The sequence below is a fragment of the Chiloscyllium punctatum genome, chromosome 23 (genome assembly GCF_047496795.1).
Source record: "Chiloscyllium punctatum isolate Juve2018m chromosome 23, sChiPun1.3, whole genome shotgun sequence".
NCBI lineage: Eukaryota > Metazoa > Chordata > Chondrichthyes > Orectolobiformes > Hemiscylliidae > Chiloscyllium > Chiloscyllium punctatum.
This window is the reverse complement of record NC_092761.1, coordinates 92,338,720-92,476,851: the sequence shown is the minus strand read 5'-3', so window position 1 is coordinate 92,476,851 and position 138,132 is coordinate 92,338,720. Positions and strand designations below refer to the sequence as shown.

The following is a 138,132-nucleotide window of genomic DNA, read 5'->3' as shown; positions in this document are numbered from 1 at the left end:
TATCCAACTCCTCTCCCACCCCAAACCCATCCAACCCCGCCCACGCCCCCAAACCCATCCAACCCTGCCCCCGCCCTAACCATATCCAATCACGTTCCCGTCCCAAACCCATCCAACCACGCCCCCTCCCCAACCATATTCATCCCTGCCCCGCCCCAAAACCCATCCAACCCCGCTCCCGCCCTGCCCAACCATATCCAACTCCACCTCCGCCCCAAACCTATCCAACCCCGCCCCCGCCCCCGCAACAAACACATCCAACCCCGCCCCCGCCCCTGCCACAACCCATCCAATCCCGCCCCCATCCCAACCCATCCAACCCCACCCCCGCCCACAACCTATCCAACACCGCACCCCCAAACCATACAACCCTGCCCCCGCCCCAACCATATCAAACCCTGCCCCTGCCCCAATCCATCCAACCCTGTCCCCGCCCCCAAATCATCCAACCCTGCCCCCACGCCCCAAACCCATCCAACCCCGCCCCGCCCCGCCCCCCAAATCCATCCAACCCTGCCCTCGTCCCAACCATATCCAACCCGCCCCTGCCCCCCAAACCCATCCAACCTTGCCCCCGTCCCAACCATATCCAACCCCGCCCCCAAATCCATCCAACCTCTGCCCCGCCCCAGGCTCAACCATATCCAACTCTGTCTCTGCCCCAACCCATCCAACCCCGTCCCCACCCCAAACCCTTCCAACCAAACCCCCACCCCAACGATATCCAACTCTGCCTCCGCCCCAAACCCATCCAACTCTGCTCCCCGCCTCCACCCCAACCATATCTATACCCACCCACGTTTCAAACCCATCCAACCGTGCCCCTGCCCCCAACCAGATACTGCCCCCGCCCCACCCCAAACCCATCCAACCCCGCCCCCACCCCAAACCCATTCAATTCCACCCCTGCCCCGACCCCCAAACCCATCCATGCCACCCCCACCCCAAACCCATCTAACCCCGCACCTACCCCAACCCATCCAACCCCACCCCCACCCCAACCATATCCAACCCCGGCCCCAACCCCGGCCCCAACCCCACCCCCTCCTCAACCATCCCCGCCCCCACCCCAACCCATCCAACCCTGTCCCCGCCCCAAACCCATCCAACCTGACCCCACCCCCACAACCCATCCAACCGCGCCCCCGCCCCCAATCCATCCAACCCCGCCCCCACCCCCCAACACATCCAATCCCACCCCCGCCCCCAAACCCATCCAACCTCGCCCCCGCCCCAGGCTCAACCATATCCAACTCTGCCTCTGCCTCCAACCCCGCCCCCACCCCAAACCCTTCCAACCCCGCCCCCGCCCCAACCATATCCAACTCCGCCTCCACCCCAACCCATCCAACCCACCTCCGCTCCAACCATATCCAACCCCGCCCCTGCCCCAAAAGCATCCAACCCCGCCCCACCCCAAACACATCCAACCCCGCCCCCACCCCAACCATATCCAATCATGCCCCCACCCCAAACCCCTCCAACCACGCCCCGCCCCAACCACATCCAACCCCGCCACCGCCCCCAAACCCATCCAACCCCGCCCCTGCCTCAACCATATCCAATGCGCCTCCGCCCCATCTCATCCAACCCAGCCCCGCCCCCAACCCAACCATATCCAACCCCGCCCCCACCCCCAAACCCATCCAACCCTGCCACCGCCCCAACCATATCCAACTCCGCGTCCTCCCCAAACCCATCCAACTGTGACCCCACCCCCGAACCCATCCAACCCCGTCCCGACCCCGAAACCCATCCAACCCTGCCCCTGCCCCAACCCATCTAACCCCACACCCACCCCAACCCATCCAACCCTGCCCGCGCCCCCAAACCCATCCAACCCCGCCCTGCCCCCAACCCATCTAACCCCGCCCCCACTCCAACCATATCCAACCCCGCCCACATCTCCCCAAACCCATTCAGTCCCGCCCCCACCTGAACCATATCTAACCATGTCCTCGCCCCCCCAACCCATCCAACCCCACCCACAACCCCAACCATTCCAACACCACACCTGCCCCCAACCCATCCAACCCCGCCCTCACCCCCAAACCCATCCAACCCTGCCCCCACTCCCCAATCCCATCCAACCCCGCCCCAACCCATCCAACCCTGCCCCCACTCCCCAATCCCATCCAACCCCGCCTCCGCCCACCAACCCATCCAACCCTGCCCCAACCCCCAAACCCATCCAACCCCGCTCACACCCCCCAACCCATCCAACCCTGCCCCCACTCCCCAATTCTATCCAACCCTGCCCTAACCCATCCAACCCTGCCTCTGCCCACCAACCCATCGAACCCCGCCCACACCCCAACATATCCAACCCCGCCCCCACCCACCAACCCATCTAAAGCCATCCAAACCGCAACCCATCCAACCCCGCCCTCGCCCCCCCAACCCATCCAACCCCACCGCCGCCCCAAACCATCCGACCCCGACCCCGCCCACACCCCAACCCATCCGACCCTGCCCTCGACCCCCAAACCCATCCAACCCTGCCCCACTCCAACCCATCCAACCCCGCCCCCGCCCCGGCCCCCAACCATATCCAACCCCGCTGCCACCCCAACCATATCCAACCACACCCCACCCGCAACCCATCCAACCCCATCCAAGCCCCAACCATATCCAACCCCGCCCCCAATCCATCCAACCCCGCCCTGACCCCAAACATTTCCAACCCCGCCCTGCCCCAACCCATCCAACCATGCCCCCGCCCCAACACACATCTAACCCTGCCCCCATCCCAACCCATCAATCCCGCCCCTAACCTTCCAACCCTACCTGTGCCCCCAACCACATCCAACCGCGCCCCCCACCCCATCCCATCCAACCCCGCCCCAACCCCCCAAACCCATACAACCCCACCCCCGCCTCAACCCATACAACCCCGCCCCTGCTCACCAACCCATCCAACCCCGCCTCCACCCCAGCCCATCCAACCTCGTCCCCCCAACCCATCGAACCCCGCCCCACCCCAACCCATCCAAACCCGCTCCTGCCCCAACCATATCCAACCCCACCCCCACCCCAACCCATCCAACCCAACCCCCACCCCCCAACCATATCCAACCCCGCCCCTGCCCCAAACCCATCCAACCCCGCCTCCACCCCAGCCCATCCAACCTCGTCGCCCCAACCCATCCAATCCTGCCCCACCCCAACCCATCCAAACCCGCCCCTGCCTCAACTATATCCAACCCCACCCCCACCCCAACCCATCCAACCCCACCCCCACCCCAACCCATCCAACCCCACCCCCACCCCCCAACCATATCCAACCCCGCCCACATCCCCCCAAACCCATTCAACCCCGCCCCCACCTGAACCATATCCAACAATGTTCCCGCCCCCCAACCCATCCAACCCCGCCCACCCCCAACCATTCCAACACTACACCTGCCCCCAACCCATCCAACCCCACCCCCACACCCAAACATATCCAACCCCACCCCCGCCCCAATCCATCCAACCCCACACCCACCCCAACCCATCCAATCCCGCCCCTGCCCCAAACCCATCCAACCCCGCCTCCGCCCCAACTGTATCCAATCCCGTCCCTGCTCCCCCAACCCCGTCCAATACCGCCCCCTCTCCAGGGCAGCTGGACTGCATACCAACAACAAGACTGATGCTGCTGTTGCCTTTGTTTCCAAATAGCACAAACACACACACAGCCGCACACATTTTACAAAAACCTTTTGACAGGTTCCACCTTTGCTCTTTACAGGACAATGTTGGAGAGATTATCTGAGGGAGGGGATGTTAGAGTCCACCCCTCTGTATAACTTCAGGGAAAGTGTAGGGAGAGAGAGAGGGCGGGAGGTCAGTCGTTTGAAGACAGTGCCTGTTTAATCACTGTAAACAAAAGGCGCGATCAGTGTTAGAACCATGTCTTTGATGTAATGTTTCTATCAAGACCTCGAGATCTCCTTCGGATAATGCGATTTTTGGATAATTGGTATGCGGATAATTGAGGTTCCTCTGTACACCACATCTACCACTTTACTTTCATCCACCTGTTTTGTCACCTTCTCAAAGAAAACAATAAGGTTTGTGAGGCACGACCTACTCTTCACAAAACCGTGCTGACTATCCCTAATCAAATTATTCCTTTCTAGATGATTATAAAGGGAATTATAACCTTTTCCAACACTTTTCCCACAACCAAAGTAAGGCTCACTGGTCTATAATTCCCAGGGTTGTCTCTATGCCCCTTCTTGAACAAGGGAACAACATTTGCTATCCTCCAGTCTTCTGGCACTATTCCTGTAAACAATGACAATGTAAAGATCAAAGCCAAAGGCTCTGCAATCTCCTCCCTGGCTTCCCAGAGAATCCGAGGATAAATCCCATCCAGCCCAGGGGACATATCTATTTTCACACTTTCCAGAATTGTTGACACCTCCTCCTTGTGAACCTCAATCCTGTCTAATGTAACAGTCTGTTCTCAGTATTCTTCTTGATAGCATTGTCATTTTGCTGTGTGAATACTGATGAAAAATATTCATTTAGTGCCTCTCATATCTTTTCAGACTCCACGCAGAACTCCCCACTACTGCCCTTGACAGGCCCTAATCTTACTCCTCCCTCACCTCTATCCAAGGCCCTAAAGGAGCCTTCCACATCCATCAAAGTTTCACCTGCACATCCACTAATATCATTTATTGTATCCGTTGCTCCCGATGCGGTCCCCTCTACATTGGGGAGACTGGGCGCCTCCAAGCAGAGCGCTTTAGGGAACATCTCCGAGACACCCGCACCAATCAACCAAACCGCCCCGTGGCCTAACATTTCAACTCCCCCTCCCACTCTGCCGAGGACATGGAGGTCCTGGGCCTCCTTCACCGCGTCTCCCTCACCACCAGACGCCTGGAGGAAGAACGCCTCATCTTCCAACTCGGAACACTTCAACCCCAGGGCATCAATGTGGACTTCAACAGCTTCCTCATTTCCCCTTCCCCCACCTCACCCTAGTTCCAAACTTCCAGCTCAGCACTGTCCCCATGACTTGTCCGGGCTTGTCCGACCTGCCTAGCTCCTTTTCCACCTATCCACTCCACCCTCTCCTCCCTGACCTATCACCTTCATCTCCTCCCCCACTCACCCATTGTACACTATGCTACTCTCTCCCCACCCCCACCCTCCTCTAGTTTATCTCTCCACGCTTCAGGCTCACTGCCTTTATTCCTGATGAAGGGCTCTTGCCCGAAACGTCGATTTCGCTGCTCGTTGGATGCTGCCTGAACTGCTGTGCTCTTCCAGCACCACTAATCCAGAATCTGGTTTCCAGCATCTGCAGTTATTGTTTTTACCTAACCTTACTCCAGTCAATCTTTTAATCCTGATATACCTACAGAAAGCTTTAGGGTTTTCCTTGATCCTATCCGCCAACAACTTCTTATGTCCCCTCCTGGCTTTTCTTAGCTCTCTCTTTAGGTCTTTCCTGGCTGACCTGTAACTCACAAGCGCCCTAACTAAGACTTCACATATTATCCTAACATAAGCCGCCTTCTTCCTCTTGACAAGAGATTCAATTTCTTTAGTAAACTCAACCACTTCCTCCCTGCCTGACTGGTGCATACTTATCAAGTACACACAGTAGCTGTTCCTTGAACAAGCTCCACATTTCAATTGTGCCCACCCCCTGCAGTTTCCTTCCCCATCCTATGCATCCTAAATCTTGCCTAATCGCATCGTAATTGCCTTTCCCTCAGCTATAACTCTTGGCCTGCAGTATATACCTATCCCTTTTCATCACTGGTGGTCACTATCACCAAAGTGCTCACCTCCCTCCAATCTAACACCTGGCCGGGTTCATTACCCAGCACCAAATCCAATATGGCCTTACCCCTTGTTGGCCTGTCTACATACTGTGTCAGGAAACCCTCCTGCAGACATTGGACAAAAACTGACCCATCTAAAGTACTCAAACTATAGTATTCCCAGTCAATATTTGGAAAGTTAAAGCCCCACAACAACTACCCTGTCACTCTCGCTCCTATTGAGAATCATCTTTGTAATCCTTTCCTCTACATCTCTGGAACTACTCAGAGGCCTATAGAAAACTCCCAACAGGATGACCTCTCTGTTCCTGTTTCTAACCTCAGCCTATACTATGTCAATAGACGAGTCCTCAAACGTCCTTTCTGCCACCGTAATACTGTCCTTGACTAACAATGCCACACATCTTTTACCATCTTCTCTGTTCTTACTGAAACATCTAAATCCCAGAACCTGCAACAACCATTCCTGTCCCTGCTCCGTCCATGTCTCTGAAATGGCCACAGGTACCAAAGTCCCAGGTACCAACCCATGAAGAAAGCTCACCCATCTTATTCCGGATGAAGTAGACACATTTCAAACCAACTTTCTGCTTGCTGGTACACTCTTCCGACCTAGAAACTTTATTTCTGACCTCACTACCGTCAACCTCCTCTACAATTCAGGTTCCCATCCCCCTCCGAATGAGGTTCAATCCTCCTGAAAGGCATTCGCAAATTTACCCCCCAGGATATTGGTTCCCCTCTGGTTCAGTTGTAGACCATCCTGTTTGTAGAGGTCCCACCTTCCCCAGAATGAGCCCCAATTATCCAGGAATCCAAAACCCTTCCTCTTGCACCATCCCTGTAGCCACATGTTCAACTCCTCTGTCTCCCTGTTCCTCACCTCGCTTCACATGGCACGGGCAACAAACCAGAGATAACAACTCTGTTCGTCCTAGCTCTAAGCTTCCATCCTAGCTACCTGAATTTCTGCCTTAAATCCCCATCTCTCTTCCTACCTATGTCGTTGGTGCCTATGTGGACCATGACTTGGGGCTGGTCCCCCTCCCCCTTAAGGATCCCAAAAACATGATCGGTGACATCAAAAACCCTGGCTACTGGGAGGCAACACACCAACCGGGAGTCTCTCGCATTCCCACAGAATCTCCTATCTGTCCCCCTAACTATGGAGTCCCCAATGACTAATGTTCTGCTCCTCTTCCCCTTTCCTTCTGAGCAGCAGGGACAGACTCTGTACAAGAAACCTGTATCACATGGCTCACCCCTGGTAAGTCATCCCCCCAACCGTATCCAAAATGATATACTTGCTGTTGAGGGGAACAGCCACAGGGGATCCCTACACTGCCTGCTGGTTCCCTTTCCATCCCCTGATGGTAACCCATCTACCATTGTTTTGTACCTAAGGAGTGACTACCTCCATGTAACTCCTCTCAATAACCCCCTCCACATCCCGAATGATCCCAAGTTCATTCAGTTCCAGCTCCATTTCCCTAATGTGGTTTTCAAGGAGCTGGAGTTGGATGCACATCCCGCAGACATTCTGCCGGGGAACATTCAACTGCCTGAACCTCCAGTCCCAATATTCTGAATTATCAAAGAGCCTAATGAAAAAAAAACAAGTTCCCTTACCAATCCGGGCCATAGAACTTTCTTTTTTGGTTAGAGGAGGAGGATGGGTGGGAGACACTACCTGAGTAGTGTTTCAGGTAAAGCACCATCCAAATATAAAGCCTCACTTACCTAGCAGTCCCATGTCCGCCCCTGCTCAGGATGTGCTCCGCCTATTCACGAGATAAGCTTTATATGAATAAGTTACCTTCTCGACAGCCCCCGCTCCTCGCTCCCTCTGCACCTGCTGCAAAAATGGAGGCTGCTGACTCAGGAGGCAAGCTCTACCTAAGAAAGGAAAAATTTACCACAGAGACAGTGGAACAGAGGCTCACTGGACTAATACCGGGAATAGCAGGATGTCCAATGAACAAACAAAAATCAATACAGCACAGGAACTGGCCCTTCGGCCCTCCAAGCCTGTCCTGACACATTTTGCCCTTCCATACTAAAACTGTCTTCATTTACATGTGGTCGGTGAGTCAGTACTGAGGGAGTGCCACACTGTCAGAGGGTCAGTGCTGAGGGAGTGTCGCACAGTTGGAGGGTCAGTGCTGAGGGAGTGCCGCACTGTCGGAGGGTCAGTGCTGAGGGAGTGCCGCACAGTTGGAGGGTCAGTGCTGAGGGAGTGCCGCACAGTTGGAGGGTCAGTGCTGAGGGAGTGCTGCACTGTCGAAGGGTCAGTGCCGAGGGAGTGCCGCACTGTCGGAGGGTCAGTGCCGAGGGAGTGCCGCACTGTCGGAGGGTCAGTGCTGAGGGAGTGCCGCACTGTCGGAGGGTCAGTGCTGAGGGAGTGCTGCACTGTCGAAGGGTCAGTGCCGAGGGAGTGCCGCACTGTCGGAGGGTCAGTGCCGAGGGAGTGCCGCACTGTCGGAGGGTCAGTGCTGAGGGCATGTTGAACCTGTGCTATGTTTTGTCTGAAGGATATGAACATTTGAATGATTTTATTGAGATGTATATTTTACCGTGAGAAAAACATTAAAATACAGTGAAAAGCTTTTCCACTATCATCATGATCTGGCCCCATTTTGAATAGTTTAAGAATAAGAAAAAAAACGGAAAGATGAAGCTTAAGTAGAGTTATCAGTCCTGAGTTAGCTCATCGTCAATGCTGCCTGCACCCCTATCCCTGCTCCACCCCTTTCCCACCGTCTACACCAGACCCAAATAATGTTGAAGTTGTCACTCTTCAGGCACCAGCTTTCGCCTCTGGGCTGATTCTCATCCATCACTGCCTCACTGCCAGGGCCCCCAACATCAGAGACATATCCCTCATCTCTGGGTCCGCCTCCTCAATGCCATTGTGATGCTCTTCCATCAGCTGCCTGCACCAGGCACAACCAATGATAAAGTTGCCCATCTTCAGGCGCCATCTTTCACTGGGTTCCTCTCTGTTCTAATTCCTCGTTTCTTCACCTGATTTCTAAAAACTGTTTCGTTTCATTTTCCTTTTCATTTATTTTCATTCCCTGGGTGTAGTGTTCTATGTTTTCGCTTCATTTGAATTTTTTTCATCGAATCTTACTTTCTTATTCTGACCTTTTTCATTTGTTGATTTCCCCTCCTCCCTTGCTGGCAGGTGGGACTAGATTGGGTTGGAATATCTGGTCAGCATGGACGGGTTAGACCGAAGGGTCTGGTTCCCTGCTGTACATCTCTATGACTCTATGACCTCCTGATTGGCCCAGTTATTCATTAACTCATGTGGGTTACAGACTGGATATCTGACCAGGGGTGCTGTTTCAGAATGAGACATGTCGGCTGGGATTGTGGAGTCACAGCCCATTGAGTCTCCAGCTAACTGTTCCAGTCCTATTTCCCAGCACTTGGACCATACCCCTGACATTGCAAGGTTCACATCTCCTTCTGAACTGTGGTGTAGTCAACCTGGGTCTGATAGTTTATCCACCTTCAGACCTTTCAGCTTCCCCAGCACCTTCTCCTGAGTGATGGCCACTACCCTCACCTCTGTCCCCAACTGTCTCAGAAATTCTTCTTCACTGTTCTCAGGGTTTCTGTCTCTCCCATACTCACAGGCAGTGAGTTCCAGATTCCTATCACTGTCAAAACCCCTTGCCCCTTTACCTTAAATCCATGCTCCTTGGTCATTGATCCTTCCACCAAAGGAGCAGGGAGATTTCTTCCCATCTATCCACAGGGTCTATGTGTTCACAATCTTATCCATCTCAGTTAAGGTAAAAACAATGACTGCAGATGCTGAAAACCAAATACTGGATTAGTGGTGCTGGAAGAGCACAGCAGTTCAGGCAGCATCCAACGAGCAGCGAAATCCTCTAGCTTATCTCTCCACGCTTCAGGCTCACTGCCTTTATTCCTGATGAAGGGCTTTTGCCCGAAACGTTGATTTCGCTGCTCGTTGGATCCTGCCTGAACTGCTGTGCTCTTCCAGCACCACTAATCCATCTCAGTCAAGTCCCCTCTCAGATTCTCCTGCTCCAATGAAAACAGGCCTAGTCGAGCCAATCTCTCTCTATAACTGAATCACTCCAGGCCAGGCAACATCCTTGTAAATCTCCTCTGTACCCTCTCCAGTGCAATCACATCCTTCCTATAATGTGAATTTCAGAACTACACACAATCCTCTAGCTATAGTCTAACCAGCATTTTATACAGTTCCAGCATCACCTCCCTGCTCTTAAAGTACATGTCTCAGGTAATAAAGGCAAGTATCCCATCTGACTTCTTAACCAGATTTTGTTTCTACCCGTCCCACTGCCTTAAGGGACCAATAGACCTGCACACCAAAGTCCTTTTAATCCTCAGTGCTTCCCAGGGTTCTAACTGTTCATCGTTTATTCATTTACTTTGTTTGTTGCCCTGCCCTTGAACATCACCTCACACATACCAGAGTGAGTCCCATTTGTTACTGAGCAGCCCACCTATATTCTCCTGCAATCTCGGGCTAACCTCCTCACTATTTTCCACTCCACCAGTTTTCATATTATCCACAAACTTATCAATTGAACATCTTCTGGCCTTCAAATCTAAATCACTTATATATGCCACAGACAGCAAGGGTCCAACACTGATCCCCACAGAATCCCACTGGATACATGCTTCCAGTCACAAAAACATCCTTCATCCATCACCCTCTGCTTCCTGTCACTCAGCTAATTCTGCATCCAACTAGCTAAACTTCCTTCAATCCTATGGGCTCCCACCTTCACTATCAGTCTCCCATGTGGGACCTTACCAAAGGCCTTGCTGAAGACCAGGTGGACCACATCAAATGGATTGTCCTCATCATCTGGGATCATGTTTTAATCGAGGGTTGTGTTGCAATCTGGGGTCATATTGTGATCTGGAATTATGGTGTGATCTAGGATTGTGATGTGGAATATGATGTGATCTGGGATGAGCAATTGAAGGAGCTGGGAGTTGCTGGACTTTCCTCAGGTGATGGCACTGATGCCTACTGTTTGTGAACAAGGACAGAGCTGGCCACTGACTGGGTTAGATGCCAGAACCAGATCTCCAGGAGCAAAGAGGGTTTGGGTGAGGTGTGTTTGTGTGTGTGAGAGATTGTGTGTGTGTGCAACAAGGAGACATGGAAATCAGAAACAGCTAAATAAGGAAGGGAGACAGGAGTATGTACTTAGTAAAACAGGCTTCCAAAGGAACTGCCATCATCACAATTGAAGAGTTGGATACTATGAGGAGCAATAAAGAAGCTTGATATTTAATGAAGATTATTTCTAAGGAGTGAAAACACAATGAAACATTATAAATTCTAAAGTTCTTTAAAAAGCCCATGAGTAAACAACAGTGCACTCTAAAATCTTTATCAAATGATGTTGACAGTTATTCCTGTCACAATTCAATGTGTTGACAATCATTACAATCAATGACATAGTTCTTCATATTTCAAAACTCCCCACTCCCAAAATTCAGTTTGACTGAACAACCTTCTCTTTCTCAAAAGTTATTCACTTCATCGCGGATATATTCGGACATATTTGAAAGCTGGTTTTGAAGAGCTTGCTTTAAGCTGTCAGCATATGGACTGAGTCTGTCTTTCATATTCTTCAGTTTGACTGTGAGCTTTTTATTAACTGTGAAGGAGTTTGTGTTCTGCAGGAAAATCTCGGCTACTTGGTCGAGGTTTCTGCTGAGATCTTTCATCTGCCAAGTCAGATTTGCATCATTCATGTTGCCAGTCAGAATCCCTGTTTTGTTTGAAGCATAAGGGGCCAGTTTTACCACATTGCTATTAATCTTTGACTCAAGGATACTGATGTTCTCCGTGTGCTGGGGAACAGTGCCAACCTGATGGAGTACACTTGCAAATCCTTTGTCAACGTCAGGAAGGAGCTTACGCAGAATTTTCTGGATTCCTTTATCGAGCTGGAGCAGGGATGTACTGGGTGGGAGGCCCTGGTTTACTTTGGCAATGTTGTCCTCGATCTGACTCTGCACTGCTTCAGTCAGTGAGACCATGATTTGCCTTTGAGTTTTTGTATCAGCTCTCACTTTGCGTAAAAGTGTTCTCCTGTTGTGAATTACCGGGTCAATGAGGAGTTGCTCAGTGAAAGGAGTCAGCATCTGATGCAATTCTGGGAGGCTTCTACTGCGCCTCTGGTGGACTTCATCAGCAAGAGGATCAATTTTCCTGCTCAGTTCCTGCATCTCATGCCTGATCAACTGCCGCAGCTTCTCTGTGTCAAGTGTCATCTTCAGACGAAGCTCCTCTGTGATGGGAACAAGTTTCTGATGGAGACTGTCAGTGAGCTTGTGGACATGCGTGGCATCATCCTTCAGAAGATAACTGGATGTGTAAACAGAGAAAAGGTGACTGCCTCACCTGGACAGAATAGAAAGATCATCTAACAGGGAACTGTAAACACACTGTTTATGAAGTATGGCTAAGAAGCTGAGCTCAGTGGATCAACAATTCCACAGGCAAAATGATTTGGAGATGCTGGTGTTGGACTGGGGTGGACAAAGTTAAAAATCACACAACACCAGGTTATAGTCCAACAGGTTTAATTGGAAGCACTAGCTTTTGGAGCACTGCTCCTTCATCAGGTGTTGGACTATAACCTGGTGTTGTGTGATTTTTAACTTTGTACAGGCAAAATGGATCAATAATCCCACAGGCAAAATGGATCAATAATCCCACAGGCAAAATGGATCAACACTTACACAGGCAAAATGCCGACTTGATCTTACAAAGCCTGAGGGATGCTAAAAAAGACTCATTTTGTGGAAGGTTTCATCTTGCCCTCATTACAGCAATTAGCAAGAAATAACATTTCTACTTTATGAAAGGCGTGTGTTTATTGGTTGGCCAGTGGATTCCCATTGCTATGGAGAACATACCAATTAATGATAACTGACAATTAACTGCCACATCTTGGTTAAATTTTAATCTAGATAAGTCAACTCTGATTGGGCAGGGCTTTGCCCTGTGAAATGAACCAGTGAATGGCTGTCATCTATTTTGTTGAATGAGCATATGATCAGTGAATGTATGTGTTCTTTCTATTTGCAAAGAACAGGGCACACATGTTCACCACAATGTGAGCCTGATTGAAGATACTAAACTACTTGACAGTGTAATTCTTCTCACACTCAGGAGTATCTGGCAAATGTTGTCCAATTGCAGAATCACATGTAAAGTTCAACAATTTCTTTTGAATGTTGTAATCAGAATCTGGTTGGGTACAGTCAGTACCTTGTTTGTTGTGAACACAGAAACATTCAGTAAAGAGGCCCTTCAAGCCATTAAGTCTGTAGCACCAAAAATACACTAAATCTACTCGAGGCCTCCTCTGCAGCACTTGGCTTTATTGCCTCGAATGTTACAGGCAGTTGAAATGCTGTTGGTCATGTCTTTTCCTCAGTAAAGCTCAAATTCCAGAATTAGTTGGTGCAATTTCTTGAGATTTTGCTATAAACAAAAAAATTATTTAAAAATAATGTACAAAATCCTAAATAGTACCTTAGCTAACTATGCGTGCCTGACACCAAGAATCAACATAAATTAAATGTGAACTCACAGGCATATTGTGGTTGATTACAAACTTCACGTCACATATTAAATATCAGATCAAATGAATTGGCTCAGCCACCCACACAGCAAACAGTTCATAACATTCAGTTACAAAGCCTTTCAAACTCATGCCTTCCCCAATTTCTAGGGATAGTCTGATCCTGAGTAGACAGGAACTCATGACCAAGCGTCTGCAGAACCAGATCAACTCAGTCTGCACAGTGTAAACCTACCAAGAGTTTTGCTCCCTCAGGGTACGGGGCAGGTGGGCCAGCCCAGCCTTTGTCAGCTGCCCTCACACACTCTCTCAGCCATTTCTGAGTGCAGTTGGGCCATCCCCATTGCAGGAGTCACATGTAGGACAGACCAGGTAAGGAGAGCGGAGTTCCTTCCCCAGATGATTGCTTCACTGTCACTATCACTGAGATGAGGTTCCAATTCCAGATTTTATTCATTGGATTTAAATTCCCCCAGCTGCCAGGTGGAATTTGAACAGAGAACATAGAACAGTACAGCACAGGAAAAGGCCCTTTGACCAACTGTGTTGTGGCAAAATGATGCCAAATTAAACTAATCCCTTTTGCTTGCCCTGAGTCAAAAGTACAGCAGTTTTAAAAGGGAGAAGAACAGACAAAGGAAGCACATGGGGAGGTCAGTGCAGGAGAGAGAGAGAGAGAGAGAGAGGGAGAGAGAGAGAGAGAGAGAGAGAGAGAGAAACTGATACTGCCTTTGCTGTTTGAATTCGTGTATCGCTGGACATCGGAGTGCATCTGGGAAAATTAACAAACAGTGAAATTCACAACTAATCTTGGAGGAACTGTTGGGTGAAGTTCACAACACAGAATCAGATAAGTGTATTGTTGGTTTAAGTGTGACCTACAGAAAGGCAGCAATAGTGAGTAGAATGGGTTCTTTCTTGATTATATGTTTTTGGAGATATATCCCTTGATTAAACTTAAAATATATGCCATAACTGGGGCAGTGTTTGTAGAGGAATAAGACGGTGTTATTTTCCGGGTCTTTAAATTGTGAAGAAGCAAAAATGACCTTTAGTAGAGTGAATTGTGCATCTTGTCAGATGTGGGAGTTTAAAGAGAGTTTAAGGGTTACTCGGGATTATATCTGCCATAAATCTCTGAAAGTTGCCACCCAGGTAAATAGTGCAGTGAAGAAGGCATATGGCGTACTGGCTTTTATTGGTAGAGGAATTGAGTTCCGGAGTCCTGAGGTCATGCTGCAGTTGTATAAGACTCTGGTGCGGCCGCTTCTGGAATATTGTGTGCAGTTTTGGTCGCCATACTATAGGAAGGATGTGGAGGCACTGGAACGGGTGCAGAGGAGGTTTACCAGGATGTTGCCTGGTATGGTAGGAAGATCCTATGAGGAAAGGCTGAGGCACTTGGGGTTGTTTTCTTTGGAGAAAAGAAGGTTTAGGGGTGATTTGATAGAGGTGTACAAGATGATTAGGGGGTTAGATAGGGTTGACAGTGAGAACCTTTTTCCGCGTATGGAGTCAGCTATTACAAGGGGGCATAGCTTTAAATTAAGGGGGGGTAGATATAGGACTGATGTTAGGGGTAGGTTCTTCACTCAGCGAGTCGTAAGATCATGGAATGCCCTGCCAGTAGCAGTAGTGGACTCTCCCTCTTTATGGGTATTTAAGCGGGCATTGGATAGGTATATGGAGGATAGTGGGTTAGTGTAGGTTAGGTGGGCTTTGATCGGCGCAACATCGAGGGCCGAAGGGCCTGCACTGCGCTGTATTGTTCTATGTTCTATGTTCTAAATGCTGCTGGTTGCGAATCTTATCAGATCGAGTGGATTGGTTGGAGAGTCAGTTAGAAGCGATGAGGAATTTGCAACAGCAACTGTATGTGATGGATGGCAGTTATAGGAAGGGGGGAAAGTCTCAGATACAGTCACATAGATGGGTTCACTCCAGGAAGGGTAAGAGAGGTCGGCACCTAGGACAGGAGTCTTTTGTGGATATAGCCATTTCAAACAGGTATGCAGTTTTGGAAAATGTAGAGGGTGATGGATTCTCAGGGGAATGTAGCACAAACAGCCAAGTTTCTGGTATTGAGACTGGCTCTAATGCTACAAGGGGTACGTCGGGTTTCAAGAGATCAATTGTGTCAGTGGATTCTCCAGTCTGAGGTACAGACAGACGTTTCTGTGGCCAGCAGCGAAAAAGCAGAATGGTGTGTTGCTTCCCTGGTGCCAGGATCAAGGATGTCTCAGAGAGGGTGCAGAATGTTCTCACGGGGAAGATGGGCCAGCAGGAGGTCATTGTCCACATTGGAACCAATGACACAGGAAGGGAAAAGGTTGAGATTCTGAAGGGAGATTACAGAGAGTTAGGCAGAAATTTTAAAATGAGGTCCTCGAGAGTAGTAATATCTGGATTACTCCCGGTGCTACGAGCTAGTGAGGGCAGGAATACGAGCAGATGAATGCATGGCTGAGGAGCTGGTGTATGGGAGAAGGATTCACATTTTTGGATCATTGGAATCTCTTTTGGGGTAGAAGTGACCTGTACAATAATGATGGATTGCACCTAAATTGGAAGGGGACGAATATACTGGCAGGGAAATTTGCTGGAGCTGCTTGGGAGGATTTAAACTAGTAAGGTGGGGGGGAGGGGGGTGGGACCCAGGGAGATAGTGAGGAAAGAGATCGATCTGAGACGGGTACAGTTGAGAACAGAAGTGAGTCAAACAGTCAGGGCAGGCAGGGTCAAGGTAGGACTAATAAATTAAACTGCATTTATTTCAATGCAAGGGGCCTAACAGGGAAGGCAGATGAACTCAGGGCATGGTTAGGAACATGGGACTGGGATATCATAGCAATTACAGAAACATGGCTCAGGGACAGGCAGGACTGGCAGCTTAATGTTCCAGGATACAAATGCTACAGGAAGGATAGAAAGGGAGGCAAAAGAGGAGAGGGAGCGGCATTTTTGATAAGGGATAGCATTACAGCTGTGCTAAGGGAAGATATTCCTGGAAATACATCCAGGGAAGTTATTTGGATGGAACTGAGAAATAAGAAAGGGATGATAACCTTATTGGGATTGTATTATAGACCCCCCAATAGTCAGAGGGAAATTGAGAACAAACTTGTAATGAGATCTCAGCTATCTGTAAGAATAATAGGGTGGTTATGGTAGGGGATTTTAACTTTCCAAACATCAACTGGGACTACCATAGTTTTAAGGGTTTAGATGGAGAGGAATTTGTTAAGTATGTACAAGACAATTTTCTGATTCAGTATGTGGATGTACCTACTAGAGAAGGTGCAAAACTTGACCTACTCTTGGGAAATAAGGCAGGGCAGGTGACTGAGGTGTCAGTGGGGGAGCACCTTGGGGCCAGTGACCATAATTCTATTCATTTTAAAATAGTGATGGAAAAGAGTAGACCAGATCTAAAAGTTGAAGTTCTAAATTGGAGAAAGGCCAATTTTCACGGTATTAGGCAAGAACTTTCAAAAACTGATTGGGGGCAGATGTTCGCAGGTAAAGGGACGGCTGGAAAATGGGAAGCCTTCAGAAATGAGATAACAAGAATTCAAAGAAAGTATATTCCTGTCAGGGTGAAAGGAAAGGCTGGTAGGTATAGGGAATGCTGGATGACTAAAGAAATTGAGGGTTTGGTTCAGAAAAAGAAGGAAGCATATGTCAGGTATAGATAGGATAGATCGAGTGAATCCTTAGAGTATAAAGACAGTAGGAGTATGCTTAAGAGGGAAATCAGGAGGGTAAAACGGGGACATGAGATAGCTTTGGCAAATAGAATTAAGGAGAATCCACAGAGTTTTACAAATATATTAAGGCCAAAAGGGTAACTAGGGAGAGAATAGGACCCCTCAAAGATCAGCAAGGTGGCCTTTGTGTGGAGTCGCAGAAAAGGGGGGAGATACTAAGTGAGTATTTTGCATCAGTATTTACTGCAGAAAAGGATATGGAAGATATAGACTGTAGGGAAATAGATGGTGACATCTTATAAAATGTCCATATTACAGAGGAGGAAGTGCTGGATGTCTTGAAACGCATAAAGGTGGATAAATCCCCAGGACCTAATCAGGTGTACTCTAGAACTCTGTGGGAAGCTAGAAAAGTGATTGCTGGGCCTCTTGCTGAAATATTTGTATCATCGATAGTCACAGGTGAGGTGCTGGAAGACTGGAGGTTAGCTAGCGTGGTGCCACTGTTTAAGAAGGGCAGTAAAGACAAGCCAAGGAACTATAGACCAGTGAGCCTGACCTCAGTGGTGGGCAAGTTGTTGGAGGGAATCCTGTTGGGAAGGCAAGGACAGATTCTGGATAGTCAACATGGCTTTGTGCGTGGGAAATCATGTCTCACAAACTTGATTGAGTTTTTTTGAGAAAGTAACAAAAGAGGATTGATGAGGGCAGAGCAGTAGATGTGATCTATATGGATTTCAGTAAGGCATTTGACAAGGTTCCCCATGAGAGACTGATTAGCAAGGTTAGATCTCACGGAATACAAGGAGAACTAGCCATTTGGATATAGAACTGGCTCAAAGGTAGAAGACAGAGGGTGGTGGTAGAGGGTTGTTTTTCAGACTGGAGGCCTGTGACCAGTGGAGTGCCACAAGGATCGGTGCTGGATTCTCTACTTTTTGTCTTTTACATAAATGATTTAGGAGCGAGCATAAGAGGTACAGTTGGTAAGTTTGCAGAAGACACCAAAATTGGAGGTGTAGTGGACAGCAAAGAGAGTTACCTCAGATTACAACAGGATCTTGACCAGATGGGCCAATGGGCTGAGAGGTGGCAAATGGAGTTTAATTCAGATAAATGCGAGGTGCTGTATTTTGGGAAAGAAATTTTGGCAGGACTTATACACTTAATGGTAAGGTCCTAGGGAGTGTTGCTGAACAAAGAGACCTTGGAGTGCAGGTTCATAGCTCCTTGAAAGTAGAGTCACAGTTAGATAGGATAGTGAAGAAGGCGTTTGGTATGATTTCCTTTATTGGTCAGAATATTGAGTACAGGAGTTGGGAGGTCATGTTGTGGCTGTACAGGACATTGGTTAGGCCACTGTTGGAATATTGCGTGCAATTCTGGTCTCCTTCTTATCGGAAAGGTGTTGTGAACTTGAAAGGGTTCAGAAAAGCTTTACAAGGATGTTGCCAGGGTTGGAGGATTTGAGCTATAGGGAGAGGCTGAACAGGCTGGGGTTGTTTTCCCTGGAGCGTCGGAGGCTGAGGGGTGTCCTTATCGAGGTTTACAAAATTATGAGGGGCATGGATAGGGTAAATAGACAAAGTCTTTTCCCTGGGATTGGGGAGTCCAGAACTAGAGGGCATAGGTTTAGGGTGAGAGGGGAAAGATATAAAAGAGACCTAAGGGGCAACGTTTTCACACAGAGGGTGGTACGTGTATGGAATGAGCTGCCAGAGGAAGTGGTGAAGGCTGGTACAATTGCAACATTTAAGAGGCATTTGGATGGGTATATGAATAGGAAGGATTTGGAGGGATATGGGCCGGGTGCTGGCAGGTTGGTCTAGATTGGGTTGGGATATCTGGTTGGCATGGATGAGTTGGACCGAAGGGTCTGTTTCCATGTTGTACATCTCTCTGGGTCTGTGAGTCTATAGTTCATATATCCCTCCATTCCTGACATATTCATGTGCTTATTTAAAAGCCCCCTAAATACCCCTGTTGTATCTGCCTCCACTATCATCCCTGGATGTGTACACCAGACTCCTACCACTCTCTGTGTAAAGATTTGCCCCCACATCTCCTTTGAACTTTCACCTCTCACTTCGAACACATGCGCCCTAATATTAGACACTTCAACCTGCGCCCCCACTGCATTACACTGGGCCTTGGGATTACCACCACATCACTGTCTCCCAGTAATGAGACTCATCAACTGCACTAACAACATCCAATGGCTCTCTCTGTCTCTGTTTCAGCCTGTCCCATCATTCAATTTCAAAATCTCAGTTTCTGTATTCTTAGAAACAGGAAGAACCTGTTTCCTTTCTTGATTTCCTTTGTCAGTTTCTGTTTTCTGTTAGGGTCCATCTCAAACAGAACCACAAACTCTGAAAGTGCAGATTCCATTGATAGCGTTAATCCAACATGACTGGAGGGATTGATTTCACATGAAGCTCCCTGAAGATTCTGCTTCAGTCGGCTCCTGTTTTGCTGTAATTCTTTAGTCCTCTTGACTCAGAATCAACAGATCATCCACCGACTGTCCACTTTCCGTTCACTGCCCTCAGACAGTAAGCCTGACCTTGGTCAATGGTAAGATTTTGGAGTCCAGAATTAAAGATGGGTTTACAGAGCACTTGGAAGTGCACGGTAAAACAGGACTGAGTCAGCACAGCCTCATCAAGGGGAGGTTGTGCCTGACAAATCTGTTCAAATTCTTTGAGGAGATAATGAACAAGTTACACAAAGGCGAGCCAGTGATTTATTTGGATTTCCAGATGGACTTTGGTAAGGTGTCACAGAGGAGGCTGCTAAATAAGATAGGAGTCTGTGGTGTTAGGTCAAGGTACTGGTGTGGATAGAGGAGTGGTTTCTGGTAGATGGCAGAGAGTAGGGATATAGGGGTCTTTTTCAGGATGGCAGCCAGAGACTAGTGGAGTTCCACAGGGGTCACAACTCTCACATTACACAATGAAGGAACTGAGGACATTGTTACTAAGTTTGCAGATGACACAAGGTAAGTAAGGGACAGGTAGCATTGAGGAGGCGGGGAGGCGGGGAGGTTTGGACAGGTTAGGAGAGTGGGCAAAGAAGTGGCAGATGGAGTATAACATGAGAAAGTGTGAGATCATGTACTTTGGTGAGGAGAACTGAGGCATGGACTATATTCTACATGGGGAAAGGTTTCAAAATCTGAAGCACAAAGGGACTTGGGAGTCTTAGTTCAGGATTCCATTAAGGTTAACATGCAGGTTCACTTGGCAGTTAGAAAGGCAAATACAACATTGGCATTCATTTGAAAATGGGGGGAAAGTGAGGACTGCAGATGCTGGAGATCAGAGCTGAAAATGTGTTGCTGGAAAAGCGCAGCAGGTCAGGCAGCATCCAAGGAGCAGGAGAATCAACGTTTCGGGCATGAGCCCTTCTTCAGGAATCCTGCTCGATTCTCCTGCTCCTTGGATGCTGCCTGACCTGCTGCGCTTTTCCAGCAACACATTTTCAGCATTCATTTGAAAATGGCTAGAATACAAGAGCAGGGATTTACTGCTGAGGCTGTGTAAGGCTCTGGGCAGACTGCATTTGGAATCTCGTGAGCAGTTTTGGGCCCCATATCGAAGGAATGATGTGCTGGTGTTGGAGACGGTCCAGAGGAGATTTATAAGAATGATCCCAGGAATTAATTGCTTGCCATATGAGGAAAGGTTGAAGACTCTGGGCCTGTACTTGATGGGGTTTAGAAGGATGGGGTGGGATCTGATCAAAACTTACAGAATACTGGGAGGCCTGGATACAAGGTGGAGAGACTAGGACCCAAGGGCACAGCCTCAGAATGAAGGGATGACCTTTAGAATTGAGATAAGGAGGAATCTGGTCAGCCAGAGGGTGGAGAAGCTGTGGACCTTATTACCACAGAGGGCTGTGGATGCCAAGTCATTGAGTGTATTTAAGACAGAGACAGATAGGTTCCTGATTAGTGGGGGATCAAAGGCTATAAGGAGAATGGGGTTGAGAAATGTATCAGCCGTTATCAAATGTTGGAACAGACTCAATGGGCTGAGTGGCCTAATTCTGCTCCTATAACTATGGTCTTATAACTGACTTGCCACAAATAACATTAAAGACCAAAACAGAAATTGCTGATCAGTGATTGACCACTGACTATGTGGTCACCTCATCACCGTTGTTGTTGTAGAATAAAGAGGGAAGTGTTTCAGTCACCTTTGTTCATTGTGGGTTCAGCCATTCCTGTCCTGGCCCTGAACCCTGCAGATGTGCACTGGTACCCAATACTCACCTGAAAGGCTCCTTGGTTTTCAGATGTTGGGATTCGCTGGCTTTTCTGAAGACGTGATTGTGAGAGTCATCTTGCAGCTCTCCCACACCCAGCCTTGTTCGGGAATCTGTAGGAAACAAGGGGATGAGGATGGGAATACCAAAGAGCACTCAATTATCTGTTGCTCAATTCTTCAACAAACAGCTTGTCATTGTGAGGTTGTCATTTGAATCTGCTCCTGAAGATATCACGGAGCTGGGAGCTTTGTGGTGTGTTTTTGTTGGAAAATTTCTGAAAGTTCTGAGCTCAGGAAAACCACTTCATGTCAGTTTCTTCCCATCGCCGCCCACCTATTAGATAAGAAACAGCTCCCCACCACATTCAGCAGAATCAACTGACAGACTCAGCTCACAGTGACCCATTACATACCCCCATTTACACACTCAGCCTTTACACACTTGCTATGCCTTTAGTTAGGAAAGACTGTAAGGAGAAGCCTGGGAATAATAGGCCTGTGGGTCTGACATCAGAGGTGGGTAATTTGTTGGAGGGGATTCTGAGAGATAGGATTTACATGGAGAGACAAGGACTGATTAGGGACAGTTAACATAACTGTGTACTAAGCATCTCTCTCAAACTTGACTTGAGTTTTTTGAGCACGTAACCAAAAGGATTGATGAGGGCAGAGCAGTAGACATTGATTTTAAAAAAGCCTTTGATGAGGTTCTGCATAGTAGACTAATTAGTGAAGTTAGATCACATGAGATTCAGGAAGAGCTTGCAAATTGGATACAAAATTGACTCGACACTTAGGAGACAGAGGGTGGTGGAGAGTTGTTTTTCAGACTGGAGGCCTGTGACCAGTGCTGTTTCACAGAGATCGGTGTTGGGTCCACTTTTGTTTGTCATTTATATAAATGATTTGGATGAGAATTTAGGAGACATAGTAAGTTTGGAGATGATACTGATATAGTTGATGATAAAATTGCTGATATAGTTGACAGTGAAGGAGGTTATCTAAGATTACAAAGAGAACTTGATCAATTGGGCCAATATAGGTGAGGATTGGCAAAAAGAATTTAATTTGGATAAATGCAAGGTGTTGCATTCTGGCAAAACCAACAAGGGCAGGACATACCTGGAGAGTGTTGTAGAATAGAGAGACCTAAGAGTTCAGGTACATAGTCTTTTTCGTCAGTATTCATACTGGAAAAAGACAATGTTATCGAGGAGAATACCGAGATACAAGCTACTAGACTAGATGGGATTGAGGTTCACAAGGAGGAGGTATCAGAAATTCTGGAAAGTGTGAAAATAGATAAATCCCCTCAGCTGGATGGGATTTATCCCAGGATTCTCTGGGAAGCCAGGGAGGAGATTGCAGAGCCTTTGGCTTTGATCTTTATAGAACAAAGAATAAAGAAAAGTTATAGCCGAGGATAGGCCCTTCAGCCCTCTAAGCCTGAACCGATCCAAATGCACTGTCTAAACCTGCCGGTCAATTCCTAAGCATCTTTATCCCTCGCTTCTCCACTTACCTGTGCATCTGTCCAGATGCATCTTAAATGAATCTACTGTGCCTGCCTCTACCACCTCTGCTGGCAACGCATTCCAAACGCCCACCACCCTCTGTGTGAAGTACTTGTCATGTGTATCCCCCTTAAACTTTCTACCTCTCACCTTGAAAGCGTGACCTCTCGTTATTGAATCCTTCACCCGGGGGATAGCTTGTCTCTATCCCCCTTGTCTACACCCTTCATGATTTTGTAAACCTCAATCAGGTCCCTCCTCAATCTCCTTTTTTCTAATGAAAACAATCCTAACCTACTCAACCTCTCTTCATAGCTAGCACCTTCCATACCAGGCAACATCCTCGTAAACCTTCTCTGCACCCTCTCCAAAGCGTCCACATCCTTTTGGTAATGTGGCGACCAGAACTGTACCCAGTATTCTAAATGCAGCCGAACCAATGTCTTGTACAATTTTAACATGACCTGCCAGCTGTTATACTCAATACCCCGTCCAATGAAGGCAAGCGTACTATATGCCTTCTTGACCACTTTATCCACCTGAGCAGCAACCTTCAGGGTACAATGGACCTGTACTCCCAGATCTCTCTGCCCATCAACTTTTCCCAAGGCTCTTCCGTTCATTGTATCATTCACTCGAGAATTAGTCTTGCCTAAATGAATCACCTCACATTTGTCTGGATTGAAATCCATCTGTCACTTTTCAACCCAACTCTCCAGTCTATCTATATCCTCCTGTATTCTTTGATAGTCCCTTATGCTTTCTGCTAGTCCACCAATCTTCATGTCATCTGCAAACTTACTGATCAGACCAACAGTGCCCTCTTCCAGATCATTTATGTATATTACAAACAACAGTGGCCCAAGCACTGATCCCTGTGGAACACCACTGGTCACCTTTCTCCATTGTGAGAAACTCCCTTTAACTACTACTCTCTGTCTCCTGTTGCTCAACCAGTTCTTTATTCACCTAGCTAGAACACCCTGCACACCATGTGACTTCACTTTCTCCATTAATCTACCATGGGGAACCTTATCAAACACCTTACTAAAGGCCATGTATATGACATCAACAGCCCTTCCTTCATCTATCAACTTGGTCACTTTCCCGAAGAACTCTATTAAGTTGGTAAGGCACGATCTCCCCTGCACAAAACCATGTTGCCTATCACTGATAAGTCCATTCTTTTCTAAATATAAATGGATCCTAACCCTCAGTACCCTCTCCAGCAACTCTCCCACCACCGACATCAGGCTCACTGGTCTGTAGTTACCCACAATATGCCTACTACCCTTCTTGTACAGGGGAACAACATGTGTCATCACTGTTGACAGGAATAGTGCCAGAAGACTGGAGGATAGCAAATGTTGTTCCCTTGTTCAAGAAGGGGAGTAGAGACAACCCTTTAATGAGAGACCAGGGAATCTTACTTCAGTTGTGGGTAAAGAGTTGGAAAAAGGTATAAGAGATAAGATTTATAATCATCTAGAAAGGAACACATTGATTAGGGATAGTCAACATAGTTTTGTGAAGGGTCGGTTGTGCCTCACAAACCTGATTGAGTTCTTTGAGACGGTGACCAAATAGGTGGATGAGGGTAAAGCAGTTGATGTGTTGTATATGGATTTCAGTGAGGGGTTTGATAAGGTTCCCCATGGTCGACACAAAATATGGAGGCATGGGATTGAGGATGATTTAGTGGTTTGAATCAGAAATTGGCGAGCGGAAAGAAGACAAAGGGTGGTGGTTGATGGGAAATGTTCATCCTGGAGTTACTAGCGGTGTACTGCAAGGATCTGTTTTGGGTCCACTGCTGTTTGTCATTTTTATAAATGACCTGAATGAGGGCGTAGAAGGATGGGTTAGTAAATTTGCAGATGGCACTAAGGTTGGTGGAGTTGTGGGTAGTGCTGAAGGATATTGCAGGTTACAGAGGAACATAGCTAAGCTGCTGAGCTGGGCTGAGAGGTGACAAATGGAGTTTAATGTGGAAAGTGTGAGGTGATTCACTTTGGAAGGAGCAACAGGAATGCAGAGTACTGGGCTAATGGTGAGATTCTTGGTAATGTAGATGTGCAGAGAGATCTCTGTGTCCATGTACATAGATCCCTGAAAGTTGCCACCCAGGTTGACAGGGTTGTTAAGAAGGCATATGGTGTGTTAGCTTTTATTGGTAGAGGGATTGAGTTTTGGAGCGATGAGGTCATGCTGCAGCTGTACAAAACTCTGGTGTGGTCACACTTGAAGTATTGTGTACAGTTCTGGTCACTGCATTATAGGAAGGATGTGGAAGTTTTGGAAAGGGTTCAAAGGAGATTTACGAGGATGTTGCCTGGTCTGGAGGGAAGGTCTTACAAGGAAAGGCTGAGGGACTTGAGGCTGTTTTCATGAGCAAGAAGGTTGAAAAGTGACTTAATTGAGACACATAGGATAATCAGAGAATTAGAGAGAGTGGACAGTGAGAGCCTTTTTCTTCAGATGGTGATGGCTAGCATGAGGGGACATAGCTTTAAATTGAGGGGTGATAGATACAGTACAGACGTCAGAGATGGTTTCTTTACTCAAAGAGTAGTAGGGGCATGGAATGACCTGCCTGTAACAGTTGTAGACTCGCCAAGTTTAAGAACATTTTAGCCGTCATTGGATAAACATGGAATAGTGCAGGTTAGATGGACTTCAGAGGGGCTGAGGTGGTGCAACATCAAGGACTGAAGGGGCTGTTCTGCGCTGCAATGTCTTTGTTCCACATAAAGTTCCACCACAGGTAGACAGGATGGTTAAGAAAGCATTTAGCATATTTGCCATCATTACTCAGACCATTGAGTATAGGAGTTGAGACGTTATGTTGAGATTATTACAGGACATTGATGAGCACACTTTTGGAGTACTGTGGGCAGTTCTAGTCATACTGCTATAGGAAGGATATTATTAAATTGGAGAGAGTCAGAAAAGATTGACCAGGATGTTGCTGGGAATGAGAGTTTGAGCTATAAGGAGAGGCTGGATCGCTGGGACTTTTTTCACTGGAGAGTAGGAGGTTGAAGGGTGACCTTATAGAGGTTTATAAAATCATAAGGGACACATTAAGGTGAATAGCAAAGGTCTTTTCCTGAAGGCAGGTGAGTTCAACATGAGAGGACATATTTTTGAGATGAGAACAGAAGATTTAAAAGGAATCTGAGGGGTCATTCGTAAGTGGAATGAACACAGAACATAGAGTATAGAATATAGAACATAGAACAGTACAGCACGGCCAGGCCCTTCGGCCCACGATGTTGTGCAGTGCATTTATCTTAATCAAAGATCTAACCTACACACCCCTCAGTTTACTGCTGTCCATGTGCTTGTCCAGCCATTGCTTTAATGTCCCTAATGTCTCTGACTCTACTCCCACCGCTGGCAGTGCATTCCACACACCCACTACTCTCTGTGTAAAGAACCTACCCCTGACTTCTCACCTAAACCTTCCTCCAATGACCTTAAAATTATGACCCCACATGACAGCCATTTCTGCCCTGGGGAAAAGTCTCTGGATATCCTCCCATTACCTCGTACACCTCTATCAAGTCACCTCTCTTCCTTCTTCTCTCCAGTGTGAAAAGCCCGTGCTCACTCAACCTCTCTCCATAAGACAATGGTCATGATTCGGAGATGCCGGTGTTGGACTGGGGTGTCCGAAGTTAAAAATCACACAACACCAGGTTATAGTCCAACATGTTTAATTGGAAGCACTAGTTTCCAATTAAACCTGTTTGACGATAATCTGGTGTTGTGTGATTTTTAACTTCATATTATCAAGCCCTCCAATCCAGGTAGCATCCGAGTAAATCTTCTCTGTAATCTCTCTAAAGCATCTACATCGTCCCTATAATGAGGCCACCAGAACGGGACACAATATTCTAAGTGTGATGTAACCAGGGTTTTATAGAGCTGCAGCATAACCTTGTGGATCTTCAACCCAATCCCCCTGCTAATGAAAGCCAATACACCATATGCCTTCTTAACAACCCTGTCAACTTGGGTGGCAATTTTGAGGGATCTATGGACATGGACCCTAAGATCCCTCTGTTCCTCCAAGAATCCTGCGTTTAACCCTGTATTCAGCATTCAAATTCGACCTTCCAAAATGAATCACTTCACATTTACCCAGGTTGAACTCCGTCTGCCACTTCTCAGCTCAGCTCTTCATCCTGTCAATGTCTTGTTGTAGTCGAGTGTGTTGCTAGAAAAGCCCAGCAGGTCAGGCAGCAGCCAAGGAGCTGGAGAATCAATGTTTCAACATCAGGAAAGGCTTATGCTCAAGACGTCGATTCTCCTGCTCCTGGGATGCTGCCTGACCAGCTGGGCTTTTCCATCACCACACGCTCCACTCTGATCCCCAGCATCTGCACTCCTCACATTCTATTACATAATGTCTGTTGTAGCCTGCAATAGACCTTGACACTATCTACAACACCACCAACCTTTGCGTCATCAGCAAACTTACTGTTCCACTCTTCCACCTCCTCAACCAAGTCATTATTAAAAACTACAAACCGCAGAGATCCAAGAACAGATACCTGTGGGACATCACTGGTCACTAACCTCCAGGCGGAATACTTTCCATCCACCACCACTCATTGTCTTCTTTTGGCCAGACAATTCTGTATCCAGACAGCCAGATTTCCCCGTATCCCACACCTCCTAAATGAGCCTACTCTGGGGAATCTTATCAAATGCCTTACTGAAATCCACATAAACCACATCCACTGCTCGACCTCCGTCAACTTGTCTTGTCACACCCTCAAAGAACTCAATAAGACATGTGAGGCATGACCTGCCCCTCATAAAGCCATGCTGACTATCTTTAATCAAACTATGTTTTTCCAAAGGGTCATAAATCCTACCTCTCAGAATCTTTTCCAGTACCTTGCTTACCACAGACATAAGACTGACTGGTCTGTAATTCCCAGGGATTTCCCTATTTCCTTTCTTGAACAGAGGAACAACATTCGCCGCTCTCCAATTATCCAATACTACTCCCATGGAGAGTGAGGAAGCAAAGATCATTGCCAAAGGTGCAGCAATTTCATTCCTCACTTCGCGCAGTAACCTTGGATATTTCTGGTCCAGCTCTGGGCATTTATCTATCTTGATGCTGCCCAGAATTTCCAGCACATCCACTTCCTTAATATCCATCTGTTCAAGCCTATTAACCTGGTCCATCATGTTCTCACGATCAACAAGGTCCCTCTCTCTAGTGAATACTAAAGCAAAAATCTCATTTAGGTCCTCCCCTACCTCTTCAGACTACAGACACAAATTCCCTCCATGATCTCTGATCAGCCCGACCCTCTCTCTGATTATTCTCTTATTCCTCATGTAAGTGCAGAATACCTTTGAGTTTTCCCTAATCCTTCCTTCCATGGCTTTCTCCTGCCCCCTCTAAGCTCTCCTCAGTCCAGTTTTGAGTTCTTTCCTGGCAACCCTGTGACCCTCTAAAGCTGTACCAGATACTTTCTTTCTCAACCTTAAGTAAGCTTCCTTCTTCCTCTTAATGAGAAGCTCCTCTTCTTTTATCATCCAAGGCTCCTTCACCTTCCCAATCCTTGCCTGGGACAACGTTATCCAACACTTGCAACAAATGCTCCTTAAACAGCCTCCATATTTCTGTTGTGCATTTCCGGTAGAACAATTGTTCCCAACTTATGCTCCACAGCTTCTGTCTAATAACAATATAATTTCCCCTCCCCCAATTAAATACCTTCCCATACTGTCTGCTCCTATCCCTCTCCATGGTTATGGTAAAGGTGAGGCAGTTGTGGTCACTGTCACTGAAATGCTCTCCCACCGAAAGATCTGACACCTGGCATGGTTCATTGCTTAGCCCCAAATCCAATTTGGCGTCTCCCTAGTTGGCCTATCTGCATATTGAGTCCAGGAATCCTTCGTGGAAACATGTGACAAAATCAGCTCCATCCAGACATCTGCACTAAGGTGGTTCCAATCAATATTGGGAAAGTTGAAGTCACCCATAACACCAACTCTGTTACACCTGCACCTTTCCAAGATCTGCTATCCAATATGTTCTTCCATCTCTCTGCTGCTATAAGAGGTGGGGGGGGTGGGGGTGGGGGGGGTGGGGGGGGTGGGTGGGGGAGGGTGTATAGAAAACACCCAATAAAGTGACTGCTCCTTTCCTGTTACTGACTCCCACCCATACTGACTCAGTAAACAAACCCTCCTCAGCAACCTCCTTTTCTGCAGCTATGATGCACTCTGTAATTAACAAAGCTATTCCCCCTCCTCTTTTATGCGCCCCCCCTTCTTTTTACAAGATCTAGACCCTGGAACATCCAGCAACCACTCCTGCCCCTGTGAAATCCATGTCTCCACTGTGTCCATAACTTCGTACTGATTTATGCTTGGAGTTCATCACTCTTACTCCTGACACTCCTACCAGGGGAAGTGGTAGATGCAGGTACAGTTACAACATTGAAAAGATATTTGGGCAGGTACATGATTAGGAAAGGTTTAGGGGGATATGGGCCAAACCCAGGCAAGTGGAATTAATGTAGCTTGGGAAACTTGGTTGACGTGGTCGATTTGGACTGAAGAGTCAGTTTCTGTCTTGTATGTCTCTATGTCCATTACACTCCATTCTGTTACTCACCCGCACATTACAGACTATCCTGTTCTACAATTGCCAATTACCCACCATCCCTTAACAGACAGTCACCTGTTACACAGAAACTGTCACAAAACTACTGTTAATCATCCACCCCTTACAGCTCTTACATCATCCCTTTACACATCTCTCATTTCAAACATAATCTGACCCAGAAGCCTGTCAACCACCTCCCATTACACATCAGCTCATTATGCACCTGCTATTACACCCTCAGTTGTTACATACCACCTGTTAAAAACCTCACTGTTATACCCCACTGTTACACACTCTCCTGGTTATATATTCACACATTCATACCCTGCTCCAATTACACACAGTCTGTTATACACCTGTACATTGCACACTCACTTCCTCCTTACACACCCACATATTACACACATGCTGTTATACACCAGCCCTTTTTACACTCAGCATTGCACACCCATTTTCTTACCCAGCAGATAATGCAGAATGGGCAATGGGAACAGGGTGGAGTCAGGTTAATTAATAACAATTAATCAATCATAATTCTCAGTAAGGAACAAAAGTGACCCCCAAAACAGGCATCTCATCAATGATCACAGTTTGATAAATCACAAACCTGATACTGCAAGGATGATTAAAATTGAAGCTGTTGTCTTAAGAAACATGGTTGATCCTAGCATCTTCGATTCATCTCAGAAAACAACATGACCTGACTCATATTTAACTCCCAAAGTCAGCACTCTGTTTGGAGGAAAGTTATTCATTCACAGCTTTATGTTTTTGGCTTTGTTAGTGAGAATATTGTGTACTTTCTAAGTTGTTTAATTATCATTCAAAGCAAACTATCAGTCATCAAATCACTGGAGAGAAATATTCCTGTGAATGTTGAAGTGTTGAAATCCAGGAGGAGATTCTCAAACGCTGATGTCCATACAATTGTAGCCAAGAGAGACAGCTAACCCCTTCACTTTACTGGCAATAGTTTCGCATTTACATAGAATTAATTAATTGTTCATTGTGCATGTAAAGTAGTAAACTTCAGGGTGGTTCCTGGTGAATGTTTGTTCTCCAGGTTAACATTTTTCAAACAGACAGACAAGAGAGAGCTGCAGAGTGGGAAGACCTGCTGGGCCATGTTAGGGAACATCTCTCTCTGTCATTATGGCCACCAGTCACACTTCCTGGAGAACAGACCATCCACCCCACCGGTCTGAATTGTTAACCAGCCACTCGCTCAAATAAAGGCAGAATACCGTGGATGCTGGAAATCAGAAATAGAAACAGAAATGGCAGCATTTGTGAAGACAGAGAGAAACAGAGCTAATGTTTCAAGATTGGTGTGACTCTCTGAAGAGCACATTGTGTTTTTATTTTATTCTAACTACTCACAGCAAGCACTCAGGCTCGAGATCAACTTGAGAAGGTGGAGGATGAATTTATATAGCACCCAGTGATGGTGAGTCCCAGGCGAGTCCCAAGTCTGTGTTAGCACAAAAGAAAAATCGATCCTTCCCGCACTCCCTCCCTCCCAGCACCAACAGGAAGGAGCCTAAATCCTGCAGCATCTGATGTTCGATCAGTGTGATGAAGCAATGAAGGCAAAGACACTGCTCCCTGTCACTGACTCTGTTGGAAACATTATGCACGCAGTAAGAAATTCACAGATTTTATACTTGAGGGGAAAAAAAACTAAGCAATCTCAGAATCGGAAAATCTGCAGATAATTTCACAAACATCTCACAGAAAATGTTATATAAATGTAGGCACAATCAGGTCAACATTTAAAAAGATCTTGCTTGATGGGGAGAAATAAGCTTCAATTGATTGGTGTACAACACACCAACTTCAGTAACAAATTTAAACACAAACCTCCACCTCAAACTGCCCTCAAAGTTCAGGCAAACATCCTAAAGATTTCACAGCTGGCAGCAGCAGGAAAGCTTTTTTAATACATTCATGAAACACGTCTAGACCAGCATTTATTGCCCATCTCTGATGAGTCTACCATGTTGTGATGGGTCTGGAGTCACATGTAGGCCAGACCAGGGAAGGATGGCAGTTTCCTTCCAACAATTGATGAATGATCATTAAGACTGTTAATTCCAGATTGTTATTGAATTCAAGTTCCATGTAGTCTGACAGGTTTCGAACACATGTCCCCAGGACATTACCTGAGTCCCTGAATTAACAGCACAGCAATAATATCACTAGGCTATTGTCTCCCCATAAGTAAATGATAGACATTACTAGTGGATGACCAAAGCCTGGAGGAGAACAATGCAGATTTCTGAAAGAACAACCCACAGGTCAAGCCCATTCAGGACAGAGTAGAGCCAAGGAAGTGACAAATAACTCAAACTCTCAGGGATTAGGGTGGCATGGTGGCTCAGAGGTTAGCACTGCTGCCTCACAGCACCAGATACCCAGGTTTGATTCCAGTCTTGGGTGACTGTCTGTGTGAAGTTTGCACATTCTCCCCGTGTCTGCGTGGGTTTCCTCCGGGTGCTCCAGTTTCCTCCCACAGTCCAAAAATGTGCAGGTTAGGTGAATTGACCATGCTAAATTGTCCCAGAGTGTTAAGGGATGTGTAGGTTGAGGTGCATTAGTCAGGGTAAATGTAGAGTAACAGGGTAGGGGAATGGGTCTGGGTGGGTTACTCTTTGGAGAGTCAATGTGGGCTTGTTGGGCTGAATGGCCTGTTTCTACCCTGTCAGGATGAGGTTGAGCCCTTCAACCTCACTAGGGTGAGGTGGGGGAAGGGGAAATGAGGAAACTGTTGAAGTGCACATTGATGCCCTGGGGTTGAAGTGTTCCGAGGCGGAAGATAAGACATTCTTCCTCCAGGCGTCTGGTGGTGAGGGAGCGGCGGTGAAGGAGGCCCAGGACCTCCATGTCCTCGGCAGAGTGGGAGGGGGAGTTGAAATGTTGGGCCACGGGGCGGTTTGGTTGATTGGTGCGGGTGTCTCGGAGATGTTCCCTTAAGCGCTCCGCTAGGAGGCGCCCAGTCTCCCCAATGTAGAGGAGACCACATCGGGAGCAACGGATACAATAAATGATATTAGTGGATGTGCAGGTAAAACTTTGATGGATGTGGAAGGCTCCTTTAGGGCCTTGGATAAAGCTGAGGGAGGAGGTGTGGGTGCAGGTTTTACAGTTCCTGCGGTGGCAGGGGAAAGTGCCGGGATTGGAGGGTGGGTCATAGGGGGGTGTGGACCTGACCAGGTAGTCACAGAGGGAACGGTCTTTGTGGAAGGCAGAAAGGGGTGGGGAGGGAAATATATCCCTGGTGGTGGGGTCTGTTTGGAGGTGGCGGAAATGTCGGCGGATGATTTGGTTTATGCGAAGGTTGGTAGGGTGGAAGGTGAGCACCAGGGACATTCTGTCCTTGTTAAGGTTGGAGGGGTGGGGTCTGAGGGCGGAGGTGTGGGATGTGGACGAGATGCATTGGAGGGCACCTTTAACCACGTGGGAAGGGAATTGCGGTCTCTAAAGAAGGAGGCCATCTGGTGTGTTCTGTGGTGGAACTGGTCCTTCTGGGAGCAGATCCGGTGGAGGCGGAGGAATTGGGAATACGGGATGGCATTTTTGCAAGAGGTAGGGTGGGAAGAGGTGTAATCCAGGTAGCTGTGGGAGTCGGTGGGTTTGTAAAAAATGTCAGTGTCAAGTCGGTCGTCACTAATGGAGATGGAGAGGTCCAGGAAGGGGAGCGAGGTGTCAGAGATGGTCCAGGTAAATTTAAGGTCAGGGTGGAATGTGTTGGTGAAGTTGATGAATTGCTCAACCTCCTCCCAGGAGCACAAGGTGGCGCCAATGCAGTCATCAATGTCGCGGAGGAAGAGATGGGGAGTGGTGCCGGTGTAATTACGGAAGATCAACTGCTCTACATAGCCAACAAAAAGACAGGCATAGCTGGGGCCCATATGTGTGCCCATGGCTACCCCTTTGGTCTGGAGGAAGTGGGAGGATTCAAAGGAGAAATTGTTAAGGGTGAGGACCAGTTCGGCCAAACGAATGAGAGTGTCGGTGGAAGGGTACTGTTGGGGACGTCGGGAGAGGAAAAAACGGAGGGCTTCGAGGCCCTGGTCATGGCGGATGGAGGTGTAGAGGGATTGGATATCCATGGTGAAGATGAGGTGTTGGGGGCCGGGGAAACGGAAGTCTTGGAGGAGGTGGAGGGCGTGGGTGGTTTCTCGAACGTATGTGGGGAGTTCTTGGACTAGGGGGGATAAGACAGTGTTGAGGTAGGTAGAGATGAGTTCAGTGGGGCAGGAGCATGCTGAGACAATGGGTCGGCCCGGGTGGTCAGGCTTGTGGATCTTGGGAAGGAGGTAGAACCGGGCAGTGCGGGGTTCCCGGACTATGAGGTTGGAAGCTGTGGGTGGGAGATCTCCTGAGGTGATGAGGTTCTGTATGGTCTGGGAGATGATGGTTTGGTGATGGGGGGTGGGGTCATGGTCGAGGGGGCAGTAGGAAGAGGTGTCCTCGAGTTGATGTTTGGCTTCAGTGGTGTAGAGGTCAGTGCGCCAGACTACCACTGCGCCCCCTTTATCCGCTGGCTTGATGGTGAAGTTGGGATTGGAGCAGAGGGATTGGAGGGCTGCGCGTTGTGAGGGTGAGAGGTTGGAGTGGGGGAGGGAGGTAGACAGGTTGAGGCGGTTAATGTCCCTGCGGCAGTTGGAAATGAAGAGGTCGAGGGCAGGTAATAGGCCAGCGCGGGGTGTCCAGGTGGATGCAGTGTGTTGGAGGTGGGCGAAGGGGTCCTCGGAAGGTGGGCGGGAGTCCTGATTGTGAAAGTAAGCTCGGAGGCGGAGGCGACGGAAGAATTGTTCGACATCACGGCGTGTATTAAATTCATTGATGCGTGGACGGAGGGGGATGAAGGTGAGTCCTTTGCTGAGGACTGATCGTTCATCCTCAGTGAGGGGGAGGTCTGGGGGGATGGTGAAAACTCGGCAGGGCCGGGAGCTGGGATCTGGTGTGGGTGTAGAGCTGGGAGTGGGGGCGGAACCTGTAACTGGAGTGGGTGTGATGGTGGGGGAATGGGGGTGGAGTCATGAGCAGGGGTAGTGTTCCCTCGGGGTTCTGGGGGGTGGGGATAGTGACAGTGGGGTCTGTGGGGGGCGTGTCAGCAGAATGCAGGTGAGTGGCGCTGGTGGGGGCGGAAGTGGTGGTGACCATGGCAGTAGGGGTGGCGGGAGTCACTGAGCATGTGGCATCAGCGATGATGTGAGGGGCGGAAGTGATGTCACGTGTGATGCATGAGGAATTGTGAGGGGTGGAAGTGGTGTAAATTATATCTCACTACTGTATTCGACCTCACTCATCACCCCTCCACTGAGGCTCCCATCCCTGGGAATACCATCTACAGTCCCCAGATTCTTTATCCCCTAGTCTCCTCCTCCTGGGGCCCCACAGGCACCCAGGAATTCTGTTTAATCATACATTAACATAATCGTCTTCAAATGGAATTATTACAGTATCCCAACCTGTTAAAAATATTCACTGTAAGTATCTCTACTTAACCCCTGGATCATCATTCACTGCCGACTTCTCAAGGGGAATTAGGAATGGTCAGAAAATGCAAATGGAGCCAGTTACACTGTCACCCACAATGGCAGAATAAAGGTAAGGTGTGAACCTTGCTTAAACCCCAGGCTGCAGTTGAGCCAGTGTTTCTCTCACCTGTTTCCGTGTCCCAGCCTCACTGGCTCTTGCTTTACAAAAGCCGAATCTTATCAGCCGTTGATAAGGAGTTGGTCTGTTTGTGCAGGTTCTCCACTGATCCCAAGAAAACGTGGAACTTCCAACATCTCTGTCACTGTGAACTGTGGTACATTTGCTCAAATGTGGTCCCAACTCTAATGAGCGGCCAAATTCCAATTAGAACAGGTCACTGTCCCCCCAAACCTCTGCCTCACATTCCTCACATTCAGCAACGTCCTGACTTCATCTGAAAGCAATAACTTTATAATGTTTATTCATTCATTGAGTGTGGGTGTCATTGGCTGGACTCAACATTTATTGCCTATCCCTAGTTGCCCCTCTTGAGAAGGTGGGGTGAACTGCCTTCTTGAACTGCTGTAGCCCTTAGGGAGGGAGTTCCAGGACTTTGACCCAGTGACAGTGAGGGGACATCTTTCCAAGTCAGGATGAGATCAGGTATAATATACAATGTGCACAAATAGAGAAATGTTTAGCAGTCAGGAAACAAATGGGTCTTTTTCCAAGTGGCAGCCAGTGGATACCACAAGGATCAGTGCTCAAACCCCAGCTATTCACAATATATATTAATGATTTAGATAAAGGAAATAATTGTAATATCTCCAAGTATGTAGACCAAGTCAATACTGGGTGGAATAGTGAACTGTGTAGGAATTGCAGAGATGCTGATGTGACCATCATTGTGAGTGAGCAAAAGCATGGCATGTGAAATATAATGGGGATAAATGTGAGATTATCCACTTTGGCAGCTTATTATCTGAATGGTGTTAGATTAGGAAACCTGAGTGTCCTTGTAAGCGTGCAGGGGGCGGTGAAGGAGGGAATTGGCATCTCAGTCTCCACACTGAGTGGTTCGAGTACAGGAGCAGCGATGCCATGCTGTCATGGTACAGGGTCTTGGAGTATTCTGTGCAGTTTTGGTTTCTTTAACTCACAAAGTATGTTCTTGTGAGGCAACAATGAATGTTTCCAAGGCTGGTTCCTTGGATGGCAGGACTGATGTATGAAGAGACATTGGAACATTTAGGATCATATTCACTGGAGTTTAGAAGAATGAGGAGGAATCTCATAAAAATTTATACAATTCTAACAGGACGAGACAAAGAAAATGCAGGAGGTTCATGACGACCAGTGAGTCCAGAACTGGGGTCATAACCATTGAGGACTGAAATTAGTTTAATTTTTTCACCCAGAGAGTGGGAAGCTTTTGGAATTCTTTGCTACAGATAGCAGCTGAGGCCAAAACACTGAATGTTTTGACGAAGAAGTTAGATATAGTTCTTCGGGCTAAAGGCACCGAAAGGTATGGGGGAGAAGTGGGAACAAGAGACTGAGTTGGATGATCAGCCACAACTATATTGAATGGTGGAACAGGCTCGAAGGGCCAAATGGACTACTCCTGCTCCCATTTTCAATGTGACTGGCTCAGACAGACTTGTACGTGGTAGTGTTCCTACATATCTGCTGCTTTGAAGATGGCTGGGCCTAGGACTGTACCCTGAGGAACTCCTGCAGAAATGTCCTGGAGCTGAGATGACTGACCTCCAACAACTATCTTCCTTTGTGCCAGGTGTGACTCCAACCAGCAGAGAGTTTGCCCCCTGATACTCATTGATCCCAGTTTGTTGAATGTAGCCTTGATGTAAAGGGTTGTCCCTCCCCCATCCCTTTTGGAATTCAGCTCTTTTGTCCATGTTTGAAGCAAGGTTGTAATGAGGACAGGAGCAGAGTGGCCCCAGGGAACCCAAACTGGGCGTCACTGAGCAGGTGTAGCACGGTGGCTCAGTGGTTAGCTCTGTAGCCTCACAGCGCCAGGGACACGGCTTCAAGTCCAGCCTTGGGCGACTGTCTGTGTGGATTTTGCACATTCTCCCTGTGTCTGTGTGGGTTTGCTCTGGCTTCCTCCCACAATCCAAAGATGTGCAGGTCAGGCGAATTGGCCAAGTTAAATTGCCCATAGTGTTAGGTGCATTAGTCAGAGGGAAATGGGACTGGGTGGGTTACTCTTTGGAGGGTTGGTATGGACTGATTAGGCTGAAGGGCCTGTCTACACACTGTAGGGAATCTAATCTTGATAGCACTGTTGATGACACCTTCCATCACTTTACTGATGATCGAGGGTAGACGGATGGGGCAGTAACTGTCTGGGTTGGATATGTTTTTGCATTTTATTTATAGGACATACCTGGGCAATGTTCCACATTATCAAGTAGATGTCAGTGTTGTAACTGCACTGAACAGCTTGGCGAGGGGCGCAGCAGGTTCGGGAGTACAGGTCTTCAGTATTATTGCCAGAATGTTGTCAGGGCCCATAGCATTAGCAGTATCCAGTGTCTTCAACTGTTTTTTGATATCACGTGGAGTGAATTAAGTTGGCTAAAGACCGGTATCTGGCTGAGATGGATCATCCTCTTGGCCCTCCTGGGTGAAGATTGCTGCGAAGGCTTCAGCCTGGCCTTTTGCCCTGATGTGCTGGGCTCTTCCATCATTGAGGATGGGGATAGTTATGGAGACATCTCCTCCAGTGAGTTGGTTAATGGTCCACCACCATTCACTGAGCTCTGTCTATCACTTGCTGCTTTTGCAGTTGCCAGGCAAATAGTCATGCTTGGTAGCTTCACCAACTTAATACCTTATTATTAATGACATTAATTGAGGTATGAATATTTGTCAGGGCAGTGCTCCCTCAGCACTGATCCTTGACCCTCCAACAATGCGGCACTCCCTCAGCACTGATCCTTGACCCTCTAACAATGTGGCACTCCCACAGCACAGACCCTCCTACAGTGCGGCACTCCCTCAGCACTGACACTCCGACAGTGCGGCACTCCCTCAGCACTGATCCTTGACCCTCCAACAATGTGGCACTCCCACAGCACAGACCCTCCTACAGTGCGGCACTCCCTCAGCACTGACACTCCGACAGTGCGACACTCCCTCAGCACTGACACTCCGACAGTGCGACACTCCCTCAGCACTGACCCTCCAACAGTGCGACACTCCCTCAGCACTGACCCTCCGACAGTGCAGCACTCCCTCAGCACTGACCCTCCGACAGTGCGGCACTCCCTCAGCACTGACCCTCCAACAGTGCGGCACTCCCTCCCTACTGACCTTCTGACAGTGCGGCACTCCCTCAGCACTGACCCTCGACAGTGCGGCACTCCCTCCCTACTGACCGTCCGACAGTGCGACACTCTCTCAGCACTGACCCTCCGACAATGCCGTGCTCCCTCAGCACTGACCCTCCGACAGTGCGGCACTCCCTCAGCACTGACCCTCTGACAGTGTGGCACTCCCTCAGCACTGACCCTCCGACAGTGCAGCACTCCCTCAGCACTGACCCTCTGACAGTGCGGCGCTCCCTCAGCACTGATCCTTGACCTGTCGGCACTCCCCCACAAGCCCCAGACACCTCCTACAGTGCGGCCACTCCCACAGCACAGGACCCTCCGACAGTGCGGCACTCCCTCAGCACTGACACTCCGACAGTGCGACACTCCCTCAGCACTGACCCTCCAACAGTGCGACACTCCCTCAGCACTGACCCTCTGACAGTGCGGCACTCCCTCAGCACTGATCCTTGACCCTCCAACAATTGGGCACTCCCCACAGCACAGACCCTCCTACAGTGCGGGCACTCCCTCAGCACTGACACTCCGACAGTGCGACACTCCCTCAGCACTGACACTCCGACAGTGCGACACTCCCTCAGCACTGACCCTCCAACAGTGCGACACTCCCTCAGCACTGACCCTCCGACAGTGCAGCACTCCCTCAGCACTGACCCTCCGACAGTGCGGCACTCCCTCAGCACTGACCCTCCAACAGTGCGGCACTCCCTCCCTACTGACCTTCTGACAGTGCGGGCACTCCCTCAGCACTGACCCTCGACAGTGCGGCACTCCCCTCCCTACTGACCGTCCGACAGTGCGACACTCTCTCAGCACTGACCCTCCGACAATGCCGTGCTCCCTCAGCACTGACCCTCCGACAGTGCGGCACTCCCTCAGCACTGACCCTCTGACAGTGTGGCACTCCCTCAGCACTGACCCTCCGACAGTGCAGCACTCCCTCAGCACTGACCCTCTGACAGTGCGGCGCTCCCTCAGCACTGACCCTCTGACAGTGCGGCGCTCCCTCAGCACTGACCCTCTGACAGTGCGGCACTCTCCCCTCAGCCACTGACCCTCCGACAGTGCGGCACTCCCCTCAGCACTGACCCTCCGACAGTATGGCACTCCCTCAGCACTGCACTGGGTGTTAAATGTTGGGCTTTCCTGTTGGAGGAGCTGATCCCATGGCCTTTTGACCGAAGGTGAGGTCTGGAGCTGAGTTCCAGTCGGTTTGAATGGTTGGCCGCGAGTGTGTGAGGCTCACTGCCTGAGCAGAGCTTGTCCATAGCGAGGAATGGTCAGGGACTGAGTTTATTCTCAGGGCTGTGTCCAGCATCTGCTGGAGGCCTGCAGTGACAATGATGACGGTTTCGGGGGAGCGCTACCTTGGGAAGGTGGTGGTTATTGTTCCCTTATGATCTGTTATCAGGATTCTCTCTCGTTAAAGGAATCTCTGGATTTCAGGTTTCTCTCAATTACAAAACTTCCTCACAAACTTGCAGGATGACAGTTCCCTGTGGTTTGTATCAGGAGAGTTGATGGTCTGATTGTCATTAGATCATTAATCGAGGCAGCTGGTAGATTCTGGGTAAAAGCAAATTATTGCGGATGCTGGAATCTGAAACTAAAAGAGAAAATGCTGGAAATCTCAGCAGGTCTGGCAGCATCTGTAAGGAGAGAAAGGAGCTGACTATTCGAGTCTAACTGACCCTTTGTCAAAGCTTCGACAAAGGGTCAGTTAGACTCAAAACGTCAGCTCTTTTCTCTCTTACAGATGCTGCCAGACCTGCTGAGATTTTCCAGCATTTTCTCTTTTGGTAAATTCTGGGACCTGGGTTCAAATCCCACCATGGTAGATGGTAGAATTTGAATTTATAAAATCTGGAATTAAGAGGTCATAGAGTCATACAGCACAGAAACAGACCCTTCGATCCAACTCGTTCATGTCAGATATCCCAAACTGATCGCATCCCATTTCCCAATATTTGACCATTCCTATTTATATACCCATCCAGATGCCTTTTACATGTTGCGATTGTACCAGCCTCCACCACTTCCTTTGGCAGTTCATTCCATACCCGTACCACCCTCTGTGTGAAAATGTTGTCCCTTGGGTCCCTGTTATATCTTTCCCCTCTCACCTTAAATCTACGCCCTCTAGTTCTGGACTCCCTGACCCCAGGGAAAAGACTATTTATCCTATCCATGCCCCTCATGATTTTATAAACCGCTATAAGGTCACCCCTCAGCCTCTGACACTCCAGGGAAAACAGCCCCAGTCTATTTAGCCTCTCCCTATAGCTCAAATCTTACAACCCTGGCAACATCCTTGTAAGTCTTTTCTGAACCCTTTCAAGTTTCACAACACTCTCCCTATCTCAGGGAGACCAGAACTGCACGCAATATTTTCAAAAGGTGGCTGAACCAATGTTATGTTACAACATGATCTCCCAATTCCTGTACTCAATACTCTGGACCAATAAAAACAAACACACCAACCACCTGATGAAGGAGCAGTGCTCCGAAAGCTAGTGCTTCCAATTAAACCTAGTTGGACTATAACCTGGTGTTTTATGATTTGTAACTTTGTACCAACTACTTTCATCACTATCCTATCTACCTATGAATCCATTTTCAAGGAGCTATGAACCTGCACCCCAAGGTCTCTTTGTTCAGCAACACTCCCTTACCATTTAGTGTATAAGTCTTGCCCTGATTTTGCCTTTCCAAAATGCAGCACTTACATTTAATCGAAATTAACTCCACCTGCCACTCCTCAGCCCCATCGGCCCATCTGATCAAGTCGTGTTGTACTCTGTGATAACCTTCTTCATTGTCCATTCAGCTCCAATTTTTGGAATCATCTGCAAATACACTAACCGTGATTGCAAGAGTGGGGGTTGTGCACACTGATAGGGTGGTGCCAGAGAGGCGAGTGTAGAGGCACATTGACATCACTGACCTGTCTTGAGAAAGTGAGAAGCTATCTGCAGTGCAGACCCAAAACTGGGAGAGTGAATCACAGCAACAGTCTGGTCTGAAGCAGCTGACAGATGGTGGAGACCAGGCTCAGCCTGCCATTGAGAACAAGGCCAGTGAGGGTGAGACCATGCAGTCGATTGGGTCAAAAGAGCAGCCAATTCAAAGCAGTCAGAGTCAGGAGAAGTTCTTCAGAACTGAGGAAGAGTCACACTGGACCAGAAACATTCCACTCGGTTTCTCTCTCCACAGAAGCTGCCCGACCTGCTGGGATTCTCTGTCATTACTACTGGAAATGGGTTGTCTCCCAGACTGGAGTGAAGCAGAAAGTGACTTTTGGAATGATCAGTGCTCGGAGACCTGTTAATCAGACAGCCAGATCGATTTACAGGAAATAAAAAATATTTCATGTACCAAATGTCTGCGTGGGTTTCCTCTGGGTGCTCCGGTTTCCTCCCACAGAGAAAAAATGTGCAGGTGAGGTGAATTGGCCATGCTAAATTGTCCATAGTGTTAGGTGAAGGGATAAATGTAGGGGAATGAGTTTGGGTGGGTTGTGCTTCGGCGGGTCGGTGTGGACTTGTTGGGCCGAAGGGCTGTAAGTAATCTAATCTAATAAGTGGAAAATTGACGTGGTCAGAGTGAAGGCAGCTGAGGTCTGCAGGGTGGAGCCAGGGGTCAGTTCTCGACTGAGTGCTCCTTGTCTTTTTACAATGTTTGTCGGTTGCATTTCTGAGCTGAAGGTGATTGGCTGCTGAAAGGGTACATCATCATGAAAGGAAAATTTGGCAAAACATTTTACTGTGTTTCCAGACTAAGGCCGTGCAGCAAACAGGAAATATCACTGTATGACATACGCACCCTAACAATCACCTGATGAAGGAGCGATGCTCCGAAAGCTAGTGCCTTCCAATTAAACCTGTTGGACTATAACCCGGTGTTGTGTGATTTTTAAACTGTGTGACATAGTGTACCCTCACATAACAGGAAATATCACTGTGTGACAAATGGCACCCTGAAATAACAGGAAACATCACTGTGTGACACAGTGTACCCTCACATAACAGGAAGTATCACTGTGTGACATAGCGTACCCTCACACAACAGGAAATATCACTGTATGACATAGCGCACCCTCACATAACAGGAAATATCACTGTGTGACATGGCGTAATCGCACATAACAGGAAATATCACTGTGTAACATAGCAATGCCCCACATAACAGTAAATATCACTGTGTGGCACAGTGCACACTCACATAATTGGAAATATCACTGTGTGACAGTGTACACTCACATAACAGGAAATATCACTGTGTGACATAGCGATCCCCCACATAACAGGAATTATCACCTTGTGACAAAGCGTACCCTCAAATAACAGAAAATATCACTGTGTGACATAGTGTACCCTCATATAACAGCAAATATCAATGTGTGATGTAATGTACATTCACATAACAGGAAATATCACTGTGTGACATAGCGTACCCTCACATAACAGGAAACATCACTGTGTGACATAGCGCACCCTCACATAACAGGAAATATCACTGTGTGACATAGCGCACCCTCACATAACAGGAAATATCACTGTGTGACATAGCGCACCCTCACATAACAGGAAATATCACTGTGTGACATAGCGCACCCGCACATAAACAGGAAATATCACTGTGTGACATACAGCACCATGACATAACAGGAAATATCACTGTGTGACATAGCGCACCCTAACATAACAGGAAATATCACTGTATGACATACAGCACCCTGACATAACAGGAAACATCACTGTGTGAAACAGTGTACCCTCACATAACAGGAAGTATCACTGTGTGACATAGCGTACCCTCACACAACAGGAAATATCACTGTATGACATAGCGTACCCTCACATAACAGGAAATATCACTGTGTGACATACAGCACCCTTAAATAACAGGAAACATCACTGTGTGATATATTGTACCCACACATAACAGGAAATATCACTGTGTGACACAGTGTACCCTCACATAACAGGAAGTATCACTGTGTGACATAGCACACCCTAAGATAACAGGAAATATCACTGTGTGACATAGCGTACCCTCACATAACAGGAAATATCACTGTATGACATAGCGTACCCTCACATAACAGGAAAACATCACTGTGTGACATACAGCACCCTGAAATAACAGGAAACATCACTGTGTGATATATTGTACCCACACATAACAGGAAATATCACTGTGTGACATAGCGTACCCTCACATCACATGAAATATCACTGTGCGACATATCGTACTCTCACATAACAGGAAATATCACTGTGTGACATAGCGTACTCTCACATAACAAGAAATATCACTGTGTGACATATCGTAATCTCACATAACAGGAAAAATCACTGTGTGACATAGCGTACACTCACAAAACAGGAAATATCACTGTGTGACATCGCGTACCCTCACATAACAGGAAATATCACCGTGTGACATAGCGTACCCTTACATAACAGGAAGTATCAATGTGTGACATACCATACCCTCACATAACATTTAATATCACTGTCCGACATAGCGAACCCTCAAATAACAGGAAATATCACTGTGTGACATAGCAATCCCCCACATAACAGGAAATATCCCTGTGTGACACAGCGTACACTCACATAACAGGAAATATCACTGTGTGACATAGCGTACCCTCATATAACAGGAAATGTCACTGTGTGACACACTGTACCCTCACATAACAGGAAATATCACTGTGTGACATCGCGTACCCTCACACAACAGGAAATATCACTGTGTGACATAGCCCTCTCTTCTGTAACAGCAGAACAAGGAATAGACACATCTTGACACACAGAGCGACACATGTGCACGCTAATACAGACGCACACACAAGAAGGAATAACAATATGGACACACTCACCGAAACACACACATGTGCCATCGCATGGAGACAGTCATGATTGACCTCTTCTCCATACAAAGTGTGTGCACTTTCTCACAGACAGTCCCTGGATAAACATACATCAGCAGACACTAAGTATACTTGGGACATCAATATTTTATTCCCCTGTAAATGTATTCTAGACTGAATAACACTCACATAAGATCTCCTACACAATATCTGATATTGTTTAAAGCCTCATGTTGAGCTCTGACACAAGTGTGATTGCTAATTAATAAAATACAAAGTGCACTCTTTCTGTCCACTGAGATGGAAAAGCAGAGGCAAAATCAAAGTGCACATCCTGGAACAGAGTGATTCAACTGAGCAGTTATAAACGACAGAGAGAGAGAGAAAACAAAGGACAGAGATTAATGAATTACCAGAAAACACATATGTACAGAAAGGTTATACCCTTTCATCCAAACGACTTCAATCAGAAAGAATCTCAGTTGATTTTAATGAAGTTTACAGATTGAGCTAACAGCAAGAAAGCATAAAGCAAAGCCACCCTGACTTCACTTCCTGAATTATAATGGGGACCAGCATTCTCTCTTATTCTCCACAACAGGGGCTGCATGGTGGCTCAACCGTTAGCACTGCTGCCTCACAGTGCCAGGGACCTGGGTTCAATTCCAGCCTCAGGCAACTCCCTGTGTACAGTTTGCACATTCTCCCTGTGTCTGTGTGCTCTGGTTTCCTCCCACAGGCCAGGTAAATTGGCCATGCCAAATTGCCCATAGTGTTAGGTGCATTAGTCAGGGTGGGTTGCTCTTCGGAGGGTCGGTGTGGACTTGTTGGGCCGAAGGGCCTGTTTCCACACTGGAGGGAATCTAATCTAATGTAAAACAGGGACCTGATTAATTGTGGAAAGCTCACAAAGGAATCAGACACAAGAGCCTGTCCCCACCCTGGCAACTGCGGATCCCACATGCTCTAATTTCCATATTGCTGACTCTGACTGGAAGAAAATGGATGTAACGCCATTGGGCTGGAAGCAGCGGCCAATCAGGCACTGCCAGGATCCACTTACGGGGTTTGGGCAAACATTTTAGTGTCCCAGATGGAATAACAGGGGGTGGGGGTGGATATACGTGTGGGGGAGTGTGTTTGTGTGTGTGTGTGTGAGAGAGAGAGTGAGTGTGCATTTGTGGGGTGGGTATGTATGTGGGAGGGTGTGTGTGTGTTTGTATTGAGGGGCGTTGTGTGTGGTGGGGATGTGTGGTGTGTGGCAGGGTGTGTGTTTGTAGAGGGTTGTGTGTCTGGGTGAGTGGGAGAGGAGAGTGTGTGTGGAGGGGTTGTGCGTGTGGGTGTATGTGGGTGTGTGTGTGTGGGCGCGATGTATGGAGGGGTGTGTGTGGGGGTGTGTGGTGTATGTGGGGGTGAGTATGTGGAGGTGCTGTGTGTGCGGTCTTGTGTATGGGGTTGTGTTTGTGGAGTGTGTGTGGGTGTGTGTGTGTGTAGGGAGGTGTGGTGTGTCGGGGAGTATGTGGGGGGTATGTTGTGTGGGGGTGGGTGTGTGGGGGTATGTCTCTGGGGGGTGTTGTGGGGGGTGGGTGTGTGGGGGTATGTATGTGGAGGTGTGGTGTGTGGGGGTATGTATGTGGGGGTGTGTTGTGTGGATGTGTGTGGGGGTGTGTGTGTGAGTGGGTGTATATGTGTGTATGTGAGTGGGGGGTATATGTGTGTGTGTGTGAGTGGGGGGTATATATATGTGTGTGTGTGAGAGTGGGGGGTATATATATGTGTGTGTGTGAGTGAGTGGGGGGTATATATATGTGTGCATGTGTGTGTGTGTGAGTGGGGGATATATATATGTGTGTGTGTGTGAGAGAGTGGGGGCTATATATATGTGCGTGTGTGTGAGTGGGGGGTATATATATATATGTGTGCGTGTGAGTGGGGATATATATATGTGCGCGCGTGTGTGTGTGAGTGGGGGGTATATATATGTGTGCGTGTGAGTGGGGGGTATATATATGTGTGTGCGTGTGAGTGGGGGGTATATATATATATATGTGTGTGCGTGTGCGTGTGCGTGTGTGTGTGAGAGAGTGGGGGTATATATATGTGTGAGTGTGTGTGTGTGTGTGAGAGTGGGGGTGTATATGTGTGTGTGTGTGAGTGGAGGTATATATATGTGTGAGTGTGTGTGTGTGAGAGTGGGGGTGTATATGTGTGTGTGTGTGAGTGGGGGTATATATATGTGTGAGTGTGTGTGTGTGAGAGAGTGGGGGTGTATATGTGTGTGTGTGTGTGTGTGTGTGAGTGGAGGTATATATATGTGTGTGCGTGTGTGTGGGATGTGTGTTGGATCCCAGTGTGATTGTCTGAGTGAGCAGGGTGTGTGGATGAAGATTTATTTCCCCTTTTTTTTCAGCCAATTACACAGTGACATTCGGAGGCTTCTGTGATCGTGGGCTGAGGCAACTGGTAACAGTGAGGATTCCATCTAATCAGAATACAGGCTCAAAAGCCAGCTTTGCTGGGATCTTACTCAGACACTGCAGTATGCCCCATAGAGGGTCAATCGACACCAACCCACTGCGCTTCCTTGTTCTGATAGGCTGCTGAAAATGGAAGGTCCACTTTGACCTCTGCGCTCTTCTGGGGCCATGTGATATGGAGACAGATCCAATTTTAAAAAAGCAAACTGATCTGTCCCTGAACTCCCAGTTTATCTCAAGATTCTGTAAAAATATAACAGAGAGTAAATACTGAGTCTAACACAAACACAAATCTCTGTGAACCCTGCAGCAACTTGTCCTCAAACTGATAATGCTGATGTCAGTTTATCATCAGTTTAACGTCCAAGGATACACTCAACTGATTGAGTGATTCATTTAAAGGTAAAACACATCAAGTATCTAGTACCAATCACCAATGCATCATTGATGTCCCAATCTCCACAATCATAGAGATGTACAGCATGGAAATCGATCCTTTGGTCCAACCCATCCATGCCGACCAGATATCCCAAGCCAATCTAGTCCCACCTGCCAGCACCCGGCCTATATCCCTCCAAATCCTTCCTATTCATATACCCATCCAAATGCCTCTTAAATGTTGCAATTGTACCAGCCTCCACCACTTCCTCTGGCAGCTCATTCCATACACGTACCACCCTTTGCATGAAAAAGCTGCCCCTTAGGTCTCTTTTATATCTTTCCCCTCTCACCCTAAACCTATGCCCTCTAGTTCTGGACTCCCCGACCCCAGGGAAAAGGCTTTGCCTATTTACCCTATCCATGCCCCGCATAATTTTGTAAACCTCTATATAAGGTCATCCCTCAGCCTCTGACGCTCCTGGGAAAACAGCCCAGCTTATTCAACCTCTCCCTATAGCTCAAATCCTCCAACTTTGGCACCATCCTTGTAAATCTTTTCTGAACCCTTTCAAGTTTCACAACATCTTTCTGATTGGAAGGAGACCAGAATTGCACGCAATATTCCAATGCTTTCTGAAATCCCCTGACCTTCTAAAGGAGTTAACTGCTTCTTCCTGCAGCTCCCTCACATGAGACAGTCTCACAATAAACCCTGACCCATTCACCCAGAATCATTTTCCTCTCAGGAGAGCCATGATGTGGAGGTATACAAAGTTAAAAATCACACAACACCAAGTTATAGTTCAACAGGTTTATTTGGAAACACTAGCTTTTGGAGCGCTGCTTTTGGAGCACCATCAGGTGGTTGTGAATAAGGATCATAAGACATAGAATTTATAGCAAAACATTCTAGAGTCATACAACTGTGGTGATATACTGTCATAGAGATGTACTGCATGGAAACACTCCATTCGGTCCAAATCATCCATGCTACCAGATAACCTAAGCTATCCCTCTATGGGTGGCACGGTGGCTCAGTGGTTAGCACTGCAGCCTCACAGGACCAGAATCCCAGGTTCGATTCCAGCCTTGGGTGACTGTCTGCGTGGACTTTGCACATTCTCTGTGTGGGTTTCCTCCCACAGGCCAGGTGAATTGGCCATGCTAAATTGCCCATAGTGTTAGGTGCATAAGTCAGAGGGAAATGGGTGTGGGTGAGTTACTCTTCAGAGGAATAGTGTGGGCTAGTTGGGCCTAAGGGCCTGTTTCCACACTGTAGGGAATCTAATCAAACCCATCCAAATGCCTTTTAAATTGTACCAGCCTCCACCACTTCCTCTGGCAGCTCATTCCATCCATGCACCACCCTCTGCGTGAAAAAGTTGCCCCTTAGACCCCTTTAAAATCTTTCCCCTCTCACCCTAAACCTATGCCCTGTAGTTCTGGACTCCTCCACCCCAGGGAAAAGATCTTGTCTATTCACCCAATCCAAATGCCTCATGATTTTATAAACCTCTTTAAAGTCACCCCTCACCCTCTGACACTCCAGGCAAAACAGTCCCAGCCTATTCAGCCTCTCCCTATTGCTCAAACCCTCCAACCTTGGCAACATCCTTGTAAATCTTTTCTGAACCCTTTCAAGTTTTACAACATCCTTCTGATAGGAGGGAGACCAGAATTGCATGCAATATTCCAAAAGTGGTCCAATCAATGTCTTGTAGAGCCGCAACATGACCTCTCAACTCCTATACTTAATGTTCTGACCAATAAAAGAAAGCATACCAAACACCTTCACTATCATATCTACCTGCAACTCCACTTTCAAGGAGCTATGAACATGCACTCCAAGATCTCTTTGTTCATCAACACTCCCTAAGAAGGCGTTTGGCAAGGTTTCTCATGGGAGACTGGTTAGCAAGGTTAGATCTCACGGAATACAAGGAGAACTAGCCATTTGGATACAGAACTGGCTCAAAGGTAGAAGACAGAGGGTGGTGGTGAAGGGTTGCTTTTCAGACTGGAGACTGTGACCAGTGGAGTGCCACAAGGATCGGTGCTGGGACCACTGCTTTTTGTCATTTATATAAATGATTTGGATGCGAGCATAAGAGGTACAGTTAGTAAGTTTGCAGATGACACTAAAATTGGAGGTGTAGTGGACAGCGAAGAGGGTTACCTCAGATTACAACAAGATCTTGACCAGATGGGCTGAGAAGTGGCAGATGGAGCTTAATTCAGATAAGTGCAAGGTGCTGCATTTTGGGAAAGCAAATCTGAGCAGGACTTATACACTTAATGGTAAGGTCCTAGGGAGTGTTGCTGAACAAAGAGACCTTGGAGTGCAAGTTCATAGCTCCTTGAAAGTGGAGTCACAGGTAGATAGGATAGTGAAGAAGGCATTTAGTATGCTTTCTTTTATTGGTCAGAGTATTGAGTACAGGAGTTGGGAGGTCATGTTATGGCTGTACAGGACATCGGTTAGGCCACTGTTGGAATAAAGTGTGCAATTCTGGTCTCCTTCCTATCGGAAAGATGTTGTGAAATGTGAAACGGTTCAGAAAAGATTTACAAGGATGGTGCCAGGGTTGGAGGATTTGAGCTATAGGGAGAGGCTGAACAGGCTGGGGCTGTTTTCCCTGGAGCGTCGGAGGATGAGGGGTGACCTTATAGAGGTTTATAAAATCATGAGGGGCATGGATAGGATAAATAGGCAAAGTCTTTTCCCTGGGGTCAGGGAGTCCAGATCTAGAGGGCATAGGTTTAGGGTGAGAGGGGAAAGATATAAAAGAGACCTAAGGGGCAACTTTTTCACACAGAGGGTGGTACGTGTATGGAATGAGCTGCCAGAGGAAGTGGTGGAGGCTGGTACAATTGCAACATTTGGATGGGTATATGAATAGGAAGGATTTGGAGGGATATGGGCCGGGTGCTGGCAGGTGGGACTAGATTGGGTTGGGATATCTGGTCGGCATGGACAGGTTGGACCAAAGAATCTGTTTCCATGCTGTACATCTCTTTGACTGCATACCTTTACCATTAGTATACAAATCCTGCTCTGAGTTGCCTTTCCAAAATGCATCCATACAAACATCATTTCCTTGTACCAAGCTCCTGCATTTACACATTCCTTTGCGCACCATTCCCATCCAAATAACCAACCAGTTTCCTCCTGAATGTCTCAGTGGAACCTGCCTCCCCCATATTTCCAGGCAGTGCATTCCAGACCCTAATTACTCGCTGGGTGAAAAGGCAAGCTTTCCCTCACTTCATCTTTGCTTCTTTTGCAAATGCCTTTAAATCTATGCCCCTCTTGTTCTCGATCCTTTAATGAGCAAGAACAGCTTCTCTCTATCTACCCTGCCCAACCCCCTTGTCATTTTAGGTAAAGACAATGACTGCAGATGCTGAAAATCAAATACTGGATTAGTGTTGCTGGAAGAGCACAGCAGTTCAGGCAGCATCCAACGAGCAGCGAAATCAATGTTTCGGGCAAAAGCCCTTCATCAGGAATAAAGGCAGTGAGCCTGAAGCGTGGAGAGATAAGCTAGAGGAGGGTGGGGGTGGGGAGAGAGTAGCATAGAGTACAATGGGTGAGTGGGGGAGGAGATGAAGGTGATAGGTCAAGGAGGAGAGGGTGGAGCGGATAGGTGGAAAAGAAGATAGGCAGGTCGGACAAGTCAAGGAGGCAGTAACTGAGCTGGAAGTTTGAAACTAGGATGAGGTGGGGGAAAGGGAAATTGATGCCCTGGGGTTGAAGTGTTCCGAGGCGGAAGATGAGGCGTTCTTCCTCCAGGCGTCTGGTGGTGAGGGAGCGGCGGTGAAGGAGGCCCAGGACCTCCATGTCCTCGGCAGAGTGGGAGGGGGAGTTGAAATGTTGGGCCACGGGGCGGTTTGGTTGATTGGTACGGGTGTCTCGGAGATGTTCCCTAAAGCCCTCTGCTAGGAGGCGCCCAGTCTCCCCAATGTAGAGGAGACCGCATCGGGAGCAACGGATACAATAAATGATATTGGTGGATGTGCAGGTGAAACTTTGATGGATGTGGAAGGCTCCTTTAGGGCCTTGGATGGAGTTGAGGGAGGAGGTGTGGGCGCAGGTTTTACAGTTCCTGCGGTGGCAGGGGAAAGTGCCAGAATGGGAGGGTGGGTCGTAGGGGGGTGTGGACCTGACCAGGTAGTCACGGAGGGAACGGTCTTTGCGGAAGGCGGAAAGGGGTGGGGAGGGAAATATATCCCTGGTGGTGGGGTCTTTTTGGAGGTGGCGGAAATGTCGGTGGATGATATGGTTGATGCGAAGGTTTGTAGGGTGGAAGGTGAGCACCAGGGGCGTTCTGTCCCTGTTACGGTTGGAGGGGTGGGGTCTGAGGGCGGAGGTGCGGGATGTGGACGAGATGCATTGGAGGGCATCTTTAACCACGTGGGAAGGGAAATTGCGGTCTCTAAAGAAGGAGGCCATCTGGTGTGTCCTATGGTGGAACTGGTCCTCCTGGGAGCAGATACGGCGGAGGCGGAGAAATTGGAAATACGGGATGGCATTTTTGCAAGAGATAGGGTGGGAAGAGGTGTAATCCAGGTAGCTATGGGAGTCAGTGGGTTTGTAAAAAATGTCAGTGTCAAGTCGGTCATCACTAATGGAGATGGAGAGGTCCAGGAAGGGGAGCGAGGTGTCAGAGATAGTCCAGGTAAATTTAAGGTCAGGGTGGAATGTGTTGGTGAAGTTGATGAATTGCTCAACCTCCTCGCGGGAGCACGAGGTGGCGCCAATGCAGACATCAATGTAGCGGAGGAAGAGGTGGGGAGTGGTGCCGGTGTAATTACGGATGATCGATGGTTCTACGTAGCCAACAAAGAGACAGGCATAGCTGGGGCCCATACGTGTGCCCATGGCTACGCCTTTGGTCTGGAGGAAGTGGGAGGATTCAAAGGAGAAATTGTTAAGGGTGAGGACCAGTTCGGCCAAACGAATGAGTGTGTCAGTGGAAGGGTACTGTTGGGGACGTCTGGAGAGGAAAAAACGGAGGGCTTGGAGGCCCTGGTCATGGCAAATGAAGGTGTAGAGGGATTGGATATCCATGGTGAAGATAAGGCGTTGGGGGCCAGGGAAACGGAAGTCTTGGAGGAGGTGGAGGGCGTGGGTGGTGTCTCGAACGTATGTGGGGAGTTCCTGGACGAGGGGGGATAGGACAGTGTCAAGGTAGGTAGAGATGAGTTCAGTGGGGCAGGAGCATGCTGAGACAATGGGTCGGCCAGGCTTGTGGATCTTGGGAAGGAGGTAGAACCGGGCAGTGCGGGGTTCCCAGACTATGAGGTTGGAAGCTGTGGGTGGGAGATCTCCTGAGGTGATGAGGTTCTGTATGGTCTGGGAGATGATGGTTTGGTGATGGGGGGTGGGGTCATGGTCGAGGGAGCAGTAGGAAGAGGTGTCCTCGAGTTGGCATTTGGCTTCAGTGGTGTAGAGGTCAGTGCGCCAGACTACCACTGCGCCCCCTTTATCCGCTGGCTTGATGGTGAGGTTGGGATTGGAGCAGAGGGATTGGAGGGCTGCGTGTTGTGAGGGTGAGAGGTTGGAGTGGGGGAGGGGGGACGACAGGTTGAGGAGGTTAATGTCTCGGCGGCAGTTGGAAATGAAGAGATTGAGGGCGGGTAATAGGCCAGCGCGGGGTGTCCAGGTGGATGCAGTGTGTTGGAGGTGGGCGAAGGGGTCCTCGGAAGGTGGGCGGGAGTCCTGATTGTGAAAGTAAGCTCGGAGGCGGAGGCGACGGAAGAATTGTTCGATGTTACGTCGTGTATTAAATTCACTGATGCGTGGACGGAGGGGGATGAAGGTGAGTCCTTTGCTGAGGACTGATCGTTCGTCCTCAGTGAGTGGGAGGTCTGGGTGGATGGTGAAAAATGTTCTAATATTCAAAGAGCAAACCTATCTGTTGATAAACCTGGTGTAATCCTTGACCCTGTCACCAGTTTCTGACTGCAGATCCTCTCGATCACTAAGGAGCTTATTTTCCCCCCCTGTAACATCACAACATCTGCCCCATCCCAGATGATCAATCGTTGGGGCACTCACCTATGTCACTGTTAGTCCCAGGCTTGACTGTTCTCACTCTGTTCCTGTACCTCCCTCAAATAATGTGAGTTCCATCCAAACCTCTCTGACACCTCCCTACTCGCACAAAGTCTTGTTCACCTATCGGATCGGCACTCCCTCACTGACACCCAAACCCAGCAACATTTAGAATTTAAAATTTCAAATCCTCGTGTTTAAATCCCTCCCTGGCCTCACCCCTCGCTGTCGCTATAATCTTGGTTAGCTTCACACCCCCTCACGATCTCTGTATGCTTTATTTCTAACTTCTCGGGCAAGCCCAGTTTTAATTGCTCTGCCATTAGTGGCCACGTCTTTAATTGTCCAGCTGTCTGGAATTTCCTTTCTAAGCCTCTGTGCCTCATGAGCTCAGTATTCCATTTAAAACAATCTTGAAACTCTCCTCTTTGCTTGAGCTGCTGGATATCCTGATGTCATTCTTATCAGTAAGTCAGTGTTGTCTGAGAGTGCCCCTGTGCAGACCCTTCGTTGGGATAACTGTGTTAATCTGGTGAAGCCACCAGACAAACTGTATAAGCAGCAAGTGATATACAGAGCTCAGCAATCCCAAAACCAAAACATCAGATCTAAGCTCTGCAGTCCAGCCACATCCAGTCGTGAATGGTGGTGGATAATTAAACAACTCACTGGAGGAGGAGGCTCCACAAATATCCCCATCCTCAATGATGGAGGAGCCCAGCACATCAGAGCAAAAGATAAGGTTGAAACTTTTGCAGCAATCTTCAGCCAGAAGTGCCGAGTGGATGATCCATCTCAGCCTCCTCCCGTGGCCCCCAGCATCACAGATACCTCAGCCAGTTTGATTCACACCATGTGACATTAAGAACCAGCTGGAGACACTGAATACTGCAAAGGCTATGGGCCTTGACAACATTCTGGCAATTGTACTGAAGGCTTATGCTCTAGAACCTGTTGCACCCCTAGCCAAACTGTTCCAGTACAGTTACAACACTGATACCTACCCGACAATGTGGAATATTACCCAGGTATGTCCTGGACATAAAAAGCAGGACAAATCCAAATGAGCCAATTACCGCCCCATCAGTCTACTCTCGATCGTCAGTAAAGTGATGGAAGGTGTCAAAAACAGTGCTATCAAGCAGCACCTGCTCAGTAATAATCTGCTCAGTGACGCCCAGTTTGGGTTCTGCCAGGGCCACTCAGCTCCTGACCTCATTACAGTCTTGGTTCAAACATGGATAAAAGAGCTGGATTCCAGAGGGGAGGGAGAGTGACAGCCCTTAACATCAAGGCTGCATTTGAAACAACGTGGCACCTTTTAAATAAGTGATCTCTACCACCTGAGGCTCAAAGGCAGCAGATATATGGGAACAGCACCTCCTGCAAGTTTCCCACCAAGCCACTCACCATCCTAACTGGGAAATCTATCGCCGTTCCTTCCGTGTCACTGGGTCACAAGCCTGGAACGCCCTCCGTAACTGCACTGGGAGTGTCTCTGCACCACATGGACTACAGTGATTAAAGAAGCAAGTTCACCAGCTCCCCTTCTCAGGAGTGAACAGTAAATGCTGGCCCAGCCAGATGTATTTGTGTGCACGAAAGAATCATAAAATTATCTTCTCTGTTCTAAAGAGTCTTTCTGCAGTTTCTCCACATTGACTGAAGTTTCTCATCCCTGGTCCTATTCTGAGGAATCTCTCTTCATCCTATGAAGAGCCTTCCAATGCTGAAACATAAAGGTAAGCCCTGACCTGAAATCAGAGGCAAAGCTCAAGGTGACGCTCCCTGCTTATCCATTTGGTCTCCACAATCAAGGATCCCGTATTCTCCTCTGGAAATGCCCTCAGCACCAACTCAAGATTAGACCAAGCTATTTTAGTAACAAGGTTAAATACAGACAACACACTGTGAGCCAGAAAGCAACTCAGGAAATTGGGAATTTGGCAATGGGTCTGTTGGTTTAAACACAAGATTGTAAATAATTCATTGATGTTTACACTTTGTGTACTGTTGTCTGCCCTCGATTCAGAAGGTGATTGTAGGTTTATTAGAAGACCAGTCTCAAATGATGGAAGCATGAAGAGCTCCAATTAGTCCAGGGTCTTAGAGCACGGTTTTGGAGGAATCAGTCAAGGGACCCTTCAAAAAGATGTTCAATCAACGCCCTGTCTACTGTCTCACATCAAAGTAAACCATCCCATGGCTAACATTTTGAACCAGGCCAGCGTAGCTCTCCCCAGTGTCCTGCTCAATACTTATGTCTCACAAACTAGACAGCTGGTTGATTGCCACAAGATTGTTAATGGGAGATTTGGAGGGCGCACACTGGCTGTTGGCTCTCCCAGCGAGTATCACAGTGTGTACATTCACTACCTGGAGAGGGCTGCCTGCTGGGAAAGGAGCTGGAGGAAGACTTGCTTCAGTTTTCCAGATTCTTGGTTCCGATCAGCTGGGAAGTGGCTTTTTCAGAGGGCTGGGTTTGAGATCAGGGATGGGTGAAGGTATTTGGGGATTGGCTCTGAGCTGTCCCACAGCTCGATCCTCCAGATACAAGATTCTGGAGAAAGGCAGCTGTCTATCAGCTTCTGGTGCTATACAGAGGTGAAATCTCTTAACATCCTGGACCATTTCCACGGTTAATTAAGGTGCTCAGGACTTGGTTTGAGGCAGACCCTCACACACATTAACCTTACTTCAACCAGGGCTTTAGAAACAGCACTTTTTCTCTCCGTGTCTGTCCCTCCCTCTCTCACTGTCCATCTCTGTCTCTCTTCCTCTGTGTCTCTTTCCCTCTGTCTCTGTCCCTTCCCCCTAGCAAACACCACCACTCTCCTTGGAGACACTCTGAACTTCCCTCCCTCACTTTCATTGTTTCCCAATAAAAAGGAGAAATAATGTGACATTTCTCTATCCCCTATCCCATCCACTCCACGATTGAAGAATGCAGAGACATGGCTGAGAGTTTTGCGAGCGAGCAGCAAGGAGGGGTCAAGGATTTGATCATCTGGGGAGTTAGTCTCCAGCAGGGGGCAGGAGACACTTAGCCCTCAGGCCTCACCCCTATCTCTCCTGGTCACCCCTAACTGACTGACTTCATCTTGATGATAGGGTCATGTGATTCACAAGGTTCTCTGGTGACAAGTGTTCAATGTGTTAGATCGGAAAGTGTCCGAAGGACCAACCCATCACAAACACCCCCTCCCTGCCGTAACCAGTCCATCACTGCATTGCATCCCTCTCCCCAGGCTGACAGCTAACCTGTATGGTACACACTCCCACTGGGAAGCTGCTCAACAGACCTGCAAAATGACAATACCTGGACCACAAGAACAGACCTATAACACAATTTTGTGAATCTCTAAACTTTTATTTCTAATTTCTCCATCAACAAAGCCAATCTGAGCTGAGGTTGTCGCCTCAATCCACACACAGTTATTACGTTGATATAGCACCTGAATCTGTCTTCATTAACAGGTGAGCTCCTTAGGCCTTTCTGCTAATCCTGCCTTTGCTCCATAGCCCTCGAAACCTGACCCAACAAAATCATATCTGAGTTTTTAAAATTCCAATGGAAACATCAGCATTCACAGCTTTTCCACGGGAGGTCTATGTACAAGAAGGAGTGATATCAGGGATTCCTGATATCACTCCTTTGCTCTCATTTTAATCTTGGACTCCTCATCCGAGGAAATAGGCTCCCAATCTTGAGTTTACTTGTTTCAAAACAGAAATTAGTTCATGGAGGTTACACTAAACTCAGTGTCAGGTGCCCAAACATAGCATGAAATATTGACTATAATGTGTGATCTATCACCTGGAAAACTGGGCCACGTATTCACCTGGAGTCAAGGCACTGCAACTTGTGCACGTCAGCAGAAAAGACAGCAAGCTTTCAAAATCCTTGGCCATCAGTTTCTGCTGTTGACAACCTTTGACACAACAAACTCCCTAACTATTAGTCAACAGAAATTGATTATCTTAACCTGAATGGTCTTATCAGGTACTATATAAGATCAATTCACTTCACAACACATCAGAGACATTCACACATTTCCAGGTAAGAGCTCAGTGTTACAACAACCATTGTGCTTGAAGAGCTAATGGAGAATGAGTCTGTTTATTCTCGAGAGGAAAGAGGTGAGGCTGTGCCTGTGCAATTCCTCAAAGATTTTAATTAACAACAAAGGATAGAAGCACCAAGATTGTTCAGGATGGTCTTTACGAACTGGGGACTCAAATACACTTGGAAATTCCGAAGAAGGAATGGTGTAAGAGAGGAGAGAAAATAGAAAAAAATCCAAGTGATTTACTGATTCTGTTCAGGAGCAGCTTTTAAAACAAATGAAAAAGCGACAGGATCAAGGCAGACACAGAATCAAGGCAGATACACAACTGAAGCTTTGAAACTGTGTTCTGGGTTGGGTTTTGGAGTCCAACTCCAGAGACTAATTACAGTAATTATACAGGAAGGGTGTGTAGGGGGGAGGGAGGGGGACGGGGGCAGTAATTATAAAGGAAGGGTGTGTGGGGGGGGGGTGAGGTGGACAGGGGGCAGTAATTATAAAGGAAGGATGTGTAGGAGGGAGTGAGGGGGACAAGGTGCAGTAATGATAAAGGAAGGGTGTGTAGGAGGGAGTGGGGTGGACAGGGGGCAGTAATTATACAGGAAAGGTGTGTAGGATGGAGTGGGGGGGACAGGGGGCAGTAATTATAAAGGAAGGATGTGTAAGAGGGAGTGGGGAGACAGGGGACATGGGGGAGTAATTATGAAGGAAGGGTGTGAAGGAGGGAGTGTGGGGGACAGGGGGCAGTAATTATACAGGAAGGATGTGAAGGAGGGAGTGAGGGGGACAAGGGGCAGTAATGATAAAGGAAGGGTGTGTAGGAGGGAGTGGGGTGGACGGAGGGCAGTAATGATAAAGGAAGGGTGCGTAGGAAGGAGTGGGGTGGACAGGGGGCAGTAATTATACAGGAGTGGGGGGGACAGGGGGCAGTAATTATAAAGGAAGGGTGTGTAGGAGGGACTCAGGGGGACAGGGGGCAGTAATTATACAGGAAGTGTGCGCAGGAGGGAGTGTGGGGGACAGGAGGCAGTAATTATAAAGGAGTGGGGGGGACAGGGGGCAGTAATTATAAAGGAAGGGTCTGTAGGAGGGAGTGGGGGGGACAGGAGGCAGTAATTATAAAGGAAGGGTGTGTAGGAGGGAGTGGGGTGGACATGGGGCAGTAATTATAAAGGAAGGGTCTGTAGGAGGGAGTGGGGTGGACATGGGGCAGTAATTATAAAGGAAGGGTGTGTAGGAGGGAGTGAGGGGGACAGGAGGCAGTAATTATAAAGGAAGGGTGTGTAGGTGGGAGTGGGGGGGACAGGGGGCAGTAATTATAAAGGAAGGGTGTGTAGGTGGGAGTGAGGGGGACAAGGGGCAGTAATTATAAAGGAAGGGTGTGTAGGAAGGAGTGGGGTAGACAGGGGGCAGTAATTATACAGGAGTGGGGGGGACAGGGGGCAGTAATTATACAGGAGTGGGGGGGACAGGGGGCAGTAATTATACAGGAGTGGGGGGGACAGGGGGCAGTAATTATACAGGAGTGGGGGGGACAGGGGGCAGTAATTATACAGGAGTGGGGGGGACAGGGGGCAGTAATTATAAAGGAAGGGTGTGTAGGAGTGAGGGGTACAGGGGGCAGTAATTATAAAGGAAGGGTGTGTAGGAAGGAGTGGGGTAGACAGGGGGCAGTAATTATACAGGAGTGGGGGGGACAGGGGGCAGTAATTATACAGGAGTGGGGGGGACAGGGGGCAGTAATTATACAGGAGTGGGGGGGACAGGGGGCAGTAATTATACAGGAGTGGGGGGGACAGGGGGCAGTAATTATAAAGGAAGGGTGTGTAGGTGGGAGTTGGGGGGACAGGGGGCAGTAATTATACAGGAAGGGTGTGTAGGAAGGAGTGGGGTAGACAGGGGGCAGTAATTATAAAGGAAGGGTGTGTAGGAGGGAGTGAGGGGACAAGGGGCAGTAATTATAAAGGAAGGGTGTGAAGGAGTGAGTGAGGGGGACAGGGGGCAGTAATTATAAAGGAAGGGAGTGAGGGGACAAGGGGCAGTAATTATAAAGGAAGGGTGTGAAGGAGGAGTGGGGTAGACAGGGGGCAGTAATTATAAAGGAGTGAGGGGGACAGGGGGCAGTAATTATAAAGGAAGGGTGTGTAGGAGGAGTGGGGTAGACAGGGGGCAGTAATTATAAAGGAGTGAGGGGGACAGGGGGCAGTAATTATAAAGGAAGGGTGTGTAGGAGGAGTGGGGTGGACAGGGGGCAGTAATTATAAAGGAGTGGGGGGGACAGGGGGCAGTAATTATAAAGGAAGGGAGTGAGGGGACAAGGGGCAGTAATTATAAAGGAAGGGTGTGAAGGAGGAGTGGGGTAGACAGGGGGCAGTAATTATAAAGGAGTGGGGGGGACAGGGGGCAGTAATTATAAAGGAAGGGTCTGTAGGAGGGAGTGGGGGGGACAGGGGGCAGTAATTATAAAGGAAGGGTGTGTAGGAGTGAGTGAGGGGGACAGGGGGCAGTAATTATAAAGGAAGGGTGTGTAGGAGGGAGTGAGAGGGGACAAGGGGCAGTAATTATAAAGGAAGGGTGTGTAGGAGTGAGTGAGGGGGACAGGGGGCAGTAATTATACAGGAAGGGTGTGAAGGAGGGAGTGGGGGGGACAGGGGGCAGTAATTATACAGGAAGGGTGTGAAGGAGTGAGTGAGGGGGACAGGGGGCAGTAATTATAAAGGAAGGGTGTGTAGGAGGAGTGGGGTAGACAGGGGGCAGTAATTATACAGGAAGGGTGTGTAGGAGGGAGTGAGGGGGACAGGGGGCAGTAATTATACAGGAAGGGTGTGTAGGAGGGAGTGAGGGGGACAGGGGGCAGTAATTATACAGGAAGGGTGTGTAGGAGGGAGTGGGGGGGACAGGGGGCAGTAATTATAAAGGAAGGGTGTGTAGGAGTGAGGGGGACAGGGGGCAGTAATTATAAAGGAAGGGTGTGTAGGAGGAGTGGGGTAGACAGGGGGCAGTAATTATACAGGAAGGGTGTGTAGGAGGGAGTGGGGGGGACAGGGGGCAGTAATTATAAAGGAAGGGTGTGTAGGAGGGAATGGGGTGGGACAGGGGGCAGTAATTATAAAGGAAGGGTGTGTAGGAGGAGTGGGGTAGACAGGGGGCAGTAATTATACAGGAAGGGTGTGTAGGAGGGAGTGGGGGGTACAGGGGGCAGTAATTATAAAGGAAGGGTGTGTAGGAGGGAGTGGGGTGGACATGGGGCAGTAATTATAAAGGAAGGGTGTGTAGGAGGGAGTGGGGTGGACATGGGGCAGTAATTATAAAGGAAGGGTGTGTAGGAGGGAGTGGGGGGTACAGGGGGCAGTAATTATAATGGAAGGGTGTGTAGGAGGGAGTGAGGAGCGGGAGGGACAGGAGATGTAGACAGATTGAGAAGGGGTAGCTGGATGGGTGGGAAATGTTGAGATGAAGCAAACCGAGAAGCGGAAAGGGACAGCGTTATAGTTACAGAGGCTGACTGTACATGCCATGTCCCAACCTTCCACAGGAGAGTACTGTCTCTCTCAATTTACTTATTCCTGTGTGTTTAATTTACTTTCCTCAAGCACCATTGTCTCTGCCTCTACCAACCTCCCTGAAAATGAAGTAAATTCTGGATTACTGCCACTCACCGTGCAAAAATATTCATCCTCACAGCCCTCCTGCCTCCCTAATCTCCACAACTCTTTCCCAAGCTTTTAATCTGTGCCCTCTACCCTGGTACCATGTGCCAATAAAGCACAGCTTTGTTCTGGCTATTTTATCTAAACCTGTCATAACCTTATCCTTGTTCACCAAATCTCCCTCCAGCTCCACTGTTCCAGAGACTACAACCCCAGCTTCTCCAATTGAACCTTGTTGCTAAAAGATGTAAATCTGATCAAAAAAGGCAACAGACCACCTGACACTAGCTCTGGCCAAAGTGGACAGATCATTCTTGATCTGTTCCAATTGGGTCATGTGTGATCTGTCCCAGTGCAGGGTGTGGTTTGACCCTCATGATTGAGGTGTATATCTAGACCAATGAACATGGAGAGCCCTGCCACCAACACAATTAATATTTCTGAAAATCAACAGGAGCTTGGGTATTGTCACTGCTGTGTGATTCGGTAAATACTGTGACACAACTTCTCTTGGCCTGTGCTTTTTGAGCACCACTTGCTGAGGTGCTCGTTTTGCAGGACATGTATGGTAGTGAAATGCTGGCACTACCACCTGACTCAGTTTGAACTTTCAGCATGTGTTTTCCTGCCTTTTTGGATTTCATGATATTATTAGCTGTAAAGGCTTTGGTTCATATTATAATGGTGGCTAACTCAATCAGTCTGTCTGAGACTTCCTCACCGGGAAAACCACAGTCACATCCTTCCCTTGTGGCGACTTCTAACAAAGTTGTCAATTGCCTCTTCCCCATATGTAACGAGTTGGAGCTTGTTCATTCTTACCTTCAGCTAGTCTCGGCTCAGGCTTGGAGGGCCGAAGGGCCTGTTCCTGGGCTGTAAATTCTCTCTGTCTCTGTCTGTCCTGTTAATTTTCTCTCAGCTGTTTCTTTACTTGCCTTGGCCCCTTTCAAGATGCTTGCTTTGTGAATGACATCCTGGAAGTTTAAAATTTACAGGCTTCAACCTTTTTGTGAAGTCAGTGTCAAAAGAGGAGTAATGATGTCCCATTGACGGTTGTTTGTTTATTTTGGCAATGATAGAAAAATAGGAAGGGAGTCTGGAGAGAGGAAAGCCTTCTTCGTTTATAAAATGGCCTTCTGAGGGGGTTGGTTTTGCTGTAGTTCTGCAACAGATTTTTCTAACTGTGCTTCTAGAACCATTCAGATGCCTATTTTTAAAAGAAGCAGGATGTTTTTAAAGAGAGACAGGAAGGGAGACAGTATTCACCATCTCGGTGACTGACCATAACCCTCAGATATGCTGGCATTTACAACTTACTTTGGAAGTAAGGCACTGTTATATATTTCTTGTAACGTGAAAGAACTTACATTTTAAACCAGAAAGAACTCAGCACACTGATCCTGCAAAGAGGATCCCACCCCATCCCTTCAGTTCCATGGCCAATCCACCCTGACCTGCACATCTTTGGATTGTGGGAGGAAACCGGAGCACCCGGCAGAAACCCACACAGTCATGGGGAGAATGTGCAAACTCCACACAGTCAGCTGAGGCTGGAATTGAACCCGGGTCCCTACTGCTATGAGGCAATGGTGCTAACCACTGAGCCACCGTGCCACCCCAAAGAAAATCTCCCTGTCTTCTGACAGGTCCTGTCTACAGATCTGTATGAGTAAATATACTCTCAGAAGCTGATGATGTTAATTGTCTGAATTCTTTATTGTGCAGAGCTGTTGTTTAATTCATCTTCAATTACTTTGACAAATATCTGTTATTGAGATGTTGGAATTGTTTCTTTCCAGATGGCCACCTCCTATAACCATGATATCCAACAGGATATCTTTGCCTGTCATGGCAAAGTTTTTGTTATCCCTCATAACATAAACTAGGCAAGGATAATGTGGTATAATTGCAGCTGTCTATAATAAAGAACAATTACATTTATAGACACAAGTGGCTGGGCTGGTTTAGGCTGTTCAGTTAATGCTTCTAGTCACAGAGTCATTGAGTCATAGAACTGTACAGCACAGAAACAGACCCTTCGGTCTAGCCCGTCCATACGAATCAGATATCCCAACCCAATCTAGTGCCACCTGCCAGCACCTGGCCCATATCCCTCCAAACCCTTCCTATTCATATACCCATCCAGATGCCTTTTAAATGTTGCAATTGTACCAGCCTCCACCACTTCCTCTGGCAGCTCATTCTATACACATACCACCTTCTGCATGAAAGAATTGCCCCTTAGATCCCTTTTATATCTTTCCCCTCTCACCCTAAACCCATGCCCTCTAGTTCTGGACTCCCCAACCCCAGGGAAAAGACCTTTGTCTATTTATCCTATCCATGCCCCTCATGATTTTATAAACCTCTATAAGGTCACCCCTCAGCCTCCAACGCTCCAGGGAAAACAGCCCCAGCCTGTTCAGACTTTCCCTGTAGCTCAGATCCTCCAACCCTGGCAACATCCTTGTAAATCTTTTCTGAACCCTTTCAAGTTTCACAACATCTTTCCGATAGGAAGGAGACCAGAATTGCACACAATATTCCAACAGTGGCCTAACCAATGTCCTGTACAGCCGCAACATGACCTCCCAACTCCTGTACTCAATACTCTGACCAATAAAGGACATGTCATGTTTCGAGTGATCTCAGTCTGAAATTGTTATATCATTGAGTCCCATGCTGCTTTCATGTCACTAAAAAGAACATTGACTGGAAGACATAACATTATACTGTGTCAAACAGTTTAATTCACTTACAACTGAGGTTGGCCCAACTGAATGTTTTACCTTTTGGCTCCACGCTTGATTAATAGGCCTATTTTAGGAAACACAAGAGAAATATTCCTTAACCAATCAATTTCCCCTTCATTACAAACATTACACTGCTTTCTTCTGGAATGTGTTCAATCCCACTCAACTCATACTGGCTTCACCCTCAGTGTCACTATGGGGAGTCATCTCCCTGCTGCCACTTTTTATGCTTCTCACCAGTGCCAGCAAGTGCTTGGTATGAGGAGGAGACAGAGAGGGGAGAGAGTGAAGGGGAGGGGGGGGGAAGAGAGTGAAGGGGAGGGGGGGGGAAGAGAGTGAAGGGGGTGAGGATGAGAGATGGGATAAAGAGACAGGTGAGACAAAGTGGTGAAGGAAGAGAATTAAGAGGAGAGACAGATCATGTTGTGGTAGAGTGTGTTGGGATTAGAAGCAACATAATGAGCTACCCATTTCAGAGATAGCTGCATTCATGAGTGAGAGGCACAATAGGAGGGAAAGCTGCTTTGTGCTGGTGATTAGGAGAAAACAGGAGATAATCTTTGACATGTTTCAGATGTTCTGAGCACTGCACAGTAACTTAATGCCATTCCTCTTTATCAATCATCAATCCTCTCACTTAAGACAGCAAAGACAGAAAAGACAAGCCAAAATGAAGATTCAAATGGTCGTGTTGTCTGTTGTAGTCATCTTCAGTGCAATCCTAATTGGTAAGTGAGCAACACTTTGATATTTACATTGAAATGCAATCTGTTTCTTTTCCTGGGGAGATTGTTCTATTCCAAGCAATAGTGGGGACAGCACTGGGTTAGATACAGTGTAAAGGTCTACTGTTTTAAAATGAAAGATCCCTCAACACTGACCCCATCAAACAGCCCCTGGACAGGGATAGCATGCGATTAGATACTGAGTAAAGCTCTCTCTATACTGTCCGGATCAAACACTCCCACACAAGGGACATTTAATGTTATACAGACCTTCTTTTGAACTTTCCTGGGTTCTTATAAACCCTGGTGGTCAATCCAATAGATTGAGGGTCTCGCAGAAATTAGTTCCCCAAAAAACCATCAAAGGAGAAAGCTACACATGACCCCGGACTGACATTTTCAATGATTAATAATTGAATGAGGTTCCTGACTTAGGTTAAAGTTGAGTCACTTTTGAAAAACAGCACATTTTGTCAAACCTTGTACTCAGGACAAATCACAAGAAATACCAAAGTAAAGGGAAAACAACATGTTCCCAATCAGGGTACTAGTCATACTCAGCCAGCCTGCGCCTGCAAAACCCACAACAGTATCCAATCTGAGTTGCGATTCTGTAATTGGTCAACATTTGCTGGATAATCCTGAATGGGTGAAGAATTACACTGACAACCAAGTTAATATCTTCAGTCAGGCTCACAATGTGGTGTACAGGAAGTGACATCAGTTAGGATAGATGCCCCTGTTTTTTGCAGAAAAAAGGGGACAATCACAGCATCCATTTCAAACCAATGAAGGTGACAACCATTTCTCAGGGCTGTGTCTTGACCAATCAGAATCAACCTCCCCAGTTTAAAATTTAACCAAAACTTGACAGTTATCTATCGGTCATAAATAACTGGTGCATATGCCATAGCAATACCTCTACCAGTGTCCACTAGCCAACAAACCAGTACTCTCCTCTCTCAGTGTAAATGTTGTTTTCCTTCGGGTTCTGTATAAATAATTAGTTCAGACAAATTATCCAGTACATTAGAACCAGATTCTTGTGTTTTTTAATTCTTCTATTTGTTGTGAAGTCCTTTGCCAAATATTTTGTCCCAAACCTTTGTCGAACAATCTGTTCCAATCTTTTTCTCTCTTCTTTATTTTCCAGCCTGTGATGCTCTTCCATTGGAACAAGCCAGTCCTACAGATCAGTCTGTCAGAAATCTACAAGATCATCTAATAGGAATGAAAGATCGCGCAAGTGAATTGCTCAGCAGCATCAGAGAGTCTACTATGGTTCAACAAAGCCAGTGAGCAGCCACAACATTGACTTCACTCAGCTCAGTTTACTTTTCGTAATTATTGGGTGAAAATAGCTTACAGAGGCAGTTGGGAATGGAAAGCTTAAATTCTACACTCATACATTTTTCTCAATTCATGCTGACCCAGTAATCAGTGAGGCAGGTGAGGAGACCCAAATGGCAGAGAGTGCAGGAGCCTCATCTTTGCAACTCCCCAGAGGTTTGAGATCCTTTCAGCTTGTCAGGATGACAGTTATGAACACAGGGCTAGTTGACCATTGCAAGTGATAAATGTAGCTACTGAAGTGGGCAGAGCAAAGAGGACAACAGTGGTTATAGGGAACAATATATTGAGGGAGATTGACATTGTTTTCTGTAGCAAAGAGGGAAATCCAGAAAAATATGTTTCTTGTCTGGTGCAAGGGATTATGACATCTGCTCAGTGCATGACAAAACCTGTAGTCAAGGGGAGTAAAGCAAAGTTCTCTCTAAGCTGCACGACCACAGAGCTGCTCTGAGGCTCCTTTGAGATCCCATATTAATGCATTGACTTCTGGTACTGGATGTTGATGCTGCGTGTGGACCTCAAGGGTCCAGTGAGTATTAGAGCAGCAAAGATTCAGTCGTTGTGATCCATGAAGCTATCAGTGCCATAGATACAAGGAAAGAGGTGCTTCAAAGTCAGTAAGAGAAAGTAGGCACCAAATTAGGAAGCAGAAGCCTGCTCACAGGCAGTTATTTCTGGATCATTACCTGAGCCACGTGCAAATAGGTACAGGAGAAATAAGATTAAAGAAATGAATGTGCAGCTCAAGATTGTTGTGGTAGAAATGGTTTCCAGTTCATGGGAACTGGCATCACTCCCGGGGAAAGTGAGAGCTGCACCATTAGTTGGGTCTATATCTGAAATGTGTTTGGGCCAGCGTTCTAGTAAAACATGTAAATAAGCAAGTTGAGAAAGTCGTAAATTAAATACTAAATTAAAGAATCAAATTTAGAAAGATGTGGTAAATCAAATAGAGGTGAGGAAAGACAACAAAGTATTAATATGGGAAATCATATATATACGGTGACAGGCAGAGATAACAAGAGATAATCTGAGAATGATTCAATAGGTAAAGCTAAAGACTACAAAAATAATAAAAAGACAGAACTGAAGGATTTGTATCTGAATGCACTTAGCATTAAAAAACAGAGAGTGCTAACAGAAATAACCATGACCTGACAGTGAAGTCAGAGAGGTGGCTGCAGATTTAAAGAAATTATGAAATTGTCCATTTTGGAAGGAAAAATAAAAAAAAAGCCAATTATTTAAATGCTGAGAGATTGCCGAGCTGAGATGAAGCACTCTCGCATGAATTGCAAGCGGAAAGCAAATTGAATGTTATGTTTTACTGAGTGAAATTGGATACACAAGTTGGGAGGCACTGCTTCAGTTATACAGGACACTGGTGAGACCACATTTATAATAATGTCTACAGCACTGCTCATCTTATCTAATTTAAAATATACGTGGATTGGAGGCAGCTCAAGGAAGGTTTATGAGATTATTTCCTGGAATGGGGTCGGGGGGTGGGAAGGGGATGGGTTGGGAGTGGGGAGCAGAAGGGGGGGGGGAATGGGTTGGGAGTGGGGAGCAGGTGGGGGAAATGGGTTGGGAGTGGGGAGCAGGTGGGCATTATTATCTAATGATAACAAGGACCAATGGGCAGGCTGCATTGGACACACTAGAATTTAGAAGAGTAATAGGCAACTTGATTCAAACCTGTACAATGCTGAGGGGTCACATGAGATCGCACGTGAAGAGAATGTTTCATCTTTTGGGAGAGTAAAGAATTTGAGTCAGTTTAAAAATAAACAGTCACCCTTTTAAGAGAAGGATCAGGAAAATTGTTTTCTCACCAGAGGGTTGTCTTTGTTTGGAGCTCCCTTTTTCAAAGCGCAGTGGAAACATTGAAGTTTTAACTTATTTCAGGGTCGAGGTGGTTAAATTCCTGATATGTAAAGAGTGAAAGGTTATTGGGCAGTGGATAGAATGTGAACTGATCTGATCAGTTTAATCTTCTTGAATGGTGGAGCAGGACTGAGGGGCTGAATGGCCTCATCCATAGTTTAGTTCGCATGCACATATGATTTTTAAAAATTAATTCTTGGGATCTGGGCATGGCTGGCCAACCAGCATTTATTATCCCTCACTAGATGCCAGTTTAGAAAGTGGGGGTGAGGTTGCCTTCTTGAATTGCTACAGTCCATGTGCTGTAGGTTGATCCACAATGCACTTAGGGAGGGAATTCCTGGATTCTGACCCAGTGACACTGAATGAACGGGCAATATATTTCCAAATCAGGATGATGCCTTGGAGGAGAACTTGCAGGTGGTGGTATTCCATGTACCTGCTGTCCTTGTTCTTCTCCTTCCCAATGGAAATGGTCACGAGTTTGGAAGGTGCTGTATGAGGATCTTTAGTGAATTCCTGCAGAGCATCTTGAAGATCATACACACTGCTGCTATTGAGCATCGGTGGTAGAGGAAGTGGATGCTAGTGGGTGAGGTGCCAATCAAACAGCTGCTTTGTCCCAGATGTGTCAAGCTTCAGGTGTGTTGTTGGAGCTGCACCCATCCAGGCAAGTGGATCAGAAATTGGATAGCGGGTGGTGGTTGATGGGACATGTTCATCCTGGAGTTCAGTTACTAATGGTGTACCCCAAGGATCCGTTTTGGGGCCACTGCTGTTTGTCATTTTTTATAATGGCCTGAATGAGGACATAGAAGAATGAGTTAGTAAATTTGTGGACGACGTGAAGGTTGGTGGATATGCCGAAGGATGTTGTAGGTTACAGAGGGATGTAGATAAGCTGCAGAGCTGGGCTGAGGTGACAAATAGAGAAAAGTATGAGGTGATTCACTTTGGAAGGAGTAACAGGAATGCAGAGTACTGCACAACTGGTAAGATTCTTGGCAGTGTAGATGAGCAGAGAGATCTCTGTGTTCATGTACATAGATCCATGAAAGTTGCCACCCAGGTTGACAGGGTTGTTATGAAGCATACAGTGTGTTAGCTTTTACTGGGAGAGGGATTGAGTTTTGGAGTCAGGAGGTTATGCTGCAGCTGTACAAAACTCTGGTGCAGCCGCACTTGGAGTATTGCGTGCAGTTCTGCTCACTGCATTATAAGGAGGGTGTGGAAGCTTTGGAAAGGGTTCAGAGATTTACTAGGTTGTTGCCTGGTATGGAGGGAAGGTCTTACGAGGAAAGGTTAAGGGATTTGAGGCTGTTTTTCTTAGAGGAGGTTGAGAGGTGACTTCAGTGAGACATAGAAGATAATCAGAGGATTAGATAGGGTGGACAGTGACAGCCTTTTTCCACAGATGGTAATGGCTAGCAAGAGAGGACATAGCTTTAAATTGAGGGGTGAAAGATATAGCACAGTTGTCAGTAGTTTCTCTACTCAGAGTAGTAGGGCCATGGCACTGCTTGCAACAGGAGTAGCCTCGCCAACTTTAAGGGCATTTAAATGGTCATTGGATAGACACATGAACAAGAATGGAATAGTGTAGGTTAGATGGGCTTCAGATTTGTGCAACATCAAGGGCCAAAGAGCATGTGCTGCACTGTAATGTTCTATGTTCTATTCCATCAGACTCCTGACTTGTGCCTTGTAGACGATGGGCAGGCTTTGGGGATATGGAGTAAAGCACCCTCTGTACTTTGTCACTGATGTTGCAGTAATTATTCTCTGTGTTTTTTAGGGACTTTATTTCCAGTGCCATTCAAAGGGTGCCCGAGATCTTAAGGAACATTGGCCAACAAATCTCTGATGCCCTTCAAGGTGAACAATAAAAAACTGGATTTCATAACTTATATTCTTTGTGGTAATTGTATGATACCAAAGAAAACAAAATTCTGACATTTCCCTTGAATTGTGGGGGTCCAAGTGAGCTGCCATTTCATTGAAGTTGGAGATCAGCCATTTCAGGAAGAGTTGTGCCTACTTCTCTTCTGGGGGTATCAATTCTCTTTGTAAAGATTAGCTATGATATCAAAGGGCTGGACGTACCAGTGATAACTGTGTGCTACCTTCATTGTAGATGTGACTGATAACGGGTAAACTAGTAAATGCAGTTTAAAATCTGAATGGTCAAGTGGGCTCTTATCATTTCCAAACCTTTCTCAATTTTGTGCACCAAACACCAAAAGTGAAGGTGCTTAATTCAAAGTTCAAGTAGATTTGAACAGTTTTTTCACTGGAGGCAACATTATTAATTCTTTTGACCAATATCCACAGGACAGATGTAAGAAAGTGATCCAAACTGGTTGTGTCAGCCCAATATTCCACCTCCAGCCGGGAGGACAGATTCCTTGCAGATTCTCCCTCAGATTAAGAACATTATTCAGGATGTCACAGGAATGAGTGACAATTCCCTGGAACATGTTAGTACAACCATTTTATTGGATATGATGTTACAACAAGAGTGAAATGTTAAACGCTAAATTATTACAAAAGGAAGAAGGGAAGATAATTTAAAGGAAACAGAAGACCTTGTATAAAGTAAGAAATGCAACTTCGCCATAACACAAACATCACATCTCAATATAGGAAGGCTAGCACTGGAGGGGACGTACAGGAGGTTCACCAGGACGTTGCCAGGGATGGAGAAACTGAGACTACAAAGGGTTGGTTTGTTTTCTCTAGAGCAGAGAAGACTGAGGGGGTCATGATTCAAATAACGTTATGAGGGGTATGGACAGACTGAAGAGACATCAGCTGTTCCCCTGGGTTGAGGCATCAAGATGAAAGGGCATAGTTTTAGGGTAACGTGTAACACCTAGAGAGAGGATTTGAGAAGAAAACATTTTCACTCAGTAGATAGTGGGAATCTGGAATGCACTGCCTGGGAAGGGGGTGGAGGCTGGAAATCTTACAACCTTTTAAAAAAAAATTGGATGAGTACTTCAAGTATCATCACATTCAAAGATAAGGGACACATGCAGGAAATAGGGATTAGCGTACTTTTTGTGGTCATTATGTTGGTGCAGACTTAACGGGTTGAAGGGCGCTGTAGGAATCTGTGAACCCCAAACCAGTCTAACCATGATCCAAAATGGTAAAGATCCCTAAATTAGTCTGTCCAAGTCAAGTGTCTAAAATACCAGAACAACTTTTGGCAAAGATTAGACCAAGTCCCCACAGAACGGTTCTTGGGGCTGGATACTCTGGGCAGACACTTCCCTCCTCCAATCCGGCTACGGCAGTGAATTCAGGAAGTTGTTTGCCAAATTTCTGGCTTCGCCCAAGTTCAAGACTTCCGTAAGAGTTTCTCGAAACAGAAGGTCTGATCAAAGCAGGAGTATTATCTCTTTCAGACTTACCAAAACTTGTATCAGTTTGTTGACCAATCCATGATAATGTCTCCCACCTGTACCCTGCTTATCAAGTAAAACTCTAGTTCACTGGCCACACCATGGAAGGCTAGTTATTCTCCAGCATGAAGGACAAGGGTGATCAGGATCAATAGAGTTAGGTCAACTCCTCTTTTTAAACAATGCCAAAAGAATTCTGATGTAAACATCGGGGCAGAGGGGAAACTACCAAGTTAAAATATCAGCTATGTTTGAAATAATTAGAAACAAGCTAAAAGAAATTCATAGTTATAAAATACATCTACATAATTAACTAGTTTGACATCAAATCACAACCACTTTTGGGTTAAGTCAATGTTTACAAAGTGAGAATTCTTGTTTACATAAAGTTCAAAAGATAAATTGCAAAAATATAATGATTTAAAACTGTAGACCCACACACTACTACCCCTGTCTCAGACATCCCAATAACACCACCACCCAATCTCGGACACCCCTCCACCTTAGACCCCCTGATAACCACTGTCTGCAATTAAGTTTCTCTCCTCCATTTGCTGTTCATACTGGAAGAGATCGGCCAGGTCTTCATCCATGTGTTCACTCAGCTCTGACAAGATCACATCCAGCACCTGCACAAGACAGAGAGCCATTACTGATGTGTCAACGCCTGACAGTCACCATATAGGTGAACACTTGCCTTTTACGCTGTATCTCTCTTTGTTCCTACCCCTGGGAATTCTGAATAATTCCTTTAATTAGAGAAAATAAAATCGAAGAATCACATAGAAGGGGACTATAAGTGGTTGCCATCCCCATCCTATGACCGAGAAACTAAGCGCTACCACCAAGCAATGCCTCAATACAATAAAGGTTCTTGTCTGCAGGTTTTAAGAAGCCTATGGAAAGTGTTCATGTCAATTAACACTGCACTACATTGGATGTGAAATACAGAACCTTCCGATATGGCTGCTTCTCCCAATGTACAGGGCAAGTGTATTGGAACAGAGGTGTATGTTCTTCTGAGGATGGTGATGAACCAGATTAAATTGAACAACAGTGTAGAGGCAGCTTTGCTCTGCATCAAACCCTGTCACAGGAGTGCTAGATGGAGATAGCCTAGAGGAAATTCTCTGTTGGTTGTCGTTGATGGTGGCTTGTGAAATGGAAGTCCTTCATTCCTAAATCCTTAAAAGCCCTTACCCACAAGTTGCAGCTGTAAAGAAAACTCCTGAGAGAAAAAAAAATCAGTAGCTTTTAAGGAGGGAAATATTCAGAATAAAGTGGAAGGCATGTGCACTTACCACGTCAGTGAAAGCCTTTCTGTGGTAATCCTTCAGTGCCACATTCTCAGTAATTAAACAACAGTGTTGGGTAATGTTCAGATATTGCCCGATAAGGACATTGAGCATCCAGCCTGCAAAAGGGAGGGCAGAGTATATTCCAAGTTACAGACCTGCAAACCGATGATGAAATTAACACAACATTCAGAGTGAAGTTTCTCGAGAGTTGTGCTAAAGCTAGTTGTGTCCCAGTGAGCTGCTCTCCATTTCAGTCAATGCTGTATGATACTGTACTCAATAAGGGCAGGCTGGAATGTGGGAGTTAACATCACAGACTGATCTTTGTGATCAGGCTGAACAGCTGAGCATGACTGACTGACTAAACAGCCTGTTCTTGCTGCCGTTTCTTGCAGAGGCCTGAGCACACGAGAAAGTGTGGTCATTAGGTACAGTGATATCAGACTCTCAGACATTTTTTGGGTAACAATCTATGTAAGGATTGTGGAAATGTCTGAAATCTCCAAATGTAGTTCAAATGCAGATACATTCACAGGGGGTCCTAGGGATTAGGGGAACTGCCCAGTGAAGTTGAAGTATTTCAGATATTCCGGATGCAAGTCAGGGCTTCCCAGTCCTAAAGTTCATCTTCAAGAATGTGACCAGTCTCCAACCATCAAGAGGCTGGAACATTTGGCCTAATGTTGGCTTGTGCTCTTTCTATTTCCTTTAGAAATTCCTAGGTCTACATCTATAATGGGAACATGCTGTTACTGTATTGAGATTGTCCCAGTGCAGACTCAGTCTAATAGCGTGAGCAGCCTGGCCTCATGTGTTATATCTTCACTTTTCGATGGGACTGTGGCTGACAAGGCCAGCATTTCATTCCCATGCCTAAACCGCCTTGAGAAAATGGAGGTGAACTCCCTTCTTCAATACACCCAGTAGCTTGTTAGGCCATTTTATAGGCAGTTAAACATCAACTAATTGCTTGTAGGTTTGGAGTCACACATCATCATACCAGGTAATAACTTCTTAAAATAATGTTAAGGTAAGATTTCCTTCCCTAAAAAAATAGATTAGGCTTTATCACAATTTGACAGTTACTAATCCTAAAATATATGCCAAATTTATTAAGGATACAAACTCACATTATTAAAAATGAAGCACAGTTCCTTGGTTTAAATAAAAATCTCCCCGTTTCATTTAGATTCTCTCTTCTTTTTCACACAACAGAGAGGTTTGAGTTCCACAATTCATTCTGATATTTTGCAATAATCCTTCAAATGTTTGCTACTAAAGAGAATGCTGTCAGTGGTTCCTTAAACCCTTGGATTTTCCTTTTATTTTCTTGGGAAACCTTTGACCTCTGCAGATGCTTTCACTAAGGTGTAGACGGATTTGAGTGTGTGTGTTGGATTAGGACGCTCAGACATTTCTCCATACCCTGCCACCCTGTGCTCAGTGCATTGCTCAGTTACCTGCAGAGTAATAATGCATGGATATGTGGAGAGTAGAACAACTCACCGTCTAATAGCCTGTCCAGCTCAATCATTTCAGACAATTCTCTCCCCTGGTTCCTGAGAATCTTCAACAGACCCTCCAAGAGGAACATATCAAGGAGTCTCTGGTCAGCATTTGTGCTCACCTGCAGGAAAATGAGTGTTAATTACCAGACTATGGAAGTGCTTGCTGTTACATTACTGAAAAGTGATGTACCTTGATCTCACTGCCACACTTCTTTCACAATTGTATGCATCTTTTTCCATTCAGAGGTAATCCTAACCCAGCCAAGGCCAATTCCAACTCAACACTTTTAGGTGTCTTCAGACTGTAACCGTCACGTCACCCGAAACTGCCAAAGACAGTGAGGCCCAAATGGATCTTTCCATCTAAAGCTCTTTCCATCCCCTTCCAACAGGGCAACAGTTCGTAGTTAGTGGAGGTGAAAATAGGAACAGGAGGTAGTCATCAAGTCTATTGAGCCTGTTTGCATATCGATTTTAAGAAGATGTTAATGCTTTCAACAGGCTGCAGAAGAGGTTCTCTAGATTATTCCCTAAATGAGCAATTCCAGTAATGGGGAAGGGTGGCAGAAACCAGGCTTGCTCTCCTGAAGACAGACAAGGCTAAGAGGAGGTTTGATAAAAGCATTCAAATGGTGAAAAGTTTTGATCGAGTAAATAGGAAAAAAACTTTGAGGGATGAAAAAGTCAGTAATGAGAGGAGACATGGTTGGAAAGAGAGCCAGAGGCAACAAAGGGGAATATTTTAATTTACACAGAGTTGTTATAATTTGCAACAGTTGCCTGGAATGGTAATATGAGGCGATTCAATACTAACTTTCAAAAGACAATTTAATAAATAATGGAGAGAAAAAGATGACAGGAGTACAGGAAAGTAACACTGCAGTGATAGGAATTGGGTAGTCTCATAATCAGACAGTGTGGACATCATGGCCTGGATAGCTCCAGCAGACTGTCTGAGTCCAATTCGGTGACGGTGGGTCTGTGCCTCAACCCCATTTCTAGTAAGGTTTTGTGAAAAAAGAGCAAAACATTTTGTAAGACCTCGCTCCCTAATCTTTTCAGTGACCCAGCAGACAACACTGACTGTAGCACATGACAAAGACCCCTTTGTGTCAAACTCTTAATTTATTTCAAATCAGCTTCCCTGATTCCACATACACTGCTGAATCAAAACTTGAGTGCATCATGGCATTGCACTGCATTAAAAACCTGGAGACCTTTGGATCCAGTTCATCTCGAACTCTCCATTGTTCCTCTGATTTCTTGCAGTCTATAACGCTTTCTGTGCTATTGCTCTTGTTCTGTTCCCCACCGATTAATTAATTATTGATCCATCCATTTAAATCATAATCCCTCAACTCATTTTATCCTCCCAATTTGCCCAGCTATCTTCTAAAGCCACAGACTCTGTTGATGTTCTGACCACAAAGCTCACCAGGAACATGAGGAACAGCACCTCATTGTTCAGTTAGGAAGTTCACAGCCTTATGGACTCAACACAAAGTTCAGCAAATTCCAGGTCGTAAGCACATTGCACTTATCCAGAGAAGATCATTTACATCCCACCTTCATACATCTTTCTTTACTTCTCCCATTTCCTGAGTAATTTAATCTCTCTTGCTCTCCATTTTATCACAGACCTTCTGTTTCATTCCTTTTTCCACTGCCTCTGGAATTCCTTAAAACTGTTTAAAGCTTTTTCCAGTTCAGCCCAAAAAGTTGCAAACCTGAGCCGTTAATCTTTTCCCCGATCCTGGCAGACATGCACTATATCTTGCTCAAGTGCTACTTTGCACAGACAAGCCTTTGAAAATCAATTATCCGACAACAGTATGATCCAAATTTGCTCTGCTGACCAGATAGGTGTAACTTCGCCATAGGGATCGATGGATACTACCATGAAAGCAAACTGTACAATACAAACTGGACTGCTCACTATAGCTGGTTTAATAATGCTAAACCAAGTTGACCTCTTATCCAGATGGCAAGCACTAGTATATTAGATAACTTCTTTTAAAAATAAATACCTTGATGGTCATCATTTAAGTATGACATGAAAGAAGATAACCAAGGTGATCAAACAGACAACATCCTGCTCTTTCACTTACAGCCTGCTGCTGCTCTTCATGTGTTTCAGTGTCATATTCACTCAGCAGTAACACTGCAACATTCCTCATTTCCTCATCCAGTACCTCCGGCAGGATGTCCTCCTGCAGGATTCCCTCCAGCAATGTTTCATTTACAGTCTCTTTCACCTGTAGTATTCAAAACACAAGTTACTACTCATTCTTGGGAGTTCCTCAAAATAGCATTAGTGTACATGGCAATGCAAGGAAGCAGGGTAAAGAAAGTTCTCTATTTACCATGTTACACAGAAACATCTCAAACAAACGTTAAATGCAATGATATACTGTGAATGCATTGACTGAGGCTCAGAAAATCCAGCAAATACTGTGCAACAGTGACACCCACAGGTTGTGATTAAACTAATGGCCAATTAGACTGTTTCTGATAGAGGAGGAAGTGAGGAGTGCAGATGCTGGAGATCAGAGTCGAGAGTGTGGTGCTGGAAAAGCACAGCAGGTCAGGCAGCATCCGAGGAGCAGGACAATTGACGTTTCAGGCATGATGAAGGGCTTATGCCCGGAATGTTGATTCTCCTGCTCCTCGGATGCTGCCTGACCTGATGTGCTTTTCCAGCATCACACTCTCAACTCTGTTTCTGATAGAGTTGGTGAAAGGAAGAATAACAGACCAAGAAGAATGTCTCTACAAACAGTGTTGATAAAACTAAGTGTCAACCTGGGTTTCACTGAATCAGAGGTTAAAAAAAGAACTGCTGATACTGGATATCAAACGCAAGAACAGAAATCGCTGGGAAAACCTCAGCATGTCTGGCAGCATTGTGAAGAGAAAATAGTGTTACTGTTTTGGATCGAGTTCTGAAGAAGGGTCACTTGACCCAAACATTAAGTCGGCGTGAATCAGAGATTAACTACCTTGAGTTCCAGTTTGGAGACATGAGCAGGTCAGGTAACTTGATGGAATGCTGCACTGTCACTGACACAGTCTTTTAGATAAGATAGCAAATAGAAATACTCCCATCACAATATTCGAAAAGCAACAGGAATGTGTCTAATATTTCTCTTTCAACCAGTAATACCATCTCATTGTGTGAAAATTGACTGTTGCACTTCCCCATGTTGGAACAGAGACTAATTCAAAATATATTTCATTGGCTGTAAAGTACTTTAGGAGATCCAATTACACAGCTCTATAAATGAAAGCTCCTTCTGTCAACAGGATCATGAACCATGGATTGATATCTCAATACAGCTGATTGTGGAATAATGCTCACTGCTACACTGACTGCATCTTCATATTCACATTGAATGCAAGTGTCAAAGAAAAACATTTTATTATGCTGGTATTGTACAAGTGTAGGGGTATAGGAATAGAAGGCAGACTGTGGTAGAGTGGGCATGTGACTGGATTAGTAATCCAGAGTCAAGATGAGAGTGGTGCTGCAAAAGCACCACTCATTCCTGATGAAGGGCTCCTGCCTGAAACACACGATTTTCCTGCTCCTTGGATGCTGCCTGATCTGCTTTTCCAGCACCACTCTAATCTTGACTCTGATCTCCAGCATCTGCAGTCCTCACTGTCACCCCTTCGTAATCCAGAGGCCTAAATTAATCCTTTTTGGGAATGAGAGTTCAATTCTCATCACAGCAGCTAGTGGAATTTGAATTCAATTAATAATCTGGAATTGAATTTATTCAATAACAATGACCATTGATTGTATTAAAGCCCACTAGGGATCACTAATATCCTTCAGGGAAGGAAATCAAACACCCTTCATTGGTCTGCCTGTGACTCCAGACCCAAAGTAAAGTGGTTGACTTTCAACTGCCTCAGATAAAAGGCAAATAGGGACAGACAACAAATGTGGATGTCGCCAGTGACACCCACATTCCATGAAACAATAAAAACAAGGACAATTCAACAAATCACTGTTTCACTATGAGACAAACAATTTTAAAAATAAAACAAAACTCTCTGAAAAGATTATTTAGTGATACCCACAAGCTGTAGCACCATTGGCTCAACCGTCTCCACTATGAGCTCTGTCAGAGAATCATTGATAGCTGTGTTGGTCAGGTGATTCTCAACAAGTTCCTCAACAACTTTTCGGATCAATCCCACAGTCACCTCACTGACAGCTTCCTCCAGGAGTGTGTCTAATATTGTCACAGCTGGCAACTGCTTCAATGCATCCAGTTTCACTGTCTCCCTGAAAAATACAAATAGCAGCTAGTGATTGATATCAGAACAGCATTAATACTACAAAGATATTGAGGGCTGAATGGTCAAGTGAGGATTTCATCGATCTAGAGATCTCAAGGCCTCTCAGTGCAGCGTCTTAAGTGTTTTGGAAATCATTCTGTTATAATATTTGGCTGCCTACTGCACGGGTGTCCCATCGTTGACGAACCATTTTACCTCACTCCTGTGCAGTGGAATCAGAAGAGATGTCTGGACTTGAAGGAGAGAAAATCAAAACTAATCTGCAAAAGTATTATTTTAGAGATAGTGTGGTTAATCGGTTGACCTAGACTCCCCGGGCAATGATGGTTGCAGTTTATAAATAAACATTGTCAGACTGAGTATGCAGTAATTTGAGACATAGTATGAGGTGAATGAAATGTGCTTGGAATCTAAATAACTTTAGGGCTACATTACAAAAGCAAAATATTAAGAATTCTGGAAGTCTGAATTAAAAACAAGTGCTGGAAAAACTCAGCAGGTCTGCCAGCATTACATGCAGAGAGAGAAACAGAGTTAATGCTTGGAGTCCAATAACCCTGCTTCAGAAACATAGGCCCATTATTCCCCAACGTTCTCTACCAAGGAGTTTCACATCTGCAACTCTTGTAGACTAATCAAAAGACTCATCAAAAGATTAATTTGCACTGCATCCTGCAATCCTGAGATATTGAAGGTGAACAGTATGAACCTTAGATGTTTACATTCAATAATTACCATCTTTCTGTGACGATGTTTGCTATGTCAGGCCAAAGGTGTTCTACCAACTGTTGTACCTGTGCTGTATTATCTATCCTATTTCTGCAATTTAACTGCCCCATTTCTCTCAGAATCACCAGGCAAACTGCTGCTCATCAAAGCGACTAACGATCACGGATGTTTATTTATCGATGTCTGCTGCCATGTCATTTCAGATGCTTCTCTGCTAAAGAACCCTACAGTGTCTAACCTAGTCCTACACTTACATTCTACATGTATGCCATTCCTTGCTACTCTTTCTGTTCACTGCCTTCCATTTGGACTAATGTTTTCCATATTTAAAAATGTTACATCAAATTCATGCAACGTCCATGCTTTACTCAGATAAAAGCAGATTTCAGTAAGTGGAAAGCTCTTAAACTAAAGATCAATCCAATCTGCTCTGAAAAACTGTATCAGACCTGAAAGGGTCACTCTCTCTATAGTGCTGTCAAACCCTGCTGAGTTTGTCCAGCACCTTTTGGCTTTATTTTTTTCCCAGTAGCTTTCCTGTAGAGATTTTACAATACTCTACATCAGCTATAATGTGAGAATAATCAGAGGTATCAATTATAAACAGCTGTGTCAGTATTGGGCACACCCTGAAAATAAAATTTAGTGTGAATGGAGTAAGACATTATTGAACTAACACTGCATTTACAACACAGTACATACATTTAAATAGCACCTGTACTACAACACAATGTACCAAGGTACTCCACAGGAATGTAACCAAATAAAAACACAATATTGCCTCAGACAGGTGATAAAAGTTTGGTTAAAGAAGTAAACTTTATGAATCACTTTAAAGAAGAAATCTAAGGTAGAGTGAGGTTTCGGGGTGAGAATCCAGGCATTAGAGACTTGTAACTGAAGCCACTGGTTGAACAATTTGCAGAGTAGCATTGCTAGGTCGTGTATTGTCAGAGGTACCAAATAACAAAACCACAAACTCAAGAGTATCTCAGGTGGTGATAAACGGTCCATGGTGTCCTCATCAATTTTTAACAATCAATCAACAATACCAAAACAAGAGAGTTAGTTATTAATCTCATTGTTCATATATTTGTGGTAACTTCCTCTGTTCAAATTGTCTGTTGTGTTTTTTTTTAATTGAAACAAAATCATTTCATTGACTCTCGGTTCATTGTAACATCCTGAAGTCATGAATTGCAGAGTATTTGTGAAAGCCTTGCTATCTTTCATTATACTTACAGTAGCTTCCCCTTGATATCGAAATTCTTCCCAGTTGGTGAGAATGCAGGAGCACACTGAAAAAAAAAATTCTTTATAAACACCAGCTTTTAAACCTTTACAGTACTTACATTCCACGAGAAACCATGGCGCATGGTGGGGTTTGGGGGCTGTGAAAGCTGAGGGTTAGTATTGCTGAGCTATTAATCCAGAGACCCAGGTAATGGTCTGGGGACTCGGGTTCAAATCCCACCAGGACAGATTGTGGAATTTGAATTCAATAAAAATCTGGAATTAAGAGATTAATAATGAGCGTTAAACCACTGATGATTGTCAGAAAAACCCATCAGGTTTACTAAAACTCCTCAGGGGAAGAAATCTGTCATCCCCACTGGTCTGGCCTACACTTGACTCCAGACCCACAGCAATGGAGTTACTCTCAGTTACCCTCTGAAACGACCTACCAAGCCATTCAAAGTCTCAAGGAACTGAAATCGGAGAGATCACCTGGCATCTGCCTAGGCACTGGAAAAGACAATGACAGAAACAGCCCTGTTGACCCGCACAGTCCTCCTCACTACATTGGGGGGCTAGTGCTGTCCCACAAACTAGTCAAGCAACAACCTGACTTTGTCTGTCTGTAAGGTATGATTCAGAGAATATGACTATGTCCCAGACACCACCATCCCTGGATGTGTCCTGTCTTATTGGCAGAAGAGACCTAGCAGAGGTGGAGGCACAGTGGTACAGTTATGCGATGGTTGTGCTCTTTTGCAACCCTGTGTTATAGAAAAACCGAGCTTTAGAAACAGCGCTTAAAATGTTGTCGATGTAATCGCGTTACAGCCAACACATGATTTAAAGGTTCCCGCTTTAGAAACAGTGTCCCCAATCTTTTAATTGCGTTACAGTGAATTTGTGTTAACGAAATATGCATTATAGCAGAATGCCCTGTATACAGTTGCTGGGGTGGGGGCTCTGGGATCCTCAACTCCAGATTCTATGAAATTACATGGCTTCAGATCAAACACCGGCAAGGAAATCTCCTGCTGATTACCACACACTGTCCTCACTCGGCTGATAGAACATAGAACAATACAGCACAGAACAGGCCCTTCGGCCCATGATGTTGTGCCGAACATTTGTCCTAGCTTAAGCACCCATCCATGTACCTATCCAATTGCCGCTTAAAGGTCACCAATGATTCTGACTCTGCCACTCCCACAGGCAGCACATTCCATGCCCCCACCACTCTCTGGGTAAAGAACCTACCCCTGACATCCCCCTATACCTTCTACCCTTCACCTTAAATTTATGTCCCCTTGTAACACTCTGTTGTACCCGGGGAAAAAGTTTCTGACTGTCTACTCTATCTAATACCCTGATCATCTTATAAACCTCTAACAAGTCACCCCTCATCCTTCGCCGTTCCAATGAGAAAAGGCCTAGCACTCTCAACCTATCCTCGTACGACCTACTCTCCATTCCAGGCAACATCCTGGTAAATCTCCTCTGCACCCTCTCCAAAGCTTCCTCATCTTTCCTAAAGTGAGGCGACCAGAACTGCACACAGTACTCCAAATGTGGCCTTACCAAGGTCCTGTACAGCTGCAACATCACCTCACGACTCTTGAATTCAATCCCTCTGCTAATGAACACTAATACACCATAGGCCTTCTTACAAGCTCTATCCACCTGAGTGGCAACTTTCAAAGATCTATGAACATAGACCACAAGATCCCTCTGCTCCTCCACCTTACTAAGAACCCTACCGTTAACCCTGTATTCCTCATTCTTATTTGTCCTTCCAAAATGGACAACCTCACACTTGGCAGGGTTGAACTCCATCTGCCACTCCTCAGCCCAGCTCTGCATCATATCTAAGTCCCTTTGCAGCCAACAACAGCCCTCCTCACTATCCACAACTCCACCAATCTTCGTATCATCTGCAAATTTACTGACCCACCCTTTGACTCCCTCTTCCAAGTCATTAATAAAAATTACAAACAGCAGAGGACACAGAACTGATCCCTGCGGAACTCCATTTGTAACTGGGCTCCAGGCTGAATATTTACCGTCTACCACCATTCTCTATCCAACTGGTCAAATTTCCCACTATCCCATGCCTCCTGACTTTCCGCATAAGCCTACCATGGGAACCTTATCAAATGCCTTACTAAAATCCATGTACACTACATCCACTGCTCTACCCTCATCCACATGCTTGGTCACCTCCTCAAAGAATTCAATAAGACTTGTAAGGCAAGACCTACCCCTCACAAATCTGTGTTGGCTGTCCCTAATCAAGCAGTGTCTTTCCAGATACTCATAAATCCTTTCCCTCAGTACCCTTTCCATTACTTTGCCTACCACCGAAGAAAGACTAACTGGTCTGTAATTCCTGGGGTTATCTCTATTCCCTTTTTTGAACAGGGGCACAATATTCGCCACTCTCCAGTCCCCTGGCACCACCCCCGTTGACAGTGAAGAGGAAAAGATCATTGCCAACGGCTCTGCAATTTCCTCTCTTGCTTCCCACATAATCCTAGGATATATTCCGTCAGGTCCGGGGGACTTGTCTATCCTCAAGATTTTCAAAATGCCCAACACATCTTCCTTCCTAAAAAAGTATTTCCTCTAGCTTACCAGTCCGTTTCATACTCTCCTCTTCAACAATACGGTCTCTCCACGGTCCAACAATACGGTCCCTCCATGAATCGGTACCCCTCCACATTGAACAACACTTAGAGGAACACTGAGGGTGGTAAGGGTACAAAATAGTGGGGAATCTTAATGTCCATCACTGAGAGTGGCTTGGTAGCAGTACTACTGTTCAAGCTGGTCGGGTCCTAAAGGACATAACTGCTAGACTGGGTCTGCGGCAGGTGGTGAGGGAAACAACAAGAGGGAAAAAAACATACCTGTCCCCACCCTTACTAAGCTGCCAATTGCAGGTGTATCTGTCCATGACAGTATCGGTAAGAGTGACCACTGTACAGTCCTTGTGGAGACAAAGTCCCACCTTCACATTGAGAATATCCTCCATCGTGTTGTGTGGCACTATCACCATGCTAAATGGGACAAGACTTCAAACAGATCTAGTAGCTCAAGACTAGGCATCCATGAGGCGCTGTGGGCCATCAACAGCAGAACTCTACTCCAGCACAATCTGTAACCTCATGGCCCGGCATATCCCCCACTCAACCATTACCATCAAGCCAGGGGATCAACCCGGGTTCAATGGAGAGTGTAGGAGGGCATACCAGAGGCAGCACCAGGCAAACCTGAAGATGAGATGTCAACCTGGTGAGGCTACCAAACAGGACAACTTGCCAAACAGTATAAGCAGCAAGTGATAGACAGAGCTAAGCGATCCCACAACCAACAGATCAGATCTAAGCTCCACAGTCCTGCCACATCCAGTCGTGAATGGTGATGGATGATTAAAGAACTTGTTGGAGGAGGAGGCTCCACAAATATCCCCATTCTCAATGATGGAGGAGCCCAGCACATCAGGGCAAAAGATAAGGCTGAAGCTGTCGCAGCATTTTCAGCCAGAAGTGGCGAGTGGATGATCCATCTCAGCCTCCTCCAGCAATCCTCAGCGTGACAGATGCCAGTCTTCAGCCAGTTTGATTCATTCTGTGTGACATTAAGAAACAGCTGAAGACACTGGATACTGCAAAGGCTACGGGCCCTGACAATATTCTGGCAAAAGTACTGAAGACTTGTGCTCCACAACGTGCCACTCCCTTAGCCAAGCTATTCCAGTACAGCTTCAATACTGGCATCTACCTGATAACGTGGAAAATTGCCCAGCGATGCCCTGTACATAAAAAGCAGGACAAATCCAACTGAGCCAATTACTACCCCATCAGTCTACTCTCGATCATCAGTAAAGTGATGGAAGGGGTCATCAACAGGGCTATCAACCAGCACCTGCTCAGTGACACCCAGTTTGGGTTCCCCCAGGGTCACTCAGCTCCTGACATCATCACAGCCTTGGTTCAAACATGGACAAAAGAGCTGGATTCCAGAGGAGAGGGGAGACTGACAGCCGTTGATGTCAAGGCTGTATTCGACCGAGTGCAGTATCAGGGAGCCCTGGCAAAACTGGAGTTAATGGGTATCGGGGGCAAACTCTCCGGTAGTTGGAGTCATACCTGACACATAGGAAGATAGTTGTGGTTGTTGGAGATCAGTTGTCTCAGCTCCAGGGCATCTCTGCAGGCTTTCCTCAGGGTAGTGTCCAACCATCTTCAGCTACTTCAACAAATGACCTTCCTTCCATCATAAGGCCAGAAGTGGGGGTGTTTGTCAATGATTGCACAATGTTCAGCACCATTCGCAACTCCTCAGATACTGAAGCAGTCTGTGTTCAAATGCAACAAGATCTGGATAATCTCCAGGCTTGGGCTGACAACTAGCAAGTAACCTTCACACCACACAAATGCCAGGCTGTGACTATCACCAACAAGAGACAGTCTAACCACCGCCCTTTGACATTCAATGGTGTTATCATTACAGAATCCCCCACTATCGACATCCTGGGAGTTATCAGTGATCAGAAACTCAACTGGATTCACCACATAAACGCAGTGGCTACAAGAGCAGGTCAGAGGCTAGGAATACTGCAACGAGTACCTCACTTCCTGACTCCTGTAAGCCTGTCCAACATCTACAAGGCAAAAGTCAGGACTGTGATGGACAACACTCAAGAAGCTTGACCATCCAGGACAAAGCAGCCGCTTGATTGGCACCACATTCACAAACATCCACTCCCTCCACCACTGACACTCAGTAGCAGCAGTGTGCACCATCTACAAGATGCATGACAGAAATTCACCAAAGATCCTCACACAGCACCTTCCAAACCCACAACCACTTCCATCTAAAAGGACAAGGGCAGTAGATACATGGGAACACCACTCCCTTCAAGTTCCCCTCCAAGCAACTCAACATCCTGACTTGGAAATATATTGCCGTTCTTTCACTGTCACTGGGTCAAAATCCTGGAATTCCCTCCCTAATGGCACTGTGGATCAACCCACAGCAGGTGGACTGCAGTGGTTCAAGAAGGCAGCTCAGCCACACCTTCTCAAGGGCAACTAGGGATGGGCAATAAATGCTGGCCAGCCAGCAATGCACACATCCCACAAAATGAATAAATGCTTCTCTTTTAAAAATCCTTACCTCATTCAGCCTACATGTAACTACAGGCCCACAGCAATGTGGTTGATTACAAAATGACTTCTGGGCATTTAGGGATAAGGAACAAATGCTGGCCTAGATAGCAATATCCCACCTTGTGACCTCTGTTCAAGATACTAATGGTATTTGGTGAGATAGAGAGACAGTACACACCCTAATAGATTGGCTTCACTTTGTGGTTAAGTAATCTTGGTCAAGAAAGTTGGTATAAGATGGCTCCATTTGTTACACAATAATTAAATCGCAATGCCCTCCAAACAGTACTGATTCTTTCTGGCTTCTGTGCCTTACCCCAATGGTCACTCTTCACCCTATCTGCTCTTGAGGCCACAGGATTTATGGGGCTAATTCAGTTCCGTTTCTGGTCAATGATAACAGCCAGGATGTTGAAACTGGGGGATTCAATAACAGTAACGCCACTGAATGTCAAGTGGCAATTTTTAGATTCTTTTTTGTTGGAGGTGGTCACTGCCTACCACGTGTTACTTACCAGTTGCTAAGCCTGGATGTTTTCCTGATCTTCCTGCATGGAACACTTCAGTATCTGAATTGCTGCAAATGTTTTAGTGTAAGCTGCTACTCTCTTCCCACCCCTCTTTCCTTTTTGTTTCTATTTTCCCGTTGAACTTTCTATAGTTAGCTTGATTCTACTCATATTATTAACCTGAGCCATCCCCTTTATCTGCTTAAGCTTTCTTGCTGTCTCGGTCTCATATCCAGGGAGATCTAGATCTCTGTCTGATCTCTCCTGTTTGGAAATGGACCTTGTCTGTACTCAAACCACCTCTTCTTTAAAGGCAGTACATTCTTCCAATTGCTGATTCCAATTTATCTGGTTATACCCTTATAAAAATCAACCCTTCCTTGTCCTTTTCAATATCTAACCTAAACCGTACTGTTCCCTAACTATTCACGACATGTTCACCTCGAGATCCAACCCACCTTATTCCCCAAAAACATCGAAAAATACCTCCAGGCTTCTTGGGCCAGAAACACACTTGGGAATTTCCTCCCTTTGTCTGCCCTTTACACAGCTACTCTCAAGTCCATATTGAAAGCAGTGAAATTGTCTATAGTTTTTACACCTTTCTAATTTCCTTGAACTTCATTCACGTTTTTTCCCAGTAGGTGAAGGCCAATGAATACATCCAAGAGTCTAACATTTCGACCTTACTGTACACAGTTGTTCTCCATATAGCTTCATTAATCTTCACTTGAATTACAGCACGTGAATACAGAGGCATCAGGTAAAGTGAGAAAGAGGTTCATTGAAAGATATCGTCTGAAAGGTTACAACAATCCGAAAATTCTAAATAGGCAAGAATGTTTCCTCCAAAAAAGTAAAGACTGTAGGATGACCAATTGGGGTCTTTACGAGGGGCATTACAGAGTAGACATAAAGACATTTCCACTTGTAGGGAGACCATAAACACCAGAAAGTCACTAATAAATCCAACTGGGAATTCAGAAAAAACTGTTTTATCTAGCGTGGTGAGACTGGAATTATTACCAGAGGGAATTGTTGAGGGGACTAGCACAAAGGAAGCTAACACAATAGAGAATGGAAAAGGATAGAATTGACAGTACAGTGGGAGAAAGCTCATGTGGAGCAGACCACCAGCACGGAGCAGTAAGGCTGGTTTCTGCACTGCTAAACTCCATGAATATTATTCATATTACAAGGCATCATTGTTTTACCACTTCTGAACAGGAGTTATACTGGATTCAAAACATGAACTGTGTTTCTCACTCTGCAGATGCTACCAGACCTCAGAATCATAGAATCCCTACAGTGTGGATGCAGGCCATTTGGCCCATTGAGTCCATACTGGCCCTCTGAAGAGCTTCCCATCCATACATACTCCCATACTGTATCCCTGTAACCCTGCATTTCCCATAGCTAATTCATCTAGCCTGCACATTCCTGCACACTGTGAGCAATTTAGCATGGCCAATCCACCTAACCTGCACATCTTTGGACAGTGGGAGGAAACTGGAGCACCCGGCAGTAACACATTCAGACATTGGGAGAATGTGCAAACTCCACCAGTCACCCGAGATTGGAATCAAATCCTGGCATTATAAGGCAGCAGTGCTAACCACTAAGCTACTGTGGTGCTGCAATGAATTCCTGCAACATTCTCTGTGTTTGTACCCTTGGACCTGGATTGTGCAGCATTTGAAACAGTGGAGTTGCATGCAGTACCTTAGTAACATCATGGGACAGCACTTCCATCAAGGTATCAGGCACCAACTCATCTTCAAGCATCTCCAAAATGAACCAATCAACAAAGTTCCAGGCAAACGACTGGTTTTCCTTGAAGAAGCTAAATGCTGCATGTTCCTACAAGACGATCAGATGGGATAAAGTCACACAGCTAAAAAGACACATCAGTGCTGTGTGAGGATCATACGTAGAGACAGCTCTCCCTGCCCTCCCACCACTAGTCCTGCTCCCCACAAATCTTGCTACTGCCTGACTGCATTGTGGCAGGGAAACTCCACCCCTCCTCCCCAAATCAATGCCAGAGTGAGGAAGGACTCCTTCCCCTGGGTACCCTACCTCAGCAAATGGATCAGCAGAGAAAATTGGAGCAAGCCTGGCACAGAATGCCTCTCTGCTGGTCAAGCAAATGTCGCAAAGCATTAAAGAGGAATAAAATACATGTTCCTGAGTTGTACTTTGTACATCCATAAGAGTAGTGTACCTATCCATTTGGGGCTCCGTCTGTGTGTGTGTTTGTGTGCATTGGACTGCATCTGTTTCTTTATCACTCCAGCTGTCTCCTGGGGCATAATGTAAGAGTTAGGACCCACTCCGCTGAAGATAAGCAAATTCAGTAATGACCAGGAAGGGAAATCCTTTCTCTCTTACCCGCTGAAGTCCTGAGCTGTGGCCCCCAGTTCCTGGTGACCCCTTCTTGCTGCTTTCATGTGCTTGTTGCCTCATTGAGCAGTGGTTCTGAAAATAAATGCAGAAAATTTCAAATAGTCTTGCTTCCTCTCTCAGGACTTTCAGGTTTAGACAATTAAGCACTGTATGATCCCAAGGGCAACAAGTGAATCTATTTTTGGTCTTGCTTATTGAGAGAGAGCAATGTTGGCTGGGACAGTAGGACTTTCATAATCGTCTTCAGGCAATGCCATGTGATCTTTTACATCCTAGTCCTTCAATATTTCATTGGAATTTGAATTCACAAACTGATCGCGAGAAATTGTGGTGTAGTAGTAATGTTAATAGACTAATAATCCCAGAGAACTATTCCAGGAACAAGAGACCTGGTTCAAATCCTGCCATAGCAACTGATGAAATTTAAATCCAACTTAAGAACAACCTACAGGAAACCACAGGCCAGTAAACTTAACATTTGTTATAGACTGAGTGAATGGTACTAAATTTGCTGGCAACACAAAGGTAAGTAGGAAAATAGATTATAAATACCCTGGAAAAGGAATTTAATTGAGTGGGCAAAAATGCGTTCGATGGAAGATAATTGGGAAAGCTGTGAACTTGTCCACTTTGGCAGAAAGGACAGCAAAGACATGGGGATAGATGAGGAGAGATTTCTTCACAGAATGTGGTGAACCTGCAGAACTCTGTGCTACAGAAGGCTGTGGAGACCTAGTCCCTGGTCGTATTTAAGAAAGAAATAGATAAGACTTCTCAATGCAAAAGACTTCAAGGGGTATAGGAAGAGAGCAGGTGTATGCTGTTAAGGTAGAGGAACAGTCATGATCAGGGTGAATGGTGGAGCTGGGTTGGTTGGCTGAAAGGTTTACTCTTGCTCTTATTGTTAATGTTTCTAAAAGCCAAATGTTAATTAAATGTCAGAGATTATAGAACTCAGGGGCACAGAGCGATCTGGCGTCTTGGCTAATTCATCACAAAATCATGTATAGTGGGTGAGGAGGAAAGCATTCATTTGTCATTTGACAATGTTTGTATTTAGATAAAGGGAATCTTGTCTAAAAGTTGGCACATGTTGCCATAGCTATACAGACCCTTAGTGAGATCTCGTCTGAATACAGTGTACAATTTTGGCCTCCTAGCTTGAGGCAGTCCAGAGAAGTGATGGAATCTCAGATGCAGAGGTTAAATAGCAAGGAAAGGTTGAACAAGGTGGACCTCTACCCACTGGAGTTCCAAAGAATGAGGAATGATCAAATTGAAACATAAAAGACCAAGACACTAGACAGGAAGATGATAAGAAGGTGTTTCCACTTGGGGACATGGAGAGTCTCGAATTTGAGGACAGAGTTTAAAAATTAGGAGTCCCTATTTAATACCAAGGTGAGGATTCTCTCTTTTTTCAGAGGGCCATTATCGTGTGAAATTCTCCCCAAAGAACATTAAATACACTCAAGGCAGAGTTGGATCGATTCTTGACTGATAAGGGAGTCTGGGTTGATGGGGACAGGGGGTAAAATGGATATGAGGCCACAATTAGAGCAGCCTTGGCAGACTCAAGGGGCCAAATGTTTTTCACTTGCTCCTAATGTCCTGGCGTGATCCTGAACAGGCCAAATAAAGCCAAGCTACTTTAGAATTTAGTTATATATGACATCTTCACCAATTCTGCACACAGAATTAGCATTACAATCTGTACTCTGCATGGCCTCCACTGAAGCACAGATCGTGCGTTCACTGAATCTGGCTGAAGTAGTGAACCTAGTATAATTTCTGGCCACCTTTCACATTTTGTGCACAACTCCAAAGATTAGTTTTATTTTCATAAACTTCATGGGCGGCAAATTACAGTCAGGGCTGCTCTTGCACAAATACTTAATGAATCTTTGCTAAATTTCTCTGTGCACTATTTTAATGCAGGTGTTAACCTTTGTGGTAAATAACTGGCACTGAACAGAGTAAACATAAGAACCAGATGTCAGCTGTGGCTCAGTAGCAGCATTCTCACCACTCAGAGGTTTCTGGGTCAAGTCTCACTCAACAACTGCACTATCAGATGTGATGTTAAACTGAGGCCTTGTCAGCAGGATATAAAAAATTGCAATATCGGAAGATGATCTGGAAGTTCTCTCTGCTAAGCTAGGAAAGTATATCCTTTCAACAACCTCAATAAAGCAGAATATTGTTAGCAGGTAATCTGTGGTGTTTCCTACATCACAAAAGTGATTATAATTTCAAGACTGAGAGTCAGAGTTAAAGACGCATACAGAACTTTGGTCCAACTCGTTCATGCTGACCAGATATCTTGAATTAATTTAGTTCTATTTGCCAACGTTTGGCCCATATCCCTCTAAATACTTCATATTCACATACCCATACAGATGCCTTTTAAATGTTGTAATTGTACCATCCCCCACCACTTCCTCTGGCAGCTCATTCCAAACATGCACCATCCTCTGCATGAAAACATTGCCCCTCAGGTCCCTGTTAAATCTTTCCCCTCTTACCTGAAACCTATGCCCACTGGTTTTGGGCTCCCCTACCCTGGGGAGAAGACTTTGAGTATTGACTGTATGCATGTCCCTCATGATTTTATAAACCTCTATAAGGTCACCCTTCAGCCTCCAACGCTCCAGGGAAAATAGTCCCAGCCTATTCAGCCGCTTCCTATATCCCAAACATCTTGAACATACTAACTTCAGGAAGATCAACTTAGAAATACTTCTAAATATTTTTGCTGGAATCTGAAGTCAGACTGACTTGAAATCTCTTCTGTATTTGGATCTGCATTAACTCAAATACTATCAGTCACAATGCCACAAGGATCGGTGCTGGGCCCTCTACTTTTTGTCATTTGTCATGATTTGGATGCGAGCATAAGAGGTACAGTGAGTAAGTTTGCAGATGACACCAAAATTGGAGGTGTAGTGGACAGCGAAGAGGGTTACCTCAGATTACAACAGGATCTGGACCAGATGGGCCAATGGGCTGAGAAGTGGCAGATGGAGTTTAATTCAGATAAATGCAAGGTGCTACATTTGGGGAAAGCAAATCTTAGCAGGACTTATACACTTAATGGTAAGGTCCTAGGGAGTGTTGCTGAACAAAGAGACTTTGGAGTGCAGGTTCATAGTTCCTTGAAAGTGGAGTCACAGGTAGATAGGATAGTGAAGAAGGTGTTTGGTATGCTTTCCTTTTTTGGTCAGAGTATTGAGTACAGGAGTTGGGAGGTCATGTTGCGGCTGTACAGGACATTGGTTAGGCCACTGTTGGAATATTGTGTGCAATTCTGGTCTCCTTCCTATTGGAAAGATGTAGTGAAACTTGAAAGGGTTCAGAAAAGATTTACAAGGATGTTGCCAGGGTTGGAGGATCTGAGCTATAGGGAGAGGCCGAACAGGCTGGGGCTGTTTTCCCTGGAGCGTCGGAGGATGAGGGGCGACCTTATAGAGATTTACAAAATTATGAGGGGCATGGATAGGATAAATAGGCAAAGTCTTTTCCCTGGGGTTGGGGAGTCCAGAACTAGAGGGCATAGGTTTAGGGTGAGAGGGGAAAGATATAAAAGAGACCTACGGGGCAACTTTTTCACACAGAGGGTGGTATGTGTATGGAATGAGCTGCCAGAGGAAGTGGTGGAGGCTGGTACAATTGCAGCATTTAAGAGGCATTTGGATGGGTATGTGAATACGAAGGGTTTGGAGGGATATGGGCCGGGTGCTGGCAGGTGGGACTAGATTGGGTTGGGATATCTGGTCAGCATGGACGGGTGGGACCAAAGGGTCTGTTTCCATGCTGTACATCTCTATGACACTATGACTCTAAGACCCAATCACAAGCTACCACAGTACACTCTCTATATTTCAAATGCAGCCTGCTTTGTTAAAATTAAACAAAGGTTAGGTTGATACCCCTTTAAAGTGCAGAAGTCAATGCCCGAACAGTACAAATAACAACAGAAACAATAATAAGAGCAGAGTAGCACACTGAGAGGTTCTCCAGCTTGAGTTCACTGGCAGTAAAGCATTTTACCAGATTCTCAGGTTATACAGAAATAAGCTTTTTCTTTCATTCTTAAGCTTTTTGACAAGAACTCAAAAAAAAATGGGATCTGCATCTGAAATGCTGTAAACTTAAAGATTGCAATCTGGGTGCTAGGAAATGGGATTAAAATTGATGGCCAGTTTATTCAGCTAGCACAGATATGATGGGCTGAAAGGGCCTGGTAAAGAAAAGGAGAACACTGGAATTAAAAAGCTCCTCTGAGAAAATAAAAAGCAACATAATGCTTTCAGAATACAGACAGAAATAAATGTCAAAATTGCTCTGGTGGATTCATACCTCCAGTGGGAGATCAGAGGAGAGAATCATGGCAGCATCTGGAACACTGGAACGTTTATGTTTACCAAGTGGCTGCTTCCTCAGAGCTTCTTTTCTGCTTGAAGGATAGATCCATGGTAAACAAACCGTTGAGACTGTACATCGTCATAAAACAGCCTGGCATTAAGAATAATAATGCGTTGATATCAACTGTGACAAAAATTCTAGCATTCCTTCCTGACTAAATGCCAACAAAAACTGATTAACTAATCATTTATTTCACTGCTGTTGGTGGGATTGCAAAATGCTGTCACATTCCATCCAAAGTGATAGCTGTGATATTATTCATTTGATGTCACATACTTTAGCCATTCTGAATATTACACAGGTCAGAGAGACAGTCCTGCTGGTGTTGCTAGATTCAGGTAAGGTCAATAGTAGAGGAAAGAGTAAGGTTTTATCCAGAGATAGACTGGGTAATTTAGAAATGTACTTATACAAAAACAGTAGTAGCAGCTATGACACATAGGGCTTAAAATATTTCTGTCTGTGACCGAGGCCAAACATTTTAATAAGGTGCTATAGGTAATAAATCTTATTTTATGCAAAATCTTCTCATAGTTTGCTATTATTTTAATAGCATTTTCTTATTAATTTAAACCAAGTGCTCATTCCACTTACTTGCCATTGGTCTTTCCAGTGAACAGTGGGGGAGCCTCTAGCCGGGGAACCAGTCTGACATTGGTGTGGAGCCTGTAATCAAGAGCCTGAATCAGCAAATTAGTGCAGACGAGGAAATGATCACCCAGCTAATTTCAAGAAAGCATCTGTATACAACATCCCACAACACAGAGTGAGGAAGTACAGGGAGGGGGTAAGGGCCAGGGGAGGAACAGGGCAGGAGCAGAGAGGAGTGGGACTGAGCAGAAAGCCACCAATTACGAGACTGTTCCAGAGTACCATGAGGATGCCTGGCAGCAGTTCTAGATCTCATTTCTTCTACATTCATGGACATATCGAGCTCTCTTCAGGTTTCTTTAAAGGGAACCTTATTGAGCTCTTTGAGATGTAACCAAACAGGTGAATGAGGGTAGGTTGATGTGGTCTATATGGATAAACATGTGGCCAAGAATGGAATAACGTAGGGCTTCAGATTAGTTCCACTGGTCAGTGCATCATTGAGGGCCGAAGGGCCTGTACTGCACTGTATTGTTATATGTTCTATCAGTGATGCTGCACTTGCAGATTCCTAATGCGTTGTCACTGGATGAAACACTACATAATTTTGATGTGTATTCCTTTGATTATACAAAATGAAGTACTGTTCAAAACAGTAAAATGATTGGATAGTGGAGGCGGACTTTTCTTTGAATGAGAGAATTCACCCAAAAACATTCAATAACATAGATAATGTAGTCTGTTCCTCAATGGCTGACATTTAAAGAAATACTACAAGGTCTACAACAAATACACATTCATCTGAAGGACAGCACAGTGGCTTATTGGTCAGCACTGCTACCTCACAGCAACAGGGACCCAGGTTCAATTCTGGCCTTGGGCGACTCCCTGTGTGGAGTTTGTACATTCTCCCCAGTGTCTGCGTGGGTTTCCTTCCAAAAGATGTGCACGTTAGAGTGGATTGGCCATGCTAAATTGCCCATAGTGTTAGGTGCATTAGTCAAAAGGAAATGAGTCTGGGTGGGCAAATCTTTGGAGGGTCGGTGTGGACTGGTTGGGCCAAAAGGCCTGTTTCCATGCTGTAGGGAATCTAACCTAGATCTTAGATCTAATCTAAAGGGGAAAGGAGAATCAACCACTGTTAATGAAAGAAGTTCAGGATTGCATTAGAACAACGGAAGTGGCTTTACAGTGACAAGCCTGATGCACTGACAGCCAAGTAGGGCTGAGAGAAAGGTTCAGAAAGAGAGAAGAGAATATGAATGCAGGTTGTAATGGAACATAAATGTCTATCAATATATGAAAGGAACAAGATAACAAGGATAAACATGAACATGTTACAGGAGGTGATAGGAGACTTTATAGTGAAGAGCAGGCAAATGGCAGAGAAAATAAGCATCTTACTTTGCTGGAAACCTGAAACAAAAATTTAAAATTGCTGGAGAACCTCAGCACGTCTGACAGTATCTGAAGTGAGAAACAGAGTTCATGTTTTGGGTCGCAAAAGAAGACAGAAGATCTCCAAGAAACATAAAAGGTGATCAAGCAACTTAGAACATAACATACTGGTGCAGAATTAGGCCATTCGGGCCAGAGTCTGCCCCTCCATTCTATCATGGCTGTTATGTTTCTCAACTTCATCCTCCTGCCTTCTCCATGTAACCCTTGATCCTCTTGCTAATCAAGAAACTATCTATCTCTGTCTTAAATACACTCAATGACTTGGCCTCCACAGCGCTCTGCAGCAATGAGTTCGAGAGATTTACCTCCCTCTGAGTTAAGAACTTCCTCCTTATTTCAGTTCTAAAGGGTCATCCCCTTCACTCTGAGGCTGTGCCCTCAGGTCCTAGTCTCTCCTACTGCTGGAAACATCTTCTCCAAGTTGACTCTATCAGCCCTCTCAGTATTCTGTAAATTTCAGATTTCCCCTCATCCTTCTAATCTCCACTGAGTACACACCCAGAGTCTTCAACTTCTCCTCATATGACAAGCCCTTCATCCCCGAGATCATTCTTATAAACGTCTCCTGGACCCCTCCAACTCCAGCAGATCCTTCCCAAGGCCCAAAACTGCTCTCAGTACTCCAAAGCGGGCTGACCAGAGCCTGTTACAGCCTCAGCAATTCATCCCTGCTCTCATATTTTAGCCCTCTCAAAATGAATGCTAATACTGTATTTGCCTTCCTAACTGCCAACTGAACCTGCATGTTAACTTTAACTGAATCTTGAACTAGGACTCCTAAGGCCCTTTGAGCTTCAGGTTTCTGAAGCCTTTCCTTGTTTAGAATATAGTCTGCACCTCTATTCTTCTTACCAAGGTGCAAAACTTCACTTTGCCATATTGTATTGCCCACTCTCTTAGCCTGTCCAAGTCCTTCTGCAGCCTCCCTGCCTTCTCAACTCTACCTGTCCCTCCAGTTATCTTTGTGTAATCTACATACTTAGCGATAATACCCTCAGTTCCTTCATCCAGATTAATAATGGATAACATGGGTAGTTGCGATCCCAGCACTGGACCCTGCAGAGCTCTACTAGTCACCAGGTACCATCCTGAAAAAGACCCCATTATTTCCACTTTCTGCCTTCTGCCAGTCAACCAATTCTCGATCAGTCACTTGTGGAAGTGAAGAGCAAAATGTAAGGAGGTAGCACTTGAAAAGTTATCAGGATGGAGGGTTGATAAATCTCCTGGACCAGATAAGTTTTATCCCAGAGTGTTGAAGGAGGCAATAATAGATAGTGCGTGCACTGGTGGGTTCTATGATTTCATGATTCTGTAACCTGCAAACTGGAAGGTGGTAAATGTAATCCTGCTATTTAAGGAGGGAGGAAGAATGAGAACAGACTACTGCTACTAAGGACAAGTATGAGCTTGCCACCGGCAGCTGGGACAATGTTAGAATCTACTATAAAAGGAAATGATAACTGAATGGCAACATTATGCAGAGTCAACCTGGATTTGTAAAAGATCAATCCTGTTGGGAATTCCTGAGGGATCTGGGTGTCCTTGTCCATGAGTCACTAAAGTTCGCATCAAGTTGGAGTGAGAAATTGTAAAGTACTGGTAGACTGAGAATCATTTCCAGAGGCCTCATCTGGATTATTGGGGACAGTTCTGGATTCCTTGTACAAGGAAATATATAACTGTTATAGACGGAGTGCAACAGAGGTTCATCAGATGAAATCTTAGGATGGCAGGATTGTCTTGAGGAGAGATTTAGGAGTCTGGGACTTTTAAAAGAATGAGAGGCGACCTCATTTAAAATTTCAAAATTCTTAGAAAGCAGGATAGAATGTATATATGTATGACGCTCTCTGTGTTTGCTGTCAAGAACCAGGGGACAGAGTCTCAGGACGAAGGGTAGAGCATTTAAGAAGAAATAGAATCTCAGAATCCCTAAACCATTTGGCCCATCAAGTCCATTTCAACCATCCAAACCCAATCCCCTACCCTTTCCCTGTAACCCTGCATTTCCACCTAGCCTGCAGATGCCCGGACTATAGGCAATTTAGCACAGCCAATCCACCAAATCTTTGGACTGTGGGAGGAAACCAGAGCAACTGGAGAAAACCCATGTAGATACGGGAAGAATGATTAAGATTCCTTACAGTGTGGAAACACTTCGGCCCAACAAATCCATACCGACTCTCTGAAGAGTAACCCACCCAGACCCATTATCCTCTGACTAATCCACCTAACACTATGGACAATTTAGCATGGCCAATTCACCTGACTTGCACATCTTTGGACTGTGGGAGGAAACCGGAGCATCCGGAGGAAACCCACACAGGCATGGGGAGGATGTGCAAACTCCACACAGTCGCCTTAGGATGGAATTGAAGCCAGGTCCCTGGTGCTGTGAGGCAGCAGTGCTAACCAATGAGCCATCATGCAAGTTCTTCACTTAAAAGACAGTAAATCTCTGGAATTCTCTGCAAAAGGACTGTGCAGCTCAATTAATCAGAAGACTCAAGACAAAATGATAGGTTCTGGAAACTAATGACATTAATGAACACGGAGATGGTGAGATAAATATCTTCACGGAGGTGATCAGGGATGATCTAAAATAGCTGAACAGGTCTGAAGGGCTGAATGGCCTCCTCTTATTCTTTTGCTCCACAGGAAAAAACTGCTAAGTGTCGAAACATTAACTCTGTTTTCTCTCCATAGATTTCCTGTAAGTATTTGAAAAGAGCTTACCCGGGCAGGTTTGATGGGGTGTGTGGCATCCATCTGTCACACTGACTGGTTAAACAAACACGAAGCGGAGGTTCACTAGGCACAAAGTTATCCCATTCTGCCCGCGGAATCAGACCGAGCTGCTGTCGAACACGATTCAAACTGTCAATAAATAGACAATCTGTTCAGAGCCTGGTCCAGGATTACAGCCTGAGGAGTCTAAACTCACTGATAGCATACTCTGCAAGTCAGGTCATGGATTGGAGTCCCAAACTGAAGCACTTGTGCACAAAATGTAGGCTAACATTGCCAATGGAGTCACAATGCTGTGTTGCACCATAAGATGGGATATAAAATGTAGGTCCTATCTGCCCGCTCAAGTGGACATAAAAGATTCCAAGGTGCTGTTTAAATAGCAGGGAGTTCTCTCTAATGGCATAGCTGACATTTCTCCATCAACCAACACCAAGATAGATATTATCTGGTTATTATTAAGTTCACGTTGAAGTGACATTGCTACCCACAAACTGGCTTCTGTGTATCCTATATTACAGCAGTCATCTCTTCAAAAAAGTATTTGATTGGCTGCAAAATAATTTGTCACATCCTGAGGTTGTGAAAGGTGCTACGAAAATGTAAATGTTTTCTCAAAAAGAAGTAACCAAGTTGTCACAAACAGCTTCAATAAATAATTATGAGTGAAAATGCAATCAGAAGGAAAAGTCAATTTTAAGATCTAAAGGAACAGAATATTTTGAAGGTCTGAGGATGTGCCAGATCTGATATTTCTTCCCAACATTGCTGAGAGATTCACAAAATAATTGCAAACTGTAAGAGTTCACTGAAGCTCTTAGCATTCAATATCAGAAAGGCCTATAGAATTGGTCATTGCAGTACTCTCTCCTTGTGACCTAAAGTAAGGAGTAGCAGGCAAAGAGAGGAGCTTTATCAGGCACTGATGCTCCTTCCCCTCAATGGTGAGGCACTGTCTTTTCCCTTACTATTAGCAGTTGTTGGGTCTGTGTTGGTTCAAGGTTACGTTGCAAGAAGCAAAAAGCAGTAATGACAACATTTTATAATGTTTAATTTCTGCAGGAAACTAAATGTGGCAGTCAATTAAATGTCAAGATAGCAAGTGAGCAAAAAGAAGCACTTTGAAAAGCAAGGACTGGTGAAAAGATTATTCAAATAAAAGCAAAGTAATATGGATACTGAAATTCCAAAATAAAAAGAAAACATGCTGGAGAACCTCAGCAAGCCCGACAGCATCTGTAATGAGAGAGAGGTAGATAACGTCGAGTTCAGTATGATCCTTCTTCTTCAGAACTAGACTCAAAACATGAATTGGACTTATGTTTTCCTTTTTTAGTTCAAGTGAAAGAGAAAACTGGTGATGTCCCACAAACCTCATCAGATTAAAAAGTACATAAAAATTTCCAAGTCATTAAAAAGAATTGGATCTGTAACGGAGGCATCGAACCAAATAAACAAATATTTAACTTTTCCAACGAATACTGTGAATGGATTATTTGTACAATGGAAGTTCCTTTTTTTTAAGTTGTTTATATAGAAATGAGGGATTTAAATTATGGAATACACAGTGTTGCCCTACTCATATTCCTGCCACGGTCCAAGATAGTCAGGCCACCTACAAGATTACTGGTATACAGGACAAAATTCCAGCTTCACAATAAGCTGCACTTAGCCCGCAGAGATGAGAAAGAGGAGGAGGATAGGATGGAGAGTGTGCCTCTGTCACCCAATGGGAGTTGGGGAACTGGAATATGGTTGAGAAAGCTCACAACACAAACCCCCTCCAGACATATGCTGATTACTGAGATGAAGGGGGGGGGGGTGGTGGTGGGGGGGGGGTTGCTGGAAAAGCATAGTAGGCCAGGCAGCATCTGAGGACCAGAAGTGTCTATGTCTCGGGCATAAGCCCTCTGACTCTCCAGCATCTGCAGTCCACACTTTCTCCTCTATGCTGATTACAGTCAGATGAGCCAATGTGCCATGAACCATTACTGCCATTGATGTTACAGTGAATTATTTTCCATTCTACACACTGCACTCTTTTATGAAGTCAAAACAAAGTGCTGAAAATACTTAGCAAATCTGACGGATTGGACTCCCCTTCCCTGGGGAAAGACCTTGGCTCTTCACCCTATCAATGCCCCTCATGATTTTATATAACTCTATAAGGTCACCCCTCCGCTCCAGGGAAAATAGCCCCAGCCTATTTAGCCTCTTCCTATAGCTCAAACCCTCCAACCTTGGCAACATCCTCGTAAATCTTTTCCGCATCTTTTTAAGTCTAACGATGTCTTTCCAATGACACCGAGACCAGAATTGATAGCAGTATTTCATAAGCTGCCGAACCAATGTCCTGTACAGCAGCAAAATGACATCCCAACTCCTATACCCAATGCACTGACCAACAAAGACAAGCATTTCAAACATCTTCTTCCCCACCCTGTCTACCTGTGACTCCACTTCCAAGGAACTATGACCCTGAAGCCCAAGGTCTCTGACCAGCAACACTCCCCAGGACTTTACCATTAAGTGTATAAGACCTATTTGCCTGACTAAAATGCAACACAGCTAAAATAAATGCCATCTGCTATTCATTGGTTAACTGGATCATTTGCTCAAGGTCTCATTGTACTCTGAAATAATCTTGTTTGGGGAAGTTGTATTCAACTCAATGATAACTCAGTTATTCTCTACACAGCTTCTGCTAGACCTGCTGAGTTTCTCCATAGCTTCTTGATTGTATTTCAAACATGTATAATATCTTTGTTTTATTTAAACACTTACTTTACCTTTCCTGTAGATCAGTCCAGTTTTTCTCAGTTTTAAAAGATGCCATGAATCACAGTTACAAACCCTAGTGGAAACAAATACCAGATTAACTAATTAACTAAAGAAAATTCACAACACAGCATAATCCTTTTAAATACTGATTCATATGTAATGGATGTCCCTGACAATGACAGCATTTATGGCACACCTTAGTTGTTGCGAGAAAGTAACAGTGAAACTCCTCCTTTTAAATTTTGTTCTCACATGCAGCCAGCTTTTACAATACATTGTCACACTCACACATTGTATTGATGGCGGAACAAGACATGTCAGATAACCTAATCAATTTATTCAATATTTCCCATGGCACTACCTCAGTTTGGGTCCAGTCTAAAACTTCAAACAGGATTACATTGGTCACCTTGACACCAGCTGCTCTCCAGTGCATCTCTCCACCCCAGATTCCTTGACATCTCCATCATTTACCTGTGACAATCACAGACAGTGGATCCACTTCCACACGTGGTGTTGAAGCCCAGTTCCAAATCAGTCAGTTCTTGCAGTGTCTCTGCACTGGGAGAAAATGAAGACTGGAGAGCAGAGTCCTGAGTGTGGTGCTGGAAAAGACCAGCAGGTCAGGTAGCATGTGAGGAGCAGGAGAATCGATGTTTCGGGCATAAGCCCTTCACGAGCCCTTTTCCTGATGAAGGTCTTCTGCCCGAAATGTCGATTCTCCTGCTCCTCAGATGCTGCTTGATCTGCTGTGCTTTTCCAGCACCACACTCTCAACCCTAGTGTCTCTGCACTGTCTAACATGAGCTGCCATCTCTTCCAGAATGAAGCAAAAAGCTTCAATTCCTATCACAAGCTGTGAGCATGTCAACCCACCACTGCCCAATGTTTGCTGGAGGCTGTGCCAACCTCTCTCAATCCGGACAGAGCCCTGACCCAATGTTATGGGGTGGCTCAGTGGTTAGCAATGCGGCCTCAGAGCAGCAGGGACACGGGCTCGATTCCACCTGAAGGGGCTGTGCTCTGGACTATAACCTGGTGTGTTGTGTGATTGACATTGCCCCGTGTCCGTGTGGGTCTCCTCCCCACAGGCCCGGGGTGGGGAGGTCTGGCTGGGTGAGGTGGGTGAGTGTCCACTCAATGGGCCGGAGGACCTGTTCCCCCTCTCCCTCTGCAGGGTCCCGGGGGCCGGCCTCTATCACCCAGGGCCCGGGGGCCGGGCGCTCACCGGGATCAGGTTCCCATCCTCCGGCCTTCCCTGATGCAGGAATGAGGTAATGGTGTGACCGTGACTGAGCGCGGCCCCGGCTCTGCGACCATTGCCCATGAGCCCGCCCCTCCGGCCGCGATGACGGTCTCACTGACCGGAAGGGGCGGGGCCTGGGCACAGTTCCGGTCCTGGCGGGGAGCACGCATGCGTAGATCCCGCTGGAAGATGGCGGCGCTCAGGAGCGGGCGCTAACGGAGAAGGCGTCAGGGGCTGGAGTCCCGCCAGCGCCATGTCCGGAGCCCGGGTGAGTGTGAGACACAGAGACAGACAGAGGGAGGGGGTGAGTGAGTCTCCCCCTCCCCCCCAAAAAAAGCTGGCTCCATTCACCCATTCCTGGAAGCTCCTTCCCCATCAACCACCCCCCCCACCCCCCCACCCCCCACCCCCCCACCCCCCACCCCCCACCCCCCATCCCCACCCCCCACCCCCCCCACCCCCCACCCCCCCACCCCCCTCCCCATCACTCCTCCCCCACCCCCCTCCCCATCACTCCTCCCCCACCCCCCTCCCCATCACTCCTCCCCCACCTTCCCCCCCCACACATCTCCCTCCCTCCCTCCCTCCCCCCACACATCTCCCTCCCTCCCTCCCCCCACACATCTCCCTCCCTCCCTCCCCCCACACATCTCCCTCCCTCCCTCCCCCCACACATCTCCCTCCCTCCCTCCCCCCACACATCTCCCTCCCTCCCTCCCCCCACACATCTCCCTCCCTCCCTCCCCCCACACATCTCCCTCCCTCCCTCCCCCCACACATCTCCCTCCCTCCCCCCACACATCTCCCTCCCTCCCCCCACACATCTCCCTCCCTCCCCCCACACATCTCCCTCCCTCCCCCCACACATCTCCCTCCCTCCCTCCCTCCCCCCACACATCTCCCTCCCTCCCTCCCTCCCCCCACACATCTCCCTCCCTCCCTCCCTCCCCCCACACATCTCCCTCCCTCCCTCCCTCCCCCCACACATCTCCCTCCCTCCCTCCCCCCACACATCTCCCTCCCTCCCTCCCCCCACACATCTCCCTCCCTCCCCCCACACATCTCCCTCCCTCCCCCCCCCCACATCTCCCTCCCTCCCCCCCACATCTCCCTCCCTCCCCCCCCCACATCTCCCTCCCTCCCCCCCCCACATCTCCCTCCCTCCCCCCCCCCACATCTCCCTCCCTCCCCCCCCCCACATCTCCCTCCCTCCCCCCCCCCACATCTCCCTCCCTCCCCCCCCCCACATCTCCCTCCCTCCCTCCCCCCACATCTCCCTCCCTCCCTCCCCCACATCTCCCTCCCTCCCCCACATCTCCCTCCCTCCCCCACATCTCCCTCCCTCCCTCCCCCACATCTCCCTCCCTCCCTCCCCCACATCTCCCTCCCTCCCTCCCCCACATCTCCCTCCCTCCCTCCCCCCCCCACATCTCCCTCCCTCCCCCATATCTCCCTCCCTCCCCCCCCCCTCATCTCCCTCCCTCCCCCCCCACCCATCTCCCTCCCTCCCCCCCCACCCATCTCCCTCCCTCCCCCCCCACCCATCTCCCTCCCTCCCCCCCCACCCATCTCCCTCCCTCCCCCCCCCACACATCTCCCTCCCTCCCCCCCCACACATCTCCCTCCCTCCCCCCCCACACATCTCCCTCCCTCCCCCCCCACACATCTCCCTCCCTCCCCCCCCACACATCTCCCTCCCTCCCCCCCCACACATCTCCCTCCCTCCCCCCCCACACATCTCCCTCCCTCCCCCCCCACACATCTCCCTCCCTCCCCCCCCACACATCTCCCTCCCTCCCCCCCCACACATCTCCCTCCCTCCCCCCCCACACATCTCCCTCCCTCCCCCCCCACACATCTCCCTCCCTCCCCCCCCACACATCTCCCTCCCTCCCCCCCCACACATCTTCCTCCCTCCCCCCCCCACAGACCTCCCTCCCCCAATGTTGCTCCCCCCCACATTGCCCTTGCCCCCATTCACCCCCCCATTTCTCTTACCCCCCACGTTTCGCTCCCCCTCGCATGCTTTGCTCGCCCCCCCACATATCTCTCTCATCCCCCCCTCCAAATTTCTCTCTCATCCCCCCATGTTTCTCTTCCCCCTTCATGTTTCCCTCCCCTGAAATCCCCCCAAGTTCTCTCCCTCCCCATCCCCCCCTTTCAATCCTCCCACCCCTTTCATCCCTTGCGGTTTTACATACACTGGTCAATGCACCCCTGTTTAGAGGCTGCTCTAAGTAGTAGACCAGATGGTCATTGTTCAACTCACTTTGTTTGTGTTGAGCTACCGAATGGTAGATATATCCCCTGCTTCCCACCCACTCCATTATCTGCAACTTATTTGTCACTTTCTATCAGGTTCATTGCCATCCGTATTATTATCTTTTGAGCCACATTGAAGCCAGGGATCGGAGGGCTGGGCAAGTGGGGAGGGGAGGAGGATTGTATTGGGATAGGCATGAAATAAAGGCACCCACTTTGAGCAAAAGTTTGAGCGTGCAGTTGGAGATCTCAGGAACTTTAAGGAAACAGAGCGCTGCAAAATGTTGGTGAATCATTGGGTGAGTTTTGCAGCAGGAATGAAATATTGTGCAATTACCATTTGAGGATTTGGGTCATGTTTTGGAGGAAGATTGAAGAGTATGAGCAGTATGCTGTATGTTAAGCAGCTCTTTGTCTCATTCTGTTTCATGTATTTAGCATTAAAAGAATGTCAATAATTGTTATAAAGTCATTCAATGTTCTAAAGCCAAGATGAAAATGCTGGTGGTAACTTTGAGTTTGTTTTAAAGAAAGCTTTCTTTTTTCTAACAAGCTGCTGCATTTATGGAAGATTTACCAAGAGTTTGCCATCAAAGACATAAGCTAATCTCATAGATGTTGCACATTTTGGATGAATGGAAATATTAGTTGAAAGGGAGGATTCTATCTGATGGTGAGGGTAAAGGGTGCAAATATTTAGTCAAGAAGTAGATACCAACGCTGTCATCTTATAAGTACGATGGTATTTTGAGTTTTATAAATGGGGATATAAAGACCCAGATTGAAAAGAGTGAAAGAGTACACTAATGTTTAGACCAGTGAGAGAAAGAACAAATTGCATTCATGCCATTGTACTGTGCCCAGCTTAGATACTGAGTTTATAGAAAGCTTGTGAAAGTCCCACATTGTCTATCGTATCAATTGATGGGATGACACTTCGAATGAAAAACTGCATGTAGTTATTTCTATTGCAGCAAAGAAGGCTAGATATAAGATTGCATTTCAAAAAGTTTTGGTATTTCATTGGACTGGGGGATTAGATTAGATTAGATTAGATTAGATTACTTACAGTGTGGAAACAGGCCCTTCGGCCCAACAAGTCCACACCGCCCCGCCAAAGCGCAACCCACCCATACCCCTACATCTACCCCTTACCTACACTACGGGCAATTTAGGATGGTCAATTCACCTGACCTGCACATCTTTGGACTGTGGGAGGAAACCGAAGCACCCGGAGGAAACCCACGCAGACACGGGGAGAACGTGCAAACTCACACAGTCAGTCGCCTGAGGCGGGAATTGAACCCGGGTCTCTGGCGCTGTGAGGCAGCAGTGCTAACCACTGTGCCACCGTGCCGCCCACAGTCAGATTGAAACAGTTTAAACATTGTGAGGCGATAGATTGGGAGAATTACATCATGCAGAGAGTAGCCAGCATGCTGTGTTTAGCCACATGGACTGGCTAAGGCAAGACCCTTTAAAAAGGTGTGGAAAATACAAGGCTCCGGACCAGGAGAGCTGGACATTTGGGTTATGCTTTTCATGATGAGTAGAATGGCCACCTCCTGTGATGTAAACACTGTAATCTTTTAGATAAAACTGAGAGATTACTTTTGAATTGTTTGTTTTATGGCTAAATGTAGCAGTCAATCTATACATATTAAAATTCCACAAACTGAAATTGTGAAGTACCTGCAATTGATTTGATCTGGGTGTTAGCTAAAGGATAAAAATTGGACAGACTGAGAGTACAATTTCCCCCATTCTCCATAAAGACATGCAATCGTTTCCCTGCTTCTGAGCTAAGAGACACGTTGTTTAACATATGATCGGAAAGTTGGTGCCTGTAATCATGCAGCATTCCCTTAGCAGTTGATTAAAGTGTGTCACAGGTTGAATGTCGTGGGTCGTACAGTGGCTCAGTGGTTAGCACTGCTGCCTCACAGCACCCAGGGCCTGGGTTCAACTCCACCCTTGGACAACTATCTGTGCGAGTTTGCACATTCTCTTGGTGTCTGTGTGGGTTTCCTCTGGGTACTCCTCCCTCAGTTCAAAGGTGAGGTAAATTGGCTATGGGAAATGCAAGGTTACAGGGATAGGGTAAGGGTTGGATCTGGGTGAAATGTTCATTGAACAGTTAGTGTGGACTTGATGTGCTGAATGGCCTTCTTCCAGACTGTAGACATTGTATGTTTTATGTTCCAGTGCTGAAGAGACGAGAATGCTAACCATTTTAAACTGGCACTCAGCAAATCTAGGAAAAGTTTGAAAAGGTTGGAATTTTTTGCCCTTGTTGTAGGCTTGGTCTTGAGTTTGTTGAGTTGAATTGAATTGAATTTATTGTCACATGTACTGAGGCACAGTGAAAAGCTTTGTCTTCTGAGCAATACAGGCAGATCACAGAGTTAAGTAAATAATAGGTAAACAGTGGCAAAAACACAGGGACAGGCGAATGTTAAGAGTTTGAGTCCATTCACTTTTCTAACAAAAGTACAATAGCAACTGTTTTGAAACCGGCTGGAGCCGGTTCAGGGCTGCTGTACCTTCTCCCTGATGGTAGAGGTTGTAGAAAAACATTGTCAGGGTGGGATGGATCTTTGAGAATGCTGGCGGCCTTTCCTTGACAGTGGGCCTGGTAGATGGATTCTATAGATGGGAGGTTGGCCATTGTGACTGTCCGGGCCAAGTTCACCACTCTCTGTAACCAACTCCGATCTTGAATGGTACAGTTGTCATACCAGGTCATGATACATCCAGACAAAATGCTCTTGATGGCGCACCTAGAAAAGTTGGCAAGGGTATTTGCCATCATGCCACATCTTCAAAGAGACGTTGTTGGGGCTTTGTAACCAGTGCGTCCACATGAAGAGTCCAAGAAAGCTTGTTTTGGATGGATTGTCCATGGATCAAAATTATGATCTGTAGACTTCTTTAAAAACTTTTTTAAAAATCAAGGAATAAGGGATAGTGCCAATGTCAGTAAAGAAAAGCTGAACATGGGAAATGTTAGTTTTAGCTATACTCAGATAGGTAATAGGGTCATACTATGTTCCAGCATGATAGCAGCTCACTGCAATGAGGTTTGAGTCTGCATGTTAATTATAATTATCCAGTCTGTCTTGTTTTACAGTTAGATGGGTGGAATCCTATCCCCAGGAACCTTTGCATTAAATCTGGGATTTAATCCCAATATTAAACAAAAGAATTACTAGGTTAATTAATTTGTTTTCTTTCCTGGGATATGGGCATTTCTGGCATTGCCCATCAGTAATTGCTGTTGAGCTGAGTGGCTTGTTCAGCCATTTCAAAGGATAGTTCAGAGTCAACCACGTTGTTGTAGGTCTGGAGTCACCTGTAGCCCAGATCAGGAAATGATAGCAGATTCCTTTCCTTAAAAAGGTATTAAATCAAATTGATTTTAAATGACAATTCAAGTTAACTTCATGATCATTGTCATCGTGACTAATTGTTTCATTCCAGATTTGTGCTTTTTAAAATTTAGTTTGAATTCAAATTGAGCCTGTGGATTACTTAGTAGGAGTATTACTGCAGATGCTGGAATCTGTACTGAAAACAAAAAAATGCTGGAGATCACAGTGGATCAGAAAGCGTCCATGGAGCAAAAGCAAGTAATATTTAGTGTCTAGATGACTCTTCAGCTCTGATAAAGAGTCATCTAGACTTGAAACCTCTGGATGACTTGTCCGGTGACATTACCATTACTCTATTGAATACCCCGAAATAATGCAGAGAAGTAGACACAACAATAAGATGAATATTTAAGATACTGGTCAATGTGGAGCAGCACTATTTTCAGGCTTGTCGTTCATTGAAATGTACAACTTCTGCTTCACACCCATTTACATCCTGTGACCAAATACTCAGTTAAAGGTGACTGTATTTTGTATGACCTGACATTGTGTGTAGTGGAATCACCTTCCCAGTAAATCTAAAATTCAGAAATGGGTTTGAGATGCAAAACCAGTTTGTTCCCAGCTTTTGCTTTTTAAGCAGCTTGTTGATAGCATTAGGTCTTCACAGTGAAGTGTTGGCATCACAGCTGCACATGTTAAGAAGTTGGGTTGTTTTGGTCATCAATGAGTTTGTTATTTCTTTCATACTGTCTCATCTAGAACTCTGCTGCTCACAATGAGAACTCTTCTAGAATCATCCGAGTTGGAACAAGAAAGAGCCAGGTAAGTTATAAACTCTTATCTGAAAAATTTTCCAGCTAATTGAAGATCGCTATGCTGAATTCTATCCACTGCTGGTTTTCTTTGTTAAAAAATCTTTTTCAGAGTCCTTTGATTTGCTTTTCCCCCAAAGGCTAAGGTTTTATTTCAATACTGAATATGTTTTTGTGGGCTCACAATCTTTACCTTAAAGACATTTTCAATGTGCAGCACAATAGCTTAAATGTGTGGATTGACACTTTAATCAAAGTTTGTGAGAAGATTTGTAGCTCGGGTGCTCGTTGTTGTGGTTCTGTTCACCGAGCTGGGAATTTGTGTTGCAGACATTTTGTCCCCTGTCTAGGTGACATCCTCGGTGCTTGGGAGCCTCCTGTGAAGCGTTTCTGTGATCTTTCCTCCAGCATTTGTAATGGTTTCAATCTGCTGCTTCTGGTTGTCAGTTCCAGCTGTCTGCTGCAGTGGCCGGTATATTGGGTCCAGGTCGATGTGCTTATTGATTGAATCTGTGGATGAGTGCCATGCCTCTAGGAATTCCCTGGCTGTTCTCTGTTTGGCTTGTCCTATAATAGTAGTGTTGTCCCAGTCGAACTCATGTTGCTTGTCATCTGCGTGTGTGGCTACTAAGGATAGCTGGTCGTGTCGTTTCGTGACACTTTAATCAGCAGGGACAGTGTGTGTGAGGGTACTGGGTTGCTCCTTTATCCTTGTCACTTATCCAGATCAGCAGAACTCTGTCAGTTTGTAGCTGAGTCACTGTGGTGAGAATTGTGGGAGGGGGCATAACATGATAAAACCCAGAGTGGGGCAGGTGGACCATCCAGATAAGTGTCTTTGTTCTGGGAATTCTCCCATCAATGACTCCTGAAATGCTACTTTAGAAGTTTCAGCAGGAATCTCTACACATGCATAATAGCTGTTTCACTTTTCTTAATCTGACATCAAACACATGCTTCTTTCCCTGCCTGCTGCAGTGTGAGGCACAGAGTAGACCCAGAGTATCCTGGCGCCAGAGATCTGCCACTCCTGTTTCACCGAACACACTCAGCTCATCTAAACCACTGCAAATATTAAACTCAGTGATCACGATAGTTACCCAGGATGCATAGACTTGCTGAGATATTTGTATCATCAATAGTCGCACTTTATGTGCCAGAAGACTGGAGATTGGCTAATGTGGTGCCATTCTTTAAGAAAGGTGGTAGAGAAATGCCAGGGAACTATAGACCAGTGAGCCTGACCTCAGTGGTGGGGACGTTATTGGAGGGAATCCTGAGGGACAGGATTTACATTAATTTGGAAAGGCAAGGACTGATTAAGGATAGTCAACATGGCTTTGTGCTTGGGAATTCATGTCTCATGAACTTGATTGAATTTTTTGAAGAAGTAACAAAGAGGATTGATGAGGGCAGAGCGGTGGACGTGATCTATATGGACTTCTGTAAGGTGTTTGACAAGGTTCCTCATCGGAAGGTTAGATCTCATAGAATCCAGGGAGAACTAGCCATTTAGATACAGAACTGGCTTGAAGGTAGAAGACAGAGGGTGGTGGTGGAGGGTTGCTTTTCAGACTGGAGGCCTGTGACCAGTGGAGTGCCACAAGGATCGGTGCTGGGACCACTGCTTTTCGTCATTTATATAAATGATTTGGATGTGAGCATAAGAGGTATAGTTAGTAAGTTTGCAGATAACACCAAAATTGGAGGGGTAGTGGACAGCGAAGAGGGTTACTTTGGTTTACAGTGGGATCTCAATCAGATGAGCCAATGGGCTGAGGAGTGGCAGATGGAGTTTAATTCAGATAAATGTGAAGTGCTGCATTTTGGAAAGGCAAATCAGAGGAGGACTTATACACTTAATGGTAAGGCCCTAGGGTGTGTTACTGAACAAAGAGACCTTGGAGTGCAGGTTCATAGCTCCTTGAAAGTGGAGTCGCAAGTAGATAGGATAGTGAAGAAGGCGTTTGATATCCTTTCCTTTATTGAACAGAGTATTGAGTACAGGAGTTCGGAGGTCATGTTATGGCTGTACAGGACATTGGTTAGGCCACTTTTGGAATAAAGTGTGCAATACTGGTCTCCTTCCTATCGGAAAGATGTTGTGAAATGTGAAAGAGTTCAGAAATGATTTACAAGGATGTTGCCAGGGTTGGAGAATTTGAGCTATAGGGAGAGGCTGAACAGGCTGGGGCTGTTCTCCCTGGAGCGTCAGAGGCTGGGTGACCTTGCAAAGGATTATAAAATCATGAGGGTCATGGATAGGGTAAATAGGGTAAATAAGGTCTTTTCCCTGAGGTGGGGGAGTCCAGAACTAAAGAGCATAGGTTTAGGGTGAGAGGGGAAAAATATAAAAGAGACTTGAGGGACAACTTTTTCATACAGAGGGTGGTGCGTGTATGGAATGAGCTGCCAGAGGAAGTGGTGGAGGCTGATACAATCACAATATTTAAAAGGCATCTGGATGGGTATATGAATAGGAAGGGTTTGGAGGGATATGGGCCGGGTGCTGGCAGATGGGACTGGATTGGGTTGGGGTATCTGGTCGGCACGGACAGGTTGGACCAAAGGGTCTGTTTTCATGCTGTACATCTCTATGATTGTATAACTGGTTTAGTTTAGCATCATCATGCTGACAGCTTCACCTAATTTACAGCTTTTGTCCCTTTGCTCTTTGACAGCACCCCAAAAAAACTGAAAAATGTTACTTCATATTTCCCATGTTGCCAGTCCTTGAATGCGGTTTGTTGTCTCAGAGCGAAAAGCTGCACCATGTGCAGAAATGGGTGTGCCTGTTTGGTTTCTCAACTCGGGCAGATTGTGTGTGTGTTTGTGTGTGTGTGTAATCTGATTGATCTGGGTTTTCCTTTTCCCAGCTTGCTCGGACACAGACTGGCTTCGTGACAGACATGCTGAAGCAATGTTATCCAAACACGCAACTTGAAATCAGTAAGTACTGGTTGCTTGGGGAATCAGGGAAAATATCCTGATATGGAGCATACAATTCACATAGTTGGGTTAATAATTATGGTTGGAAACCCAGACTGAATGAGGGAAAACTATACATACCTTTCAAGAGTTACGTGGTGCTGGAAAAGCACCGCTGGTCAGGCAGCATCCAAGGAGCAGATGAGTCAATGTTTCAAGTAAAAGCTCTTTATCAGGAATGCTTGAAACGTCAATTCTCCTGCTCCTCAGATGCTGCCTGATCGGCTGTGCTTTCCCAGCACCACACTCTCCGACTCTGATCTCCAGCATTTGCAGTCCCTCACTGTCTCCCTTCATGGATTGTGGGCATCACTGTCTAGACCAGCATTTATTACCCATCCCTAACTGGCTAGAGGACTTTGCAGAACCAGCCATATTGCTGTGGGTCTGGAGTCACATGTAGGCAGACCGGCTCAGGATGCAGTTTGCTTCCCTAAAGACAAATCAGTTTTTCCCAATTCCAGATTTCTGGAATTGAAATTCCACCACTTGCTATTGTGGGATTGAACACAGGATACCAGAACATTGTCAGGGTCTCTGGATTAATGGGTCTTGTGATAATACCTCCAGGCTGTTGCCTTCCCAAAGAAACGATAAAAGCAACAGTTTAAAAAGGATGAAGGGATCATATTGACATTTTTTGGTGAGTGGATAAATTAGACCCTAAAACATAAACATAGTATCGAAAACAGCAGAAAGAGGCCTGTTCCTTCACTCATCAAAACTGCTCTGTGCCCCATCTGTTCATTGATGGTCTTGTCCAGCATCAGTCTCAGTCCCAGCTTTAACAGCTCCAATAGACTCTGAGAATCTATAACCTTTGAGAGGGGTGGTTTCATTTCTGCTATGTGCTCATGTTACTCCTGGAAGGCTGAGTTCGAATTTTAGTTTTGTCCCCTTCTTGTTCTGCACATCCCGTCGTTGGAAGCGTTTCTTCCTGTTTACCCTATCCAATCTTTTCATCATTTTAATCACCTCAATCTGATCACCTCTGAACTACCATTTATAGAAAACAAATCTATCTGACATGTACTTATATGATAATCCCTTAAGCTCTGACATCACTGGTGAATATATGAGAGACCCTTTCCCAGGCAAGAGTTTTCAAACTAAACATACAAATTTGAGATTGGAGAAGCTAAAGGGAGAGGCTGAATGGGCTGGGGCTGTTTTCTCTGGAGTGTTGGAGGCTGAGGGGTGACCTTATAGTGGCTTATAAAATCATAAGGGGCATGGAGAGGGTAAATAGATGAGGTCTTTTCCCTAGGGTGGGGGAGTCCAGAGCTAGAGGGCATAAGTTTAGGGTGAGAGGGGAAAGATTTAAAAAGCACCTAAAGGACAATCTTTTCAAAGGATGGTACGTGTATGGAATGAGCTGCGAGAGGAAATGGTGGAGGCTGGTACAATGACAGCATTTAAAAGGCAGCTGGATGGGTATACGAATAGGAAGGGTTTACAGGGATATGGGCCAAGTGCTGGCACATGGCACTAGATTAGTTTAGGATATCTGGTCAGCATGGCCGAGTTGGACCGAAGGGTGTGTTACCATGCCGTACAGCTCTATGACTCTAAGTGCAGAGAAGGCAGTAGTTGACTTGTTCGATGGCCAGCGTGGCATTATGGACTAAAGAGCATGTTTCTGGATGACTGTGTACCTAATTTGCACCAGATTGATAAATCTGCAGAATAGCAAACCCAGGGGATGCTGAAAGAGGAAAGTGTTACAAATTTTAAGAGGCTACAGGGAAAATGTTTGATGAATGGGCTATTACAGGACAGAAAAGTAAAACAGGAGTGTGTGACCTGTCTGATTGAGGTAATTGGACCTCGCAGCTCAGAGCAGGAATGGGTGGTGAAGTTGGTTTAATATATTTTGTGATGCTCTGTGGGTGGCAGTCTGGAGGGTTCTTGCTTTGCCACACCAATTTGGAGAAATTTTATAATTTTTCTGGAATTGGCCTGTGGATATTTTTGACCTTGTGTTGAAGTTAGGCTGACCAGGGTCTGGCCTGAGCTGGGGAGATTGACTGGGGTCCGGGCGGTAGGGATTGGCCCATAGTGTGGTTGTGGTACTGCTGACTGGGTGGGGTTGGGTGGGGTGAGGTGAGATGGGACATAACCGCCCAGGGCTGTGCAGGGATAATGACCCGGGGTGGGGGTGTACCCGACCAGCGTACAGAGGCTGGGTAGAGGATCTGTCCGTCAGCTGGGGAGGGATCTGCATTCAGGAGATGGCATTGCTTTGCCAAACTGGTCAGATGGATGTGAGCTTGATGGTATTTTCCCTAAACTGATGCTGAATACCCTGGAATAATGCTGGGTTTTTTTTGTCAATACAGTTGCTATGACAACCACTGGGGACAAAATTCTGGATACAGCGCTCTCAAAGGTATCTCTTATTTTCTTTCATTATGCAATTTTGTAAATTGCTGTAAAATGGTGCCTGTCATGCAATTATACTTGAATTAAGCCCTTTAAATGGGGCAGTGTAGAGAAAGCCTTACACCGTACCTAACTCTATGCTGACCCTGTCCTGGGAGTGTTAGATGTGGACAGTGTTGAGGTAGCTTTACTTTGTTTAAAAGAGTAAAGGCAGCTTTACTTTAAGATTGGAAGAGTAGACGGTGCTTTACTCTGCATTGAATGCCATGCTGTCCTTGTCCTGGGGGTGGTTCATTTCGGCTCTCTTCAGGGATGTTTATTTCTGTTTAAGAGCAGAAGGAGTTTTACTCTGTGTCTGAACCAGTGCTGTCATTGTCCTGGGAGTGTTTGATGGGGCCAGAGTCCAGGGAACTTTACTTACAGCTTACTTTTAGTTTAAAAGGTTAGAGAGAGTTTGGGAATAGTGTCAAGGAAGTTTTACTTTCAGTTTAGAAGAGCAAAGCCATTTTACTTTACAGGTTAAAAGAATAGAGGAGGCTTGACTTTGATTCGAAGCCTGTGCTGTACCTGTCCTGGGATTGTTTGAAGGGGGGAATGGGGAGAGAGTTCTCTTTTTAGTTTAAAAGAGGAGAAGGAGCTTTACTCTGTGTCTAACCCTGTTCTGTACCTTGTGTAAGAATGTTAGTGACAAACTATGCTTTCAGTGGAGCATTTTTCAATTTTGTAACTTCAAATATAGACAGTAAAATATTTTGCAATTAGCTGATTTCCATAAAGGTTACAAAGACAACTAAATGTGTGTCAGTTTTAAAGTAATCTGATTCCAGTCCACCCCATTTCAAATCTACTCTCCGTAGAGTCAGGTGGACCTAGTGTCAGGTTCTTCAGGATTTTGTGGGTCTCTGTCCATACATCACTGCTATAAGGTGAGTGAGGAGCAGGAGTAGGGGAGAGATATACATGCACCAGGGTGACATTATTAACCCAGGTTTTGATTTCTCTCTGTTAGATTGGAGAGAAGAGCCTGTTCACAAAGGAGCTGGAAACGGCATTGGAGAAAAATGAGTATGAATTCCTGGGTGTTTATCTATCTGTCATTCACAATGCTGTTGATTTTATATTGGGAGTCGTGCTTTGTAAAATATTTCCTCTTCGCTGTTATTTAATGTGATTGTCAGCAACTATAACATGGTCAGCTGCTTCACAGTGGGTAACACACTTGCCTTGCAGCCACAAGATTGAGTTCCATTCCACAACTTGAGCACAATCTGGGCTCACACACTGATGCTGCAGGAAGAGTGGCACAGGTGCCAGCCTTTGAATGAGATAGTGGAGTAAGGGCTTGGCTGCCCTCTCAAACAGATAGACTCATAGCTAGACAGGCCTGGGGAGTCTCCACAGTGTTAATACGGGATAAGAGCTCATCCTGAGTCCCTTTACCTCAAAGCACTTCATTAACTGTACCATCATTATTGTAATGTAGGAGATAGTGAGGACTGCACATGCTTGAGAAGTCAGAGTCGATTACGTCTGGTGCCGGAAAACGCACATCAAGTCAAGCAGCATCTGAGGAGCAAGAGGTTGATGTGTTGGGCATAAGCTCTTCATCAGGAATGGTGAAGAGTCAAGTTCCTCAGATACTGCCTGACTTGATATGCTTTTTCCAGCACTATACTTTACTGACTCTTATTGTAACGTAAGAAAGGCAGCAACCAAATTGTACACAGCAAGATCCCACAAACAGCATGGTAATGATTGTAATATGTTTTGGTGATGTTGCTGTTCTCTCAAATAGTACTACGGCATCATTTTCACCCATCCAAAGGGCAGATGAGTTCTTGCCTTTAATGCTTTTGAAAGTGGGTGCCACATCTGACTATTTTAAAAAAGAAGCCATGCCCTAGGTACTGCACTGAAATGCTAGCCTGAGTTATGTGCTCGAATCTCAAGTGGACGCAAGCTATTTCCTGGTTTACTTTAACAACATTTTAAAACTGGCTAAAGGAGTAACTCTGAAGGGCATGCACCAAAGGCTCGCCAGATTGATTCCTGATATATGAAGAGAATCTGGATTGATTAGGATATACAGGTACACAATCCTTTATCCGAAATTCCAAAATCCAAAAAGTTCTGAAATCTGAAATGTTTTTGTGGAGTGTGGAGCATCATTTTGGCGTGCAAACACGTGACCCAACTCCACTCCTGGTCGAACCACGTTACTGAGGTATGACATGGCAGCGTGGCTCAGCACTGGCAGGAGAAAATTGTGTCTTATTCCCAAGTGCGAGTGCAGTTGGGTAATATATTTTTTTATTTCACTGAGAAAATGTCATTTATTCCGAAATCTAAAAAGTTCCAAAATTGGAAAAACAACTGGCCCAAGGATTTCAGATAAAGGATTGGGTACCTGTACTCGCTGGGGGTTAGAAGAATGAGGGAGGATTCTCAAATTCTGGCGGGACTAGACTTCGTAAATGGAGGAAGGATGTTACTGATTACTTTACCTTTGGTTCTGTAGTCTTAACTGTTACACTGTTTTACTGCTGGCACTTCACATGCAATTGCTGTCTTGCAGAGTTGACCTGGTAGTTCATTCTCTAAAAGATCTGCCAACTACACTCCCTCCAGGGTTTACAATTGGAGCCATCTGCAAGTGAGTGTTTTCAGTTCAGAATGTTAGTGAGGGTTTATACAAGTTATTTTCTTCTTGTCAAAACAAACCTCCAGAGTCCAGCTGAACTTTACACTGTATCTAATCTCATGCTGTATCGTACCTGGGAGTGTTTGATGGGGTTGGTGTACTTCTGAATCTAAATCTGAAGTCAGCTGTGAGGAGAGTTCCTTCTTCAGTTTATACAGCTGATCTTGAGATGCTAAAGAAGTGGCCATCTTTACAGAGCTTAACATTGCATAGTTGTCTCACTCAATAGCAATTCTCTTTGGATATATTGTCCCCTTTTCATTTTCCTCTTTCCAAATAACCAACGAGTGCTGACTGGGACATTCCCCAAGCAGTGAAACTGCTATTATCATTGCAAATAAACTACAGACGGTGTGCAGAGATGAGCTTTGATTTGTATTCTCAACTGTCTTGTTGCAGACGTGAAATTCCCTTTGATGCTGCTGTTCTGCACCCGAGCCATGCAGGTAAATCGCTGGACACACTGCCAGAGAGAAGGTGAGCTACTGAGCCAGTTGTGTGCTTTATTGCATGGAATAATTCCTCTTACAGGACTGGAGAAAAAGCCAACTCTCATTTTGGAATTTTTTACAGAGATTTCTTACAGTCCAGGGAAGGTGTTGGTTTTGAGTGCAATGTTCTCATCTCCCTCTCCCTTGTCTGTTTACAGTGTAGTGGGAACTAGTTCCCTACGACGAGCTGCACAGCTAAGACGGAGATTTCCTCACCTGGAATTCAAGGATATTGTATCCTTTATTGCTCTTCAAAGCTCCTTACACAGAACTTTATAAATATGTAACAGAGAAAGCCATTAGTCAATAGTGCCTATATCTGCTTTCTGCATGTGTACATGGAAATTAGAAACAGGAGTCAGCCATTCAGTCCCTCGAACCTGTTTCTCAATAAGATCGCGGCTGCTCTCTCCACAGGCACTTGGATTTTTTTAAAAAATGGTTTTGTTGAAGTGTCAATAGACAATAGATGCAGGAGTAGGCCATTCTGCCCTTCGAGCCTGCACCGCCATTCAATATGGCTGATCATTCCTAATCAGTATCCTGTTCCAGCCTTATCTCCATACCCCTTGACTCCACTATCTTTAAGAGCTCTATCCAATTCTTTCTTAAATGAATCCAGAGACTGGGCCTCCACTGCCCTCTGGGGCAGAGCATTCCACACAGCCACCACTCTCTGGGTGAAGTAGTTTCTCCTCATCTCTGTCCTAAATGGTCTACCCCGTATTTTTAAGTTGTGTCCTCTGGTTCGGCACTCCCCCATCAACGGAAATATGTTCCCTCCTGCCAGAGTGTCCAGTCCTTTCATAATCCTATACGTTTCAATCAGATCCCCTCTCAGTCTTCTAAACTCAAGGGTATACAAGCCCAGTCGCTTCAGTCTTTCCGTGTAAGGCAATCCTGCCATTCCAGGAATTGACCTCGTGAACCTACGCTGCACTCCCTCAATAGCCAGAATGTCTTTCCTCAAATTTGGAGACCAGAACTGTACACAGTACTCCAGGTGTGGTCTCACCAGGGCCCTGTACAGCTGCAGAAGCACCTCTTTGCTTCTATACTCAATCCCTCTTGTTATGAAGGCCAGCATGCTATTAGCCTTCTTCACGACCTGCTGTACCTGCATGCTTGCCTTCATTGACTGGTGGACAAGAACACCCAGATCTCTCTGAACAGCCCCTTTACCTAATTTGATACCATTGAGGTAGTAATCTGCCTTCCTATTCTTGCCACCAAAGTGGATAACCAGACATTTATCCACATTAAACTGCATCTGCCATGCATCTGCCCACTCACCTAACTTGTCCAGGTCACCCTGTAATCTCCTAACATCCTCATCACATTTCACCCTACCACCTAGCTTTGTGTCATCAGCAAATTTGCTAATGTTATTGCTGATACCATCTTCTATATCATTTACATATATTGTAAAAAGCTGCGGTCCCAGCACGGATCCCTGCGGTACCCCACTGGTCACTGCCTGCCATTTCGAAATGGAGCCGTTAATCACTACCCTTTGTTTCCTATTAGCCAACCAATTCTCTATCCAATCTAGTACTTTGCCCCCAATCCAGTGCGCCCTAATTTTACTCACTAACCTCTTGTGTGGGACTTTATCAAAAGCTTTCTGAAAGTCCAGGCACACTACCTCCACTGGATCTCCCTCGTCCATCTTCCGAGTTACATCCTCAAAAAATTCAAGAAGATTAGTCAAGCATGATTTCCCCTTCATAAATCCATGCTGACTCTGTCCTATCCTATTACTATTATCCAGATGTGCCGTAATATAATTCTCTTGAAGTACATCTAAAATACAACCCAGCAGCAGGCCATTTGGTCCAGCTAGTTTATGCTGGTATTTGTATTCCACCAGGCTCCTTTTTCCCATTGTCATCCTTTATTTTTGTTCTTTATTTCAACAGATCTTTCTCTCCCTCAATTACTCCTTTAGCTTCCTTTCTATCTATTTGTATCAACTTCTCTCTCTCTGTCAGCCTCTTTAAAGAAAAATGTCCCAATGTATTTCTGATAGGTAACTTTTTCATTCTTAAATCTTGTTTGCACTTGTCAAGTGTTTCTTCATGTTCTTTTTAATAATTTAGAGACGAGAGCTGTACATATACCTTGCAGCCTGACCACAGTGCTATGTCAGCCATTGTCATGGTTACTCATTGTTAGATTAGATTCCCTACAGTGTGGAAACAGTCCACACTGACCCTCCGAATAGTAAACCACCCAGACTCATTTTCCCTCTGACTAATGCACCTAACAACTCTGGACAATTTAGCATGGCCAATTCACCTGTACATCTTTGGAATGTGGGAGGAAACCGGACCACCTGGGGGAAACCCACGCAGACATGGGGAGAATGTGCAAACTCCACACAGATAGTTGCCTACGGCTGGAATCGAACCTGGGACCCTGGCGCTGTGAGGCAGCAGTGCTAACTACTGAGCCACCGTGCCTCCCCAATATATAATAGTCAGTCTTCAAAATGTGTTAACGTGAACCAGATACCGCTCGGGCACGTTGTTTGGAGCCAATGAATACAGACTGGGATCACTGAGCACAGTTTAAGAATAGGAACGGTCTCAGTACAGTAACCATCTCTATGGTGTAAAATCATCTAATTCTGCACTTACTGCTAGGATAGCATCTAGAGAACCAGTGATCTTGGTTCGCGAAAAAGCAATCTCCTCATCTTTAAATTGAAAATGGAGTTCCGGTTTGCTGCTGTTTGGGAAGGGTTCCAGTGGGCATGCAGCTTATCGATAGCTAGGGTATGTTTGTTCCTGAAGGAACTTATCCATCCTGTTACTGGAGTCAGTGTGAAATTGGGCAGAGGTGGGTACTGCAGATGCTGGAGATTAGAGTCAAGATTAGTGTGGTGCTGGAAAAACACAGCAGGTCAGGTAGCATCCGAGGAGCAAAGGCCCTTCATCTCTCTACATGCCTACCTTGAAGAGGTTCTCCTCCTCTCAGTGTGAAGCTGGTTTGAACTGATGTTGGGACCAGTATCTGCCTGGTGTCAGGAGGGCTGCACCAGGAGTGTCAGGTGTGGTTTGGTACTGGTTCCTGGGTCTTTCTTTAACAGTTTTGATCACAGCGAGGCAATTTGAATACTAGGTTAAAGAAGCTTGATGAGAAAAATGATTACAGTGCTATTGTACTAGCAGCAGCTGGACTGCGAAGAATGGGATGGGAGAATCGGATCAGTCAGGTATGACTCTTAATAACCTGTTTAATAATGTCATGTGCATTTCCAAACCCTAAGGATTTTTGTAACAGTCAGTCATCGAGTGCAGGCTTCATTGGTTGGGCCAGCATTTATTGTCCATCCCTAACTGTCCGTTGAGAAGATGATGAGTACTATAGGGATGCAGTGGCCTAGTGGAAATGTCACTAGACTATTCATCTGGAGAGCAGGAAAATCGACGTTTTGGGCCAGAGCCCTCCTTCACAAATCCTGATGAAGGGCTCTGGCCCGAAACATTGATTTTCCTGCTCCTCAGATGCTGCCTGACCTGGGCTTTTCCAGCAACACACTCTCAACTCTGATCTCCAGCATCTGGAAACCTCACTGTCTCTTATTCATCTGGAGATGTAGAGTAATGTCCTGGGCAGCCCACCACAGCAGATGGTGGAATTTGAATTCAGTAAAAATCTGGAATTAAGAATCTAATGATGACCATGAATTAATTGTTGATTGTTGGAAAAGCCCATCTGGTTCATTAACGTCCTTCAGGGAAGGAAAACGCCATCCTTACATGGTCTGGCCTACATAGAACAATATGGCACAGAACAGGCCCTTCAACCCTCAATGTTGTGCCGACCTGTGAACTATTCTAAGCCCACCCCCCTACACTATCCCATCATCATCCATGTACTTATCCTAGGATTGTTTAAATCTCCCTAATGTCCCCCTCTTAGCCACCTTCTCTCCAATGAGAACAGACCCAAGTCCCTCAGCCTTTCCTCATAAGACCTTCCCTCCAGACCAGGCAACATCCGAGTAAACCTCCTCTGAACCTTTTCCAATGCTTCCAAAAGGGCGACTAGAACTGTACACAATATTCCAAGTGTGGCTGCACTAGCGTTTTGTATAGTTGCAGTGTGACATTACAGCTGCAGAACTCGATCCCTCTACCAATACAACCTAACACACCGTATGGCTTCTTAACAGCACTATCAATCTGAGTGGCAACTTTCAGGAATCTACGTACATGGACTCCAAGATCACACTGCACGTCCACACTACCAAGAATCTTTCCACTGACCCAGTATTCTACCTTCCTGTTAATCTTCCCAAAGTGAATCACCTCACGATTATCTGCATTGAACTCCATTTGCCACCTCTCAGCCCAATTCTGTAGTTTATCCAAGTCCCCCTGCAACCTGTAACATTCTTCCAAACTGTCCACTACTCCACCGACTTTAGTGGCGTTTGCAAATTTACTAACCCATCCTAATGCCTGCATCTAAGTCATCGATAAACATGACAAACAGTAGTGGTCCCAAAACAGATCCTTGTGGCACACCATTAGTAACTGGACTCCAGGCTGAATATTTTCCATCAACCACCACTCGCTGCCTTCTTACAAAAAGCCAGTTTCTAATCCAAACTGCTAAATCACCTTCAATTCTATGCCTCTGCATTTTCTCCAACAGCCGACCATGTGGAACCTTATCAAAGGCTTTGCTGAAGTCCATGTCCACCACGTCAACTGCCCTACTACCCTCATCCACCTGCTTGGTCACCTTCTTAAAAAACTCAGTGAGGTTTGTGAGACATGACCTATCTACAATCTACAACCTATCTACTATCTACAATCAAATTGTTGCTTGCTAGATGACTATAAATCCTATCTCTCATAATCCTTTCCAAAATCTTCCCTACAACAGATGTAAGGATCACTGATCTATAATTACCTGGGTCATCTCTACTGCCTTTCTTGAACAAGGGCACAACACTTGCAATCCTCCAGTCCTCTGGTACTAAATCTGTAGACAATGACGACTCAAAGATCAAAGCCAAAGGCTCCAATTCCACCTCCCTAGCTTCCCAGAGACTCCTTGGATAAATCCCATCCGGGAGAAAGTGAGGACTGCAGATGCTGGAGATCAGAGCTGAAAAATGTGTTGCTGGAAAAGTGCAGCAGGTCAGGCAGCATCCAAGGAGCAGGAGAATAGGCGTTTTGGGCATAAGCCCTTCTTCAGGAATGAAGAGGGTGTGCCAAGCAGGCTAAGATAAAAGGTAGGGAGGAGGGACTTGGGGGAGGGGCGTTGGGAATGTGATAGGTGGAAGGAAGTTAAGGTGAGGGTGATAGGCTGGAGAGGGCGTGGGGGCGGAGAGGTTGGGAAGAAGATTGCAGGTCCAGAAGGTGGTGCTGAGTCCGAGGGTTGGGACTGAGACAAGATGGGGGGAGGGGAAATGAGGAAACTGGAGAAATCTGCATTCATCCCTTGTGGTTGGAGGGTTCCTAGGCGGAAGATGAGGCGCTCTTCCTTGGCGGAGTGGGAGTGGGAGGGGGAGTGAAAGTGTTCAGCCACAGGGTGGTTGGGTTGGTTGGTGCGGGTGTCCCAGAGGTGATCTGTGAAACGTTCCGCAAGTAGGTGGCCTGTCTCCCCAATATAGAGGAGGCCACATCGGGTGCAGCGGATACAGTAAATGATGTGTGTGGAGGTGCAGGTGAATTTGTGGCTGATATGGAAGGATCCCTTGGGGCCTTGGAGAGAAGTGAGGGGGGAGGTGTGGGTGCAAGTTTTGCATTTCTTGTGGTTGCAGGGGAAGGTGCCAGGAGTGGAGGTTGGGTTGGTGGGGGGTGTGGACCTGACGAGGGAGTCGTGGAGGGAGTGGTCTTTCCGGAACGCTGATAGGGGAGGGGAGGGAAATATATCCTTGGTGGTGGGGTCTGTTTGGAGGTGGCGGAAATGACGAAGGATGATACGATGTATCTGGAGGTTGGTAGGGTGGTAGGTGAGGATCAGTGGGGTTCTGTCCTGTTGACGATTAGAGGGGCGGGAGTCAAGAGCAGAGGAGAGGGAAGTGGAGAGCATTGTCAACCACATCTGAGGGGAAATTGCGGTCTTTGAAGGAGGAGGCCATCTGGGTTGTTCGGTATTGGAATTGGTCCTTCTGGGAGCAGATGCGGCAGAGGTGAAGGAATTGGGAATTTTGGATTGCGTTTTTACAGGGGGCAGGGTGGGAGGAGGTGTAATCTAGGTAGCTGTGGGAGTCGGTCGGTTTATAGTGAATGTCCGTGTTGAGTCGGTCGCCCAAGATAGAAATGGAGAGGTCTAGGAAGGGGAGGGAGAAGTCTGAGATGGTCCAGGTAAATTTGAGGTCGGGGTGGAAGGTGTTAGTAAAGTGGATGGACTGTTCAACCTCCTCGTGGGAGCACGAGGCAGTGCCGATACAGTCATCGATGTAGCGGAGGAAAAGGTGGGGGGTGGTGCCAGTGTAGCTGCGGAAGATGGACTGTTCCACATATCCCACGAAGAGGCAGGCATAGGTGGGGCCCATGTGGGTGCCCTTGGCTACTCCTTTGGTTTGGAGGAAGTGGGAGGATTGGAAAGAGAAGTTGTTCAGGGTGAGGACCAGTTCAGTCAGTCGAAGGAGGGTGTCAGTGGAAGGGTACTGGTTGGGTCGGCGGGAAAGGAAGAAGTGGCGGGCTTTGAGGCCTTCATGATGGGGGATGGAGGTGTACAGGGACTGGGTGTCCATGGTGAAGATAAGGCGTTGGGGGCTGGGGAAGCGAAAATCATGGAGGAGGTGGAGGCCGTGGGTGGTGTCCCGAACGTAGGTGGGGAGTTCTTGGACTAAGGGGGACAGGATCGTGTCGAGGTATGCAGAGATGAGTTCGGTGGGGCAGGAGCAGGCTGAGACAATGGGTCGACCGGGGCAGTCAGGTTTGTGGATTTTGGGCAGGAGGTAGAAACAGGCGGTGCGGGATTGTGGGACTATGAGGTTGGAGGCGGTGGATGGGAGATCCCCTGAGGTGATGAGGTTATGGATGGTCTGGGAGATGATGGTTTGGTGGTGGGAGGTGGGGTCATGGTCAAGGGGGCAGTAGGAGGAGGTGTCCGCGAGCTGGCGTTTAGCCTCAGCAATGTAAAGATTGGTGCGCCAAACTACTACCACGCCTTCCTTGTCTGCCGATTTGATGGTGAGGTTGGGGTTGGAGCAGAGGGCTGTATGTTGCAAGGGTGAGAGGTTGGAGTGTGTAAGATGGGTGGACAGGTTGAGGCGGTCAATGTCGCAGCGGCAGTTGGCTATGAAGAGATTGAGGGCAGGTAAGAGGCCAGCACAGGGTGTGTTGGAGTGGGAGAAGGGGTTGTCAGAGGGTGGGCAAGAATCCTGGCTGAAGAAGTAGGTGGGGAGGTGAAGGCGGCGGAAGAATTGTTCGATGTCTCGCCGCGTGTTGAACTCGTTAATCCGGGAGCATAGGGGGATGAAGGTGAGGCCTCTGCTGAGGACTGATCTTTCATCGTCAGAGAGGGGGAGGTCTGGAGGAATGTTGAAAACACGGCAGGGCTGGGAGCTAGGACCGTTTCTGCCATCGCCGCAGTCACTTCCGCCCCCGGAATTGCCGTCGCCGCATCCACTTCCGCCTCCAGTGACGTCACTCACCTGCACAACGACCACACTGCATGCGTCTCCGCCCCCACGCCTTACCCCGCCCCCCCCCACTCCCAGCTCTAGCCCTACACCAGGTCCTAGCTCCCAGCCATCCCTCCAGACTCTTAAACTGTCCTCTGGGCAATTAAGGATGGACAGTAAATGCTAGCCTAGCCAATAATTAATTTTACAAAGCTGCCTTCTTGAACTGCTGCAGGCCCTGGGGGTTTAGGGACATCTACAATCCTGTTAAGGAGGGATTTCCAGGAAATTGACCCAGACCATGAAGGACGGGTCATTTATTTCCAGGTCAGGATTGTGAGTGGCTTGGAGAGGAACTTGCATGGGGTGGTGTGCTCATGCTGCCCTTACCCTTTAGTTGGTCATGTTTGTAGGTACTGTCCTGGTGAGTAGCTGCAGTGCACACAACAGTGACACACTGCTGCCATTGTGCATCGTGGTAGAGGGGTGGATGTTGAAGGTGGTGAATTGAGTTCCAGTTAACCCAAGGGATGATGATAAAACCTTGTGATAATTTTCTTTGCGGATAATTTTCTTTCACCACTATTTCCTGTTTCTATGCCCCGAGAACACACTATCGCAGCTTGGTTTAATGATGCATTTGTCTGTGCCCCTGGCGCCAGAGTAATGCTCAGATTGAAACATGCCAAGAGAAAGTGTAAGCTAGTGAACAGTATCCACATTTTGTCACAGACAAGGGATATACACATCCATGACAAAGCATTGCAGAGCCCGCTGGGTTCTCAGGTGAAGTTCCTCACAAGAAGCCACAGCATGCCCTGGATTTGCGATGGAGTGTTGTAATCAGGTTAACAATTGGAAGCTTCAGTGTGTGGAACTGTCAGGTTTAATTCTGGATAGGTGACTTTGTAATGTATCAAGTGGCCTTAATGAGCAGCTAACTGTCCACACAGACCTACAACACAAGAGTAGTTTCCATTCTAAAGTTGTCATTTTTTCTGCTTGGTGAACGAGCAGAGGTTAGTTTCTGATGTTGGAACACTGATGCCTCTCCAACTGCAAACAACAAGCAATTTCTGTTGTCATGGTTTTATTGTCCACAGTGGGTTACTGACTATTCTCCTTCTGCTTAGACTGAAAGTAGGGAATGAGATCCTAGCTGAGCTAGCAGATGCTCTTATTTTTGGTAAACAGCAGTTAAATTGATTGTATTTTTCTTGCAGATTCTACAGCCTGAAGATTGTATGTATGCTGTGGGTCAGGTATGTGAGCATTATCCAACTTTTGCACAGTTAGTACGGACAGGGCATTGTGATCTTAACCCCCACCTATGTCCACTTTATAACCATGGGTCAAACTCTCACAATCACTGTGGCATCGTCAGAATGCTGCATACACCCAGTGGCTTCATCAGTGCTTGGAAAGAGAAAAACAGGTTTTTCATTCATGGGGTGTAATTGTTGTGTATATTACCCATCCCTAATTTCCTTTTGGATGATTCAATGTTCAGAGTTACCTTTTTATCAAACTTCCAACAGTCAAACTGCTGCAATAAAGAATCTGTAGCAGGAAGCTTCAGGTTTTTTTTCCCTGATGTTGACTAACCTGTTTGCTCAGAAATCTGTAAATTGTGCCTGAGAGCTCGGGTTGGAAAGTGGATAGTTGTGAATTTTAACCCTTTTTTGTGTCCAATAAAGTGATGATACAAGTAGAATATAGAAGTGTCTTTTTTTGTTGTGTTTTAATTTTCCTGGCTGTTGTGTACAAAACATGTTGAACTCTTCAGCTGTGATTTAATGTGTGTGTGTGTTTTGCTGTTTGGTTTCAGGGTGCCTTAGGTGTAGAAGTGAGAATGAATGACACTGCTGTCCTGGACATGGTTTCTGCTCTCAATGACACTGAAACGGTCCTCCGCTGTATTGCTGAGCGTTCCTTCATGAAGCACCTGGTATAGTCAAAACTAGCTTAAACTTGCTGCTATACTCATTTAATTGCCTGGATCTTGGTTGCTATATGTTTAGCCATTGGTGAGAAAGTTACAAATAATTGGCTATCAAATCAGAAAATGCTGGAAAGGTCAGTCAACAGTCTGAAAGAGAAAGGCAGATTAACATATCATAGCCCCTGAACAGAAAATGTTAACCTGTACTCTGCGCACTCCCAGTTTTACCTCAGAAGAACTCATAAAGAATTCTTGTTTCATCCTCTGAAAGAGTATTGATCCTCTGTCAGTAGTCCACATCCTGGAACTGCACAAACTCTGTCCACACCTTAGCTCACCATTTGAATCAAAGCAGAAGCAACTAGGCTACTGCACAATCTGCCACGTTGGTGTCGGATTGGTTTATTCCAGAAGCAGAACTGGAACCATGCCATGTCTGCTTGGTTAGGATTATATTCACTGGAGTTTAGAAGAATTAATCTAATAGTAATCTACAAAATTCTACCAGGATTAGACAGGGAGAATGCTGGAAACATGTTCCCAATGACTGGCAAGTCCAGAACGAGGAGTTCACCATCTAAAGATTGGGGTTCCGCCATTTACGACTGAGATGAGAAGTTTCATCACCCAGAGAGTGGGGAGCCTGTGGAATTCTGTCACAGAAAGTGGCTGAGGCTAAAACATTGAGTGCTTTCAAGAAGGAGTTAAATATAGTTAGTCATACGGTACGGATACAGACCCCCTGGTCCAACTTATCCATGCTGGCCTGACATCCAAATCTGACCTAGTCCCATTTGGCCCATATCCCTTCCTATTCATATACCCATCCAGATGCCTTTTAAATATTGTAATTGTTGCACTTCCTTTGGCACCTCATTTCATTCGCACACCACCCTCTGTGTGAAAAAGTTATCCCTCAGGTCCTTTGTAAAATATTTTCCTTCTCACCTTAAACATATGCCCTCTAGTTTTGGATGATCCCACCCCAATGAAAAGACCTTGACTATTCACCCTATCCATGCCCCTTGTGGTTTTATGAATCTCTATAACCTCAGATGCTGGCGAGAAAAGGAAAGCCCCAGCCTATTCAGCCTCTCCCTATAACTCAAACCCTCCAATCCCAGCAACATTCTTGTAAGGTTTTTCTGCACCATCTCAAGTTTGACTGCATCCTTCCTTTAGAACGGTGACCAGAATTGTATTCTGTATTCCCAAGGTGGCCTTACCAACATCCTTAGTTACAAATCACACAACACCAGGTTATAGTCCAACAGATTTAATTGTAAGCACTAGCTTTTGGAATGCTGCTCCTTCATCAGGTGGTTGTGGATGTTACCAACATCCTGTACAGCTGCAACATGATGTTCCAATAGGCTAAAGGATCAAAGGGTATGGGGAGAAAGTGGGAACAAGTTACTGAGTTGGATGATCAGACGTGATCATTTTGAATGGTGGAGCAGGTTGGAAGGACCAAATGGTCTATCCCGTTCCTGATTTTTTTTATACCACCTTGCATTATCTGCTAGGGAGGTACTGGGTAAGGGCACGTTGCATTCCAGTTGAATTCAATTCTATTGGCACTAGGTGTCTGTTCAGACTGTGGTTGGAATCGCTGCAGAGCAGTGGAGAGCCAGGGCAATATTGCTATTGTTCCAGCAGCCAGTGGTGGGATACAGTCACCTGACATTAGTGAGTGGTCCAGACTGGGATTGAGGCTGCAAACCTTTATTTGATGAAGTTCAGCATTTTATATTCTTTCTCACTCTCCTAGAGAGATGGGTGTCATTTTTATTGTGTGGTTGAGGTGCTTGGAAAGATGTTAATTGGTTGTGTTTCCTGTTTTGAGTAGGAGGGAGGCTGCAGTGTTCCTGTTGCTGTTCACAGTGCCGTTAATGAAAACCAGGTAATGCTACTTTTGATGAGAGTACTGAAGATGTTGGAGATCCACGATACTAACAGGAAATGCTGCTGCAGAATTGCATTGGATTTAAACATTAACTCTGCTTCTCTCTCCACAGGCCCTGCTTTTGATGTTGAGACTGACATCTGTTTGCAAATTTTTCTTCAAGGTTACATTTTAATTCTGTCTTTCAATTGCAGCTCTACCTCACAGGGGCTGTGTACAGTCTTGATGGATCTGACAGTTTGAAAGAGACTATGCAAACGAGTATATCACCTCAAACCCAGGTACAACTACAATTCAGGTTTTTAGTTCAGGGTAGTGCTGTGATATTGGGGTCCCATCTGTCCCCTCAATGGATTTTTAAATACACCCAAATTTTTTTTTAAGGGAAATAAAGGATTATTCCCAGTGCCCTGAGGCCAATATTTATCAGTAACATAGGAGGCATAGTTTAGTAAGTTTGCAGATAACACCAAAATTGGAGGTGTAGTTGACAGTGAAGGAGGTTACCTCAGATTACAACAGGATCTTGATCAGATGGGCCAATGGGCTGAGGAGTGGCAGGTGCAGTTTAAATTGATAAATGTGAGGTGCTGCATTTTGGAAAAGGAAATCAGAACAGGGCTTACACACTTAATGGTAAGATCCTGGGGAGTGATGCTGAACAAAGAGAGCTTGGAGTGCAGGATAGAACATTACAAGCCCTTCGGCCCTTGATCTTGTGCCGACTTGTGGAACCAATCCAAAGCCCATCTAACCCACACTGTTCCATTTTCATCCATATGTTTATCCAATGACAGGCAGTGCATTCCACACCCCTACTTCTCTGAGTAAAGAAACTACCTCTGACATCTGTCCTATATCAATCACCTCTCAATTTAAAGCTATGTCCCCTTGTGCTAGCCATCACCATCTGAGGAAAACGGCTCTCCCTGTCCACCCTATCTAACCCTCTGATTATCTTATATGTCTCAAATAAGTCACCTCTCAACCTTCTTCTCTCTAATGAAAACAGCCTCAAGTCCCTTAGCCTTTCCTTGTAAGACCTTCCTTCCATACCAGGCAACATCCTGGTAAATCTCCTCTGTACCCTTTCCAATGCTTACACATCCTTCCTATAATGCGGTGACCAGAACTGTACACAATACTCCAAGTGTGGCCGCACCAGAGCTTTGTACAGCTGCAGCTTGACCTCATGGTTCTGAAATTCAGTCCCTTTACCAATAAAAGCTAACACACCATATGCCTTCTTAATAACCCTATCAAACTGGGTGTCAACTTTCAGGAATCTAAGTACATGTATACCGAGATCTCTCTGCTCATCTACGGTGCCAAGAATCTTACCATTAGCCCAGTACTCTGCATTCCTGTTCCTTCCAAAGTGAATCCCCCTCACACCTTTCTGCATTAAACTCCATTTTCCACCTCTCAGCCCAGCTCTGCAGCTTATCTATGTCCCTTTGTAACCTGGAACTTCCTTCAGCACTGTCCACCATTCCACCAACCTTAGTGTCATCTGCAAATTTAATAACCCATCCATCTACGCCCTTGTCGAGTCATACATAAAAATGACAAATACCCATGGACCCAAACAGATCCTTGTGGTACACCACTGGTAACTGAGCTCCAGGATGAACATTTCCCATCAACTACCTTCCTGTCTTCTTTCAGCTAGCCAATTCCTGATCCAAACTGCTAAATCACCCTCATTCCCACATTTCCGTACTTTGTGCAATAGCCTACTGTGGGGGAACCTTATCAAATGCCTTACTAAAATCCAAACACACTACATCAACTGTTTTACCCTCATGAGCCTGTTGGATCACCATCTCAAAGAACTAAATAAGGTTTCTGAGGCACGATCTACCCTACACAAAACTGTATTGACAATCCCTAATAAACATACTCCTCTCTAGATGTTTGTAAATCCTATCCCTTATAACCTTTCCAACACTTTACCCACAACCGAAGTAAGGCTTAGTGGTTTATAATTTCCAGGGTTGTCTCGACTCCCCTTCTTGAACAAGGGAACATTTGCTATCCTCCAGTCTTTTGGCACTATTCCTATAGACAATGACGACATAGAGATCAAAGCCAAAGGCTCTGCAGTCTCCTCCCCAGCTTTCCATAAAACCATAGGATAAATTCCATCTGGCCCAGGGGACTGATTGGATAACTCTTTCAAAGGGTCAAAGTCACAATGGGCTAAGTGGCTTTCTGTGCTAAGTGATTTTGCCACTCCAGTGCTTAATGAGCAATACTGCCAGTGGTTCCAAAACTTCAAATTTAAAATTCTTACTCTTGCATTCAAATCCCTCCAAGTGCATGTTTTTCCTTATCTCTACATCCTTGACCAGTCCCACAACAAAGGAAAAAAAAGTTTAATTAATTAAAGACATGCCTGAACCTTAGTACTGAACTTCTAAAAATTCAGCACCTCCTTCCTAATACACCTGCTTCCATTTGCCGACAGCTCTGTTGAATGTTCTGGAACATCTCACTTAGTTCATGGATCTTAATGTCCAGGATCTTCAGATCAGCTTCACCAACAGCTGAAAACTGACTCTGATCAGCAAAGTAGTGTTCATTGTTCCTTGAAAGTAGAGTTGTACGAAGATAGGATAGTGTAGAAGGCATTTGGTATGCTTTCCTTTATTGCTCAGCATAGAGTATACGAGTTGGGAGGTCATGTTGCAGCTGTACAGGACATTGGTTAGGCTGCTTTTGGAATATCATGTTCAATTCTGGTCTCCTTCCTATCGGAGGATGTTATGAAACTTGAAAGGGTTCAGAAAAAGATTTACAAGGATGTTGCCAGGGTTGGAGGATTTGAGCTACAGGGAGAGGCTGAACAGGCTGAGGCTGTTTTCCCTGGAGCGTCGGAGGCTGAGGGGTGACCTTATAGAGGTATATAAAGTCGTGATGGGCATGGATAGGGTAAAGAGGCAAGGTCTTTTCCCTGGGTTGGGGGAGTCCAGAACTAGAGGGCATAGGTTTAGGGTGAGGGGGGGAAAGATATAAAAGGCAACTTTTTCACACAGAGGGTGGTACGTGTATGGAACGAGCTGCCAGAGGAAATGGTGGAGGCTGGTACAATTACAACATTTAAAAGGCATCTGGATGAGTATATGAATAGGAAGGGTTTGGAGGGATATGGGCCAAGTGCTGGCAAATGGGACTAGATTAGGTTAGAATATCTGCTCGGCATGAACGAGTTGGACTGAAGAGTCTGTTTCTGTGCTGTATATCTCTATGATTCTAATCATTTATTACATTTTTGTGCTTTTTGTACGTAAAACTCAGTGTTTCCCTACAAGCCAACCGCGACTTCACTTCAAAAGTACTTGGTATTTAACTGACTGTGAAGCTCCATTGGGGTGGGATGGATGCCATAGCGATGCAGATATTCCTTTGGCATCCAGGAAAGTTCCATGTTTTCCAAGTGCTTGCTAGTTCAAAATGAATTTTCAGTAAGAGATCATCTAGTGTCTCAGTGTGACCCTGCATTTATGTAGCACCTCATCACTTTGTCAGAATGTCTTGAAGCATTTTCAAATAACAATGAAGTGCAGTCAGTGTCATCAGTAAAATGGATACATTTGTACACTGTATAATCCTGCATGAAGTCGAGGTGGGTAATTTAGATTAACAGAGGAATATTGATCTGGCAGTTACTGGAATCTCAGTTTAAGATTTCATTGAGCAATGTAGGATGGGAGTGAGGCTTGAATCCACAACTTCTGCACTCGATGGAGGCAGTGAGTTGCTAATGAACTGCGATGGCATTTAAACTGGGTTTGTCCATTTGACATAACTGTTATGTCCTGCAGGCTATCATCCCCTTGATCAGTTTCTTTCAAATGTAATTTGTTTTAGCAAGAAATTCCAAACCTTAAAAATATTCAGAATAAAATGGCCAACATCTGTCTTTCCCTCAGGATGAAGATCGCGGTGATGACGATGTTCAGCACGTTGGGGTCACAGCAAAGAAAATACCTCAGCACTCGCAGATAGCAGCTGAGAAATTAGGGATGCATTTGGCTAACCTACTGCTGAGCAAAGGTGCCAAGGAAATCCTGACTGTCGCAAGGCAGCTGAATGATGCGAGATAATACTCTAGTTTTATGCTGAATGTCGTTATTTAGGTGTTTATAATATTATAAATACACAGTAACCAAAGGTAATGGGCAATATCCCTATTGAGTGGCTTATACATCCCATTTACATTCTCCATTCTATTATACCCTGACTTGCTTCTAACTTTCGCTTTGAAGAATGTGTTATTTACTGACTAACCTTTATCAAACATTTGGAGACTGCCGCAGGGTTTAATCTCCATAGCTCCGTGCCCCTCTCTGTGCCACGTGCTTAGAGTCTTGAGCACTGTAGCAGCTGGAATCAAAATCTCATTTGAAAAGTGCAATTCAAAGTTGCTTAATTTGAATGATCTGTTAATTCAAATTGAAATCATGCTTCTTTTTTTAAAAATGAAAAGCCCTCTAATGCTGTTGTATTTAGTTTATTGTACTGAATCGGTTGATGCCTTTCTTGAACCAGAAACAGCCTTGAATGAACAAAGCTAGGAAGTGATATTAGAGGCAATCTCCTTGCTGCACTATGACAGCGTGGCTTGCTTTGGAACTAGTCTGTTTTCCTCTCCATTCTAATTCCCAACAGATGATGGAATTCCAATGAGACTAATTGCAGCCTTCCCCATTCATGCACAAACACCCCCACCCCCACTAAGAAGGAGGGGCTGTTTACTGAATTGCACTAGCCTGATATCAATTGCTGATACTCAAGGCTGTTATGTTGTACTGATTGCTGGTGCTTTTTGACTTTCATGGCAACAGAACGTTTACTTGGAAACATTGCACAAGAAAATCTTCAATTTTTTTTCTCCCCTTCTGTACACCCTCTAAAGTTTGCTGTTTGGAAAGTACAAATTGTGGTTCTTTCACAAGGTGGTGTGCAGTTGAGTAATTTGAGTGACTCTGAGGCAGCAGTTAGAGAATGTTTGAGAGACAAAGCAGCCGCAGAGAGGCAGTAAATGTCTGTCTCTATTCACATCGAGCACAAGGGACATGCCTGAGAAATTATCCATAAAATTATATTTGTTAGATTTTTTTAAAGGTAAATGGTTTTATTTCTGCCAGTAAGCTTGGTTATTGTTTTAATCCTCTAAAAGCACATATAGAATGTTCCAGTGTAGTTCAGGCCCTTCGGTCCTCGCTGTTGCGCTGACCTGTAAAACCAATCTGAAGCCCATCTAACCTACACTATTCCATTCATGTCCATGTGCCTATCCAATGACCATTTAAATGCCCTTACAATTGGTGAGTCTACTACAGTTGCAGGCAGGCTGTTCCACACCCATACAACCCTCTGAGTAAAGAAACTACCTCTGATATCTATCACCACCACCCCCCCCCTTCCCCCCCCCCCCCCCCCCCCCAAGTTTAAAGCTATGTCCCCTCATGCTAGCTATCGCCATCAGAGTTAAAAGGCTCTCACTGTCCGACCTATCTAGCCCTCTGATTATCTTACATGGCTCAATTAAGTTGCTTCTCAACCTTCTACTCTCTAACAAAAACAGCATCAAGTCCCATTTCAGCAAAATCTATTTCTGAAGATGATTTGAACAGTAGAACATATCAGTTATTTGGCAATGAATGCCATCATAGCTGAGCTTGGTTTTTGGTCTTGTTGGTGTTTGTGTTCTTGGAGCTCCCAGCTGAGGTTACTGATAGTGATCATGCGCCTCTACCCACACCTTCCAAAAGGGAGAGGCCGAGAGACCAGTTATAACAGCCTGAATGTAGCCCTGGCAAACTTATGGAGTAGGAGAGATACAACAAACTCCTTCCTCAATGTCGAACCCCAAGGTGTGGTCATCACCTGACACTTTGGAACATTTTGAATTCTGAGTGGGTAGCACTCAGTGCCATAACCAGAAGACAGTGAGTTTAAGTCTCACTCCAGACCATAGAGCTCAAAATGTGGCGTAGTGCCTGTGCAGTCCTGACGGGATGCTATACTGTTGGTGATGCCACCTTTCAGGTGAAACATTGGGTATGTTTTTAAAAACTAGATCAGCAGAAATCTCAATTTATTGATTAGGGTGTAAGCTACATCTGACTGCACACACACTCAAGTTCTGATGAGGGTATGGCATGGGACTGATTGAGTGCAATTGCAGAATGTGATCCTCAAATCTCATTTTTTGAAAGTCTGGATTTTTGATGAAATGTAATTAGACTTGATGCTGATCAGGTTGGAATGTCCTCAATCATCCAGTTTTTTTCTAAGCTAAATGATAGAATAATGTCTCTTCTACAGCAGTAAATGATTCAAGGTGGTGGTGGTGGTTGGGGGGGGAGGGGTGGAGTTTATTCACTGTAGATGTGTAGCAACCATCTGCTTATGATGAATCTGCTGTGTTTACCTGAGGGATGCTGAAATTCACGATCACCTTCGACTATGGTGATTTTCTTTTTACATCAACTTTTTGTTTTAAAAGTCTCCAAGAGGCCTGTGAGCCAAATTAACCATTGTGCTGCTCAGACAGACAGTGGGAACGTTCTAGCTCCATCTGTGTCCACCTGTGACAAAGCATTCATTAAATTCTGTTCACACTTCTCCTTGCCATCATCAGTCCTACATCTCTTCATCGTCATGCAATGTGGGTAAGAGTGATGTAGCCACAATTCTTTTGCTTGCTAAAAGCGGTCAGGTCAAATGAAGGATTCTTGGAGGCCTCCCGAGCAGGGTCTGGGTGATTAGCCTCCCTTTTCATCCTGCCCAATGCTGTGGATTTCCCCATGCTGTGTTTATTATCCCTGGTATTCCCACTGCTTCAGTAAATATCCTGTGGGATGGATGTTGAGCTGCAGGATTGAAGGTGAAATAATGTTGCACAAAGACAGAGCCACGTACCACAGCTGTAAACAAAGATAAAGTTCTGCATAAAGCCAGCAGTAGGACTGATAATTAAACAAATGTTACTGCTCTTCTTACCCATTAATTATCTGCACTGTCATTGGCCAGGGACCATTATGTGGAAATCCTAAATAAAACGTAGCTCCAGTTTTAAAGATGATAACACAAAGTGCCCTTTGAACTGAGTCAGAAATACTGACACTGATCCTCCAGCCTCAGGCTCCGAATCCCTCATCAGCTCCTGGACCGAGAGCAGGGTAATGTAATCAAACTCGTTTATTTAAGAGGAGGACCTTGTGAATGGAAGAATGAAATCTCTGGTCCAGAGCAGTCTTTGTTTTATCACATTTTGGATGATGAGGGCTTTTACTGCTGTCTTGGATGCGATAGTCCATGTGACAGTCTGGCATAGCTTGTAGTGGAGTGTCTGTGATTAGCATTTTGTCTCTTGCAATAATGTCCAAATAAACAAAGTAACAGTGTTTTTTTTTTAGAAATTCTGTTTCCTGTTTTTATCTTTTTTAATGGCTAGTGTTTTCAATGGGGAGCGGTAAACTGAGAATGAAGCCGTAGAGACATATTTCAGCAGCTCCATGACCCATTCCTATCTGCCAAATCCTCCAAATCTATAACGCTCCAAGGTCTCTGCACTAAGTTATAGAGATATACAGCACTGAAACATACCCTTTGGTCTAACTCATCCATGCCAACCAGATATCCTAAACTAATCTAGTCCCATTTGCCAGCACTTGGCCCATATCGCTCTAAACTCTTCCTATTCATGTCCCCATCCAGATGCCTTTTAAATGCTGTAAAAGTACCAGCCTCCACCACTTCCTCTGGCAGCTCACTCCATACAACATCCTGTGTGAAAAAGCTGCTTCTCAGGAGCCTTTTATATCTTTCCCCCCTCACCCTAAACCTATGCCCTCTAGTTCTGGACTCCCTCACCCCAGGGAGTCTATTTATCCTATCCATGCTCCTTATGATTTCATAAACTCTTTTTAGGTCACCCTTTAGCCTCAGGTACTCCAGGGAAAATAGCCCCAACATATTCAGCCCCTCCCTACAGCTCAAACCTTTAAATCCCTGCCCGTGTACTTTGTTATGAAGGTATAGGTGTGTACTGTATCTTCAAGAGACTGGAAGCTGGCATGGACTTAGGCACAGAGTGTACTGAGAGAAGTTAAAATGTAACATTTGACTGTGAAACCAATAGTGCAGCTGAATTGCCATGATAAAAAAAATCAAATTCAGCCAATCCACTTAAATTATGCCCCAAGATACCAAAGTCCAATCAAATTTGAATTTAGTATATTGACAACATCAAAACAAATCAAATGATCTGATGTTTTGGGGTATATAACTGGATATCTTGAACATTTATGAAGAGAACTGTGAAGGACACCAACAAATATGGACTGCTAGCTGAAGAGGTGTCTGCAAGGTTCCTGTCTATGAGAAACCAACCTAGAGGGAAATCTACAAGGGAGAATGGACAAAGCTGACTGGTTCTGAAATGTGATTTTTTGTTTGTAAATCTTAATTGGGGATTTTTAAAATCAGATCAGTGTTGTAGAGTGGGAGGTAAAAGATCGGTTTAAGAGAAAGGGGTTGTAAATAGTTGTCTACTGTTCTCTATTCGACCTAAAGGAAAAAAAAAGAGTTAATTTTTACTTTAAATAGTGACCTCTGGGATAGTTTTTTGCCTCTGGAAATTTAAACTGATTACAGCATGAGATGAGCTTTCTCTGTGTGGCTGGTTTAAATCAGCAGAGGGGTCTATCCTGTGACGTAACACCATTGTAAATCTTTTCTGAACCCACTCAAGTTTCACAACATCTTTCCTATTGGAGGGAGACCAGAATTGCACACAGTCTTCCAAAGGTCGTCTCACCAGTGTACCGTGCAGCCGCAAAATGGCCCCTCAACTCTGATACGCAATACTCTGACCAATAAAGGCAAGCATACCAAACGCATCCTTCACTATCCTATCTACCTGTGACTTCACTATGAATCTGCACACCAAGGTCTCTTTATTCAGGATTTTAAGTGTGTAAGCCCTGCCCTGATTTGCCTTTCCAAAACTGCCTTCTCCAATTCTAGCCACTTGTGTATCCCTTATTTTGACCACTCATCATCAGACTGGGCCCCAAGCTTTGGAGTTGCTACCTGTCTGATCAAGCATCGTTCGGTTGTCCTGAAACACAACCTTCAGCTTGGTGGGGGGCTTTCCCCGTGAAGCACTTGGAGAGGATAATGCAACTGTATCAACTTGTTTTGAATTGTTCTGAACAAGTGCATCAGTTATGGGTGACATAATTGAGGGCCTGTTTACTGCTGATCATATTGTGTCTGGGAGATTGCAGCATCACAAGGTCATTGTTTTTCCAGCTTCTCTCCATGCTGCCCTGTAACCATCTCCTGACATCTTATCAGCCCTTGCTCCTAGCAGGGTTTACCTCCAGATAAGTGTAGTAGACGGAACAATACCATCCCCATCAGGTCTCCACAAAACATTATAATATTAATCAACTCTTACTAACCATCTCCTAGACCTGATTAGATTCCCCAGTTAGTAAGTACCTGTTAAATACCTTTTAACTGGGCCGTTATCCCTTTTATAAAATTATGTGGAGGAGCCGGTGTTGGACAAGGGTGGACAAAGTTAAAAATCTCACAACACCAGGTTATAGTCCAATAGGTTTATTTGGAAGTACTAGCTTTCAGAGCGCTGTTCCTTCATCAGGTAGCTGTGAAGCAGGGTCATAAGACACAGAATTTATAGCAAAAGATTACGGTGTCATGCCGCTGAAATGATATATTGAACCAACCTAGATTGCTGTTAAGTCTTTCATCTTTTAGAATGGGTTGCAGGTTTTGTTTCATTAATATGTGAATGCCAGAACTACTTTTAAGTTACGTCCTCACGATGACTTGAGATTTTATTTAGAAAGAAGTGACACCTCAGCTCAGACAATGAAAGTATGAGGTTAGAGTCTGTATCCCAATCTTGAGTCAGACTGGTTCTGTTTCCAAAGTAGGAATTTATAAAATGTCACATGGATTGACTGCCTACAGATTGTGAGCTTTTTGAGCAAAATAGAATGTATCTACAAATATAATTATGCAAATTTACTCCATAGACTTGTGTGTGTGTGTGTGTGTGTGTGTGTGCATGCTTGGTAAAGTGTGTGTGTCAGTGTGATGGAGTGTAATTCTGTGAAAGGGTGTGTGCGTGTATGAGAGGGTCTGCTTGAGTGTATGTGTGTGAGACAGAGTATAGTGCAATG

The 138,132-nt window shown here is 45.9% G+C and overlaps 3 protein-coding genes across 11 annotated transcripts; 1 reads left to right on the top strand and 2 right to left on the bottom strand.

The window, feature by feature from the left end:
• Positions 1-11,172: 11,172 nt before the first annotated feature.
• LOC140494263 (uncharacterized) lies at positions 11,173-30,351 on the bottom strand. The gene is made up of 3 exons (XM_072593532.1): positions 30,154-30,351; positions 21,395-21,500; positions 11,173-12,183 (listed from the first exon to the last, which is right to left on the bottom strand). Exons 1-3 carry the CDS (start codon positions 30,215-30,217, stop codon positions 11,334-11,336), a joined length of 1,020 nt encoding a protein of 339 aa, XP_072449633.1. The 5' UTR covers positions 30,218-30,351; the 3' UTR covers positions 11,173-11,333.
• A 39,744-nt stretch (positions 30,352-70,095) lies between these two features.
• Positions 70,096-101,577, bottom strand: LOC140494260 (uncharacterized). 8 transcript variants are annotated; one of them, XM_072593516.1, is made up of 13 exons: positions 101,431-101,577; positions 100,211-100,275; positions 97,410-97,550; positions 93,213-93,284; positions 92,553-92,649; positions 88,179-88,265; positions 87,510-87,647; positions 80,114-80,169; positions 77,921-78,128; positions 75,943-76,089; positions 73,833-73,953; positions 72,330-72,442; positions 70,096-71,657 (listed from the first exon to the last, which is right to left on the bottom strand). In XM_072593516.1, exons 2-13 carry the CDS (start codon positions 100,255-100,257, stop codon positions 71,532-71,534), a joined length of 1,353 nt encoding a protein of 450 aa, XP_072449617.1. In that variant the 5' UTR covers positions 100,258-100,275; positions 101,431-101,577; the 3' UTR covers positions 70,096-71,531. The 8 variants fall into 8 exon arrangements, with proteins under 8 accessions (XP_072449617.1, XP_072449618.1, XP_072449619.1 ...); XM_072593517.1 differs by having other exon boundaries at positions 92,553-92,646; XM_072593518.1 differs by lacking the exon at positions 87,510-87,647.
• Positions 101,578-101,595: 18 nt separating this feature from the next.
• hmbsb (hydroxymethylbilane synthase, b) lies at positions 101,596-135,336 on the top strand. 2 transcript variants are annotated; one of them, XM_072593531.1, is made up of 14 exons: positions 101,596-101,716; positions 107,844-107,906; positions 110,773-110,845; positions 113,224-113,273; positions 114,276-114,331; positions 115,842-115,919; positions 116,367-116,444; positions 116,617-116,692; positions 119,562-119,675; positions 125,279-125,317; positions 125,884-126,003; positions 127,847-127,900; positions 128,098-128,184; positions 131,839-135,336. In XM_072593531.1, the coding sequence occupies exons 1-14, from the start codon at positions 101,702-101,704 to the stop codon at positions 132,010-132,012; spliced, it is 1,077 nt and encodes a 358-aa protein (XP_072449632.1). In that variant the 5' UTR covers positions 101,596-101,701; the 3' UTR covers positions 132,013-135,336. The 2 variants fall into 2 exon arrangements, with proteins under 2 accessions (XP_072449632.1, XP_072449631.1); XM_072593530.1 differs by lacking the exon at positions 101,596-101,716 and adding an exon at positions 103,915-104,009.
• The last annotated feature ends 2,796 nt before the right edge of the window (positions 135,337-138,132 follow it).

What these genes read in the sequence shown, in the direction of transcription:
- LOC140494260 (XM_072593516.1), bottom strand. Translation starts at nt 100,257, where the DNA reads ATGGCATCTTTTAAAACTGAGAAAAACTGGACTGATCTACAGGAAAG. An exon ending in ATGAAGAGCAGCAGCAGGCT is followed by an intron (nt 73,954 to 75,942) that starts GTAAGTGAAAGA and finishes ATTTTCCTGCAG; the next exon opens with GTGAGCACAAATGCTGACCA. An exon ending in GAAAGGCTTTCACTGACGTG is followed by an intron (nt 71,658 to 72,329) that starts GTAAGTGCACAT and finishes TGTCTTGTGCAG; the next exon opens with GTGCTGGATGTGATCTTGTC.
- LOC140494263 (XM_072593532.1), bottom strand. Translation starts at nt 30,217, where the DNA reads ATGCTAGGATCAACCATGTTTCTTAAGACAACAGCTTCAATTTTAATC. An exon ending in AATCATCCTTGCAGTATCAG is followed by an intron (nt 21,501 to 30,153) that starts GTTTGTGATTTA and finishes TGTTTCCTACAG; the next exon opens with ATTCCCGAACAAGGCTGGGT. An exon ending in AAAACCAAGGAGCCTTTCAG is followed by an intron (nt 12,184 to 21,394) that starts GTGAGTATTGGG and finishes TTACACATCCAG; the next exon opens with TTATCTTCTGAAGGATGATG.
- hmbsb (XM_072593530.1), top strand. An exon ending in TGGATACAGCGCTCTCAAAG is followed by an intron (nt 113,274 to 114,275) that starts GTATCTCTTATT and finishes TCTCTCTGTTAG; the next exon opens with ATTGGAGAGAAGAGCCTGTT. An exon ending in ACCTGGAATTCAAGGATATT is followed by an intron (nt 116,693 to 119,561) that starts GTATCCTTTATT and finishes TTTTGATCACAG; the next exon opens with CGAGGCAATTTGAATACTAG.